This window comes from Anolis sagrei, chromosome 5 (assembly GCF_037176765.1).
Source record: "Anolis sagrei isolate rAnoSag1 chromosome 5, rAnoSag1.mat, whole genome shotgun sequence".
Taxonomy (NCBI): Eukaryota; Metazoa; Chordata; class Lepidosauria; order Squamata; family Dactyloidae; genus Anolis; species Anolis sagrei.
Window position 1 is genome coordinate 112,722,125 of NC_090025.1, and position 144,179 is coordinate 112,866,303.

General features: G+C 39.9%; 4 protein-coding genes across 5 annotated transcripts; 3 read left to right on the top strand and 1 right to left on the bottom strand.

Annotated features, from left to right (window-relative positions):
- Nucleotides 1–21,138: 21,138 nt before the first annotated feature.
- SEPSECS (Sep (O-phosphoserine) tRNA:Sec (selenocysteine) tRNA synthase) lies at nt 21,139–61,637 on the bottom strand. 2 transcript variants are annotated; one of them, XM_060777870.2, is made up of 11 exons: nt 61,444–61,637; nt 57,510–57,664; nt 50,446–50,564; nt 50,186–50,344; nt 48,589–48,742; nt 38,665–38,767; nt 36,631–36,760; nt 36,424–36,515; nt 23,602–23,695; nt 22,377–22,467; nt 21,139–21,838 (listed from the first exon to the last, which is right to left on the bottom strand). In XM_060777870.2, exons 1-11 carry the CDS (start codon nt 61,612–61,614, stop codon nt 21,565–21,567), a joined length of 1,542 nt encoding a protein of 513 aa, XP_060633853.2. In that variant the 5' UTR covers nt 61,615–61,637; the 3' UTR covers nt 21,139–21,564. The 2 variants fall into 2 exon arrangements, with proteins under 2 accessions (XP_060633853.2, XP_060633854.2); XM_060777871.2 differs by lacking the exon at nt 61,444–61,637 and adding an exon at nt 61,108–61,289.
- A 4,895-nt stretch (nt 61,638–66,532) lies between these two features.
- On the top strand, nt 66,533–90,622 carry PI4K2B (phosphatidylinositol 4-kinase type 2 beta). Its single transcript, XM_060777868.2, has 10 exons — nt 66,533–66,911; nt 70,847–71,016; nt 80,259–80,459; nt 80,852–80,983; nt 83,146–83,299; nt 84,553–84,620; nt 84,999–85,098; nt 86,454–86,587; nt 86,992–87,051; nt 88,110–90,622. Exons 1-10 carry the CDS (start codon nt 66,629–66,631, stop codon nt 88,281–88,283), a joined length of 1,476 nt encoding a protein of 491 aa, XP_060633851.1. The 5' UTR covers nt 66,533–66,628; the 3' UTR covers nt 88,284–90,622.
- Nucleotides 90,623–91,965: 1,343 nt separating this feature from the next.
- ZCCHC4 (zinc finger CCHC-type containing 4) lies at nt 91,966–108,327 on the top strand. Its single transcript, XM_060777867.2, has 13 exons — nt 91,966–92,253; nt 94,982–95,100; nt 96,605–96,687; nt 97,200–97,475; nt 100,134–100,208; nt 100,623–100,695; nt 102,955–103,105; nt 103,569–103,669; nt 105,074–105,195; nt 105,378–105,453; nt 105,854–105,905; nt 106,301–106,445; nt 107,875–108,327. The coding sequence occupies exons 1-13, from the start codon at nt 92,175–92,177 to the stop codon at nt 107,984–107,986; spliced, it is 1,464 nt and encodes a 487-aa protein (XP_060633850.2). The 5' UTR covers nt 91,966–92,174; the 3' UTR covers nt 107,987–108,327.
- A 1,549-nt stretch (nt 108,328–109,876) lies between these two features.
- Nucleotides 109,877–139,928, top strand: ANAPC4 (anaphase promoting complex subunit 4). Its single transcript, XM_060777866.2, has 29 exons — nt 109,877–109,988; nt 111,720–111,848; nt 113,903–114,008; nt 114,688–114,820; nt 116,582–116,656; nt 117,408–117,434; nt 117,533–117,577; nt 119,626–119,710; nt 120,359–120,469; nt 122,387–122,470; nt 123,011–123,097; nt 123,900–123,964; nt 124,057–124,099; nt 124,180–124,256; nt 124,988–125,088; nt 125,168–125,219; nt 126,072–126,127; nt 127,230–127,276; nt 128,076–128,132; nt 128,636–128,692; nt 129,801–129,894; nt 130,726–130,823; nt 131,652–131,713; nt 132,770–132,808; nt 133,182–133,283; nt 133,402–133,479; nt 134,489–134,659; nt 137,417–137,540; nt 139,226–139,928. Exons 2-29 carry the CDS (start codon nt 111,741–111,743, stop codon nt 139,439–139,441), a joined length of 2,400 nt encoding a protein of 799 aa, XP_060633849.2. The 5' UTR covers nt 109,877–109,988; nt 111,720–111,740; the 3' UTR covers nt 139,442–139,928.
- The last annotated feature ends 4,251 nt before the right edge of the window (nt 139,929–144,179 follow it).

Sequence of the window (144,179 nt, forward strand, 5' to 3'; positions counted from 1 at the left end):
AGATAGGTTTGTTTGTCAACCCACATTGTTAGACCACTTGTGATCAACAGAAGATAATCAGCGAAGTGCCTTTCTAAGACTCCATTTCCTTGATCTACCTCTCAAAATCAAAAGTCTGAAAGCTGGAAAGGATCCCAGATCTTCCTGTAAAAAGAGGTCCTTCAGAAACTAATCCAAGCTGATACAAAGATCACAGGCAACATTGCTTTTCTGAATTTTCTCTTATTAGATACTTGTCAGACTAAAAAGTTTGCCCGTAGATAGAAAATTAAAGAAACGTCTCCTAGTTAATTTTGGAGACAAAATTAGGAACAATGAGGAAATGGTTGAGACAGAAAATTAAGCTGAAGACCACAAGGTAAGCACTTCCAGTGTATTAGGTATACGAAGGCTCGACATTAATAACAAATAAGAAGATTTATCAGCATCACTGTCACTATCATCAAGACAACCCCATTATTGTTGAATTTTTAAATCTTTAAAAGCATTGCTCCAAGAAAGTACTCCTACAATCTGACTACCTTCCATCATTCTCTGATTGCTTACTTATCTTACCTTTGCAGGAAAATTAATAGCTTTCCTGGCACTCACAATGCAAGGAAGAGATTTCTAGGATGGATATGCAATGCTCACAATGGGAGATGCTGGAAAACAACATCGGACCTGAGGAAAGTGGAAATAAATCTCATTGAGTTCAATGAGACTTGGTCCAACGAGTTCTGCCTTGGTAATGTTATACTGTTGCCCTTTAGCTAAGCACTCTCAGTGGTGGTCCTTCATGCATCTCTTTGGTCGAAATGTTGGATTTGGCAAGTACCCAACAGTGCCCACCCTGCAGGCAGTTTTCATTTCACTGCTTCCAGAAATGTGTTTTTTATTCAACCTTGTGCCAGAAGAAATTAAACCAGAGACATTCTTCTTTATCAGTTTAGAATCCTCCATACATTTCCAACCAGACATTGCAAAACACAAGAAATGCAACATAAATTGCAATGTACATAACCACAAATGTTTTCAATGTACCTCACTCGGTGTGCTGTATTGCTTATTCACACATCACATTATGCAGCCTTTCAGTGAAACTTCTTCCAGGATGGCACATTATAGAGTATTAAGACAGATGGATCTATGGAAAGAAGAATGTTCACTAAAAATAGTTTTCTGTCTGCTCCGTCAAGCTATTTTCTCTTCCTCACGATCAGCGTAGGATGCAAGAGCTCCTAGGGGAAGTGGGTGGAGGAATCATTCAAAGTTTAGCAGAAGTACCTTCCACAAATAGAACTAACACAAGATGTGTTAATCACTTAAAGGTGGTTCCTCTCCAGCCCAGCCCAGTCCACATAAGAGGTGAGTGGATGAGTAACCAGGCTCTCAAATGAGGTGAGGAACTATAAACACCTATCCTAGGAACATGTTCTATTCATGAGTCCCAGGACTGAGACAAGATTAGAGCAGTCAAGACTAGTGCTGGAAAGTAGTCATTATCAAACTCACTAGGTACAGTTTTTGCAATGGTGTGACTAGGACTGTATGGGGGTGACACCATCAGAGGGGGTGACACCAAAATGACTGTCTATAAAATAGTTTTGTATAAAAGTAAAATAGGTAAAGATAAAGGTTTTCCCCTGACATTAAGTCCAGTCATGTCTGACTCTAGGGGTTGGTGTTCATCTCCATTTCTAAGCTGAAGAGCCGGCATTTTCCATAGACACCTCCAAGGTCATGTGGCTGGCATGACTGCATGGAGCGCTGTTACCTTCTGCCAAAGTGATACCTATTGATCTACTCACAGTTACATGTTTTTGAACTGCTAGGTTCGAACCCTGTTACATCACCTCGATTGGCTGCCAGTTTGCTCCAAGGTCATGTGGCTAGCATGAGTGCATGGAGCGCCGTTACCTTCCCGCCAGAGCGGTACCTATTGATCTATTCTGATTTACCTGTTTTCGAACTGCTAGGTTGGCAGAATATATTTTATATTAAACATCCCTGCAATTCTATATAACTACAAAAACATTGTTTGTAGACCCATCTTACATTCATTATATCATTATACCTACATGACTAAAACTCTGCTGGTTTGCCTTATGAAGCTTTTGATTGTTCACATGTGATCTGATCAGAACTATTATTTTCCCTCAATTACAATGATGCTTCTAATCATGGGTTTTCATCTATGTGCACATACAAGCTGTTAATTCTTAATAGTTGTTTTTGTCAAATGTTCTGGCATTTTAGTGGAGGAGGCCCACATGAAGTGATGTCAGAAGTTATTGCATTGGGTGACACCAACTCTAGGAGCACCATTGATCTTTTTGTTAGGAAAATGCTGCTTTGAATCCAAAATTGGTGAGAGGGGGGAGGTAGTGATCATAATAATAACAGTTCTTGATAACTGACATTATTTTAAGGTGCTCAATTCTATGGAATCATGAGAGCTGTAGTTTTGCAAGGTCTTTAGCCTTCTCTACCAAAGAGTACTAGTGCCACATAAAACTGCAACTCACAGGATACCATAGCATGGAACTCAGTGAAGACTTTTGGTTGTATGGTCTGGATATTAAGGCGATCCCTCATAGCTTGAGGATGATGGTCCTCCAAGGTGATGGCTCTCTTGGTAGTGGGTCCGTAGGTGGCTGTGGAGCCTTATTCTTGACCCACATGTTCTCCCGCAGTGAGGACATCGGTTTCCAAGTGGAAGGCTGTCCTAGTCAGGGTTGGCTTCATATGCCTTCCTTTTGTCATGTTTCTTCCTTTCATAGCATTGAACCATAGCATTGAACTCAGTGAAGACTTTTGGTTGTATGGTCTGGATATTTAGGTGATCCCTCGTAGCTTGAGGATGATGGTCCTCCAAGGTGATGGCCCTCTTGGCAGTGGGTCCGAAGGTGGCTGTGGAGCCTTATTCTTGACCCACATGTTCTCCCGCAGTGAGGACATCGGTTTCCAAGTGGAAGGCTGTCCTAGTCAGGGTTGGCTTCATGTGCCTTCCTTTTGTCATGTTTCTCCCTTTCACCCTCCATTCGTGCCTACAGAGTCCCTGCATCAAGGATCTCCATGTGACAAGGTTCTTGATTAAGTATACTATATATACTCATGGAGGAGCCCCCAGTGGCACAGTGGGTTAAAGCGCTGAACTGCCGAGTTTGTTGAACGAAAGGTCGCAGGTTCAAATCCGGGAAGTGGATTGAGCTTCTGCTATCAGCCCCAGCTTCTGCCAGCCTAGCAGTTCAAAAACATGCAAACATGAGTAGATCAATAGGTACCGCTCCACATGACCTTGGAAGTGTCTACAGACAATGCTGGCTCTTCAGCTTAGAAATGGAGATGAGCACCACACCCCAGAGTTGGACATGACTAGACTTCATGTCAGGGGAAAACCTTTACCTTTTTATATACTCATGCATAGGTCTACTAAATCAACCACAAGAAACTGGGTCGATTTTTCCACAGATTCATATAAGTACTATGACCAAAAAAGGAACCATCCCCTTCTCTGAGCAAAGTAGCAAAAGGTGAAAGCTTAGTTCTGACATTTTTGAATACCTGGGCGGGGAAATGACCATGATGGCTCTTTGACATTTCCCTTCCTGGGAATGTTGAGAGAGTAAAGGAGGTCAGTACTTTTTTTTTTTTACTTTCTCCCAGGACTGACTAAGCTCTGACCTTTTAATACTTCATTGGGAAATGAGGATGGTTCCTTTATGGTACGAATTAATAATGTAGCTTAGCTTATATTTTAAAAGGAACCATCTCCTATCCTAAGAAGAGTAGCACAATACCTTATGAATGCTTGAGCAGGAAAATGGGAGCAGCATCCAGGGTCAACAGACCCCCTAGTTAGTGCTGTTCCTTTCCTCCTCTATGACTTATCCACAAGTCATATCAAAACCTACTGGTTGTTGTAATCATCATATAACCACATCTTAAGAATAACTGCCTTTGGAACATGGGCCAGTAGTAATAACATCACCACCTCTTCATAATACTTTCATTCCAGCATAGAACAAAACAGGAGGCTGTCGTGATGAAAAAGAGTAGCCCAGGGAGCCTAAGGCACTGATAGTAATTAGGCTTGTGCAATTCAGGTAAACCATTTCGTGTCCCGGCTTTAAGTGGGGAGCCCGATTCATTTTTTTGGGAGCCTCCCGAATTTGGGAGTGCGGATATCTGTTTTTGCTCTGGGGTACTAAAAGATCTGTTTTCTATCGACCCATTATGGGAAGGGAACTTCCCAGCCCCCTCCCTTCCCATCACTTTTGGCATTTAAGCTGTTTCTACTCTAGAGGAGCCCTCGGTGGGTTAAAGCGTTGCGCTGCTGAACTTGCAGACCGAAAGGTTGCAGGTTTGAATCCGGGAAGGGATGTGAGCTCCTGCTGTTAGCCCCAGTCTCTGCCAACCTAGCAGTTCTAAAACATGCAAATGTGAGTAGATCAATAGGTACCACCTTGGCAGGAAGGTAACGGTGCTCCATGCAGTCATGCCGGCCACATGATCTTGGAGATGTCTATAGACAATGCAGACTCTTCGGCTAAGAAATGGAGATGAGCACCAACCCCCAGAGTCGGACACGACTGGACTTAATGTCAGGGGAAACCCTTTACCTTACTCTAGAGGAGGCCAGGCATGTGAGCACTTTAAGGAGGCTTCTTACCTGTTTCTACTCTAGAGGAGAGGCATTCGACTGCAGGCAGGCATGCACTTTCTCTCCTGGGCCTGTATGCCACATGCACTCTTTCCAAGGCAAGGAGGCAAGTTCTGTTTCTTTCTCTAGAAGAGAGGTGCTTGGCTGTAGGCAGGCACACACACTTTCCCTCCCGGGCCTGCATGCCACACGATCTCTTTCCAAGGCATTTTAATGAGACTTCCCACTTCCAGGGAAGGAAGAGCAATGACTTCCTGGAAGAGGAGAGGTAACTGATAGTCTTTTTCAGAGAATTAGGGTTTACTTTTTGTTTGTTTAAAAAAGATTAAACAATGATGGCGAAAAGCAGAAGAGGAACCGAGATCAGTTCCTGCTTGCTTGCTTTCTTTTTAATTTTTTATTGGGTTTTTATAATTACAGCGAAAATGGGGGAATAATTCAAGAAGATAGAAAAGTAGGAAAGTAGCAAAAGCAATAACACCCGTGAAAGAGAAAAAAGGAAAAAGAAAAAAAAGGACAAAAAAGTTCCTGCTTGCTTTCATGTCATTACGAGCTTGCTTTCATGCCATTACGAGCTCCTAAAGTACCAAAGGTACTGAAAGAAACAGAGAAAATAGAAGAAACAAATTCTGTGCACAAGTCTAGTAATAGTGATTGTAGTAGTACTGATGGTTATAATGATGATGCCTTTTGTAATAGATAGGAATTTCTAATGTTGTTGCATTCTCATCAGAAAATCATAGTATTTTTTGCCCACTATTCTGAGAGCAAAAAGATACAGATACAAAATATTGCAGAGGAATATTGCAAGTGGCTGCAACCTACGTCATGGGAGAAATGCAGGGAAAAGTAAGGAGAAAATGTATAAATTGCCCCTCTTTCCCTTGCCTTTCCCCTCACCTTGAACTTACTCCTCTTGCCCTTCACACTCTCCACTGCACCCTTCTCCTTTTCTTTCTGTTGACTCACCTAGTGCCCTCAGTATGCTTGCCACTCTTACACACAGCTGCCCCATTCTTCCTTCCTTAATTCACCTTGCACCTTTGCCATGCTCTCCGCCCTTTGCTTCCTCCACTGGCTCTACCTGCCGCTTTCTCTTTCCTCATTGCCTCATATTATGCCACCATGTCGCTCTGCCCTGTGTCATCAGTAACCTCATGCCTACCTCTATTGCTCCTTCCCCGGTGCTAGTGAACCCTCCCATCTCTCTTTTCCCCTCCTTTCTCTCACCTAAAAACCTCAGAGTGCCGCCTTTCACTACTTCTTGCACTCCAGTATTAGGACATCTGACCCTCTCTTTCCCTCTCGTTCCTCTCACCTTATGTTACCATGCCATCTTCTTTTGCTCTTTGAACCCACTTGCTGAACCTGTCACTTTTCCTTCCTCCCCTTCACCTTGCTTCACCTTGCCCCTATGAGATGCTCTTCTCCCTGCATCTCCCTTGCCTCCCTTCTCTAGCACTTGCCTTACTCCTCACTCTTGCCTGGTTGTCCTCTAAAGAAGTAGTGGATGCACAACGCTGTCAGTGTTGCATTAAACAGAAGGCAGATAAGCAAGCAGAAGGAGGTAATTGCACTAATGTAGCACACAATAGGAGCAGGAGGAGAGAGAGATAAATTTGGGAGAAGGTGGCAGAAGCAAGGGCGGAGAGCATGACAAAGGTGCAAATCAAACCAAGGAAGAATGGGGCAGTTGCAGGCATGTAGTCAGGGGGGGCTTGGGGGGTTTCAGCCCCCCCCCCCCAAATTCTCATGGTGGTCCGTGAGAAGGCCTTACTGGTACATTATTTAAACTGTTATGTTTATTCATATCATGATCTGATCACCATGCTCAATATATCCCATATGCATGGGGGTATTGGGGTAACGATACAAAAGGTTTGCTAGGGTAGACCTTCTTTCACTCAGACTCAGCCCCCCCCCCCCCCCGAACCAAACTCAGCCCCCCCCCCCCCCCCCCCGAAACAAAATCCTGGCTACGGGCCTGGGCAGTTGTGCGCAATGTGGTGAAAAGATAGCCATAATGAAGATGGTCTTTTCATCCCACATTAGACAGTGGGAAAACCTTGCCTTGCATAATTTGAAACTTGGGGTCCCCCCCCCTATCTAATAGGAATATATAATATTCCTCTATCAAGCAAAATAACACATTCTATGACACCCTAAATATAATAATCATATTCAGTTTTTTATCTGTTATACTGTATGCGTTCCTTTCTTGATTGCTTTCTGTTGCTGTTTTGATTGCTGCAAACCAGATGTCAGCTAGATCTTCCTTCAAAAGTTACACTTTTCTACAAATTTATAATGTCGATCCAAGGAACTGGAAATAGGAACTGAAGGCCCTTCCACACAGCCCTATAACCCAGAATATCAAGGCAGAAAATCCCACAGTATCTGCTTTGAACTGGGTTATTTGAACCCAACTGGATTATCTGAGCCCATCTATTCCAATTCAAAGCATATATTGTGGGATTTACTGCCTTGATATCCGGGGATATAGGGCTGTGTGGAAGGGCCCTGAGAAAGGACGGCTCACAATTGAAATCCATAGGTTTAAAATGCTTTAAAAAAAAAAAAGGACTTCTTTCTCACAAAACAATTAGATAGAAGACTAACAAGGGCTAAAGATGTACTTTAAAAAATTAAAATACTGGAATCTAGACCAGATGATGATCCAGTTGTGTACTGGATCTGTTTAATTTTAGAAAAGGCCTTTGTTTTGCACCATTATTCCTGCACACCTTCAAAACCCCACCATTCTGCACTATTGCTGTTCCTTAATTTTTTAAATTATTTTAATTGTTTACAATTAAACAATTGTTTAGCCCCTGATGTCATATTACTCCCGGCACAAAAATGAAAGGGACCCATTGCACATTGAACATTGAAGGATTGGGGGGCATTGATGGGAGAATTACAGGGTAGAAAGGGAAGCAAACTGGCAGCAGCATGCACATGATGTTATGTGATACAACTTGTTACCAAAGGTGATAGTTGAGATGCAATGCCAGTTGGCCTTTGTCATGTGATAAAGAACTTCATCACATTGATGAGGCCCCTGTGCTGATTTGCCAGCCTCCGTGGCAAATCAGCGGGGCAGCAGGACCATTCTGGCACCCCGCGCCCCATCTGGTTGGCAGCGATGCTCCCCCCCAACACACATGGGGAAGCGTTGCTGCACAACTTCTCCCTGTGGTAGCCCTGTTGTTCCCTTTGGAACATGGGGAAGTTTCTGTGTAAGCAGAACAGTGTTTTACCATGCTGCTGCCCAGTTGAGCAATAATAATAATAATAATAATAATAATAATAATAATAATAATACTTTATTTATATCCCATTTCTTTCCCTCCTGGGACCCATAGTGGCTTACAACATATGAAAATCATGTCAGCAACAATCCAAATACATAGATGATAAGGATAAAACAGGACCATGCTGTGGTGCAGCCAGTTGAGAGTCAGCTGCATTAAAATCACTACCTACCAAAAGGTCATGAGTTTGAAGCCAGCCCAGGTTGGAGTAAGCTCCTGACCATTTGTCTAGCTTGCTGTCCACCTTTGAAGCCTGAAAGACAGTTCGATCTGTCAAGTAGGAAATTTAGATACCACTTTATGTGGGGAGGCTAATTTAACTAATTTATGACACCATAAAAATCTCCAGCAGCATGCAAAAGAATGAGGAAGTACTCTATCGGTGTCACAAGTGGACGGTGAAGTGACAGCTCCTCCGGTGGCTGGAATTTGAGCATACCCTCATGAAGCTAGAATGTTACATAACCTCTGTGTGTCTGTCTATATATGTTGTGTGTCTATGGCACTGAATGTTTGCCATGTATATGTGAATTGTAATCAGCCTTGAGTCCCCCGTGGAGTGAGAAGGGCAGAATATAAATATTGTAAATTAATAAATAAATAAATAAATTGTAAAATATAATATAATATAATATGTATATATATCTTTTAAGCCGCTTTGAGTCCCCTTTGGGGTGAGGAGGGCGGCATATAAATTTTGTAAATAAAATAAAATAAACAATTTAAAACAACAATAATATACATTCACATTCTTGTGGCATCATGTCAGATTATATTGCACTTACTTGCTCCTTGTGTGATGAGCTCATATGAGGTATGTTTGTAGTGTTTCAATAATGGTAACTGGGGCTCTCTGATGAGTATTCAAAGTTTCCCATTTCACAGCATTTCAAGCAGAATCACAATACCTGTGTGGTGTGAAAAGAGCCCTGATATTTTGGATCTGCAGCTCCCATCAACTTTAACTAGCATAGCTAATGGGTAAGGGATTCTGGGAGTTAATGTCCAAGAACATCAGAAAGACTACTGCTTGCCCACCTTGGCAAATAGGTGCAGGAAGCCTGCCAAGTAAAACTCCTGGCAATGTAAACAAGATTGTTTTGCTGTCCGTGACACATCTTGCTCCATGTTCCCAAAATACTTCTCTCCTAGCCTCTGGTGTTTACATCATCATTATCTCTTCACTCTGAGATACATCGTTGGCTTGCACTCTCTGACAGATAAATGGAAATGGGAATAACATAATGACACCTGGAAATGCCACTTGATGCCCAGTTAAGCTGCTACATTTCAGCAACTGAGAAAAAAGTGCACTTTTAAGTCATTTTATTTTTCTCCCCGTCAAAGTGCTATGTCCCATTTGACTCTTTAGTGCAGGCTTTCCCCTCCCTGACAGTGGCCTGCCCCATCAAGAAATACAGGTCAGCATTCCAACCAGCTAATTCCCAAGCAATATTTAGGAGAACTTGCTTACTCTAGATAGAAATTCTGCAGAGAAAGGGAGAAAAAAGAAATAATGATCTTATCAGGGGAAAACAGGTGCTGTAGTCTCCATATGAAGGTTGCTCTGTTAAGTTAGCAGGATTTTCTCCCATGAGCAGATTTGAGACTAGCCAGTAAAATGGACCCAAGCTACAACAGTCCATATGTTCTTGTTCTTAGGCAGGCCTGTAGCGAGGGGGTGGTTTTAGGGGTTCAACCCCCCCCCCCAAAATGTTTCAGATTATTTTAAAAACCTGGTTTACTCATGAATTTTAACTGGTTAACCAAATCCCCATGCTAAGTCTATGAGATGCAAAAAATTAAGAGTACCTCCAGAACTGTAAGCACTATCTCAAGCAAATATTGACAATTTATTCACACTGTCATTACTTGCAGCAATAGCAGATGTAATGAAGCAACCAATTTTTTTTTGGGGGGGGGGTGCTGAATGCTCTCATTAAGGAGCCCAGACTTGGTGGAGGTGGTTGACAGGGGTGGAGCTGCAGGCTATTGAAGGCTGCTCTGCCCCCTGCTGTGCTCTTTGCTTCAGTGTGAGCTAGGAGGCAGGTTTCAACCCTCCCCAAAATTTTCAACCCTCCCCCCCCCCAAATTGTCAACCCTCCCCGAATTTTTTTTCTGGCTACGGCCCTGTTCTTAGGTGTATATCTGAAGAGTATGTAGGACGACGTGTAATATTTGGAAACATATCCCATGTCAGTCCTTCAGAGATGGCTGCAGTATATTCTATGTTGTTGTTCATTCGTTCAGTCGTCTCCGATTCTTCGTGACCTCATGGACCAGCCCACGCCAGAGCTCCCTGTCGGCCGTTACCACCCCCAGCTCCCTCAAGGTCAGTCCAGTCACTTCAAGGATGCCATCCATCCACCTTGCCCTTAGTCGGCCCCTCTTCCTTTTGCCTTCCACTTTCCCCAGCATAATTGTCTTCTCTAGGCTTTGCTGTCTCCTCATGATATGGCCGACATGGTTTTACAGCCATGGTATTCCCTGTAGTCACCTACAGATGTGAAAGCTGGACCTTAGGGAAGGCTGAGCGAAGGAAGATCGATGCTTTTGAGCTGTGGTGCTGGAGGAAAGTGCTGAGAGTGCCTTGGACTGCGAGAAGATCCAACCAGTCCATCCTCCAGGAAATAAAGCCTGACTGCTCACTGGAGGGAAAGATACTAGAGACAAAGTTGAAGTATATTCTATAGCTTGCATATAATAATGTCATTGCCCTAGTACAAGATTCGTTGACCTAATGGCGATGCATTTATGAAATTAGCAGACCCAGTGCAAAACCCATACAGTGTATATGCTGATTTGCCTCTTTTACAATGGACACATCCAGGGCAACTGGCAAAGGGAGGTTTTGGAGGGTGGCGGCGGCTGAGGTCACACTGTATTCACAAAACAGCTTTTTTTAAAAATGCTGGAGCACTCAGGGTATCTACTAAAAACAAATAAAATGATATTCTCTTACGGCATGGAAAATGAAGTCCACCCATCAGAATTATATCTGAAGAAAAATGGGAAAGCCACAGCTATGCTGGCAGCATTTGCTTTTTATGGTAATTGTTGCTCTTAAAAGATTCAGTTTTGAAGTAAGGATATGAGCTGAGTACATAGTTAAATAAGCAAGGCTGGATTATCAACAGTGCATCAACAGTACACGGAAGAAAAAAAATATTCCTGGGAGGAAGGAGATGATCGTAGATCTCTCCTTTAGGGTGCATCTGCACTATTGAAGTAGTGCAGTTTGATCCCACTTTTACTGCCATGGTTCAATGTTATGGAATCACAGTAGTTGTAGTTTTTAAAAGTCTTTAGACTTTTCTGCCAAAGAGTGCTGTTGCCTTATCAAAATACAAATGCTCGGATTCCATAGCATAGAGTTAAAGTGGTGTCAAGTTGCATTAATTCTACAGTGTAGATTTATTTTATTTACAGTATTTATATTCCACCCTTCCCACCCTGAAGGGAACTCAGGGTGGATCACAATGCATACATACACAGCAAATATTCAATGCCATTTTTAGACATACAAGACAGACAGATAGGGGGTATTTCAGCATTTTCCAACTTTGGCGCCTGGAGGTTATGCTCAATTCCAGGCACAAGGAGGTGCGGTTGCTTCATCCACTATGATGTCAAGCTCTTCTACTTGTAGTATTTCATCCTTGTTCTTTGATCGCTGGCATTTTTATGGTGTCGTAAAATACCCCCCCCCCCCTTGAGTGGTGCCTAATTTCTCTACTTAGGTGAACTGCTTAGGTTAACAGTAAGCTAGGCCCAACAGTCAGGTGCTCAATCCAACTTGGGCTTCGAACTTGCCACCTTCCGGTCAGCAGTCATCTATTGCTGCTGGTGGTTAACCAGCTGTGCTAGATATACACCCTCAGAATCTTCATGCAGACCAAAAATGGGTTATATATTCACTTGGATCTCCTTTTTCCATATGTGGTGTGTCACTGTTGTTGGTACTGAAGGCATAACCCTCGGATCTGAAATTAAAGTTCTTAGACAGAAAACTATACTTGAATGGTTGTTTAGTCAAAACCATTACGGGTGTTGCTTTTAATGTAACCAGGAACCTGGTGAAATTTTATCTTCTATTATTTTATTTATTTATTTACAGTATTTATATACTACCTTTCTCATCCCTGGGGGAACTCAAAGCAGTTTACACATAAATAATGGCAAAATTCAATGCCTTACATTGGGCACCGATACGATGCCAATACAAACAATTACAACAGTAACAGAACCAGTGAAGTTATAGGAGCCCTCTTGTTCCCATTCTGAATTTTTGGCCTGCCAAGCTCGATCTGTTAGAGAGCAAAGGCAGCCCTCTAACATTGGCTATTTGTAGCCATGCACCATGTTTCTGAACTGTCCCAATTACCTGAATCCAGTTTTATGGGCAAGTGATCTAGCCATGGCAGTATTAGGTGAATATCAGCCATGGGTGTGATGTAAAGAATCTAGGAATGAGGCAATGGAAACAACAAAAAACTTGACCTAATTTGAATTTTATTCATTGTTCAAAGCTTATTGCACTCGCCTTACTACAGCGCAGTTTTTCTGGTTCCTCCGGTAAAGAAAATCAGCTCACAGCAGTGTCGTGCTGTCTTCATTTTCGGGAAGTAAACATTACTGAAAAGCAGGACAAAAACATATGAAGGAAAAAGATGCAGACATTCAAACAACAAGAAATGCTGATGTAAAACAGCCCATTTGGTAAGCGTCTGGGCTCTAGCTTTCCTTGAAAAAAACTGATGATAGTACAATATAGATTTCTTGGCTTGCAGATCTTAAGCTGTCGTGCCAACTTTTTGCAGCTTTCTGCTTTCCCTGACACAAGGCACTTTGCTGCATTTGTAATTCCTATTTTCTGTCAATATTTGGTGCTGCAGTAACTTCCAAAAAGAAGTTAAACCGTATGAATATTCTTGAGGGGAGTGAAGGCTCAAGGCCAAGCTAGCAGTAAAGTTAGCATATCTTTGCCAATCAAGGCAAGATAGTCATGGTTGGTTTACCAGTTTTTTCTTGGAAACACAGATTTAACTTTCTCTCTCTCTCTGTAATCCTGAACAAACTCTTACTTCCCACTCACTATCCGACTGCTACTGGCCTGCCTACCAGTATTTTTTTTTAAAAAAACCTTGAATCAGGACAGTAAATAAAGAGCAACACTCAAAAAAAGAACATTCCAGACAGGAAACTATTAGGGAGAGCTAATACTTCTCAACAAAGGATTCCCCCAGTCAGGAAGCAGCCAGCCTTTAAAGCTGCAAGGCTATTAAATGCTAACCAAGGTGGCCAATTGCAACATTCACACTTGCCTTAAACAGACAAGAGTTCTTTCTCCCACCCTGGACATGCCACAAATATATAAACCTCATTAGCGTAGTTTCCAACAGACCTTGCAACCTCTGAGGATGGGTGCCATAGATGTGGGTTTTTTCTTCCGTGTCAGGAGCAACTTGAGGAACTGCAAGTCATTTCTAGTGTGAGAGAATTGGCCGTCTGCAAGGAAGTTGCCCAGGGGATGCCCGATGTTTTTGATGTTTTACCATCCTTGTGGGAGGCTTCTCTTGTGTCCCCGCAAGGGAGCTGGAGCTGACAGAGGGAGCTCATCCACGCTCTCCCCGGATTCAAACCTCTGACCTGTCGGTCTTCAGACCTGCCAGCACAAGGGTTTAACCCATTGCTCCACCAGGGGTTCATAGATGTGGGTAAAACATCAGGAGATAATGCTTCTGGAACATGGCCGTACAGCTCGGAAAACTCACAGCAACCCAGACTTGAATGTGTTAGGCAAGGTCAGAGTCTACATTTCTTGAGGTGTACTGTTAGGGTAGGGTGTGATATTTTGGATTTTTGGCCATCTTGGAAGAAGAATCATGACTTGCGCCAGGCAGAAGTAATATTCACATCTACCCTTTGAACACAGTGCATTTGCACAGGAGGTATAGACTTTGCATTTGTCACTTCAAGCACATGAGAATTTATTTTTTTAATAGACTAACATTAAGTTCATGTTTTGAGTCTCCAAGTTAGAAACATGCTAAATATAGGAAAAAGGACAAAGCAAGAGAGGTAGGGTCTCCAGAAAGATCCCCAGAGAGAAAGCCTTGAGAAAATACACAGAGAGAGGCAGTGTCTGCAGAAGGGTCCCCAGAGGGAAGCGAATGTCACCAGAGGATCTTCTTCACATGGTTCCCATCACCAAGAACCTAGTTCCCTGCCTCCTCAGTGTTGCTGATGCATCTTCAACCATCCATCTTATTTAGACATTTCTTCATGTCATTTCACTTGAGAAAATCCACGTGTCTCTTACTTTGCAGTGTCTTAACCTTAACTGCATCCTTCTAGCCTCCTTAGGAGTAGGTTTTTTGGTACGTATACAGTTTTCCCCACTTTTTCCTTTGAGAAACACCTTGTTTTGAGCACAAACTGTTCTTTTGGGTTTGTATCGTTATCTTTAATTGGTTTTCCTTCACAATCAGCTTGTCTTCAACCTGATTTTTTCCCTTTTCCCTTTGGGAGAAACTCTGGTTAATTGTCCATTTTCAAAGCCTTTAGCTTGTAAGGTCCTGCAGGGAATTTGTACTGAGGACAGCTTTTCATCCAAACCAGTAAATTCAGCATACTGCTCTGATCAGAAAATACTTGCTCAGAGACAAGGGCAAGAGTTATATACTGCATGGAGACTGCGCCAATTTGGTTCCCTGCACACACAGAAGCCAATTCATATGTGACACCAACTGCCACAATGGGCCAGAGTGAAGAGAGAGGGGGCCAGGGGACAGTTCCATCTTGTCTCTTGCATATGTCATCAGTTGCGGACCCCTCCCTCCCAGCATCAACTGCCGCTCTGGGCCAGAGTGAAGAGAGAGGGGGCCAGGGGAAAGTTCCATCTTGTCTCCTGCATATGTCATCTGTTGGGGAGCCCTCTCCCCAGCACCAACTGCCGCTCTGAGCCAGAGTGAAGAGAGAGGGGGCCAGGGGAAAGTTCCATCTTGTCTCCTGCATATGTCATCCGTTGGGGACCCCTCCACCCAGCACCAACTGCCACTCTTGGCCAGAGTGAAGAGGGAGGGGGCAAGGAGACAGTTCCATCTTGTCTCCTGCATATGTCATCTGTTGGGGAGCCCTCTCCCCAGCACCAACTGCCGCTCTGAGCCAGAGTGAAGAGAGAGGGGGCCAGGGGAAAGTTCCATCTTGTCTCCTGCATATGTCATCCGTTGGGGACCCCTCCACCCAGCACCAACTGCCACTCTTGGCCAGAGTGAAGAGGGGGACAGGGGACAGTTCCATCTTGTCTCTTGCATATGTCATCAGTTGGGGACCCCTCCCCCCAGCACTAACTGCTGCTCTGGGCCAGAGTGAAGAGGGAGGGGGCAAGGAGACAGTTCCATCTTGTCTCCTGCATATGTCATCAGTTGGGGACCCCTCCCCTCGGCACCAACTGCCGCTCTGGGCCAGGGTGGGGAGAGAGGGGGCCAGGGGAAAGTTCCATCTGGTCTCCTGCATATGTCATCAGTTGGGGAACCCTCCCTCCCAGCACCAAATGCCGCTCTGGGCCAGAGTGAAGACAGAGGGGGCTAGGAGACAGTTCCACCTTGTCTCCTGCATATGTCATCTGTTGGGGAGCCCTCTCCCCAGCACCATCTGCCGCTCTGAGCCAGAGTGAAGGGAGAGGGGGCCAGGGGACAGTTCCATCTTGTCTCCTGCATATGTCATCAGTTGGGGATCCCTCCCCCCAGCACCAACTGCCGCTCTGGGCCAGAGTGAAGAGAGAGGGGGCCAGGGGACAGTTAATCTTGTCTCTTGCATATGACATCAGTTGGGAACCCCTCCCCCCAGCACCAACTGCCACTCTGGGCCAGAGTGAAGAGAGAGGGGGCCAGGGGACAGTTCCATCTTGTCTCCTGCATATGTCATCAGTTGGGGACCCCTCTCAGCACCAACTGCCGCTCTGGGCCAGAGTGAAGAGAGGGGGGAGGGGCAAGGGACAGTTCCATCTTAAACAAATAAATATATAAATAAGCATGTAGTTTCACTTGCCCCATGCCCAGCAGCTGCCATCCTAGGGAAACAACTAGGACCTATAATGGACTAAAACTGTTTTTGATCCCTTTGTATCAAGCAGCTGAATTGTGTCTCTCCACTTATAGTAGTCCAGGTGCTGCTATGCGCCATAGGAAAACTTAAACTTTCAGCCTCCTTTGAGGTGCTGTTGTTACCACTGCCTCTTAAGTCTGAGGACCTACCAAACCTTGGACCAACTCAATGGTTTTATTTAAGGCATAGTAAATTGAGTGGGGCAGAGCAACAGTAGGATGGAGACCATAAGTTGGACCATCTCTGGAAGTTCCCAAACAAGGCATTATCCATTTCATCTTCTAGCAACTGAACAATTCCCGCTAATAGCTATTGATAGAACTGTCCTCCAAGAATTTACCTAATCTTTTTAAAAAGCTGATGTCATATAATCTGGCAGCAAGTTCTTTTAAGTTAATTATGTGTTGTGTGGAGATGCTTTGCCAATTAGCTTCAAAGTGTGACCTGAGATTCTAGACAACTTGATTACTATACTTTTTAATTTCATAAGCTTTCTTCATGTTCCCGTTTAAGCCTTAACCCCAAATGTCCACAGTCATTCCTCACGGGGAAAGTTCTCTCCTGAACAAAATGATCTAATGCAGGAGTTCAAAGTGTGCTCTGCGGAGTCCTTGGGCACCATGAGTGATAGTGAGGGGCTCCATGGCATCATGCTGCTCCCTACCTCTTCCCTCTTCCTCCTCCTCCTCCTCCTGCTGCTAAAAAATACAGGAAAATTAAAGTTTGGAAACAGCAACAGCCATGTCCTCCCGGGTCACAGACCCTCCCCCCATGGCAGAAGGGAGTAGAACGGGATGTCCAAGCCTTTATAATGTTGTTGTTGTTGTTGTTATAATTATTATTACTACTAGTAATATTATAACAAAGGCTGGATAGCAATTGCTTGGGGGTGCTTTGAATATACTTTTCCTGCATGGCAGAAGGGGGTTAGACTGGATGGCCCCAGGGGGTTCTGCTATTATTATTATTATTATTATTATTATTATTATTATCATTGCTACAATAGGGTGGGTGGCCATCTATTGGGGGTGCTTTGATTGTGCTTTCCCTGCATGCCAGAAGAGGGTTGGACTGGGCGGCCCCTGGGGCTGCTCCTATTACTATTATTGCTACTAGTATTACTACTTTTATTAATACAGAAGCTGGATTGCCATCTGCCAGAGGAGTTTTTGTGTTTTTCCTGCATGGCATAAGGGCATTGACCGGATGGAGCCAGAATTGTTATTATTGTTATATTATTATTTGAAACACAACAAGATGAGTCCATAGCAAACAAGATCACTCTGCTGACTGTTGTGCTAGCATCACACATCAGACACTTCACAAGTGTCTAGGACTGTGTGATATATCGGCGAATAATGTGTGCAGATCTGAGTAGGGTGGCCTTTTGCAGCTGGCAGATGGTGATTTTGTCAGCGTCGATTGTGTTTAAGTGCAGGCCAAGGTCTTTAGGCACTGCACCCAATGTGCCGATCAGTGCTGGGACTACCTTGACTGGCTTGTGTCAGTCTTTGCAGTTCGATCTTTAAATCCTCATATTGTGCCATTATTATTATTATTATTATTATTATTATTATTATTATTTACAACTATTATAACAACTGTTATTATTATCATTAATAATATTGATTTAATAATTTATTATAATAATAATAATAATAATAATAATAATTACTATTACTACTACTACTACCACAAAGGCTAGATGGCCATCAGCTGGGGGTGCTTTGATCGTATGTTTACTGCACTGAAGAAAGGGATTAGAGTGGATGGCTCCTGGGGCCTTCTGCCAAAATACTGTAAAGTTTATGTTGATTAAAATTGTTCTTCATTTTAAATATTCTTTCTTTCTTTCTTTCTGCACTACAAATGAGATATGTGCAGTGTGCATAGGAGTTTGTTCATTTTTTTTCAATTAGTTCACCCAAACACACTCCATCTATCTGCCACTGGCCCAGCCGTCTGTCAAATTTTGAAATGCAATGTGGCCCTTGAGCTACTGAATGGAAGTACCCCAACCATGAGCTCTTTGTGAAGCAAAAGCTACCACCTAGTCGAATTTGAAAAATTGTGACCATGAAGTAGCATTCTGACCCCAAAACACAGGACATTGAAAAAAAAAGATAATAATCAAGAGGTCTTTGGAATCATCTACCTATAAATGACACACAAAACGCAAATGTGGTGAATGTTGTGGCTGACTAAGTGTAATGTGTAGTATCACCAAGACAATAAAAGTATTTTACTTTAAGATTATCACAGTGTCCGCAGTTACTGTATATACTCAAGTATAAGCAGAGTTTTTCAGCCTTTTCGTTTAGTCTGAACCCCCCCCCCCCCCCCTCGGCTTATACTCAAATCAAAGTTATTTATTATTTTAATGGGTTATTATTATTATTTAATTACATTTATTATTTTACTCTGTTATTATTATTACATTTACATTAGGTAAAGGTAAAGATTTTCCTCTGACATTAAGTCCAGTCGTGTCTGACTCTGGGGGTTGGTGCTCATCTCCATTTCTAAGCCAAAGAGCCGGCGTTGTTCGTAGACTCTTCCAAGGTCATGTGGCCAGCATGACTGCATGGAGTGCCATTACCTTCCCACCGGAGCGGTACCTATTGATCTACTCACATTTGCATGTTTTTGATCTGCTAGGTTGGCAGAAGCTGGGGCTGCCAGCAGAAGTTCACACTGCTCCCCAGATTCGAACCTGAAACCTTTCGGTCAACAGCGGTTTAACCCACTGCTTATTATTTTATTCTATTATTATTATTATTATTATTATTATTACATTCACATTACTTCACTCTATTATTATTATTACATTTATTGTTCTACATTATTTATTATCATAACATTTATTATTTTACTCTATTTATTATTATTATGACATTTATTAATTTACTCTATTATGAAATTTATTATTTTACTCTATTATTATGACATTTATTATTTTCCTCTACTATTACTGCTATTATTACATTTCCATTATTTTACTCTAGCAGTTTGAAACGTGCAAATGTGAGGAGATCAATAGGTACCACTCCAGCAAGAGGGTAACGGCGCTTCATACAGTCATGTTGGCCACATGATCTTGGAGTGTCTATGGACAATGCCGGCTCTTCGGCTTAAAATGGAGATGAGTGCCACCCCCACCACCACCCCCGCAAGAGTCAGACACCACTAGACTTAATGTCAGGGGAAACCTTTACGTTTATCACATTAAGGGATCCAGCACTACCACAGGAGTATCATGAAAATCAATCCAAAGAATTGGTTCCACTCTTGAGGAAGGTAAGACATGATTGCTTGAGTATCTTGAAGGCTTTCATCTGTAACAAGTGTGTTAAATTAAAGACTAATGCCTATTAAAGCTTGGAAGTGCAAAAAGTTAAAAACAAAAAAGCCAACCATCATACATGGACAACTCAAGATTCTTTCCAGCAAAACCATCTTCACTTATATGCAAGGAAATGTTTCTGAAATTGAATCCCTAAGGTAGCATACAACCTGTTATTTAAAGTTAACTTTGCCTGCAGTCTTTAATTAAAAAGTCCTTTGCATAAAGCAGAAAGCAAAATTGCCTCCCTGACCACTGAATGAGTTGCTTAATTAAAATCAAAATCGTGAGGATTTCTCATTACTAGCGGATGCAAATGTGTAAACACAAAGTACTTGGGAGGAAGGAAAACTCTTCCATTTCAAAAGTAATATAATACAATGTTCAAAAAAATGAATGCGTTCTAAATTGAATAAAGTAAGCAACCATCCTTGAAAAAAGATTATAACAAAGACAGTACTGGGACTGGTACTATATTACACTTTCATTCTGAGGTTCTAAGTATGACAATTGCTTCGGTTTTTAAGGACTCATCTTGGGCTTGTTTAATGTGAAGAATGAAGCTGTTCTGGAAATAGCCAATGTTTGCCTCCAATTAAAGGTAAAGGTTTCCCCTGACATTAAGTCTAGTCATGTCCAACTCTGAGGGTTGGTTCTCATCTCCATTTCTAAGCCGAAGAGCCCACATTGTCCATAGACACATCCAAGGCCATGTGGCCAGCATGACTGCATGGAGCACTGTTACCTTCTGCCAAAGCAATACCTATTGATCTACTCAGTTACATGTTTTCGAACTGCTAGGTTCAAACACTGTTACATCAGCTCGATTGGCTGCCAGTCTGCTACTGAGCACAATTCAAAGTGCTGGCTTTAGCCTATAAAGCCCTGAACAGTTCCGGGCCAGCTTACCTGTCCAAACGGATTTCCTCCTATGAACCATCTCGGAGTTTAAAATTGTCAGGGGAGGCCCTGCTCTCGGTCCCGCCTCCTTCACAGGCGCGACTGGCAAAGATGAGATACAGAGCCTTCTCAGTGGTGGCCCCTCAGATGTGGAATTCCCTCCCCAGATCAGCCCCCTCTCTCCTGAACTTCCATAAGAGAGTGAAAACGTGGCTCTGTGACCAAGCCTTTGGAGAACTTGTGCAATAGATAGATATGGAATGATGTTCAATAACTACTGATGTTCAATGACTTACATCGAGCTGATGTAACAGTGTTTGAACCTAGCAGTTCGAAAACTTGAGGATTACATGATTAATTGTGAAGATGCCTCGGTGGTGCAGTGGGTTAAATCACTGAGCTGCTGAACTTGCTGACCAAAAGGTTGGCAGTTCAAATCTGGGGAGCAGCATGCGCTTCTTCTGTTAGGCCCAGCTTCTACCAACCTAGCATTTCGAAAACATGCAAGTATAAGTAGATTAATAGGTACTTCTTCTGTGGAAAGATAACGACGCTCCATGCAGTCATGCTGGTCACATGACTTAGGAGGTGTCTGCAAACAACACTAGCTCTTTGGCTTAGAAATGGAGATGACCACCACCCCCCAGAGTCGGACATGATTAGACTTAATGTCTGGGGAAAGTATTACCTTTACTAGCTGGCAACAGACTATTCCCTTCCCCAAATGCTCATAAAAGCTTGAAATTATGGATTTGGAATACAAGGACTGTAAATATATATTTGTATACAATATATGTACACATGAAAAAACACATAGTACAACCAAATACTTCTTCCATGGAACAGCACCCAAGCAATGCAATTTATTGATGTTTATTGTGCTTCTACAAGCAAATAAGATTATGTATTCAGTTTAAACACAGATTGAAGGTCTGTCGCTTTAAGCATATCTCATCCTTCACCAATAATTTGAAGTCAGATTTGTATGCATTTCACACAGTAGGGAAAGGTATGTGCTAGATTTTCACCACTGTTAAAATTTTATTCAGACAGAATACTCCCAATGAACACAATCTGATGGGACTGATTTATTTTAAGTCACCAAAATGATTAAGACTTGAACTGCATATTTGCACAGCTATTATTCCTTTCAGATCAAAGTATGTCTTATAAGGATTGTGCCCTACATCATCTACCTTTGGTTTTTTCATTACATACAATATGGTCTTAAAATAAGCTTTGCACATTATAACCTAATTTTTGGTGTCTCTTTCAGCTATACTGCATTTTTCCATATCAAAGACAATATCTTCATTCACTACAAGTGAATCTTTTCCATCATCTTTTCCTTTTCTGAGAACCTTCAAACATTTATCAAGTCTTTTCAGGAACACATCAACGTCTTCTTTTGTTATTCCAATGGCTGAAGCAGCATTGAGGTATGCACAAGGATAGTTGTTTGTATGGGCCATAAAGCCTTCAAAAGTGTAGCCGCTCACTGTTTGGATATTCCCAAGTGGAACAACCCTAAAAACAGATAAAGCAAGATTAAACATAGTACGTGAAAACATGCAGGAAACATGCAATAATGTGAACCATGAGGGTTACAGGTCAATAGTGAAGTACATACTCCTTGACCCCTCAGCAACATGAAACCCTTCATGCTGATGAGATAGGATTGTTGTTGTTGTTGTTATGTGCTTTCAAGTCATTTCATACCTAGGTTGACCCTGAGCGAGGGCCAGGTAAATGACCTTGGAGGGCTGTATCCAGTCCCCGGGCCGTAGTTTGAGGACCCCTGGTGTAGACCAACAAATGGTCTGATTCAGTACAAGGCCATTTCCTAAACCAGTTCTGCTAACTTATATTACAGTTCTCAGTGCATGTTCCTGGATGTAAGCCTCTCTGTAATCAGCGAGAATTCATTTTGAGTAAAGTCTAGGATCAGCCAGTATATCCATTTAGTTCTGCTAGATTCTAGACACAATTTGGAGACTGACTTCTACTGCTCAAGGGATTTTGACTCAATATGTTTCTGATCTCAGACATCAACAGAGGTACTCACCTTGCCCCAGAAACTTGTCTGGTGAAAAGCATTGATCCAAGTTGCGTAACAGCTGTACCATTCTGTTCAGATAACTCTTTCAGTGACATTGCTGAAAATACACATAGCTGTGTTACTTTGACATATTACACTGGCCTACACACATTCTGGTGCCTCAAATGTTGGACCTGTTTCTGGGTATATTTGACCTGTTCATTCCAAAAATGGCACCAGTTTTCACTACTTTTTGAGATATAGAACACATGCTATACTAGTCTTCATCTGCTTGCCCACAGAAAAGCAAGATAACCATATCTAAGAAACCAGAGGTGATGCAGTCTATCCAATGCATTTTTCTGAATCAGTGCTGAAAGAACCCCCAAAACAGGCCAAAAAACCAGGACATCAAGATTTTTTTTGGTTGGGCTGTGTTATACATGACAATTTCTAACAACTGAAATATACTTTACAATATGTTGTCGAAGGCTTTCATAGCCGGAATCACTAGGTTGTTGTGAGTTTTCCGGGCTGTATGGTCATGCTCCAGAAGTATTCTCTCCTGATGTTTCACCCACATCTATGGCAGGCATCCTCAGAGGTTGAGGGGTCTGTTGGAAACTAGGCAAGTGGGCTTTAAATGTCTGCGGAATGCCCAGCATGGGAGAAAGAACTCTTGTCTGCTTGAGGCAAGTGTGAATGTTGCAAGTGGCCACCTTGATTAGCATTTAATGTCCTTGCAGCTTCAAATTCACACTTGCGTCAAGCAGACAAGAGTTCTTTCTCCCATCCTGTACATTCCACAGATATATAAACCTCACTTGCCTAGTTTCCAACAGTACACGTGAAAGGTATTTGGGAGTCTTAGCAGACCTCAAGCTGAACATGAGACAACAGTACAATGTAAAAGCTCAAAAAAGTCAATGTGATTTAAAGCTGTATCAATAGAAGTATAGTGTCTAGCCCAGATATGAGTAAACTTTGGTCCTCCGGTGTTTTGGACTTCAACACCCACAATTGTTAGGAATTGTGGGAGCTGAAGTCCAAAACACTTGGAGAGCTGAAGTTTGCCCATGCCTGGTCTAGATCAAAGAAAGTCATACTACCACTCTATTCTGCTTTGGTCAGACCTCATTTGGAATACTCTGTGTAGTTCCTTCATAGCAGCAGGTTGGACTGGATAGCCCTTGGGGTCCCTCCCAACTCTAAGATTCTAGGGTTCTTCTACATCCGATGATGCTGTCATTACCTAAAGAGATAGGATTGTGGGGTGTATCCAGCAATCTTTCATTGTAGGCCTCTGCTAATTTCTTCACCTCGCTTGAAAGGTAGGAAAACATTTCCTAAATGTAGAAGAAATGGCAACTTTTAGTCTTATTTGCTGCTCTTTACATCAGGTTTCACTGTTTTCAGTAATACTATCAAACATCCCCTTTAGAACAATTAACTGAAACAAAAGCAGCAGCAAAGGAGTTCAAGGCACAACACCAGAAAACAAAGGTGTAAGTACTTCAAGGCAGATGATGTAAAGGAGAAAACTAGGAACCTGACAAGTAGGAAATTTACATCAAATGATTTTGCAAAACAAGGTAGTGGCATAAAACCATAAGTAAGAAAACCAGGGATGAAATAAGTTAACTGATCAGTACCGTAAGCCTCAAAATCTATCAGATGCAAATGTGTCAAATCCATAGCTAACCTCTATTTTAAAATCTGGCATTTAGGAAGACCCCAAATACAAGTATTAAAAAAAATGACAACTCCCAAGAACAAGATGGACAAAGAGAAAGAAAAGGACAAGGAAAAGAAAGGTACAGGAAGGAAGGACTCCCTCCCGGAAGAACAGGGCGCCAAGGAGCCGAGTACAAAGGACCTAATGAAGGAAATACTAAAGCTGCAAGCAGTCGTCACTAAAATGCAAGAAAATCAAGACAAACAAAATAACACATTTAAAGAGGAATGGAACGAAATGAAAAAAGACCTCAAAGAAGACCTTCAAAGTGCCTGGAAAAAAGACATAACAGAAGTAAGAGCAGACATGGACAGTCTAAAACAAGACAACAAGAACTTAATGAAAGAGAACAAAAACTTAAAGGACCAACAAATAGATTTAAAAAAGAAAATCAACACCTTGGAAGAAACAGTATCCACTCTTAAACAAAAACAGGAGAATCAAGAAATCCAGGACAAAGAATATCAACTAAGAATCCGGAATTTAGAGGAAGTTGAGAATGAAAACATCAGAGAAGTGATAACAGAATTGATATCGCAGATATGGAAGAAAACAAAAGAGATAACAGAAACTAATATTGATCGAGTCTTCAGAGCCCACTCCAACTATGCCAAAAAGTACAAAGCTCCAAGAGATGTGGTGGTGAGTTTTGGGAGGAAGAACGCCAGGGATGAAATACTGAAAGAGAACGCGTCGAACCCAACATACTACAAAGGAAAGAGAATCGTGGTCATGAAGGAAATACCTTTTTCCATTCTAGAACGTCGACGAAAATATTCCTTTCTGACTGAAGAATTAATACGAAAAAACATCAGATTCAAATGGGAAAAAAAGACGGGATAGTGGTAACATGGAACAACACAAAATACTGGCTCACTTCAGAACCTAAAGCCAGAGCTTTCTGGGAGAAGATGCAGAAAAATGAGAACACAAACAAGCAAGGCAATAGTAACACCGACTGCAAAACAGATACCCCACAAGAAGACTACAGTGAAGAAGATGACAGCGATGAAGAAACCCAACCCGGACAAGACATAAGAAGAAAAGGGAGAAAAAGACCAAGAAAGAAGTCACCAAAAACACAAATACAATACTCTGACTCGGCAAGAGTAAGTTCGGAAACGGAAAAAGAAGCAGAAAGAATCCATGACCCCGAAAATTAAGATTCTCAGTCACAACGTTAACGGCCTAAATTCACCAAATAAAAGAAAGAAAATTTTGCACCATCTAAAAAAAGGGAAATATGACATCATTTCTTTACAAGAAACACACATCATACAGAAACATAGCACACTATTAGAGAATAAAAAACTAGGGAAATTGTACCAAGCTTCTAACACAGAAAAGAAAAGAGGACTAGCAACCTATGTAAAAGAAAACCTGACCTCCGAGCTAGCTTTCAAAGATCAGGAGGGCAGGATGTTAGGAATAACAGTGGAAATGGAAGACAAAAAGGTCCTAATTTGCAACATATACGCGCCCAATGGGGGCAAGAGTAGTTTTGCTGAAAAATTAAAATCCAAAATAATAGACCAGGAATTTGACGAGCTCCTAATAATGGGTGACTTCAATGGTATTTTAGATAAGGACGAGGATAAATCCACCAGTGCAGGAAATAGACCACGAAAAACAGCAGGGGAGTTACCCATTAGCTTCAAAAAGATCATGGAGGAATTTGAATTAATAGACATCTGGAGACATCAGCACAAAAATGAAAGGGACTATACTTTCTTTTCCAACAGGCACCAAGTATGGTCACGAATCGACATGGCCTGGGGCTCCAAAGTGATGCTTCCAAAAATAACCAAAACAAAAATACTCCCAATACTAAACTCCGACCATGCTCCGTTAGAGATAATGATGGAGGAAAAAGGATGTAGGACATTCAGCTGGAGACTAAATGAAGGTCTAATAAAAAGGGAGGAAGATCAAAAGAAAAATAAAAAATTACTGGAAGAATATTTCAGATTTAACAAAGAAAAAGACACTAAAATAGAAGTAATCTGGGATGCTTGCAAAGCTTATATGAGGGGTCACTTAATTGAGCAAAACACAAGAAAAAACAAAAGGAAAAAATTAGAAACAGAAAAATTGGAAAAAGACCTAGAAACAATAGAAAAGCAGCTCAAGGAAAACCCCTCCAATAAAAAACTAGGTCACCAAGCAGAGATAATAAGGAACCAAATACAAACAATAAACCTAGAAGAACTAGAAAAGAAACTAAAATATGTGAAACAAGACTATTTCGAAAACGCTAATAAAGTGGGGAGGTGGCTATCAAGAAAGCTAGCAACAAAAAAAGCATCACAGCAAATAACAAAAATAGAGGAAGGTGGGAAAAGCCATTACAGCACAAAAGATATATTAGGCAAATTCGAACAATATTATAACAAATTATACAAAGCGGACAACATCTCGGAAGAAAAAGTAATGGAGTATATGGGAAAACAAAAAATAACAAGACTGACAGAAGCACAGAGGGAAAAACTAAATAAGGAAATATCTATAGAAGAAATAAAAAGAACAATCAAAAATTTACCAGCTAATAAAGCCCCAGGACCGGATGGCTTCACGCCCCTATATTATAAGATATTCCAAGACAGCCTGACCAGCCCCCTACAAAGAGTAATGAATAGAGTAATGAACGAGGGAACAATACCAGAGACATGGAGAACAGCTACAATAACATTAATCCATAAAAATAAAACAGACAACACATTGATGAAGAATTATAGGCCGATCTCGCTCCTGAATGTAGATTATAAGATCTTCAGTAGTATACTAGCATCAAGATTAAAAGAGGTATTAAATGACAGGATTGGAGAAGAACAGACGGGGTTTCTGCCTAAAAGGCAAATCAGAGATAACCTAAGAACAATAATGAATGCCATAGAATACTACGAAAAAAACATCCAAAAAGAGGTAGCATTCCTGTTCCTAGATGCCGAAAAGGCATTCGATAACGTCAACTGGGGTTTAATAAAAGCAACATTGAGGGAGATGGACATAGGATATGGTTTCAACATGGCTATTGAAACAATATACTCAAATCAAAATGCCAAAATAAGGGTCAACGGCCAGACATCAGCCAATATAACGATCAATAAAGGAACAAGACAGGGATGCCCCCTCTCCCCGCTACTGTTTATTCTAACGCTAGAACTTCTCCTGTCAAACATAAGAAATAATAAAGACCTGAAAAGCCTAAAAATAAACAAACACTCCTATAAGATAAGGGCCTTCGCCGACGATCTAGTCTGCATAGTGGAGGAACCAGTGGAAAACATAGACAAGTGGTGGAAAGAAATAGAATCATACGGGGAAATAGCCGGGTTAAAAATTAACAAGGAGAAAACACAAATCCTAATCAAGAATATAACAAAAGAAAGAAAAGAAATACTACGAGAAAGAGCAGGGGTAGAAATAACAACAAAAATAAAATACCTAGGAATAACGATAACACCTAATAACATACAACTCCTGAAAAATAACTATCAGAAAAAATGGACGGAAATAAAAGAGAAAATGAAAAGATGGGAACATCTAAATCTCTCCCTACTGGGCCAAATAGCGGCAGTGAAAATGAACATCTTGCCCGAAGTGCTATACATCTTTCAGATGCTACCAATACTAAGATCACTGTCAATCTTCAAAATATGGCATAGAGACATCCTGAAATTTATCTGGAGAGGAGGCAAACACAGGATAAATTTCAAAAATCTCACTGACGACAAGAGAAGACGTGGTTTGGGCCTCCCAAACCTCCAGTTGTACTATGAAGCAGCAACCCTCAGTTGGGTAAGGGATTGGGCGACGTTAGAAAAAAGGAAACTACTAGCGCTAGAGGGAAACGAACTGGCAAAAGGCTGGTACCAATATTTATGGAGAGGGAAAGCAAGGACGGAGAGGAACTTTAAAGACCACTTCATAAGATCCGCCCTCCTGAAGATATGGAACAAATATAAGGAGAGGTTTCACAACAAAACTCCCCTCTGGTTTTCACCCAGTGAAGCTGACCATAGAAGAGAGGTGCCCAGAGAGAACTGGCTCACATATAGGCAAGTAATAAAAGGGAAAGGACAACAAGTCACACTTAAATCCCAGGAGGAGATAAATCAAGTAGACACGACCATCTCATGGTTCCATTACTATCAAATTAAGGAAAATTTTGAAAAAGATAAAAAACTGGGCTTTGAGTCGGAAGAAGTCTTCTGGGACAAGATAATAAAAACAGAATCAAGATTAATAAAAAAATTATATCAACAATTACTAAAATGGTCAACGGAAGAGGAACAGGTGAAGGATGTGATGATAAAATGGGCCCAAGATCTAGGTCGTACAATAATTTTTTCAGAGTGGGAAGAAGTATGGTTAAGAAAGCTAAAGTTCACATACGCCACCGATCTAAAGGAAAACTGGCTAAAGCTCTTTTATAGATGGTATCTAACACCAGCACAAGTGGCAAAAATAAGTCAAGGAAAAAAGGACGGAAAATGTTGGAAATGTAAAAAACGGAAAGGAGACTTCCTCCACATGTGGTGGAAGTGCAAAGGAGTCAAAGCTTTCTGGCATAAAATTCATAAAACAATGGAACTAATCTTACAAATCAAATTCGAATTTAAGCCAGAGTATTTTCTACTGGGCTTAACCGACTTTGATACAGATAGTAATACAAGTAAGCTATTCTTTTTGATGACAACAGCAGCAAGAATAAAATTGGCACAATTCTGGAAGGATAAAAAAACACCTACAATAGAACAATGGACAATCAAAACCCTAGAGATAATGAATATGGATTTACTGACCCAAAGATTGGCACAAAATAGATCCAAAACAAAAGAGACGAATTGGGATAAATTTTTAAATTTCCTGGAACAGGAGAACAAGGAGTTAAACATTCTTAGAATAACATAGATTGGATGAAAAACAAGCAATAACAAAACGAACAGTAAGAGCAGGAAGAGGAAATAATAAAAAATTAAAAATTAAAAATAATAATAAAAACAATAATAACATAAAAAATAAACAAATAAATAAAATAACAACAATAAAAACAAATCACGATATGTATAAAAAAATGATACATACAAACAAATAAACAAATTAACAAATAAAAACGAAAACACAAGAACCAAAACAAAATAAAGGGGACAATACTCAATAATAAAAAACAATAGAAAATAAAATAAGCAAAAACAAAACAAAAACAGAAAGAAGAAGGAAGACGACAGTCGTCCAAACAAAGAAGAAAACAGAGAGACACAATGTCTCGAAGGAAAAGTCCGGACCTGGAGACCCTGGAAGCACACTCCTTCAGTAGTGACCAGTCCTCGGGTCATCTACGTGTTCTTTTTTTTAACTGCCTACTGTCTTATCCCGCCCCCACCCCTACCCTTTCTACCCCTTCTTTTTCTAATGTTCTGTCCCTTCCCACCCACCCCCCGACGTTTTTTCCTTAATTCCTCCCTCCCCCTCCCTCCCGTGATGTTCTTCCTCCCTACCCCATCCAAACACACTGTTTCTCACGCTAGAGTTATATTGACTCATTTTATTAAAAAATGTAACCTTAAATCTTAACCTTTTCTACTTCTTTCCTATCTAGCTCCACTCTTAGGAGCACATTATTCTAAATAAAAACAATTTGAAAAAAAAAAGAAAAGAAATGTAACTGTTTGCATTTTTTTCTGTATTGCGAGCACTAAATTTAATGCAGATATAAAATAATATTTTCATACTAGAAAAGTATTGAACAACATTATACACTATAATGACATTTAAGTTTCTAGACTTAAAACCCAAAATGAAACAATGCTTTAGGCAAGGCTGGAAAAAGCAAAACACATACACATGCACAAAATGTATGTTTTGTATACACCTTGGTACTGTATTATTATTACTATTATTATTTAAAACATTTATATTCCGCCCTTCTCACCCCGAAGGGGACTCAGGGCAGAGTACAGCATATACACAGCAAACATTCAATGCCGGGACACAAATACACATACAATACACAAACATTAAAAACATTTATCAAAATATTAAAATATACCATTTAAAACCATCCTAGCCATCCGCATCAAATCCAATTGGCCCTGTCATCTTTCCCACTGCCGCTTCATTGCCCTGTCCCGAAAGCTTATTCCCACATCCTTCTAAAGGACAGGAGGGAGGGGCCCGACTTGATCTCACCAGCAAGAGAGTTCCATAGCCGGGGAGCAATCACTGAGAAGGCCTTGTCTCTCATTGCCCCTAATCGTGCCTGTGACAATGGCGGGACGGAAAGCAGGGCCTCCCCAGAGGATCTTAATCTCTATGATGGTTCATAGGGGGAGATGCGTTCAGACAGGTAATTTGGCCCGGGGCCATTTAGGGCTTGAAAGGCCAAGGCCAGCACTTTGAATTGTGCCCGGTAGCAAACTGGCAGCCAGTAGAACTGGTGTAACATGGGAGTTGTATGCTCCCTGCATGCCGCCCCAGTTATTAACCTGGCTGCCTCTCGTTGGACTATTTGAAGCTTCCGAGCAGTCTTCAAAGGCAACCCCACGTAGATTGCGTTGCAGTAGTCTATCCTAGATGTAACGAGAGCGTGGACCACCATGGCCAAGAGGCTTCTCAGTGGTATAGCAACCAGGGAGGGCATGGAGAGGGCAGTCATTTGATGGTAGTAGGAGAATGGGACATCATGGCAGCTTCCGGAAGTGAAGTGATAGCTGCTCTTTTCTCTTGGATGCAGAAAAGCAGATGTGCATTGTCCAAATTACCTGCATCCCCAATATCCCCTGCCATTAGATGCCTTGGGAGCCATGAATAAATGCTGAGAAGCTGCCTTAAATTTAGGAAGGGGGGGGGGGGAAGAGCTCTGTAACTCTGTTTGTGAAGTGTCAACACTCTGCAGCCATCAGGCAGGACTGTGACCCAGATACAGCTGGACTTCAGCAGAATAGGCAATGCTAAATCTCAGAAATCGCAAACCGGTGGGAGGATCCTACTTTCCCTATCCTTGTGGTAAACAGTGTCTTGAACCCCTATAGCTTGAGAGGACAGACAGGATGAGATATTTTTCTTTGTGGAGGGCAGGGGAAGATGTGCGTTGTCAAGTTCTGCTGCAGAGATAACTCTCCCCTCTGCAAGATACCGGCTGGGCTCTTTTTGATATGAGCTCAACTAACCTGCAATAAGGTTTGATGTGAGGATAAAGCAAGAAAAGGGAGGAAATTATTCTGGGTTTTTTTTAGCCTGACTTCTTTTTTGAGTAGGTGTAGTGGAACCAATATAGAAAAGAGCACTCAATGTCAAGCTATAAATAGCTCCTGCTGAGAACATAATAGCTCTGCCTCAGCCTTCACAGAGCAAAAGGCAATAAACCACCACTATTAAATTTTACCATTCAGAAAGGTGCACATTTGAAGTATGCTACCGAGAGAGAAAAAGAGAGAGGAGGGGGTGGTGGTTCTTATTTCTAAAACATACCCGGTAACAAAAACATATTTACAACATTTAGAGAGTCGTGTTTGTGAAGCAGAACCACATCTTCAGGAAACAACTCCGCTTCTCGATTTAGGGGGTTAAATATTGAATTCTTTCCTCACTAAAGAATTCACTCCTTGGTATTATGCAAGCCGAGACGCAGTGCAGCTTATTTCTTATAAAAAGAAATGCAAGTAAAAGCCTGTATCAACAAAAACATAGGCGTAAAATGCATTAAACTGGCTATAGAATTCAAATAGTTTAAAAGATCCGTTTGAAAGTAATTGGATAAAAATCACACAGAATGCTGAAAAAGCCCCTTTCTTATATAAAACAGTCAGTTCCCAAAGGCTGGTGGGAATAAAAAGGTATTCCCATGCTGATGATAGGACAGCAAGGATGGTCCCAGTTTGGCCTTCCTAGGAAGAGAGTCCTATAGCCTAGGAATAGCCATTGGGGAGTGTCCCCATCCACCTAGGGCTCCCAGAAAATGTGAATACAAATGGAAGAAATAAGTAATACTGTATGACCCCTGTATCCACAGGGGATATATTCCAATACCACCTCATTCCCGTGGATATCTGAAACCATGGATAATAATGAACCCTATATGGGTAGTCACAGAGTTACAAACATCCAACTCACATACGACTCATAGTTAAGAACGGTGGTGAGACAACTAATTCTTCCTTCCACAACAAGCCATTTTTTTTTTCAAAATCCAACTCTCACAGGAACAGAAAGTGAGGTTTTTAAAGGCACAGGGTCAATCAATAAAGCTTTATAATCTAGCCAGTAGAGGAGCCCCCAATAGCACAATGGATTAAAACCCTCGTGCCGGAAGGACTGCTGAATGACAGGTCAGCGGCTCAAATTGGGCAGAGCGCTAACTCCTGTCAGCTCTAACTCCTTATGTGGGGACATGAGGAAGCCTTCTTCTAGATAGTAAAACATCAAACATCCCAGCATCCCCTGGGCAACGTCCTTGAAGACAGCCACTTCACTCACACCAGAAGCAACTTGCGGTTTCTCAAGTCACTGGTGACATGCAAAAAAATCCCCCAAAACTAGCTGTAAATCTGATCCTTCAATGAAGATGTGCAAAAATCATGTATAGCCAATGTATTTCATATCTTTCTAGAAAAGGTGGAAGGGATTGGCACAGTAAAATCAATTTGGGTTGTTGTAGGGTTTTTTTGGGCTATATGGGCCATGTTCTAGAGGCATTCTCTCCTGACATTTCGCCTGCCTCTATGGCAAGCATCCTCAGAGGTAGTGAGCTTGCCATAGATGCAGGTGAAACGTCAGGAGAGAATGCCTCTAGAACATGGTCATAAAGCCCGAAAAAACCTACAACAACCCAGTGATTCCGGCCATGAAAGCCTTCGACAATACATTAAAATTAATTTGTTTTTAAAAATATGGCCACCAGTCCTTTGTGAAGAATCATTAGGGATTTCTGATTTCCACATTCTTGGGTGCCATTCTTATTTTTCTGGAGAAATTGCAAGAGCTGCTCCTACTTGAAAGGACAGCCAACTATCACACAAATTTCTCATGAGATTGCTCACAGTCTTCCCTCTTCTGTATTGAAGATTAAGGAGGAACTACAGTTCATTCTACTCCCTGGAAAGTCCTGTAATGGTTGTAGGAGTGCCTTCCTCCTTGGTTTCTGCCCCTCACAGAGCTTATTAATGTATCTGTGTTTTCAAAGTTAGAAACCAACTTTTATCTTAGCGGAGATGAAATGAGCTGTAGCTATTTCATAACCAAAATCTTCCTCTCTTCACAAACTAATGGGAGATTATTACTTTTGTGTCAAAAAATTATAAAACTGATAAAACAGAAGAAGCACAAGTGGATAAATAATTTTAGACCAAAAACAGGCAACAGTGACCACATTGTCTGTAGCCTCAAACAATTCTTCCTCTGTACATAAGGCAGGACATTGTGGACCAAGCATACTGATATGGAGTTTTCTCTTCTACTCCAGTTACACAAGGTGGAGGATTCTTTTAGGTAGTGCCATTTTGCCAGGTTGTCTTTTGATCTGCCCACTCCTCTTTTGAGTCTGTTTAGGTACTTCCAAGTTGCCTTTTCTTGGTTTGCCCCTGGAGGAAGACCCTCATTGGGGGGGGGGGGGGAGGGCATCCAATTGGGATTTCCTGGCTTAGCTGCCCAGATAGATATTCTTGCTATTGTTGAAGGAACATTAAGAAGAGTGGTGGTTCTCCTGAAGCTTTTCCTTGATGGGAGGTAAGTCCAGCATAGGAACCCATGCACTGATCTAGCACATTGGTCTCCTAGATGTAAGCTATGTGTAAACGGGGGGATAGTCTGGCCAAAGCTTTTGGTTCTTTATTTCACCTTATATAATATTTCACTAGATAGAATCATAGAGTTGGAAGAGACCTCGTGGGCCAACCAGTACAACCCCCTGCCAAGAAGCAGGACAATTGCGTCCAAAGTACCCCCTACAGATGGCCATCAAGCCTCTGTTTAGAAGGAGCCTTTTAAACAGAGGCTGGATGGCCATTTGATATGCTACTGTGTCCTGCCACACCACTATTTAGGAATCATTGGTCTTGTATCTTGAGATTCCTATAGCAACTTGAAACAAGGAGATGGTACAATGAATGTCAACTGGTTTCATTCTGCTTCGAAAGCAGCAATCAAACAATGGCACTGAGCCATCAATCAAAGTGATGTACATTTTAAGTAACATCAAATCACTTTGCTTCTGTTTAATTACATCCAAAAATAGCTCTATACCTGCAAGAGGGGGAAAACACTTTCTAGATTTAAAGATGCACAAGAGTTGGAAGACATGAAAACAGAATTAATAAGAACATGACTAACATCCCTCAAAGAAGCAATCGCAACATCCCTCACAACACACTGAAAAATCAATGATGCAATATTAGTTGATATACTGTCAAAGTAAGTCAATTATGAGGCTACTCTAAGTTCCACAAAAGCACTTCAGTTATAACTGGCGGGGGAAACCCAACGTACAAAGTAAAGCTACTGTTGTTATTGCTTCCCATCTTATTGCTGTGTGTCCTAACTGCATTTTGATCTGCAACATTAAATGAGGCTTCTCTGAACTATCTTCATCCGTTCAACAGGTCGTTTATTTCCTGGCTGCCAGACAAGAGCTTTCAAAAATGATTATCTTTCATGGACCCTTTTGACTCTCTGCTTCCCTAGCTGCCTATCATTCTTCATTTAAACGTTCCACAAGCTCAAAGAGTACAGCTCAGTCTCAACAGATGTGGAAATTTGCACCTTCTGAGATATGCTGACAGAACAACCATATCTTCCTTTGACTGGTTAGACATGTCTTTGGCTTTCAGGGCAACACCAAGAAATTCACTGGAAGCAGAACAACTGGGGAAGAACTGCACACATTAGGAAAAAAGTGTTTCCCAATCAGAAACACACAAAACAGAGAAATGTATTTTAATGACATGGAATTCAGTGTGGGCAGAAACTTTAATGTGGTACAACTCAGGACAGGTTCCTGTCTTCACTTGATTCTGATGTATTAAATGAAAAAGTTATCTGCAAATATGTAAGTAAGTGTCACAAATATTTACAACAAGTTATAGACACATGGGGCCATGGTGGCACAGCAGGTTACACTACTAAGCTGCAGAACTTGCTGACTGAAAGGTTGGTGGTTCGAATCCGCGGGATGAGGTGAGCTCCCATTGTAAGCCCCAGCTTCTGCCAACTTAGCAGTTTGAAAACATGAAAATGTGAATAGATCAACAGGTACTGCTTCGGCGGGAAGGTAACAGCATTCCATGCAGTCATGGTTGGCCACATGACCTAGGAGGCATCTACGGACAATGCTGGTTCTTCAGCTTAAAAATGGAGATGAGTACCATCCTAGAGTTGGACATGATTAGGCTTAATGTCAAGGGGAAACCTTGACATTAAAATGCATTGTGAATGACACACATAAAAGGGGTACAGAAGTAATGCTGTATTTCTAAGTGTAATTCTAGTGCTTTCTGGGGCTTCCTGTTTGAGTAACAGAGTGTTGACCAAGTCATAGTTGTGCAGCTTCAAGTTCATCTCAGTTATTGTTCCTCATGTAAGACTAGATGTTGCACTGTGGCTGCACTTGTGGTCGTATCTGATGATTTTGTGTTAAGAGATCAATAAGGGGAATTGTACCTTATTGATCTTACTCTATCTGGTGGCACTCTCATTCATCACAGAGGTGATGGCATCTCAACTGTTGGACTTTGGTGGTTGATTGCAGGAATAAATAATTCTACTCACTTCTGAAAGGGAGGTCACCAGGGATGCTGTCACAGGATTGCTTGAAATCTCTTGGAACCTTAACTGGAAGATCAAATTCCCTGACCCTCTTTAGATCAATCAGTAACGGACATGCTGCACATTAGTGTATGGAGTAGCCAATATATTAACATCTAGCTTTCTCTTCTCTACAGAAAGTCTCACAGATTCAGGTATTAGTTGAAATTTTTTACTCTAGAGAAACCAACCTGACAATAAATCAAGACACGAATGAAAAGCTGACAAAAGCTGGCAGTTTTGGAAATCCATGCTAACAGCAGATAATTCATAGGGATTGTTATGAATGTGGAACCCTTCATTTTAAGAAATAAAATGGGATCACTCTATCTTCAAGAGCCAAAACCCCAAAGGCGAAAAACGGTACAGAAATCTTGAATGAAAAAGAGCTTTGATCATAAGTATCAGAAAGAAAGCAAGAAGATGACAATGTTGCAGACCAAGCAAGGGTTCTTAATGCATGTACAACACTCCTATTGCTGGCCCTAACAGCTGCAACTCACAAATATAATTTGTCATCAGTTACTTTTGAAATATTACCTTTCTCTCTTTTAGCAGCCGTTGATACCCTTTTGTGCCCAAGGTCAACAATGTAATGAGAACATCTAATGAAGGAGAGGCTGAGGCTCTTCCTGGGGAAGAGAAACATAAGATATCCATCAATTCGTTTCTTACTTGTGAGAGTAAGCTATTTAGTTTCTTTTGAGAATTGTTTCCCTAAGAACAATCAATTTAAAAACTAGGTACCTGGGTACATTTTGCTGATCTCCTGTATGAAGGAGTCATTGAAGCCAGCAATGATAGCACCACCTACTGGAACCATAAAATTCTTGTCCAAACTTTGCACAAAAGCATCTATTCTGCCTCTTCTTGCTCCCTAAAATGACAAAATCAAAAACAGATGCAAAACATATAAACACAGAGCATTCAGAAATCCAGTAAAAGTCCTGAACTGAACAGTGTTAATCTACACTAGCACAAGCCACCCCAAAAAAGCTCTTGTGCAAATGTAACTGACGAATGAGAGAACAGGAATGTTTTTCACACTTCTCATTTGGTTCAAAGGACTTTGCACAAGACAACTTTTCAGTGTATTTTGCCTTAGTTTCATCATATTTTTTCTATTGTTGACAATTAGTGTTTGAAAAATAATGGTAAGTGGTAAAGACAAGAACTGAAACAGGTCATTCATAAGCTTTGTTCAAAACAACCAGAGTAGGGTAAGACGTTATTAGGAGAATATGTAACTCAAAATCTTCTGTAAATTGAAGTGGACACTGAGTGTGTGAAAACTGTTTCTCTTTTCTCTGAAAATGTGAAATTCCATATCTAACAATGGCAAAGCGAGAGAAACTCTATCCATACACAACACAAAGGTAATTGGGAGCGGAGCTGAGTATTTTATGGATTCCCCCCCTCCAGCATAACACACTCCATTATTTTTCTGGTTTTAAGGAAACAAGTTGTACAATGGAGTCTAGCTGAACACACTGTAGTGTCTAAAGCTCTTCCCAGCTTCCAACAGAAGAGCTTTAGACAATCCACCACACTAAATCAAACTTGACTCAAGTAGACACACTGAATGAATGAACTTTCACAAGTCTTGATTTAATAAGTTTCCACTGATTCCATGAGTTTATTTGGGACTCACAGTTGGATCTGGACCACTTCAAGGGGGTTTACTTCCTGGTGTGCAGCTTAGAGTAACAGAATTCCTCAAACTTGAGGAACTACAAAGTTACTTTATTTAAGAGGATTTTCAAATCATTTCAAACAGCAAGCAATGCTAGAACAGCAGTCAACACAGCCAGACAGTAAAACAAGCCTACTAAGATACTAAAATCAGGGTCTAGATTACATGGTTAGATAGGTAAACCTGCTGTTGCTAACATCTAAAGCTCTGAAGTGCAGGCACTAAGGAAGGACAATTAGGAAAGACATTCTGCAGGCATGTTTCTACCATGGATAAGGTGTGTTCTTCTGTTCCTCAGGTCCTGGTAAAGAACCTGGAGAACAACTTTTCTAGACAATGACATGCTTGTTTGAGAGCAAGTTCTTTCAAAGTTGTATATCGCTTGCATTCAAGATAAACCCTGAATTGTAGTCAGAAGTGTACAGGTAACCTACAAGAGATAGATCTCAAAGCACTCCCTGTTATGAAACTTATTATAAAGTTAATAAAAAGCTTTAGCACAGCAGGCTAATCACCAGCTGCAGTAAATCGTGCCAGCCAAAAAGTTGACAGTTTAAAGCTGGGTCAGGGTGAGCTCCTGGCTTCCAACCCAGCTCCCCGCCCACCTAGTGGATCAAAAATAGCAATGTGAGTAGATGAATAGGAACCGCATTAAGCAGGAAGGTATTTTAGGCACAGAGTTTTGATCAGAAAAAGGAGGAAAGTTTACGAACAAAAAAGCTCTTCAGCAAAGAGATGGAGCGACAGCATCCCCCTGTGGCCAGAACCAAGCACAGCCTCCAAAGATGCCAAAAGATGGGGGAAAGCATATATAAATACCTCTATCTGTTGTCTATCTTGTCATTGTATAATAGGAATTGAATGTTTGCTGTATATGTGTTTTGTGATCCGCCCTGAGTCTCCTTCGGGGTGTGGAGGGCAGAATATAAATAAATGAATTAAGTCACACGCTCACAGTCCAAGAAAACTCCTTAGGGTGACCCTAAGTGAGAAACTACAGATGACCTCAGAAATTCACACAGTCTGCTGCAAGGCTCCATTTAATCTAAAGAGATATGGCCCACATCTGAAGTCAACTCTTGCCTTACCTGCTGAATGAGATGCATGCATTTGGAAGACTGAATTCCATAGGCATTATTAACTATATGAGGGATGTCATATTTTGCACACATCTCAGACAATTCTTCCAATCTGCAAATATAAACAAGACTTTATGTCAAATAAAGGGAAAAACAAAAAAAGACATAGGAACAGATCGGTAGATGAGACAGAAATAAATGTAAAGTAGGAACAAAGAAAGCGACAAGAAGACCAGCTAATGTAAGAGGACCCCAATTATTGTCCCACAATTTAGGATGGGACAGAAACCTTGACTGGAATGAGTTGCTACAGCAAGCCATAAACAACTCTGAATTCAGAAAGATCACTATTTTGCCATATCACCAACAGCTTCTCTTAGCTGTAAAACTCTCTTGGGCAAATGCTATGGAATACATTTCAGGTTTTGGGATATTCAGATATCTTATCAATATGCACACACATACAGTTAACAAGTAAATTATCTATTTGGAACTAAGCAGCACATCTGTCATAGTATCTAAAAATGTCATGGTACAGCCTTTTGCCTTGTCTACTTCTGAAAATTCTAGATTTACTACTGGAATTCAGTTAGAAACTTTCCTGATTGCCTCATGGTACACATGTAAGGATATTTACACTACATTTCTATTATTCCAGGAGGTGAGCCTTGAAGGGTTCCTGAACAAAATGCTATTTGCAGCCATTAACAATAACACCATCCACCCTGAAATGAATGCCATAGCATTCGTTCATCTGTTGTTTTTGTTCTACTTGAAAACCCATCACTGACACTGTCAACTATTTCTTATCCAGAAAGGAAACTTCGGAGCTAGTTTGTGAACAGTGCAACAGAATCATGATAGTAGAGTCTGAATAGGTAAGGCGTACATATTCAACACGAATGCACAACGAAACTAAGCTACTATAAGGAATACACACACACACACAAACCTATTTTTAAAAATGAGTTTTTAATCCTTCTGGGCCAGGAAATGAACAATGGCATCTTTTAGCTATACACTCAAACTGAATTTGGCAGCAATTAAAGCCATCCTATCCCCATAGGCTTAGTTGAAATGAGTCTGTAATCTCTGTACAAATTCTAGCAATTAATCCTGACACAATAGATTCTGAAGCAGGTCTCTACTATGAGAGCAAGGTGACGAGGAGAAAGAAGAGGAAAAGGTGGATGGTGTGAACTCCAACTGCAAGAACCAGAGTATTATATTATGGCTAGTGGGTAGCATGCTGGACCAAGACTAAAGATATTTATTAAAGATATTTATTCCGTCGGAAAACTCACTTTATGCAAATGAGTGTGACTGTATTCAAATACAATACAAACAGAACACACCAAGAAACTTCTTCAAGAATCAGCTGGCATCTGTGCTAAGAAAGGTATCTGCAAATGGAAGACTGTAACAGGAAACTTGTGCAAGGAAGAACTTCAGTTGTTGAGTTGTTTCGAATCTGGTTTCAAAGCCCAAGTACATCAGACCTTATGCCTGCCTAGTCCATCATTTTATTTCCATAACAGCCAACCAATTTCTCACGAAAACATGAGTGCAACAGCACCCTCATGTTCAGGCTCCACAATAAGAACTGAGCAGTGTAATGCTTCTGATATTGAAAATAATATGCAGCCATAATGGGTATCAGGTGTTCTTCAGGTTCCATTTCTATGTGCTGAGGAAACAGAGCCCGCGGGAGGGCACTTCTGGTGGGAATTCATGGAGTGCCCTTTCTTAAAAACATGGAAACGGAGCTGGATTCCCGTCTTCAGGAGTTGGTTGTTACCAAATTCCAAATAGGTTCCAGACAGGAGAAAGCAGGGGGGAATGGGTAAGTACATAGGATTGCTAGCCATCTTTCAAGATAAGAAAAGATGGGAGGAAACATGTTAAGATAGTTCCCCCTATTTCCCCCCACTTTCCCCTCAGTCTGTCTGATGAAGTCCTAAGGCTATGCCTACTTCCTAAAATTAATGATTGCAGAGTAAAATGTGAGAACACTGCTGCTGTGTGATCACATCAAAGACTTGTCTGCCTAGGCCAACATACTGTTTGCAGAGTCAGAATGCAAGACCCATTAATTCATACACAGATACGTCCTCTTTCTCAGAGTGCCAGACAAACTGCAATAGATAAACCTCATTTACTGTGTATATTCACTCATAAATCAAAGACAGATTTTAAAATTATGGATTTTATTTTGACCTGTGGATAAATTGAGGTTTATTCTGTGAAGAAGGGAAAGCACCCAATGCTGCCTCAAGGGCCAGTCACCCCTGATCACCATTTTCCCTCTAAAAAATCAAGTAGTGCCACGGCAGACAGAGTAGAGAGAGTTTGTGCTTAAGCTTTTTTCCTTTTGCCACTCTACTCAGAGAAGAAAGTGGCTCCTTTTTTGTAAATGTCAAGGCACAGTACTCCCACTGACTTGTAAATAAACTTTTTTTTGATGAGTTGATTTTTTAAAACTAATTTTTCTAGACATATATGAGTATATACCAGGCATAGGCAAACCTCGGCTCTCCAGGTGTTTTGGGTTTCAACTCCCACAATTCCTAACAGCCGGTAAGCTGGCGGGTATTTCTGGGAGTTGAAGTTCCAGAACACCTGGAGAGCCAATGTTTGCTCATGCCTGGTAAATAGAGCAGTTTAGGACGCTGGTGTTCAAAAGTAGGTTCCCAGATGTTGGATTTCTCAGAAGCTTCAGCCACTATAACCAAAGGTCATGGATTCTGAGAGCCACAACATCTGGAGGACTACGTTGGACAACCTCTGGTTCGCGGTAAACTATGGTTTGTTGGTGTCTGCATGACAAATGAATGAAACCGCTGCTATGGTCAGTTTGCTGAAAACGTTCAGACTCACAAGTTAATATAAAGTCAGATACTTCAAGGTAATTGAATTCAGAGAACAGCCTTCAAGTAATGTTTAATTGGCAGGCGGCTCATGCAGTGATCATGGGTTTTCATCAAAAGATGTCCTTATTGCAGTGACATCAAATCCTTTTGTTCTTAATTACTGAGTTTCAGTATATCAGTGTTGGAACAGATATACCAGAAGGAGGGGAAAACTTATTAAGATTCACAGGCAAAACCTTGGGCATATTCAAAATGAAATGCTAAAAATTGTTGTTTCAGAGGGTAGTTTTGTATTCTACGTGACAGCAATGTTATTAACACATGATGAGCAAACACTCCCTTTTCTGCACCCTAATATAATGTCCATTGCTTTTGTTGTTGTTTTTTCAAGCTTGAAGACCTAAAAAATATATTGGACCTTTTTGTCATCTATATAAATAAAAATGTAATGTTCGTTTGTGGGATTAACAGAATTCAAAAACTACTGGGCAAATTGACACCAAATTTGGACACAAGACACCTAACAACCCAATGTATGTCCTTCACTAAAAAAAAATGATTTTGTCATTTGGGAGTTGTAGTTGCTGGGATTTCACCTACAATCAAAGAGCATTCTGAACCCCACCAATTGAACGAAACTTGGCACACAGTCTCCCATGACCAAAAGAAAATACTGGAAGGGTTTGGTGGGCAGTTTCCTTTGGTTTTGGAGTTGTAATTCACCTACATCCAAAGATCACTGTGGATTCAAACAATGATGGATCTGGACCAAGCTCTACACGATTACTCAATATGCCCAAATGTGAACACCAGTGGAGTTTGGGAAAAATAGAATCTTGACATTTGGGAGTTGTAGTTGCTGGGATTTATAGTTCACCGACAATCACAGAGCATACTGAACCCCACCAACAATAGAATTGGGCCAAACCTCCCACACAGAACCCCCATGTGGGCCACAGCAATGTGTGGCAGGGGATGGCTAGTCTATATAAATAAAAATGTAATGTTCGTTTGTGGGATTAGCATAACTCAAAAACCACTGGATGAATTGACACCAAATTTGGACACAATACACCTATCAGGCCAACAAGTGACCATCGCTCATAAAAACACTGAAAAACACAACAGAAGAGACTTTAAAAGTCAAAAAATAAAAATTGCATTACAACGCTTGCGCAAAACCATATATATATACACACACACACACACGCACGCACGCACGCACGCACACACACACACACAGACTCGGCCATAGCAACGTGTGGCAGGAAATGGCTAGTATAGAAATAATGATGTCTAACTAGGCAACCTGGGCCAGATGCTACCCTCAAAATGATGTTTATTTCCAGTGGGCCTAGTAATTTTTAAATTAAGCCACCCAAATTGCATTTACTCGGTTTTCAGTGGTAAATAAAACAATAATGAGTCCTTATGAGTATTTCCCATGCAATCATTTTTGCACTCCTGTCTCATACTTGGGAAAGGCAAGGGGCCAATGCCACCTCCCTCAATGGAATTCTTTCAGAAATATGTTCCTCACTTGGCTCCATTCCTGACTCAAGATCAATAGCTCCATACCATATGTGCACCTGTGCTATGTATCTGTAAGTGGTAGGCAATGCCAATTTTATTACAAAACCTGTGATGGGTCAAAAGGTTCTGGCTACTGAGCCAAAATCTCCAGCAGATGAATATGGCTGCTAGTTTCCCCTGGTTCATGTTTGAAGGGCATCTTCCAACATGAATTAGGCTCATTTAACACAAGTGTAATTATCAGACTGAATCATCCTAACTTGAGGCTGCATTACCAATTAGCAGTACAATCCTATATATATTCACTCAGAAATAATATGTTTTGAAATTAATAGTATACTTTTCAGTGTGGAGCAAGCGAACTGGTTGAAGAACTGATCCTCCTGAAAAAAGGTTATGACAAATGCCCCTATCTCCATCCTTCAACACTACTCCTGACTTCGGGAAGTACAGTTTAGATGCTCTTTGCATCCAAAGGAATACTACCTAAAGAAAGTACTACTTAAAGTTTAAAGGAAAATGCCATTTCATCTGGTACTGAGACAAAATGTATTATAAGGAAGTTGAAACATATAAAAAGGCATTTTCTAAGGTTGCGGGAATGGAGGTAATCTCATTGAAAAGATAAATGTGTGACCTTCAGGGGCTGACAGCAGCCCTTTAATAAAAAAAGGCCCTTCAAATGTCATTGAATATTTTAAATTCATAGTTTCAGGAATAAGATCAAGCACAACACTGTACTGAAGAGACAAGGCAGCAGCAGAGAAAGGAAAGGCAAATTGGAATGGCCTAAGATCAGGTCATTTTTATTTTCATAGCTGTGATTCAAGTTAGTAAATTTTCCAACTCAGTTTAGGCAACGCGCATGGCACTGAGACAGAATTATTAGTCCTGCTTTATACCTTTCCACCACATACCTGTACAAATGTATATCAAACCGATAAATCAACCACATATTTTAAAAAACTAATTTAAAGTGAAAAGGGAAAAATAAGTCTTTACTTGGAAGTTTAACTTTTATGTGACCATATTTCTAAATGCAAAGACCTCCAAAGGAACACTGAAGCTTTTAAGCAATAGCAAAACTGTTGACAGAATTACATCTAGAGGTCAACTTCCAGTAGCTCAATGCTCGAAAGGTGGCTTACAGAGGCTCTCTTGGTAGTATTTGAATGCTGCTTTTACGTTTGTACAAAGAAAGTGTGACAGATTGGGGCATCCAGTAGTCGCCAATTTCTCCAACCCAGGGGGATATGCCATGGAGTACAACTGTAGGCAGAAGTTGGAGCGCGGGGGGGGGGGGGGGGAGTATAAAAAGAGTAGGCTCCTTACCAGTGACTGTAGTTCTCTGAGTAGTCACCTGTGTCATCAAACAAATGGGTCTCATGCCTGGGAAGATCTATATATGGCATGTTCCAGAACAGAGTAGCTTTTGAGGGAAAACCCATTCCCTTCAGACACAAACATAAATAGCACAAAGAGCTATTTCCCCTCCATTCTGCTGTCTGTTGATAATAAGCCAGACCTGCAGAAAGACAGGGGGGAGGGAGGGTTGTGTGAGGGCACAGATAACCACTCAAAGAATCAGGGTTACAGATAAGCAAATTCTTCTTTCAGGTCTTTGTGCTTCACGCACATGGATGATTAGCTAGCATCCCCTAGAAAGTGGTGCATACCAGCAGAAGACACATGAGTACTGTTCTTCCAAAGGATAGTACTCAAGCCTTGAAGTTGACACAATATTCTGGATTAAATACTGGAAACGGAATCCAAATAGGTGCTCTATAGACATCCCCGGCGTGGCTACAGACTATGTGCAGGTTGGGTGGGACCCGAGGCCCAATACTTCAGGCTTCTTGGCAATCTGGTATACCATATTGATTATTTTAGCTGAACATTTGGACAGCCTCTGCAAAAAATGAGCAAACCCAGCTTCTGATTGCCACAGCATGAAAACAGGTGAGTATAGTAGGCTGAATGCCAAAAAAAATGCAAAGTCTTTTCCAACACAATAGACAGAAAAGGATGGGAAGAGGCAGCTATCAAAGATGATGCTTTGTGTCTAACAAGAGTTTCTTGGAGGCCAGGGAGAGCCATGGATTGTGGTTGGTTCCTGAATGGGGCCCCAACTGAATAAAATTCCACATTATCTGCTTTGAACTGGAATATATGGCAGTGTGGACTCAGATAACCCAGTTCAGAGCAGATATTGTGGTATTTTCTATCTTGATATTCTTGGTTATGTGACTGTGGAAGGGCCCTGGGCAACTGGAGTGATTGGTTAGGAGACCTTGCTTTGGCACAAAAGATAGAGGAAGAGTTATTCCAATAGGATTTATGCTTACAGAAAGGAGGGATAGCTTACTGGAAACCCTTTCTCTTGACTGTGGTACCAGACCTGAAAAGGGGTCTACCCTTTCATCTATGTTAGCATTAAAGGAAAGATCCTTAATCCTACTCCTTGCATGCTCAGTTTAAGCAGCTGATTGTAACTATGTGTAACAGCACAAGCCAATGGATATTGCCACGGGCTCTGCAGTGCAGTCAGCTCCATGATAAGCAGCTCTAAGGAGAGTAGCCCTTGGCACTGTTTTTGTTCATGTCTGAAGAGGGCAGGATTGCTGCCAAAAACTACTCAGTTCTGGAACATTTGTGTGTCGATCTGCACGGACTCACTTCAATGAAGCACAGAGCCCTTTAAGAAAATCAGATGCGCCAATCAACTCAGTCCTTGGTGTCATTTCAACTTAGTGATCCTTACCTTGTTTCAATGGTTTTAAATCTTTCTATAGGTATGCTTTCCATTCCAGAACTTATCTGTCATTGAAACCCTGTGCCACATATGATTCTGGGACATGATTTTATTTATTTATTTATTTATTTATTTATTATATTTATTATATTTATATCCCATGATATAGGATATACTGTTGACTAAAGCTTAGAAAAATTACTTATCCTATTGTAATGTCCAAAGAACTTCTCACTGAGCTAACACTTAAAAGAGGCATACACAAGAAGTGGACAAAGGGAGAAATCACCAAAGAAGAATTCAAACAAAAAACCAGTTCCTGTAGGGAAAAGGTTCGCAAGGTAAACGCGCAAAATGAGCTCAGGCTTGCCAGGGACATTAAAAACAATAAAAAGGGCTTTTTTGCTTACATCGGTAGAAAAAGGAGTAACAAGGAGGCAAGGGGGGCTCTGTGAGGAGAAGATGGAGTAATGTTGACAGGGGATAGGGAAAAGGCAGAACTACTTATTGTCTTCTTTGCCTCAGTCTTCTCACAAAAAGAAAGCCACCCTCAACCCCAGCAACATGGAGCAGACGAATAGATTAGGGGAAATCCAACCTCAAATAGAGAAACAAATCATACAGGAATACTTGGCTGCTCTAAATGAATTCAAGTTGGCCTATAAAGCCCTAAACGGTTCTGGCCCAAGTTACCTATCCGAACGTATCTCTGCCTATCAGCCCGCCAGGACCCTCAGATCTTCTGGGGAGGCTCTGCTCTCTATCCCGCCTGCTTCACAGGTGCGGCTGGCGGGGACGAGAGACAGGGCCTTTTCTGCGGTGGCCCCCCGGCTGTGGAACGCCCTTCCCATGGAGGTAAGATCAGCCCCCTCGCTGATGGTGTTCCGAAGAAGATTAAAAACCTGGATGTTTGAATGGGCATTCGGTTAAACAGTGCAACCAATGTGATGATTACAGGAATTGGAAAATTGGACGACGAACTGGATCATGATTTTAGTTATGAGATGCATCGTGTTGTTTATTGTTGGATTAATATTGTATCTTATGCCTTTGTGGTTTTACATTGTATATTGTTGTTGATTTTATCCTTGTTGTAAACCGCGTTGGGTCGCCGGTCAGGCTGAGAAACGGCGGTATACAAGTATAAGAAATAAATAAATAAATAAATAAGTCCACAGGGCCAGATTAACTAAATCCAAGAGTATTGAAGGAACTAGCGGAAGTCATTTCGGAACCACTGACAATACATGGCCATATAGCATGGAAAACTCACAGCAACCCGCTAAACCAATCAAGTTTTCATTTATACAACGTATTTATTCTTTGGAATAACATTTCCTTCAAATTACCTCCAGAGCACTAGCCACTTTGCCTTTCAATTTTGCAAATATGTGGGAGAAAAACTGATACAAAAGCTTGTTCAGATCATCCTGATTGGTATTCAAAAGTGTGGTTCCACAAAGAATCCTTGTCCTCAATGGATTCTCTTTCCCTCAATTTAAGATTAAAACCATGAGAAGAATGGTCAGCCATATAAAATCTCCACAAATATAAAACTAGAGATAATGTCTCATCCTCTCTGGAACCTTTCTCAGAATCTGTTCTGGAGAGCTGGCATTTCTCTGGTATTTTCTGGTGATGTGGAAGTCTGCAAGGAAGGGGAAGAGGTCTTGTCCTATTAGCAGATACTTGCTGATGCATTGAAACTCAAGCTGAATATACAAAATCCTGAATATGAAGGCATCATGGCAAGGAAAAAGTTAGACTAGAACCCTTTTCTATATGAAAAAGGGTTTATCTTGATGTGGGAGAGCCTTCAAGCATATAATTCTATAGTTTCAGTCTGAAATGATAGAAGAGTTATACGAAGTGAATACAATGATTGCATAGGTGAGCTCTTATTTCATCCAGAATACAAGATTCTTTGAAATCTGACCATAAACATGGCAATTATTTGTATGTCAATTACAAGATAATATCAAATATTTTGCAAGTTACTACATATACATTTGTTAATGAATTTCTGGTGACATGTATCACAAGTTTCTGTGAACTGTGTTATTGTTTTCATTCCCGACTACAGCATCTTCCTCAAGTCTCCTCTTGTTTACACTGTTTTGGACAATTCCTTTTTCCAGTATTTCTTCCCTATTTATTATTTATTTCTTTATTAGGAGCATTTCTATCCCATCCTTCTCACCTCTGAAAAGGGACTCAGGATGGATACCAACAGACAGCATTCGGTGCCAAACAATAAAAACAAAGTATAATTTACATTTAGCATACATTAAAACAATTATAAACACATTAAAACAGTTTGCCGTTTCACGTCGTCTTCCAAATCAATCCACTGCTGTCAGCTAAAAACAGTCCATTAAAACACTCTATTCTGTGGAAGGTCATGAGGGAGCGGGCAGATCTGATCTCATTAGGGAGGGAGTTTCAAAGCTGAGGGGCCACCACCAAGAAGGTCCTATCTCTTGTACCCACCAAACACGACTGTGATGGCAATGGGACCAAGAGCAGGGCCTCTCCAGATGATCTTAAGGTTCTTGGGAGTTTGTAGACGGAGATATGTTTGGACGGGTAAGCTGGGCCGGAACCGCTTGTCCTTCTGCTCTTCTATCAACCCTATCCTGAACAGTTCAGTGAATGACTTTGTTCTAATTGCCCCAATTCTCTGTATTAGGGAAAATTAAACAATCACTGCCAACAGCTTAACCACCCATAAAGGAAATATATGATTATTATCAAACATATACGTTTGGATTTATTTACCTGTCAGGTACCCTTGGAGCAAAACATGAAGTGGTAGAATGAACACAGAGAATATTATCAGCCCCAAGATCCTGGATTTTGGCTTCCACCGCCTTGAGGTCCGTACGCAGCTCATCACCTTCTAATACATTTTCTATCACCACAGGCTCAAAACCTAGTTAGGCCAACAAAAAGAACACCATAAGATTGGTATCAAGGATCCATCTGCAATTAAAGCTTGAAATTGTATTGCTTTATTTGCCTCCTTCACTGATTTGACTTTCTTTGTTTATTTTAACAGTTGCCTTCCAAGCTAATATTAATCATCACGGACATCACTAAACATATCACCAGGAGAATGGCATGTGGACACCCATAGTATTCTAGATGACGTAATGGAAAACTTATATGGATAAGGATATAGAAATAAAAAAAATTTATTTGTGTATCTAACTGATCCCTCTATTTATCTCCCTCTATAGACCAGATGATGGAGGCAAGTTTGAAAAGAATATGACCTAGACTTCAACCATAAGACTCATATGATAATGAAAGCAGTCCCTGAGTTACAAAGATTCACCTTACAGACGATTCTAGTTAAGAACGGGAGTGAGACAGTAGGAAGTGAGAGAAATCTGCCTCTAGGAAGGGAAATTCACTCCTGGAAGAGTTATCATAGGAAAAAGGTCTCTCAGCTGAAGCTGAATCACCAATCTTTGTTTCAAAATCTTTCAAAATCCAGTTATCACAAGGACAGGAAATGAGGTGAAATCTTCTGAACAGGGGCAAAGACAGCAGAACAAACATTACAGGTGTGTTAACCCTTCTCTATACTATCCAAAATACACACACACACACGGCTGGAGTTATACTTAAACAATGTGCCTGTTCCATCTTATAAACAAATTCAATTTAAGAACAACCTACAAAAGAAGCATTATCTCCTGATGTTTCGCCCACATTTATAGCAAGCACTCTCAGAGGTGTGAGGTTTGTTGGAAACTAGGCAAGCGAGGTTTATATATCTGTGGAGTGTCCAGGATGGAAGAAAGAACTTTTGTCTGCTTGAGGCAAGTGTGAATGTTGCAATTGGTCACCTTGATTAGCATTTAATAGCCTTGCAGCTTCAAAGCCTGGCTTGTTGCTGCCTGGGGGAATTCTTTGTTGGAAGATGTTAGCTGGGCCTGATTGATTCTTGTCTGGAATTCCCCAGCTTTTTGAGTGTTGCTCTTTATTTACTGTCCTGATTTTAGAGGGTTTTTTTAAATACTGGTAGCCAGATTTTGTTCATTTTCATGGTTTCCTCCTTTCTGTTGAAATTGTCCATATGGTTGTGGATTTCAATGGCTTCTCTGTGTAATCTGACATGGTTGTTGTTAAAGTGGCCCAGAATTTCTGTGTTCTCAAATAATATCCTGTTTCTAGGTTGGTTAGCAGAACACCTGATGAACCAACCTGGACACAGCATATTATCTGAGAAGACAGAAATGCTGGGCCACTCTAACAACTACCATGTCAGACTATACAGAGAAGACACTGAAATAAGTGCACTTTAACAAAACAAACATTTCATGGGTCAACAATTGGTCTGATGAAAGTTATCAATACCCATTTTTACCTCCAGTGATCATTGACTTGAAACAAGACTTTTGATCTATGCGGGGCCAGATGATGTATTTTGCTTGTGGTCTCTTATGCCGCAGGGTTAAGAAACATAATGTCAGACTCATGCCAGTTGCCATTGGGACAACAAAGCAGCTATTTGCTGTCTTGACACCTGCAAGTGAAAGGCAAGTAAGATGTCAACACCAAGGACTTTTCAATCCTGGGGGATATTTATTTTGAAAACAACAACATGCACTTGGCTCCTGAACTTACCAGCAAGTTTTATAATATCCAAGACAAGTGAATTAGTAAGTTTGTTCAAGAGACTAGAACCTGCAGCTTTAGGTTGGACAGCAGAAATATCTCCTGACCTTCCAATCCCATGGATCAACCTGGAAACAAAAAAGAATGGTAGGGCATAAAACATTTCATATATATATATATATAGTGCCATGGGCTGTATCCCGTATTTTAAAAAGCTATGAATGGCATCCAATTAACCTCTTTCTTTGACATTATTGCCTCTCTTTGATGATGGAAAAGAATGCCTTGGAGGGTGGTTGTGATTTGTTTCCTTGGAGGTCTTTAAACAGAGGTTGGGTGGGAACCTTTTAGGTATGCTTTAGTGGTATATTCTTGCATGGCTTGGGGTTGGACTAGTTGGTCCTTGCAATCTTTTCTAACTGTAAGATTCTATCAAAGATGGGATAAGAAGAGGGTGATCCTCCTCCACCCTTGAGGTGCTACATCACCCCCCTCCCAATATCTGCTCTGAAGTGTTTGGGGCTTGTTTCTTAGGAATATTAACTGTACAAGAAAATGTTATGAGTGGGATTTTGAAGAAACTGTCTAGTTTTTAAATGTCATTTTCATTGTATTTTAACTGTATCTTAACTTTTGCACTCATAGTTTTTGTATGCATACATGTATTTACTGTTTATTTTAAAAGTCTATTGTATTGTACCACATCATTGTTAGCGGCCTTGAATTCCTATGGAGAGAAAGATGGGATAAAAATAGAGTACAGTAAATCTATAGAAATAAAAGTGTAATGTTCATTTATGGGATTAACGTAACTCAAAAACGACTGGATGAATTGACACACATTTGGACACAATACACTTCTCAGGCCAATGAGTGACCATCACACTGAAAAACACAACATAAGAGACTTAAAAAGCCAAAACCTCAAAAAAATTACATTACAACGCATGCTTAAAACCACATATATATACGCAAACACACATATAGACACATACACACAAATATATACACACTCAAAACACATCTACTCAGACAGGGCCACAGCAACGCGTGGCAGGGGACAGCTAGTAAATAATAAGAAACAAATTAGAAAATGTCAGCTTGTGTGACACTGACATACTCTTTCTATAGCAAGCATCATGATCATATTTTGTTTTGGGATACAACTTCATTAAAGCCAATATTACGATTTTTACTGTTTAAAAGTACTTAATTAATTAATACAAACTACAGACGGTGTGATTCTTTATTTCAAACACAGCCAATAAGCCATAGTATGGAGCCTCAATACTTTCTTGGTGTGTCTGATGGTTCCCATGTCAGAAGGTCAGTGAATCTATGGCAGGCTTTTAAAAGAATCTCTCCAAGGTGCTGAAGCTATGTAACCCCAGCCTTCAGCATCTTGGAGAGATCCTTTAAAACCTGGATTGTAATTTAGACTAACCAGCTGCCATTGCATTTTTGGGACTGCAACCAGAAAGGGACTATTGAACACTCAATGGGTCGAGGGGATTTCTTACGTTTCGTGACCAGTCATAGTGCAGTGGTTCTCAACCTGTGGCTCTCGAGTTTACCAGAAATTCTAACAGCTGGTAAACTGGCTGGGATTTCTGGGAGTTGTAGGCCAAACCTGGGGACCCACAGGTTGAGAACCACTGTCATAGCAGATCTTTGAGCCTGACAATATTATTTTCTGTGGGCAAGCAACAGAATGCAAAACTGTGCATACTGCTCTAAGATTTGTCGGAAAAGGATCTCTAAGTGCTGATAACTGCAATACAGCAACTGTCAGCCGTTCATATTGTTATTTCAATACAAAGAAGAATCTGGAATAATGTCAGAATGCCTTAATTTAGTTTAGAGTGGAAAGAATAAACACAACTGTTCAGAACACAGAACTGTATACTTTTTAAAAGTAAAATACTTTGGTGCATGAGAGCAAAGCATATGGATAATATGTAAGGGGATTGTGGAAGAGAGTAGACAGGATGGTGAAGACATGGATCATCTGCTGGTTCATACGAAGGCTTGGAGAATGGACCCCCAAACTTTCAGCACCACTGAATTGTGCCAGATATAAGGAACCGCAAAGTGTTTTCCCCTATATATTAATAGCCACCATGGTGGAACTATCAATAGCTGCTGTAGTGCCCAAATGCAGTGAGGGATTGCAATGTTTACCAAATCATGTTTTATACTTTTGAAAGTGACACACCAAGTTACACAAGATCAAAAGGAGTACAGTGTCTATATCAAGAAGTCATACTACCCCTTTTCTGCTTTGGTCAGACAACACCTGGAATACTGTGTCCAGGTTTGGGCACAACAATTCAAGAAAGACATTGACAAGCTGGTAGGTGTTCAGCAGGAGGTGACTAAAATGATCAAAGGTTTGGAGACCATGCCCTATGAGCAGCATGTCAAAGAGCTGTGTATGTTTACCTTGCAGAAGAGATGATTGAGAGGAGACATGATAGTCATGTATAAATATGTGAAAGGATATCAAAAGGAAGGGGGAGCAGACTTGTTTTCTGGATGAAGACGAACTGGATGAGGACGAACAAGCTGAGGATCAATCCTGACAAGACAGAGGTCCTCCAGGTCAGTCGCCTGTCTGATCGGGGTATTGAGTGGCAACCTGTGCTGGACGGGGTTGCACTCCCCCTGAAGTCACAGGTCTGCATCTTGGGGGTCCTCCTGGACTCAGCGCTGACGCTTGATGCGCAGGTGTCAGCGGTGGCCGTGAGGGCCTTCGCACAATTAAAACTTGTGAGCCAGCTGCGACCATACCTCGTGAAGTCTGACTTGACCATGGTGGTCCATGCCTTAGTTACCTCTAGACTGGATTACTGCAATGCACTTTACATGGGGCTACCCTTGAAGACGGCCCAGAAACTACAACTTGTCCAACGTTCGGCAGCCAAATTAATAACTGGGGCTAGCTATAAGGAGCGGTCAACTCCCATGTTTAAGGGGCTCCACTGGCTGCCGTTTATTTTCCGGTCCCAATTCAAGGTACAGGTTATCACCTACAAAGCCCTAAATGGTTTGGGACCCGCCTACCTTCGTGACCGTATCTCTCTCCACGTACCAACCCGGGCCCTTCGATCTTAAGGAAAGGCCCTCCTTTCACCACTACCAATCTCACAAGCTCGTCTTGTGGGCACAAGGGAGAAAGCCTTCTACTCTGTGGCTCCCTGACATTTGGAACTCATTACCTGGAGAGATCAGGAAAGCCCCTTCACTGGAAACATTAAAAAAGAACCTTAAAACCTGGTTCTTCCGCTGCGCCTTTGGCGAGTAGGTGCACAACATGATATTACTGCACCCCTCAATGCTTTTGCTACTGGAGTACACGCCCTCCAAATGGGAAGTTTAGCTTCACAACTCTGCTTGTTTTTATGAGTTCCCTGCAAATAACCCGCTCCTATTTTTTACCTCCTTAGATTTTAATTGTTTTATCTTGTACATGTGGCCCGCCCATTGTTATCGTGATTGTGTTTATTGGAATGTTATTTTATGACTATGTTATACTTTTTTCTATTTAGTTTTGATGATGTTGTTTGTTGTTTCTGCTTTGCTTCTGTTTTGCTGTAATATGTTGTCCGGGCTTGGCCCCATGTAAGCTGCTCCGAGTCCCCACTGGCAAGATGGTCGCGGGGTATAAATAAAGATTGTTGTTGTTGTTGTTGTTGTTGTTGTTTTCTGCTGCCCTGGAAACTAGGACTCAATGGAGCAATGAGTTCAAATTATATGAAAGGAGATTTCACCTACCGTCCCAACCATAAGAGCTGTTCAACAGTGGAACTCTCTGCCTCAGAGTGTAGTGGAAGCTCCTTCCTTGGAAGTTTTTAAACAGAAGCTGTATGGCCATCTGTTAGGGGTTCTTTGATGTACTTTTCTTGCATGGCAGGGGGCTGGACTGGATGGCCCATGTGATCTCTTCTAACTCTATGGTTCTATGATTCTAAGATCTTCCCTGTGCCTTTTGTGCATGTCAGAAGAACTAGAGATATTGAGTGCTGGTTGCTTATTTATTAAAGCATCGGGTCTGCCCCGGTTAATACGTGGATGGGGGACCCTCCAATGAATATCAGGTACTGCAGCCTTTATTTTAGAGGAAGGAAGTACCTCTGAGGATTCCTTATCTAAGAAAATCCCATGAAATTAACAGTCGACTTGAAGGTACATACAGACACATAAAACTGTCTTATTTACTTTCAGGTATTCAAAAACAGGTGCAGGATAGGCATATAATGGGAAAATAATTCAGACTATGGAAAGGAAAGAAGGACTACATATAATCACCGACTTCTATGCTAGACAAAAAAAATTTATTCAATCTATTGCTGAGAATTGATCCAACACTTAAGGAGTACTTTGCTGATATGACAGCTGGAACAAAAGTTACATACTGTTCAGAACAGCAAAATAAGCATATATTTTAAAATGCATTGTTTATAGCATCTCTAAATTATAAAGTAGCCCAATCAAGTGCCAGCTGACCTAGGGCTTCAGGCTATTAAAAGTTAAATTCATCCATAAACTCAGCTTCATTTGAATAAAATCAATTTTAATATGATTTTATTCATGTTAGCAACAATTAATCTGTCATAAGGGTCACTTAAAAATGCAACTCCTATAATTCAACATCTCTGCATGTAACTGACGTTCACTACATTTTTGGTTTAATATATGGAAGGGAAAGGCAAAATTCTGATTAGTGTTCCACTGTAAAATTAATTAAGTTGAAATGGAAAAGAGAAATATTTGATTTGTTTCTTTACCCACAAATGCAATGTCAGTAAGCTAATATTTGTTAACATAGCAGCAACAAAGTTATTTTTAGATTTTTATCAAACCAAGAAACATTTCGCAAGTTTGAAGACATGAGTGATTAACATTTAGAATCACAGAGTTGGAGAGACCTCATGAGCCATCCAGTACAACTCCCTGCCAAGAAGCAGAAAAATTGCATTCAAAGCATCCCCATTTTTTCCTCAGAAGATGACAGCCACAGATGCAGGTGAAACGTCAGGAGAAAATGATGCTAAAACATGGCCATACAGCCTGGAAACCACACAACACCCAATTTATTCCCCCAGTAGCTGTAGATCTGCACATCCTAGCCTGATCAATGGGTATGCTGGCTAAGAACTGTTGAATAATAATAATAATAATAATCATCATCATCATCATCATCATTCTGACCTCACAATCGTGTTAAAAAACAAAGTATGGATCCGTCGATATTGCAATCCCAGATGACAGCAGGATTGAAGAGAAACAACTGGAAAAGCTGATACGATATGTGGATTTAAAGATCAAACTGCAAAGACTCTGGCACAAGCCAGTAAATGTGGTTCCAGTGGTGATCGGCACACTGGGTGCAGTGCCTAAAGACCTTGGCCTGCACTTAAACACAATCGGCACTGACAAAATTACCATCTGCCAGCTGCAAAAGGCCACCTTACTGGGATCTGCACGCATTATTTGCTGATACATTACACACCCCTAGACACTTGGGAAGTGTCCAACATGTGATCCAATACAGCAGCCAGCAGAGTGATCTTGTCTGCTGTGGACACATCTTGTTGTGTTTCTAATAATAATAATAATAATAATAATAATAAGTTTTATGTGGTGCCTAAGGCTTTCATGGCCAGGCTGTATGTCCATGTTCCAGAAGCATTCTCTCCTGAAGTTTCACCCACATCTATGGTAGGCATCCTCAGAGGTTGTGAGGTCTTTTGCAAATTAGGCACGTGGGATGTATATATCTGTGGAATGTCCAGGGTAGGAGAAAGAACTATTGTCTGTTTGAGGCAGATGTGAATGTTGCAATTGGCCACCTTGATTAACATTGAATGGCCTTGCAACTTCAAAGCCTGGCTGCTTCCTACCTGGGGGAGTCCTTTGTTCGGAGGTGTTAGCTGGCCCTGAATGTTTCCTGTCTGAAATTCCCCTGGGTTTTTTTTAGAGTCACTCTTTATTTACTGTCCTGATTCTAGAGTTTTTTTTTTAATACTGGTAGCCAGATTTTGTTCATTTTCATGGTTCTCAAACAGGCAAGAGTTCTTTCTCCCACTTGCCTATTTTCCTACAGACCTCACAACCTCTGAGGATGCCTGTCATACATGTGAGTGAAACGTCAGGACAGAATGCTTCTGGAACATGGCCATACAGCCTGGAAAACTTACTACTATTACTATTATCATTATTTCTACCCCATCTTTGTCTCCATAGGACTCAAGGAGGCTAACAATCATATAACACAAACGAATAAAAGGTTAAAATAAGACAAATACATTTTTTAAAAGAAAGCACAATTAAATATTTGTGAGTGGATATAACATTAAAATACAGTTAAATATTTCTATTTGCTCTAAAAAGTATGCAAAATCACACAAACAATCGGATTACTTACAGAAGGTAAGATGAGAAAATGACCTATGTAATTTCATGATATCCAATTTTGGGAACCATGAACTAGCTCTTATCCAAGGACACAATCAGTGCCCTAAGATGTGAGCAATTCTGCCAGTTCCAGCAGCAATTATCAACTGTGTAATGGAAATACAACAAGCTTGATCCCTAACAAATGCTGATCGTCTTTCAAAGCAATTCACACAATGTGACCAATTACAGCACAGGCCAATTACCAATGCTGTGTGTGTTTCCTATCCCAACTTTTTTTCGTGGATAAAGGGAAGATTTTAATGAAGAAAGTTATGTTTGCCCATAAGCTTCTGTCATTTGGTAAATGAGCATTTTTCAGAGGTTTGTAAATGGACATAAATCTTTTAACGTAATGAAATTCCACCTGCCATCCACAAACTGTGAGTGCTAAACAAACTACAACCAAACTGCACTTTGTGATACAGCAACCAAGAGCCATCTGTTACACTCCTATTTAAAAATATATTCAACAGCATTGCAAATTTTAGGAATGGACAATAAACGTGAAGTACCAATCTTTTGTTTTAAGTGGTATTTGCCTAGCTCGTTCTGTTACTTGTTTTTTAAATATTTAAAGTATATTCGTATATTTCATAAGAACTATTAGCACTTACCTGTAATGTCGGCGGGCTACTAGTCCTGAGGCAACTCTTCCTTCCCTTTCACCGACACCACAATTTCCCAGGAAATTATTGCTATCCATAATAGCTAGTTCATGAAGAAAAAGCTCAATCGTGCTTTCATCCCATCCATCTTCAGGACATTTTCCCTTCAAAAAGAGTACAATTAAATAAATTACAGTTAAAACATCCACAATACGGTGCCATTATTCCTTTGTTTGGATTAGATGTCAGAAACCATATTGCTGGTCTTCCCATCAGCTCCTGTCAATAATCCAGTGGTCAGGAATGATGGAAATACTGTCCAAAAATACATAGAGGATTACACGCTTCTCAGCCCTGATTTATGAAAGCCAAACAACAATACAGAAAAGTTACACTGTAAACTAAAATATTCAGGTTTTCAGTCCTATAATTGCAGTATACAATTGCAATCCTAAAACCTACAGAGAAACTTGCAGGAACACCTAAGCAAGCAAGAGTCCAAAAGTGGAAGGTTAAAACCCGAAACCTCAATCAGTGACAGATACCAGATGAGAAACTCTCCCCTGGGCAGAGAAGACTGGACAACGTGGAAGGCACAAGATGCAGAACCAACCTTAAGAAATGGGGCTATAAAGGGGAGTGCATGACATGCGAGTGTGGAGAAGAGCAAACCACAGACTACTTACTACAATGCAACCTGAGCCCTGCCACATGTAGAACGGGGGACCTTTTCATAGTGACACCAAGGGCACTCAAAGTGGCCAATTTATTGTTTTAGCTCAACTCTTATTTCAAACATTTCTAGTGCCTTATCACACTAGAGCTGAAAGAGGAGGTAGAGTATGCATCCCAGCTAAAATCCTGTGTCTGCCTCCTGCAGAATTCTGGAGCTTGTAGTTTAGTAAGGCCCAGGACTCCTCTGGCTAAGCATTTTATGGGCCCCTCCCCTAAACTACAAGCCCCAGAATTTTGCAGAAGGTAGCCACAGGGTTTCAGATGGAATGCGTACTCTTTCAGCTCTAGTGTGGAAGCAGTTCTAGGTCCACTCCTGAGACTGTAAACATTATGGAAATTTATCCTGTGAATTTTCTGGTTCTATGACTTCAAGCTGTTTTTGTGTTAAAGTGATCCCAAGGCAAAACTACCACAAGTCATAGTTTTACAAGGGTTTTAATCTTTGATTCCAAAGAATACTGATGCCTCACCAATCTATATATCCCAGGATTCTATAGCTGGTCACATTCTTCAGCTCAAAGAGTTCATCTCTATACTGTAGAATTAATGCAGTTTGACTCCACATTAATAGTCATGGCCTAATGTTATGAAATCCTGGGAATTTGGCGATGTACCAGCAGCCTTGGGCAGTGAGGGCTGAAGGCCATGTGAAACAACAACAACAAACTTTATTTATATTCCGCCTCATCTCCCTGTGGAGACACAAGGAGGCTTACAGCATATTCAATGCCATACAATACAATAAATGAAGCAAGACAAATAAATAGTTTAAAGCATTCAATCGTAGAAAGCAATAACACAAAAGACCAATAAAAGCACATTAAGCAACATCAATAAATGTTGTTTCAGTAATGAAATTGTCTTTCAGTAATGAAATTAACATTCAGCACCATAAAAGGGGTACATACATGCATTTTTAATGGTATAGACAACCCCTACAATACTATGACAGCCTGGATAGTCTTGGTCTCATGTGGTTGTAGAAATAGTGATATTCGCCTTCATTGTTAGGCTACCTCCTAATAATCCAGTTGGGCATGGCCAAGTACATGGCAATACTACTTTAATGGCAGCAATTATGAGTTTGGAACGAAGAGGAGGATAATTATAGAATGAATAGACCTAGGATAATATCAGCAAAAAGATGTGAAGCCCAGCCAAGAAGAATGAATGAATGAATATGGATAAGCATGTACCCATGTTGTAATGATCATAAGAGGAAATGTCAGGTTGATATTGCTGGGATAATATAATTTGCTTGCATATGTAATAAGTAACAATACCTTGTAATACATCTCCCTGTTTGGTTTCAGGAAACCCCACCTCAAGATGCTGTCCTTAAATGTGGTAACACACTATTACATCGGGGTTTATATATCTGTGGAATGACCAGGGTGGGACAAAGGACTCTTGTCTGCTGGAGATAGGTGTGAATGTTTCAACTGACCACCTTGATTAGCATAAAATGGCTGACAGTGCCTGGAGCAAACTTTTGTTGAGTCCTTTGTCCCACCCTGGTCATTCCACAGATATATAAACCCTTTTTCCTAGTTCCAACAGACCTCACTACCTCTGGGGATGCTTGCCATAGATACAGGCGAAACGTCAGGAGAGAATGCCTCTAGACCATGGCCATATAACCCGAAAAAACCTACAACAACCCAGTGATTCCAGCCATGAAAGTCTTCGACAATACAATTTGTCCAGTGTTTTTTGAGTTATATTAATACCACAAACAAGCATTACATTTTTATTTATATCGATGTTAGTATTATTACATTACTATGTATGTGAAGAAAACCTGGGCTGCACCAATAAATATGATGGCAGCTGCTAAATAATTTGCATTGAGTGATAACAGGCAGACATCAGAGCTAAAGCAATAAGCGATTTGCCAGCTGTGAAGTACTCCACTATCTGATCTAAGTTTTTCGGGCTGTATGGCCATGCTCCAGAAGCATTCTCTTCTGATGTCTAGCTTGCATCTATGGCAGGCATCCTCAGAGGTTGTGAGGTCTGTTGGAAACGAGGAAAATAGAATTTATATATATGAGGAATGTCCAGGGTGGGAGAAAGAACTCTTGTCTGTTGGAGCTAGGTGTTAAAAAAACTCTAAAATCGTAACAGTAAATAAAGAACAACTTTAAAAAACAGGGGAACTCCAGACAAGAAACAACCAGGAACAGGTAATCACCTCGCAACAAAGAGAACAAGCCCTATGAGGAGCGGCTTAAGGAGCTGGGCATGTTTAGCCTGAAGAAGAGAAGGCTGAGAAGAGATATGATAGCCATGTATAAATATGTGAGAGGAAGCCACAGGGAGGAGGGAGCAAGCTTGTTTTCTGCTTCCCTGGAGACTAGGACGCGGAACAATGGCTTCAAACTACAAGAGAGGAGATTCCATCTGAACATGAGGAAGAACTTCCTGACTGTGAGAGCCGTTCAGCAGTGGAACTCTTTGCCCCAGAGTGTGGTGGAGGCTCCTTCTTTGGAAGCTTTTAAACAGAAGCTGGATGGCCATCTGTCAGGGGTGATTTGAATGCAATATTCCTGCTTCTTGGCAGGGGGTTGGACTGGATGGCCCATGAGGTCTCTTCCAACTGTTTGATTCTATGATTCTATTTCCCCCCAGGAAGTAAGAAGCCACACCTTGAAAACTGCTAGGCCATTAAATGCTAATCAAGGTGGCCAATTGAAACACTCCCACCTACCTCCAACAGACAAGAGTTCTTTCTCCCACCCTGGACTTTCCAGAGATATATAAACCCAATTTTCCTAGTTTTCAACAGACCTCACATCCTCTGAGGATGCCTTCTATAGATGCAGACGAAATGTCAGGAGAAAATGCTCCTGGAACAGCCCGAAAAACTTACAGCAACCCAGTGATTTCGGCCATGAAAGCTTTCGACAATACTCCACTATTTGTTCTGAGCCTCAGCTCCAAGGGTCACAGAGCATTGAGTTAAAACAGTTAAAGTGGCCTCAAAATTCCCAAACTGGAAATTCAGGTCTTTGGACTTCAATTCCCAGAAGCCCCAAACAGCTTGGCCAGCATTCAGGAATTCTGGGAGATGAAGTCCAAAACACGCGGAGGAGCAAAGTTCAGGCAGGGGTCCCGGTGGGCGTGGCCCGAAGCGGGGGCGTGGCTTCGGAATTGGGCCCCTCCCACGATTCCTCCCCCCGCCCTGGCCCCCTCTTCCTGGCTCTACCTGCTCCAGCAGAGTGCGCAGGCGCAGCTCGTGGGCCCGGCGGCCCTGGCAGCCCTGCCGCACGTAGGCCGCGCTCACCAGCCTCTCGCTGGTCTGGAAGTTTTCCGCGTTCATGGTGGAAAACAAGCAAGGAGGAACGGCCCGGCGCTGAGAGCGAAGTTTTGTGCGCATGCGCGATCGCTGGGAATCATTGTCAGCCGCTCACTTGGCAGGGAGCTACCGTTGAGACAGTGACCACGCTTAGCGCCCCCTGTGGGATCGGAGGACGAAGCCGACTTCCTGAGGCACATAGAAGATTGCAAAAGCAGTTCACCTATAGCGAGAGAGGAATTCATTAATGAGAAATAAATGGAGTTGGACATTTGCTGGCAAAAAGGGGCTACTTTGGGTTGATTTTTGAAGTTGTCCCCTTAAGTTGTCATTTTGATTGATTGATTTATATCACACTTTATCTCTCCATAGAGAGACTCAAAGTGGCTCCAAATAAAAAATATGACAACTTAAAATATAGAAATATACAATAATAGAACAGTCTATCATTATATATAATTATATATGATTTTGTATTACATTATAATATCAATATTATGTGTATATACAATATATATTATTAGCATAGCACAATATCAGTATTGTATATTACTATATTCTACAATACCACTATAATGCAATATTATTAGTAATGTCACATGTAATATACAATATACTATTATTATATTATATATTATACCATATATATATAAATGTAATGTTCGTTTGTGGGATTAACAGAACTCAAAATCCACTGGACAAATTCACACCAAATTTGGATACAAGACACCTAACAACCTAATGTATGTCCTTCACTCAAAGAAGATTGATTTTGTCATTCGGGAATTGTAGTTGCTGGGATTTATAGTTCACCTACAATCAAAGAGCATTCTGAACTCCACCAATGATGGAATTGAACCAAACTTGGCACACAAGAGTCCCGTGACAAAAGAAAACACTAGAAGGGTTTGGTGGGCAGTGTCCTTTGGTTTTGGAGTTGTAGTTCACCTACATCCAGAGATCACTGTGGACTCAAAAAATGATGGATCTGGACCAAACTCTTCACAAATACTCAATACGCCCAAATATGAACACTGGTGGACTTTGGGGGAAATTGACATTTGGGAGTTGTAGTTGCTGGCGTTTATAGTTCACCTACAATCACAGAGCATTCTGAACCCCACCAACGATAGAATCGGGCCAAACCTCCCACACAAAACCCCATGTGGGCCACAGCAACGCGTGGCAGGGTTTGGCTAGTATATATATATAATTATATAGTATAATATATTGTATACACTGAAAGTAAAGGTAAAGGTTTCCTCTGACATTAAGTCTAGTTGTGTCCGACTCTGGGGACCATAAACACCTCCAAGGTCATATGGCCAGCATGACTGCATGGAGTGTTGTTACCTTCCTGCCAGAGTGGTACCTATTGATCTACTCATATTTGCATGTTTTCGAACTGCTAGGTTGACAGAAGCTGGGGCTAACAGCAGGAGCTCACCCCACTCCTTGGATTTGAACCGCCAGCCTTTTGGTCAGCAAGTTCAGCAGCTCAGTGGAATAACCTGCTGCACCACCAGGGTCTCCATTATATATACTACAACTTATGAGATGGTACAATATATAAGACTAATAGTATAATATATTGGTAGTGTATTATATATATTGTGGTATAATAATATACATGCTGCAGTGGTGCAGCAAGTTAAACCACTAAACTGCAAAACCTGCTGACTGAAAGGTCAGTGGTTGAAATCCAAGGAACAGGGTGAGCTCCCGATGTTAGCCCCAGCTTCTGCCAACCTAGCAGTTCAAAAACATGCAAATGTGAGTAGATCGATAGGTACTGCTTCAGTGGTAACGGCACTCCATGCAGTCATGTTGGCCACATTACCATCTACAGAAACGCCAGCACTTTGGCTTAGAAATGGAGATGAGCTCCACACAACTAGACTTAATGTCAAGGGGAAACCTTTATCTTTACTTTCATAATAATATAATACAATCAAATAATATACAATAATATGAGAATTATTACATATGATATTACATATGATATTACTAGTAAATATTGCCATATAATGTGTTATTTTTGATGTACATGTGGATTTGTTTTTGGGATTTGGGGTGGATATTTTTGACTTTTTTCAGATTCTCACAGCATTGAATGTTTGCAGATATCTGTTGTAAACCACTGAGTCCCCTCGGGAAGACTGGGCGGGATATGAATAAAGTTTTTTGTATTATATTATTGTTATTATTATACAGTACCAGTATATTATATCATTAGTATTATATAATATACTGTACTATATCATAAGTTGTATATGAGTTATGATAAATGTATATAATAAGTTTCATCACACCATTTCATTTGCCACCAGGATCAAATTCTTAGCTACATTATGAATTAATTAAATGGAAGGAGCCCCTGGTGGTGCAGTGAGATAAACCCTTGTTCTGACTGGACTGCTGACCAAAAGGTTGGAGGTTTGAATCCAGGGAGCAGGGTGAGCTCCCGTCTGTTGGCTCCAGCTTCTCCTGCAGGGACATGAGAGTAGCCTCCCACAGGATGTTAAAACATCTGGGTGTCCCCTGGGTAACATCCTTGCAGACGCCCAATTCTTTCACACCAGAAGCGACTTGTAGTTTCTCAAGACACTCCTAACACAGAGACACACACAAATTAAATAGACGTTGGGTTGTTGTAGGTTTTTTTTTGGACTATATGGTCATGTAGATCTGATAGTAAATAACAGCAACAATTGTTTAACTTTATGGCATCAAAGATGCTATAAAGTTAAACAATAAGAGCTCCAGAAAAGAATAGGGGCATTTAAATTCCCTATTTTAAGAATCCAATTGCTCAATCCCCTCCCAGCATCAAAATGAAAATAGAATAATATGGTGTAGAACTGAAGTGCCTTTCCATATCTGCTCAAAAATAAAATGTCTTCCCATTTTAATAGACTGGAAGTTGATTGAGCTTTCAGAAGAAAATGGAAATAAAAATAAAAGCACATCCTGGATGTCCTATTCTTAAAATATCACAAGAGGGCGCCAATTTACAGCTCAAAAACACAAGAATTTATTTTCATTGCTCTCAGGTTGGATCTACACTGCCCTATATCACAGGCTTCTTCCACACAGCTGAGTAAAATCCCACATTTTCTGCTTTGAACTGGAATATATGGCAGTGTGGACTCAGGGCCCTTCCACACAGCCCTATATCCCAGAATGGAGTTCAACAACACTGTATGTGTCTACATCGACCTTATACAAGGGGTATTTTTAAAGTAAGATCCAACCAGTCCATACTTCAGGAAATAAAGACCAACTGCTCATTGGGGGGAAGAATAGTAGAGGCCAAGATGAAGTAATTTAGCCACATCATGAGAAGAAAGGAAACCTTAGAGAAGACAATGATGCTGGGGAAAATGGAAGGAAAAAGGAAGAGGGGCCGAACAAGGACAAGATGGATGGATAGTATCCTTGAAGTGACTAGCTTGACCTTGAAGGAGCTGGGGGTCGACAGGGAGCTCTGGTGTGGGCTGGTCCATGACGTCACGAAGAGTCGGAAATGACTGAACAAATGAACAACAACAACAACAAAACAATGAAAGAGCATTCTGAACCCCACCAATGATAGAATTGGGACAAACTTCCCACACAGAACCTCCATGACCAACAGAAAATACTGTGTTCTGACACCACCACCCCCCCAGGGGTCTCGACCCCCAGGTTGAGAAATGCTGGGGGTTGAGAAATGCTTCAGGCCACCCAGTCCAACTCCCATCCAGCTATAGATATAGAAATAAGATTCACACACATAGGTATATGATAGGACTCAAACAACGATGGATCTGGACCAAACTTGGCACGAATATTCCATATGCCCAAATATGAACACAGATGGAGTTTGAGGGAAATAGACCTTGACATTTGGGAGTTGTAGTTGCTGGGATTTATAGTTCACCTACAATCAAAGAGCATTCTGAAGCCCACGAACGACAGAATTGGGCCAAACTTCCCACACAGAACCCCCATGACCAACAGAAAACACTTAAGGCCATACAGTCCAACTCCCTTCACCAGGGAAAGAAAACGTAATCAAAGCTCTCCTGACAAAGAGCCATCCAGCCATAGATGTATATATGATTCACACACAGAGAGAGATATAGTATCATAGATTTGAAAGGGACCCCTAAAGGACAATTATATGTTGCATGTTCCAGAGTAGGCAAACCAGACAATCTCTATATCAGCACTGACAAAGAAACAACAAGAAATGCTGTTTACCCACAAGCATAAAGAACTTACACAAATTAGAAACCAACACTTTCTCATTATTTTCCAGGTCACCAGACTGGGCCACAGCAAGGTGTGGCAGGGGAAGGCTAGTAGTCATATAACCCAGAATGTCAAGGCAGAAAATCCCACAATATTATTATTATTATTACTTTATTTGTACCCCGCTAGCATCTCCCAAGGGATTCGATGCGGCTTACACAGGCCGAAGCCCCAAAACACAATACAACAATACAATACCTAAAGCAAATTAAAAACAGTTAAGCAGGAAAAACAGTAACAGTAACAATACAACATGACACTATTAAAACTGGGCCGGCCAGAGTAGGGGTACAAGATTAAAAGTGCTGATGTGGCGGGAGGAATGTAGGATTATAATATAAGTGCAGTGTGCAGTGATCTTGGTTCTACTTCTAGGTAGAACCTTGGTTCTACTTCTAGGTAGAACCTCTAAGTGCTTCTAGGATTTGGTGCTGGAGGTTCCTAATCTGAAAAGGCACATCGGAACAGCCAAGTTTTCAGATTCTTTCTGAAGACTGCCAATGTAGGGGCTTGTCTGAGATCTTTGAACTGGCTTATCTGAGTCCACACTGCCATATATTCCAGTGCAAAGCACAAAATGTGGAATTTGATGCAGCTGTGTGGAAGAGGCCTGAAACACTGCCCTCCACTGCCTCTATCTGACTCTCCAGCCTGGGCTCCTCCCTCAACTGGGATCTGCCCCTCGGCGCATGCGCAGCAGCTCATAGAGGCGGGCTGTCTAACCCGGAAGTTCCGTCGTCTCCCAGGGGCGGCGATGGGGTCTCGCGCGGGAGCCTAGCTGAGGGAGAGGGGCGTGCGCATGCGCGGGTTGGGCCCCCCTATGGCGGTGCCAGGGCCCACTCTTGTTCAGGAGGCCCCGGCTGAGGAGGAGGAGGAAGAGGCCGACGAGGAGCTGCTCCAGCTGGAGACGGAACCACCGCGGGTGGAGGTGTCCCACAGGGCCGCTCCGGGGGCCGCCGTCCGGCTCAGTCTCAGCCGGGGCTCCACGGCAGAGTCGGACGATGAGGGCGAAGGCGACGAGGAGGAGTCGGAGCCGCTCCTGGGCGCCTCGGTCCGGGGAAGAGAGGGCCTCAGCGCCGCAGGTGAGGGCCTTGTGGGCGGGAGAGGGCCCGCAGAGAGGCGCCTGCCTGCCTGCTGGGGGTCGGAGCAGTGGGCTCCCATCAGACCAGGCACACTCTCTGGGCCTCAGAAAGGGAGGCCCAAACGAGTGTTGTCAAGGCAACCCCGCGAGGATTCCGCCTCAGGGTCAGAGGCGCCAGAAAGGCAAGCAGCAGGAGGAAATGCATCCCAGGGCCCTTCCACACAGCCATACAACCTAGACCAGTGGTTCTCAACCTGGGGTCCCCAGATATTTTTGGCCTACAACTCCCAGAAATCCCAGCCAGTTTACCAGCTGTTAGGATTTCTGGGAGTTGAAGGCCAAAAACATCTAGGGACCCCAGGTTGAGAACCACTGATCTAGAACATCAGGTCAGTCTGTCATGAAAAATATCAATGCAAGTTTGAGAAATATGGATTCGATATAATGATGTGTGGGAATGAATGCAAGAATGGAAGATGAATGTATAATTTTGGAAGCACCAGTAAAATATTAAGACCTGCAATGACTAACTACCTGCTTGCTGGACTGTGGTTGGAAGTTGCTAATAAGACCTGAAAAGTAAACTCTGATAAGAACAGGACAGTGATAATATAAATGTTTACAATGTTGAGGGAAGTCAACACAAGCCTTGTGTTTGTCTCTTTTTCCATTGTTTTATTGTTTTTTCCCATTCCCACCCTCCACTCCTTGTGTTGTTCATTCGTTCAGTCGTCTCCGACTCTTCATGACCTCATGGACCAGCCCACGCCAGAGCTCCCTGTCGGCCGTCACCACCCCCAGCTCCTTCAAGGTCAGTCCAGTCACTTCAAGGATGCCATCCATCCATCTTGCCCTTGGTCGGCCCCTCTTCCTTTTACCTTTCACTTTCCCCAGCATAATTGTCTTCTCTAAGCTTTCCTGTCTCCTCATGATGTGGCCAAAGTACTTCAACTTTGTCTCTAGTATCCTTCCCTCCAATGAGCAGTCGGGCTTTATTTCCTGGAAGATGGACTGGTTGGATCTTCTCGCAGTCCAAGGCACTCTCAGCACTTTCCTCCAGCACCACAGTCAAAAGCATCTATTTTCCTTCGCTCAGCCTTCCCTAAGGTCCAGCTCTCACATCCGTAGGTTACTACAGGGAATACCATGGCTTTAACTAGGCATATCCTTGTTGCCAGTGTGATGTCTCTACTCTTTACTATTTTATCGAGACTGGACACCGCTCTCCTCCCAAGAAGCAAGCGTCTTCTGATTTCCTGGCCACAGTCTGCATCTACAGTAATCTTTGCACCTAGAAATACAAAGTCTGTCACGGCCTCCACGTTTTCTCCCTCTATTTTCCAGTTGTCAATCATTCTTGTTGCCATGATCTTGGTTTTTTTGATGTTTAGCTGCAACCCAGCTTTTGCGCTTTATTCTTTCACATTGATTAGAAGGCTCCTCAGCTCCTCCTCGCTCCTCCTTGTACGTGCAATTTATACATCAAACTACAGAAGTTACATTTGAAATATCAGTCTCAGTCTTAATTTTTCTACTCCACATCTTAGCACATTTTCTAAATAATTCCTAACTGGTTCCCACATCCTCTTAGTTATTGTGACCTTTTCAATTTTATAACATCCAATAACAACTGGATGTTGTTATTGGTGAGATGTCAAGACTAAAGAGAGACATTATGGGGGTCAGCGAACTGAAATGGACCGGAATGGGCCACTTCACATCAGATGACCACCAGCTCTCCTATTGCGGACAAGAGGAACACCGAAGAAATGGAGTAGCGTTCATAATTAATAAGAAAGTTGCTAAAGCAGTGCTTGGATACAACCCAAAAAAATGACAGAATGATTTCAATTTGAGTGCAAGGAAAGCCTTTCAACATTACAGTGATCCAAATATACGCCCCAACCACAGCTGCTGAAGAAACAGAATTAGATCAGTTCTATGAGGATCTGCAGCACCTACTGGATAATACACTAAAAATAGACATTATGTTCATTACAGGAGACTGGAATGCCAAGGTGGGAAGTCAAATGACAACTTGGATCACAGGCAAGCATGGTCTGGGACAACAAAATGAAGCGGGACGCAGGCTGATAGAATTTTGCCAGGAAAACTTGCTGTGTATAACAAACACTCTCTTCCAACAACCTAAAAGACGGCTTTATAAATGGACTTCACCAGATGGTCAGCACCTAAATCAGATTGACTACATCCTTTGCAGCCAAAGGTGGCAGACATCCATCCAATCGGTGAAAACAAGACCTGGGGCTGACTGTAGTTCAGATCACGAACTTCTTATCGCTCAATTTAGAATAAAACTAAAGAGATCAAGGAAAACACACAGACCAGTTAGATATGATCTCACTAATATTCCTAGCGAATATGCAGTGGAAATGAAGAACAGATTTAAATCACTAGATTTAGTAAATAGAGTCCCAGAAGAACTATGGACACAAGTTCGTGACATTGTTCAGGAGGCGGCAACAAAGTACGTTCCAACGAAAAAGAAAACCAAGAAGGCAAAATGGTTGTCTGCTGAGACGCTGGAAGTAGCCCAAGAAAGGAGGAAAGCAAAAGTAAACAGTGATAGGAGAAGATATGCCCAATTAAATGCGGAATTCCAGAGGTTAGCCAGAAGAGATAAGGAACTACTTTTAAACAAGCAATGCATGGAAATCAAAGAAGACAACAGAATAGGAAGGACAAGAGACCTCTTCCAGAAAATTAGAAACATTGGAGGTAAATTTCAAGCAAAAATTGGCATGATAAGAAACAAAGATGGCAGGGACCTAACAGAAGCTGGAGAGATCAAGAGAAGGTGGCGAGACTATACAGAAGATCTGTATAGGAAGGATAATAATATCGAGGATAGTTTTGATGGTGTGGTGAGTGAATTAGAACCAGACATCCTGAGGAGTGAGGTTGAATGGGCCCTAAAAAGCATTGCTAACAACAAGGCAGCAGGAGATGACGGGATCCCAGCTGAACTGTTTAAAATCTTGAAAGATGATGCTGTCCAGGTGATGCATACCATATGTCAGCAAATATGGAAAACACAAGAATAGCCATCAGACTGGAAAAAAAACAACTTATATCCCCATACCAAAAAAGGGAAATGCTAAAGACTGCTCAAACTTCCGTACAGTGACCCTTATTTCTCATGCCAGTAAGCTAATGCTCAAGATCCTGCAAGGAAGACTCCAGCAATACATGGAGTGAGAGTTGCCAGATGTACAAGCTGGGTTTTGAAAAGGCAGAGGAACAAGAGACCAAATTGCCAATATCTGCTGGATAATGGAGAAAGGCAGGGAGTTTCAGAAAAATGTCTATTTCTGTTTTATTGACTATTCTAAAGCCTTTGACTGTGTGGATCATAATAAATTGTGGCAAGTTTTTGGTGGTATGGGCATACCAAATCGGCTTATCTCTCTCCTGAGGAATCTCGATAAGGACCAAGTAGCAACAGTAAGAACTGACCATGGAACAACAGACTGGTTCAAGATTGGGAAGGGCGTACGGCAGGGTTGTATACTCTCCCCCAAGCTATTCAACTTGTATGCTGAACACATCATGCGATGTGCGGGGCTTGAGGAATGCAAGGCTGGGTTAAAAATTGCTGGAAGAAACATTAACAACCTTAGATATGCAGATGATACCACTTTGATGGCCGAAAGCGAGGAGGAGCTGAGGAGCCTTCTAATCAAGGTGAAAAAAGAAAGCACAAAAGCTGGGTTGCAGTTAAACATAAAAAAACCCAAGATTATTTATTTATTATAGTTATTTCTGAAACTGCTACCTCATTTTTTTCTGTCATGAAGGAAGGGACTGTCATATTGTTTAATCTCTACATAACCCTAACAAATTTTAAATATTTTCTATGTTTAGTTAGTACTTCCATATTAGTACAACTCTACTAATTTGAAATGATTTATCTAGCACATACGGGAATTATTGGATGTACTGCAGAGATGAATTGCTTCTTGGACGATGATCCTGAATTTGGTGAAATCATGCAACGAGCAGAACAAGCCATAGAATGTGGAGTTTTCCCAGAAAGAATTTCCCAAGGGTCCAGTGGGAGCTACTTTGTCAAAGATTCTAAGCGAGTAAGTGTATTGTTATTGAGCATTTGTAAATGCTTTGTTGTTGATAACAGTTTAATTTTGCCGAAGTTTTGTTATGGACAGAGCTAAATATGTGTAGTTATCCTGAAGCTTATTTAATTAATGTTACGTTATTGTTTGTGCATAGGTAAAATGCAAGCAGGGAAATACTAGTAGTACATGATCAAAAATCTCTTGTGAGCTTGGGAGTTCACTTCTTATTATATATGAAACACAGCATCGATTTGTATAGCTGGGATAGGCAACTGTGCTGAGGATGTGGGTCACTATTTTTACCCCTGTACTTCTTTTTCTGCTCCTGTTGTTTATGTTGGTGGAGTTAGACCAAGAGGCATCTGGCTTATGGTTATAAGTGACGTTAAAAAGCAGTTTAAATCCAAGTGTTTCAATTGCATTGGCTTGTGCATTTTATCATAATAGCCTGATAATATTAATAATAGTTTAGCTTTTCTTTGAAATACATAATTAGGATGGCATATTGTAATTCAAAATCTAGGCTGATTTTTATGGTATATTTATACTGACAAGCATGTACCAGTTACTGTCTGAGATACTGTCCTATCAACATAACTATGATGATAAAGCTCCATCATATTTTTTTACATTTGATGATGCCATCTAATTTCACAATTTCAACAGTGCTGCAGTAAAAAAAAAAAACACACACATTGTGAGGCACTTGAGAGCAAAATGAAAAATAATGTCTGCAGCACTCTCCTCATCACATGCTGCGAATTGACAGTCGGAAAAAACCTTTGGAGCCTGCCACTAAGAATTATGCTGGACTTGTATCAGATATAATAAAGTGATTGGTAAACCAGGAATATGTAATCCCATTCTCATCTGTATGAACAAGCTTGAGAAGTATGCAGAAGCTTGTTAAGTAATATTTACGAAGGTATGTTCAGTCATAAAATATTTACATAGTGGCCCTTAAGTGCCAGGATCCAGTGGTATTTTTGTTAGACCAACTGCTTCTGTTACAGTCAACAATCTCTTCTCCTCTCTGCAACCATCTACATACTGCTTTGGAGGGCTAGGAAATTCTCTAGATCAAATTTGTTGATGCTATGTAGTGGAGAACTTTCTCTGTCAGTGGTCATGCCCATAGACCATCACTTATGGAAATATACCACTGGATTTTGGCTAAAGTACTGTATATACCAGGCATGGACAAACTTCAGTCATCCAGGTGTTTTGGACTTCAACTCCCAGAAATCCCAGCCAGCTCACCAGCTGTTAGGAATTGTAGTTGAAGTCCAAAACACCTGGAGGGGTGAAGTTTGCCCATGCGTGGTATACACTCATGTATACATTGACCTCATATATATGTTTAAGGCAGGATTGGGAACTCAAATTATGGATTTTAATATGACAAAGTTATTTGAAAGCACCAATGCTGACTCAAGGGGTAATTACCCTTAACCACTGCCACCTCAATTTTCCCACCCAGGCATTGAAAAAGGGCAGAAGTGGTGCCATGGAAGAGAGAGTAGGGAGTGGTGGTGCTTATTTTATGTTCTCCCAGGATAGACCAAAGTCTTGCCTTTTGCCATTTATATTCAGAGATGGTTCCTTTTATGTATATATAAGAGTTAAGGTTCAGATCTTACATTGAACCAGGTTGTTTGGGTTTCTTTTTTAACAAACATTTCTAGACTTTTACATGAGTATATAGGGTCTTTTTTCTTGTAATTGCATCATCTTCTAGCTTCTGTGTATGTATACTTTAAGTTTCAAACAAGCTGACTTTAAAATGAATGTTGCATTACAGCATACCATTTCAAACCAGTTCTGTTACCTTCCTTTTACATTGTGTTGTAATAAGCAATCATTTGCTTCTTTCTCAATTCTTTTGCCTCACATGTAATGTTGAAATGATACATCTAAAATATACAATTTCTATGGTACACACTAGTTATCTCTAGATATAGTCTGTACCTCAGTACGCTTATTTGGTGCTTTATGAAGACAAGCTGAGGCATTAAGTGCTTCAATGCTTGCTGTTGGAAATGCAGACTAATTTGTTTGGAGATGTACCTGAGGGAGATTTTGAATTTTAAACAGCAAATTAGCAGAAATACTTGCTAGTGAATTTATGTTGGAATAGATATACCACTGTTTGATTTGAAGCAGTTGAAGCATCAATCCTGCATATAAATATATCTCTACACCTCTTTGCTTAGGAGCCAGTGTTCCTGCTTCTCACATGAGATGGTGCATTTCACAGTTGCGTTCATAACTAAACAATTTCTTTTTATTCAGTAAACACTTTTTATATATTCTTTGTTGTTTTTGCTATGGCTCAGAGAAAGTATCTTTGATTTGACTGTAGGCATACTGTTTGTGTGAATATGTGCATAAGGGAACAAGTGGAAACAAAAAAAATTAGAAAATCTCCATCTCCCATTTTTTACCATTAATTGGACCAATGTTCTTTTCATTGCTTTTATTTTTAATGTATTTTTTAATCAACAAAAAGCAGATCAACAAACCTACAGTCAACCAAATATATAAAATGCTAGACAAAATACATAGTTACAGAACCACACCCGCCAACAAAAACAAAACCATTTAAATACTTTTTCTTAACATTGTCACTCTTTGACTATTAGTAGCACTCTTCTAATTCAAAAAATCAATAGAAAAATGTTGCCTCCATCTCTGATGTAAAAAAGGTAATAAAACATTATGTTACATTATACATAATAGTAACATAATAACAAAGAGTGTAGTGGTTAAGCATCAGAGCATGACACTGGAGACCAGAATTTAAATCCCTATTTGGCTACAGAAATCTAGTGAGTGACTTTAGACAAGTAACACTCTCTCAGTCTTAGAGAGAGGCAAGGAACCTTATCACATTGGGATATAATCCATTTATATCAATATGCATCCCATATTTTTAGGACTGGATGCATACTGTATTGAGACGGGATGCATACTCTCTTCATCACACCCGATTATTACGATTCTTATGATTTGAAAATACTGCACTTTGACTCATCACACCACAGAAAACTGGCTCCTCCCAATCTATTCAAATTACCCCTGTCGTTCCAGGACCACCTGCAAAAAGTGAATATCCGCGAAGTATGGATGCTACACACACACACAGACACACACAAACAAACAATTTCACATCAGCAAGTAGTGCCTCAAGCAGCCACTATGCAAGTCCTACTTTTGTTTTTGGTGTGTATTAATCCACTGAGTATATCCAGACATTCTTTTCTTTTTAGGGAGCTTGATGCCTTTCCCACCTTTCTTTCTCTGCACCGGGTTGGTCTTGTAACGTCACACGGGTCCTCCCTCCCGACCCACCTGCCATTCGCCCCTCTAGACCTGTCCATCATCCTTCCCTTCCTTCCCCCAGTTTCACCTGGAAGGGCTCCCATCTGCAGGAGAGAGTGAGGAGAAGGAGGAAGCAGGTGAGGAGGAGGAGCTGGGCAAATGGGGCGCCTGCAGGAGGTGGATTCCCAGGCTAGCATGTCCCACTATGCGCATGGCAAGGAGAGGCGCAGCTCCAGTGTAAATATATATATTTATTGAAAAACTGCAAAACAGTGAAAAGCAAACCGTGAAGTAGCGAGAGAACACTGTATTTCGAAAAGCACAATTAGAATTCCATAGGCAAATAATCAGGGATGCTTTGCAGATGGATTCTGATGGAATAATGGCAGGATGGGGCAAATGTCGTGTGATGGGACCCGTTTGAAATCATTCTCAAACAGTCTCAGAAACAGAGTATTTTCTAATATGATAAGGTCCCATGACGAACCACCAGCCCCACCCACAAAAATGTCAAGAAAACTTGGCAATAGATTTGCCTTAGGATTGTCATAAGTCAGAAATGACTTGAAAGACACACAAAAACAATTATTACATACAACACTTATAAATAGGGCAGTTTCAAGCTTGTAATTAACTTTTTTTTTCATGTGTGACTCAATCTAGAGAGAAGGAACCTGTGAAATATCCCAAGAACAGGATTCTCCAGAGGACTGAGCTAGTATTTCCTAATAATTTCCTAATCCTTTGTCATGGTGATGAACTTAGCTAAATTCTCTTGACTTGCTCTTTGACACTCGTCACTCTACTCCCCCTGCTTTACCTTGTAATTTAATCCCATTTTAGTAAATTTATTATTCAATCAAGTTTTATTGTGTTTTATTTTAGTTAACTATTACAGGAGTTCTAGCATAGTGATTGGTGTCCATTTGTCTGTGTATTTTTGTTTTTATCTTTTATTGTTGCTATAGCCAGTGGACTAATCAATTAACAGGTCTATCTATCTATCCTAATAACTTTTTAGTTTGGGTTTCTGACCATGCTAATCTATATCAGCTATATTGCTTTCCTTTTCTTTCTGTGTTGGGTTTCTTCTTTGAAGCCATGGTAGTAGGAATTCTTTCATACTTGTATTTTTCTACTACTTGCAACTAGCACTATGGTTTGTTTTTGTTTTTTGTGAGTTGCTTTGACTTAACGGTATTGAGAAAAGCAGGATATGTTATTTAAACATTTTACTATACCAAACTTGCTAAAACATGTTCCATATTTTAAACTTCACAAGAACCCATGCTGGAGCAAAAGGAAACAAAGAGTGGTGGGTTGGATAAATCAGAAAATACAATGCACACCTATATGTAATTTCAGCTATCTTGGCTGAAACAGTAAGAGACAACAACAATGTATATTTGAAGCTGGAAGCCAATTTCCATGAGAAACAGTTTTTTATATAGCCCTATTAATTATATATAGTTTATGTTGATGTTGCATGGAGTGCATTGTGGTCTATGCCAGTAAAACTGACTCAGCTCTTTTAAACATTTTAAATTAGCATTCTGCAGTCTTGTTTACAGTCAGATCTAGCAAGCAGAATGAGAACTCTTTGTTTGTGTAGCTTAATGACTTGTAAAAAGCCTAGGAGAACTATGCAGCTTTTTGTAACCAAGAAGACAAAAAGCATTATGGCCTCCTAGAGACTAGCCGACATGAGTTTTTAATGTGTCCTTGTTAAACATGAACTATGCCATAACATTTTCATATCTGCTATGATACATTGAAGCAACTCCAGACTATAGTACAGTACATGCAGTGCCAAGGTTATAGGCAAGATAGGTTCGGTAGCTTAGAGAAGACAATGAGCTTAGAGAAGACAATGATGCTGGGGAAAATGGAAGGAAAAAGGAAGAGGGGCCAACCAAGGGCAAGATGGATGGATTGCATCATTGAAGTGACTGGCTTGACCTTGAAGGAGCTGGGGGTGGTGATGGCCAACAAGGAGCTCTGACGTGGGCTGGTCCATGAGGTTACGAAGAGTTGGAAACGACTGAACGAGTGAACAACTACAACAAAGGTTCTGTAGGTTTATTCTTAAATGCCCCGTTCAGAAGATTTCACCTTTCTGTCTGCCATAATTGGATTTTGTAAAAAATGGCTTGTGGAAACAAAGCCTGGTGATATAGCTACTTTTCCCATGGTAACTCTTACAGGAGTGAATTTACCTTCCTAGGAGTAGATTTCTCTCATTTCCTGTTGTGTCAGCCCCATTACAGATGTCTGTAACTTGGGGACAACTTCTACTGTAGTAAAAGAAAGCAGATGTATATTGCTGCTGATACTTTTAAAGTATAATTACAAAGAAAAGAAAAAGAAGAAAAAAGAAATGCAAGGGAATATGTAAGTTAACATAGACTAGGAATAATGCACATTAATTAATATAAGCTGAGCAGGAAGACATAGGTAAATCAGCAAGATCTTGCAACCATTCTGTGATAGATTGCAAATATTTATCTGCCCAAACTTGGAGTAAAAGTCTGTCTTTTTTAAAACAGTAAAATCATACAGGATTTAATTTAAGTCTAAAGTAATTTTAGATATTGAAGCTTCATCAACGTAAACAGTGTTTAACATATGTAAACTAAACTTGCTAGTTTTCCTTCTTGTTTGAGTATAATTAATACTTTAATACACTATAAAGGCTTCATTGTCCACATATAGGCATTTGAAGAACTTGCAAATGTAACTATTGTTATGGCGTACCCATGGGTAACGAACTGATAGATATCTTCTACTATTGAGAAAGGCAAGAATTCAGTTGATTCAAGGTTTACATTTCACTAGCAGCCCTAAAATAGATTGTCTTGGAGTCTTCAATTTATGATTATCTCACAGAATAAGTACAGTATTAATTTTCTAAAATTAAAACTGATCCTATATTTAAGGATCTTAGGTCACTGTATAACAAAATCAATTTACACAGTTTAAAACAATGTAAAACAATAATTTAAGTTGACTAAAAGCATATTAAGCATTTCAAGAAGTTAAAACTTGATCTAGGTTCTTGTGGGTTTTTTCGGGCTATATGGCCGTGTTCTAGAGGCATTTTCTCCTGACGTTTCGCCTGCATCTATGGCAAGCATCCTCAGAGGTAGTGAGGTCTGTTGGAATTAGGAAAATGGGTTTATATATCTGTGGAATGACTGGGGTGGGGCAAAGAGCTCTTCTCTGCTGGAGCTAGGTGTGAATGTTTCAACTGACCACCTTCATTAGCATTTAAAATAATTTAAAACCACTTTCAAGCATTTCAAGCCATAATACGTGTGTAGGTTTAGATGAAATCTGTTAGACCTCAGAGCTTTAGTGAAAGGCCCAGTTTTACTGGGCATTAGAATAACTCACTGCTACCAATTAGGCCTTTAAGGGCAGGATGGTTCACAACCAAGGTTCCACAACAGAAAATGTGCACTGCCACAAAGTAATGTCTCCATTGGTTAAACACAGGCAAATTCCTTCAATAAATATGAATTGTTGGGCGGATGTATATAAGGAGAGATGCACCTTCAGATATCAAAGTTCCAAGCCATTTAAAGCTTTAAATATTATCAGTACCTTAAATTTCATACTATATTGTACTATAGGAATTATTATTGTCTTATAACACATTTATCTCACTCCCCCTCCACAAAGCTTAGAGCAGCTTTCGCATAACTACATTGAAGTCTTCATGTGGATGCAAATTCTTCTGAGGAACGTCTGCTTAACTTAAATAGTAGGCAGTACATACCTTCTAGACAAGTTGTAGTTTGACTCGATTCTTTAACCGTATTACTTAGATTGTCCAGTAAGAAATATTTTTAGTGGTCGTTTGCAGAAGCTAAGCTCGGAAAGTGATTCCTACATGAACTAAGATACACACGAGACAAAGTGTTAGATGAATAATGTATTTCCTAGTAAGTTGTAATTACATTATTTGGAGGCCTGACCTTGTTTATTATTATAGAAGAAGTCATTATGTCTTCTGCTCTTTGGCATTTTACTATAATTAATCATTATTTTGGTCTTTTTATATATCAAATAACACGCTATATACAGGTCATAATTAGTATTAATCAAATCAATATCACACCCAGGAGTACTGTATTTTCCTGCTAGGGGTATAATACAACCCCCAACTTTTAAAGATAATATACAGAGTTAGGGATATACTCACTGTTTAAGACTACCCCTCTTCCAACACTATGCCACAGCGGCCCCCACTGCTCTCCTTTCAAGAACCTCCTCTGCCCTCGTCGCTCACCTCCTCCGAACGCCACTGGGCTTGCCTAGGCCCAAGGAAGTGCTTCCAGATGACGACTCCCAACAGACCCGGGTGGCAGTGTGCCTTGGATGTTCTCACTGAGGCATTCATGGAGCCGTAGGAGTCAGGGAACTACTGCTCCCAGAATGCCTCAGTAAGCACATTCAAGGCACACCGCCATCCCAGGCTGCTGGGAGTCGCCTGGAGGCGCTTCCTTGCACCTCTGGATGATGACATCCAGAGGCACATTCTGGGAGCAGTAGGAGTCAAGGAACTATGGCTCCCAGAATGCCTCAGCAAACATATTCAAGGCACACCGCCGCCCAGGGCTGCTGGGAGTCATCGTTCAGAGGCACTTCATTGGGCCTAGGCAAACCCAGTGGCCTTCGAAGGAGGTGAGCAGTGAGGGCAGAGGAGGTCCTTGAAAGGAGAGCGTTGGAGGCCGCACGGAAAGCCCAGCGGACCATCACCCCTAGCCGGCTCCATGGCAATGCGGCCTGCCACTCCTCCTCCCCATGCCCTCCGTCCCTCTGCCCTCCTCTTCCCTCCTCCTTCCCTCCTCAGGCGTGCCACTAAGGGAGATTTTATTATGTTCTTTTAATTATTATTATTTTAATTTATACCCGGCGTACTAGACAACCTCTGACTTTTCATAAGATTTTCCAGGCTTAAAAAGTTGTCTAGTACACTGGAAAATACGATAGTCCTGGTAGGAGTTCAAACCGGCCATTAAGCTGCTTTTTAAAATGTTTCATGAATTGTCTAAAGTGGAGAAAATGTAATTGAGAGTATCTTATGACAGCAGTAAAATGTTCTCAGCTCATCTATATTTTGGAGAGTGAGTGGAGCAGGAGTGTTGAACAAGAAAAAAATGCTTTTACTATCTGATACAGACCAGTAGTGTTAACTCTCTTACTGCAGACTGAAATATTGATTACAATCACCTTGTTGATGAGGTAGTAGAGATTGATGGTGGCACTTCTCTAAGAGAGGCTTTGAGAACTATCACTTGATCTATTTTCACTGGTGAAATTCTATAGCATAGGTACTTGTCTCTGCTGGCCTACATTAGATGTTTTCCTGATACAGAGAGATAGTAGAACATGTAGATATATAGATAAATCCATCTCACTAAGTGGCCATGGGTTAAATCCAGTGATGTTTATCTGCCTCTTGGAACCAGTAGAATGGCAGCGTTGGGAGCAAATAGAAATCATTTTTGCATATATCAATGCAAAGTGATGATTCTTTTATTTCATGGTTTGCTGCCTTTCTGTTAATGGTTTTTCATACTGTAACTCTACTTTAGAACCTGGAAAAGAAAGTGTTTGCAAAATGGCTTTTGTAGGAACAGCTGGAAGCTTCAACAAAAGGCAGTCAACTTAGTCAACTTACCTGTGTTAGTTCACAAAGGCACCACACACAATACATAATGACATTCCTGTGTCACACAGTGCAAGTGGAATTTATAATAGTGGATATTGTAAGACAGCTGAGACCTCTAACCAAAATGAGACAACATTCTATTTTGAAAAGGGGAATTGGATTAATTGTTGAAGAGACAGTTGCCCATCAGTGATGAAATGCCTAATGGAATAAATGCATCTGATTTGCTCATTCTTTTCTCTTTCCTTCTTAGAACACTATTGGAGTGTTTAAACCAAAATCTGAAGAGCCTTATGGTCACCTGAATCCAAAATGGACCAAATATTTTCACAAAATCTGTTGTCCTTGTTGTTTTGGCAGAGGTTGCCTTGTTCCTAATCAGGGATACCTCTCTGAAGCAGGTGCCTGCCTTGTGGATAGTAAACTGGGATTAGGAGTGGTACCTAAAACAAAGGTAAGAACAATTTGCTATGGAAATCAGTCCAGTAGAATTAATATGTAATAATCTGCTTTACATTTTTGCTTTATAACTCCACAGAGAATAAGTCACAAACTATTGTGATTTATTATGCCTTCTGTTTTGGCTGTATTGTGTTTTATAGTAAGAGCTTCCATGTAAATTAACCTTTTCAGTTTGATCTCTCCGCCTCCCCCCTTCCAAGTTGATTTATTTGTCCACTGTTTGGACTAGGGAAAATATTTCAGTTTCAAAAATTGTTATAAATTTGTATTGTATCCCAACATTCAGACTACTGTATTTCCCAGGTTGGTAAAACGTCAATAATAATAACACACCATTCTTAAATATCAATAATAGAATACAAAATAAGACTTGTTTGTTTTAAGGTTGTCTGGATTGTTAGCGAGACCTTCAACTACAGTGCAATAGATCGTGCAAAATCCAGAGGCAAAAAATACGCTTTAGAAAAAGTGCCAAAGGTTGGCAAAAAATTTCATCGCATAGGACTACCTCCTAAGGTAAGCCTTTCAAATAGATTTTAAAATATTTTATTCTGATGGTATTTAGAATCCTAGAATCTAGGAGCTTTAAAACAAGTAATCTAATTCAACTAAAGAAAACTGGACAGAAAAACCATTCAGTTCTTGGCATTGATAATCCTATACTGTTTCCCTTGGTTTGCTTTCTTAAAAATATCATTCATCATACATGATATTTTTTGACACTCAGGGGACCTTTGAATCACTGTGATATAGCTTTAGGAATACAGGCAGTTTTCGTGTTACAAATGATTCATAGTTAAGAACAGAGATGAGACAACAGGAAGTGAGATAAATCTACCCCTAGGAAGGAAATTAACCCCTAAGTCATAATGGGGGGAAGAGGTCTTCACTGAAGCCCACTGAAGTACATTCCCCTCCCCAAATAAATTAAATAAATAAATAAATACACAAATAAATAATGCAAATTGTGAGATATTAATCTGCACACTTTGTACATTTTTCTACATCTGTTGCATCCCAGTTCAAGAAACGAGACCATAAGATTAAATCCACCACACTGGACTGTAGGAAAAGCAATCCTTGTTTATTGATGAAAAATTGGTTACAAAAGAAAGGTAAATGCAAAGTCAAAAAGCCACAGAAAAACACAGCAGTCAGTAGAATCTTTGAACTTGAGCAAAATTTCAAAAGCCACAATACAAGAACCAGGAACCTGTTAGTCTTTTACTAACCATGAACTTGATAAATACAAGCCTCTGGGATTACCGGCCATGAAACACAGGAATTCTGCCAAGGCACAGCCACAGTCCCAAACGTTGCTTGATCTAAAGAGGCACCCGGCAGGAGGCCTCTTAAACCAAAGAAGCTATTCTTTGAAACGCCCCTTGACTTTGGAGCCTGGGCCTGTCTCTCCTGTAAACGAAGTGACCTTCGTAGAAACTGGGAAATATTTCTGTCTCTAACTATCTGTTCTTTTTGGTCCTCATTAAAAACCCCAGGTGGAGAGATATCATGGCTAGTTTCCAAAACATTTTCCTCCAGCTGTTGAGTTTCATTTTCATCACCGTTGACCTCTGTAACAACAACAGATTCCACACTGTCAGGGTCAGGGAGAGCTTGCTCAGTTGGAAAAACTATCAGAGAATCCGGTTCACACAGATCAGGATCAGGCTGAACCCCAACAGCATCTGGACAATCAAAATTTAGTTCCAGTTGTTTTTGAAAATGGAATATACACAATCATGAATATATATATATAATATATATATATATATATATATATATATATATATATATATAGTCCAGTGAAGCAACTTCAGTAATTCTACAACTGCTTCACTTTTTAATAATAACCAAGATCTCTAGATTAGCGTGGCCCAGCTATTGAACTTCAGTTCAAATGCCAAGAGCCATTATTTCACTTTGATTTTCTTTTGTGGCACCAAATCAATGTCTGCTGCCAATTTTGTTTTTAAAGCTGTTTTGAAGTTCATTGCAAGTTGGTTTAGACTACAGAAGCACTGCAATAATAGGTATTGTATATACTCTAGTATAAGCCTAGTTTTTCAGTCCTTTTGTAGGCTGAAAAAGCCCCCCTCGGCTTATACTTGGGTGAGTGTCTTGGCAGAAAGGCGTGGGGCTGAAAAAAGGGCTTATTTCAGCCCCACACCTTCCTGCCAGTACCCTCGCCTCTGAACACCGCAGCTCAGCTCCCCTTCCACTCCTTCTCTCTCATCATAGCGCACACTTTCCTCTCCTCCTCTCTCAGCACCAGTCTTTCCCACTTTTCCTTATTCATATACACACAGCATTTCCCCCAAAATGTATGGGTGATTATTGGAAAGACATGTAAACACATTTCCATTGAAGGTTGGAATAATGATTTAATCAGAGTTGGACAATCTTATCTTTATTTCTGTAAATATTCAAAAACATTTAACCTATTGATGCCGCAATTAATGAAATTTTATTGGTATCTATTTTTACTTTGAAATTTACCAGTAGCTGCTGCATTTCCCATCCTCGGCTTATACTCAAGTCAGTATGTTTTCCCAGTTTTTTGTGGTAAAATTCGGTGCCTCAGCTTATATTTAGATTGGCTTATACTTGAGTATATACTGCACTTTTAAAGTCAATGCTGTTTCTTTCCTAAATGAAGGATTTATTTTAAATTGTAGGTTGGCTCCTTTCAGCTGTTTGTTGAAGGATATAAAGAGGCTGACTATTGGCTCAGGAAATTTGAAACAGACCCTTTACCTGAGAATACAAGGAAACAATTTCAGTCACAGTTTGAGAAATTGGTTGTGCTTGATTATGTCATCAGAAACACTGGTATTTAGTCATTTATGTTACTTTGGCTAGAGAGTGGGACTCTTATATTGTATATTTCAAATTTAGAGATAAAAGTATATGTGTTCTACAATCCATTCCAAAAATTGAGAGGTTTGAACATGTATGGGTATATATAGTTAGACATATATATAAATAGGTAGTTATTGTGAATGCTAAATTTGAGATTGGAAGAATGGCCATACATATCAGTTTTCTTCAAAAGTAGCGATTGGTCGCTGTTTTGATGTAACTAGATTAGAGAACATTTGCCTTTGTTATTGAGCTTTTTGTATATGAGAGGAACTATCTACTCCAGGAATTAGACCTTTGCAGCTTTTGAAAGGCTTTTGTACTGCAAATCCGATAACTCATTACTGGCTATTCTGGCTGGGGCTGCTGAGAGTTGTCAGATATTTTCCAAAATTTTAATTATTTAGTTAAAATACGCTGCTTCAAACATTTTTTTAAAAGGCCATTAATTCAGTTCCATTAAAATTATGTAATTAAAATACACTGTAAAATAATTCAAAACATAATTTAAGCATACAAAAGAAATTGTAAGTTAAGATGTGCAAACTAAACACTGAGCACACTGCTTTGAATACTTTTTTGCCATATGATTAAAATAGATTAAACTCCTGCCAAAATAAAAAGGCCTTAAGAAGTTGGTGGAAAGAGAGCAGAGAGGGAATAAAATGAACCTCCCATGGGAGGGAGTGCCTCAGCCTGACAGCAGACACTGAGGCTGGATCTACACTGCCATATAATCCAGATTGTCACAGTAGAGAATCCAGATGATCAAAGCATAGTAGACAATCCAGATCATCTGCTTTGGATTATATGAGTCGATACCGCAATATAATCCAGTTTAAAGCAGTTAATCTGGATTTTATATGGCAGTGTAGAAAGGGCCTGAGAAGCCTCTTTCCTCAATCTTCACCAACTATGTCTACAATATGAAGATGGTGGACCTGACGAAAAGCCATCCTCTGAAGATCTTTGAATTTAGGCCACATCTTTTAACTAGTCTGCACACAAGCCTGTAAGGCTTTAAAGCATGACGTGGTAACATGTCCATGCTCTCATGAATACTTCTTAGTGGAAAAAAGTTTAAAGGTTATAATTCTGTTGTTTCTATGAGGGCAAGTTCTTTAAATACTTTGGAGAAACACCTCTGAATTATTCATTCAAAAATAAGCTTCTTATAGACACATACATTTCACTAACTGTGCTTCTCTCTACTTTCTTTGAAGACCGTGGAAATGACAACTGGCTAGTCAGATATGAAAAAGAGAATGATGGAATAGACCTTTCCGATAAGGTAAGACAAAAAGATGTTTGTAGTTGCACAATATAGGATAAATGAAATAGTTGGTCTAGTCTTGAGATTTGTCTACAAATCTGGTCTATGGCATGGGATTCTTTACTTTCTCATCTTGTTTCCTACAGACGAGGATTTAACATGAGTGAAGAATTTATGTTTATCAGTTTAAGGGAATTAACTGTTTCCATGTGATATAATAACATGTATGTTTATAACATATTTGTTTTGCTCATTTAATATTTTGTCAGAACTTGATTATTATCATTGTGATGCAATGATTAAAATGCATGCAATATCAAGATAAAGAAAAATGAGAAGAATATATGCCTTATGCACCTAAATTCTAATTTTCTGTATACATTGTTCTTCTGATAGGATATCCAGTGGATAAATGATAAAGAATCAATTATCAAAATTGCAGCTATTGATAATGGTCTAGCTTTTCCTTTCAAGCATCCTGATGAATGGAGAGCATGTAAGTGTTTTTTTTTTTAATGTTGATCACAATTATTGTTAATGAGTCACTTATATAAATGTAACATCAGTGGTTTTATATATCCATTAATTTCTCTTACTGAAGAAATAAAGTTTCTGATCTTACCAACTGGGCAAGGACTCAGATAATGCTTTTCCCACTAGGGCCTCAATGACCTGTTTTCTAGAGGCGCAGTTCTGCCAAAAGGCATCCCATTTTGGTGTCCATTGTTGGCTGACACCTCATTCTCTTTACCAGAAAGTTACTTGAAAGGGTTTTCATTCGGCAAAGAATCGGCCCATTGGCTACAATGGGAAATTTTAAAGGCCCAATCCTCAGTCATTTTAAGGCCTATCTGCATGAACCCAACCTCAGTTTTAGATCCCATTTACAACTGCAGGCCTGCCAAGTTTCAAAACAAAACACCAATCTACTGATTTTTAAGGAATTATTTTAAGTTTTAATCACAACATTTTTATAATAAGACAAATTGCAAGAGAGGGTTCTGGGAATGGTAGTTTCCAGTTGTGTCCATTCCCAGCCAATCAGAGCATCGACATAACCAGGCTTTTTATTGACTGTGAAACAGAGAGAGAAAAACTTCAATTCCCATCATGTTCTGAGAGGAGACATTTCAATGCCTGCCCTATGCAAGTGCTGCTGGGAAAGCGAGTTCCCAGCAGGGCCCTCTCTGGAGGAGGAGCCTAGGAAACTTTCCAAACTTTCCAAAAAGAACACTGCTGCTGGGGAGGGAGAAAAGACATGGCAAATCTTTGCCTCGGGCATATTGCAGATTTAACCCCTTCCAATCCAGGAACTGGAATCCCTCCTCCCTGTTCTGTTTTCAGAGATTATATAAAACAGCTCACCAAATACTAAAAAACAGTTTCGTTCAAACTGATAGGGCCCAAGCCTACTGTTCTCTGTCTTGTCTATAATGAAATTGAAGAGGTACAGGATAAGGCACTGAGGATTCCTGGACTCACCTTTTTGGAAATTCCTTTCAGACATGTTAACTAACTTCCCTTCTTGAGTTTGAATTAACAGATAAAACTAAAGCTTTGGAGAAAATGTAAAGAAAGAATGCTTGTATTTGCAGTTAATTTCTGGTTTCTTGTTTTAGCATGTCTATTATTTCCAAAAACGGACTGACAAAAATGCAACCTAACAATAAATATAAAGTATATTTATTTATAAAATATGAAATCTTTGACCATAACAACTGGGAGCTTCAATTTTTAGCATGAGGTGAAAACCGTTTGCATTTCTTGGTATCAGTGAATTGAGCAATCCTTTTGAAAGTATTCAATTCAATATACTGTAATTGAGAAATGCCTCTTTCACTTTTTTCCTAGATCCATTTCACTGGGCTTGGCTTCCACAAGCAAAAGTCCCTTTTTCTCAAGAGACGATAGACTTGATACTTCCTCGAATTTCTGACATGAACTTTGTACAGGATCTTTGTGAAGATCTTTATGAGCTGTTTAAGGTAATTTCAAAAATTGGACAGAAGCAATTACAGTAAAATATTTCTAATATTTGAAGCTAAGAAAGGTCAACTCTGATTAGTATTGGGAAAGGAGACCACCACTGAATGTTATTTCAGAGGAAAAAACTGGCAAAACCACCTCTGAGTATTTATTGCCCAAGAAACCTTGTGTGAAATTCATGGGATATGTGACTTGAAGCACATACACACATAGTATTTGTTATGTGGAAGGAAACTTAAATGCTTTTCTTAATTAGCTGTAGTAACAAAGAAATAAGGTTAATTGAACCTTTCAAATACACGTTTTTAAATTATTTAATACAACATGCTTGCAATCCTTTATTTATGGTAAAAATTTAGGTGGGTTTGATTTTAACTATGAAACTCTTTTGCTTTCTTTAAAGACTGATAAAGGGTTTGACAAAGCTACATTTGAAAGTCAAATGTCTGTGATGAGAGGACAGGTAAGCATAATATCTATCAGTAACGCTTAAAATATAACTGTTTTGAATCCCCTTTGGGGAGATAAAGCAGGGTATAAATAAACATAATAAATAATAATACATTGGGGATTTTTAAACTACTGAGAGCTACTATTCAGCAGATGTTCTAGAGCTAAAATGCTAAATCTGCAATCTTATGCAAATATTTCTGGGGGTATTGAATTTTTACTGTGAATTGCATCACATCTTGACAGTTTTTCCAGAAGTTAATGGGCCAAATAACCAATAGTATTTCTCCTGATGTGAAACTAAATGTCTCTAAATGTCTCAAAGACTCATAAGTCATCTAACAAGTTACTGGACTTTTAAAATAGAGTATTGAGTGTGCTGATCACCTCATAGTTAATCTAGCATCCTCCTAACTTCTAGCAAATCTAGTTCAGGATCTTCTTGGTTCCAAGGACTATAGTGTGTAAATCAGTGGTTCCCATCCTGTGGTCCGTGGACCATCAGTGGTCCACAAGAATGAAACTATGGTCCACGGCCTCACCATTACTACACCATTGCCTCAAAACCACATGGCAAAAAGAGCACCTGGTCTCACGGAACCCTCTTATGTGCCAAGGCAACGGGGATGTCGGGAGCAGAGAGGCTGACTACCCTTGAAAGATTACTACTACCACATTATTAAATATGTTTTTCTGTGGGTGAGCAGATGGTGACTATTGGATGGCATATGTTCTGTATCAGAAACTACAGCTGATGTGGTCTACCCAATGCAGTTTTCTGAAACAGCACCCCAAATAACCAAACCAAGTCTAAAGTTGACCAAAAACTGATTTGTAACCCTTTTGATACTAATATTGGAAAGTGATCCCTAGTCAAAGTGGTCCCTGATCAAATGGTCCCTGGTCACAGTGGTCCCTGGTCAAGTGGCCCTGGTCAAAAATGGGTTGGGAACTACTGGCATAAATGGTTTGTTCCTTGCTCTGTGAGTTAGTATGGACGGGACCTGTAACTGGAAGCCCATCTTGTCCATCTTGCTAACTTCTTAATATCATGTATTTTAATCTGTATAGATACTTAACCTTACTCAAGCACTGAAAGATGGGAAAAGTCCTCTTCAGCTTGTTCAGATGCCTCGTGTGATTGTGGAGAGAAGTCAAGGTGGAAGTCAAGGACGAATTGTTCACCTGAGCAATGCGTTTACACAGACTTTTCATAGCCGAAAGCCTTTTTTTTCCTACTGGTAGAAACAAGTAAATATCTTCATTTTAGCAAGACTTTTGACTGCGCAAAAGTTTTGGAATAATAGAGTTCTGCTGAATACAGAGTGCTGGACTGCCAAAACCGTGGAACTTAAGTTTTGTATTTTTGAATGTAATAAGTTTACAGTTTGTTTGAAATTGTGAAAATTTACATCAGGGAAATGAGGAGCTTGTCCTATACTGTATTTTTATAAACAGTTCAATGTTTTCTGTATTTAATATTAAAAGGGAAAAAATAAAGTTTACAGATACCAAAGACTACTTTTGATTAAATTGTAGAAACAAACTGTTCTGTTGCATATAAATGTTGGAAATCAAAATCCAACTTCACTTGCTTGAAATCACGCATGTTTTCATTCCTCTGTTTGAAAGTTACTTGACATTTCATCTTAAGTTACCAAATTGCTACATGAGTTTTTATTGATTTTATGTATTCAAGAGTTATAAAATTGTTTCTTGCTCAACTAATTGGCACCTGAGATTGATAATATTATATAAGTATGTGAAAAATAAGACAGGTAGATTTATTCATTTAAGAATCACTTTTGCACTGTGTGGTTTTAAAAATAATGACTTACTGCATGAAATGCCTGTACCAATATGTGTTTTGTGTTGCAAGTGGAAGAAACCAAGCAGATGTTTCCATTTTTTGTTTTCTCTGTGACATGTCAGCTTGGAATGTAAGGCTTGTCTCACTCCACATGAACTGAGTTATTGACAAAATTAATTGAAACTTCTGATTCTAACTTGTCTGGAGAATCAGGCCAGTCTTACTGGCTGTTGTGTCACAATAGACCAGGATGGCATATTCACAGTTCATTTAGTTGTCCTACCTCCTTACAAGAGAAGCCATGCAGGGGCAATCAAGCATTCTGACATTTTGGATTAAGCCAGAATTGTGATTTTATCATAGCACATAAATGGGGCCAGTGCCATAAACCCAGAAGAAACAATTATTTCATAATTTGCAGCAGTTATCTCTTCAGTGGACTCACACATGACATGTCCTGTCTTGTAGGTAGTTGCAGTCTGTTGCTCGCCTTTCCCCTACCTGTGCATAATGTATAATGTGCCATTCATACTTCATTTGTGCATTATCTATGTAGACAACAGTTCTGCTCGCAAATGGATTGAGTGCATCCAATGGGTCTCTAAATATATACGGGTCATGGGTTCTGTGGCGCTCACTGTTATATTCAAACATCTTCATGCATCTTTCCATCTGTGTAAGGTACCTGTTGTACTCGATCATTTTGAGTTGTTTCCTTTGGGCTAAAAATCTAATTATTGTAGGCCCACTGAGTTATTGTTTTATTTATGTTAAGTTTTGACATACCAATGAGCAGTTAATTCAGTGGATCTATAATAGTGGGGAGTAGCAATTGGATTTTAGGCCTTTAAGTCTCAGGAGGAAAGTAGATAAGTGCATGTTTCATTCCTCTCAAGTTCTTATTGTGTCTTAAAGTACCTCCAAAGATTATTTTGTTTGTTGCGGACCAAGTTCAGGATTAGAGTAACACTAGTGAGATGCTTACACACACAGATTGACTCTGATGATGGTTGTAGGCAGTTATATGGATATTCTTTCATATTGATATTTGTGGTTCATTTTAAGGTTGATGTATTGAGAAAATAAATTCCATATATATATTTTTCTTAAGGTAAATCAATATGCTGCACTTTCACCCCAATATATATTGCAAGACCATAAGACCATTAATGCTAGTTAAATTAATAATGTGACACCAAAGTGGATAACTTCTATTATTAACACATTGTCTCTCTCCTACTGTCTCCTGGGTTTCAATACTATACCACCTAAAATCTTCAAAGGATTCACCTTGTACGTTCCTATCCATTTGTTGTCACAAGACTCCCCAGCGGTTCAATTTATTTTATTGGCCTTAATGTATGTAAATATCGATGCCAAGAGTAATTTGGGATACAGAAATGAGTAATACCTGCTCTAAACTGAGTGTTGAGGACCTCAAATAATATTTGTAGCAAAAATTGCTTCTATGACAGTTATGTGTTTCATTATTTCTAGTGATGCTGTATCTTAAGCTGCTGAGCAATACTCTTGAGCTCTCCATATGGGTCTATTTTTAATGATTTATAAAGTGGTAGTGAAACAATGTAGCATAGTTGGAACAGTTCACTTGATATACTAAGCCTTAAAATATAAAAGGTACTGTGGGTTCAGATGACAAGACATGCTCAGAAATTTACTGTGGCTTCAATTTTTATGAACTCAACATTTTAAAAAATGTATAAGACTACCTTACTTTACTCCTAAAATAATAAAGATCATGGTCTGAAATACATCTCTTTTCCACAAGTGTCTCATTGATTGCCTTTCATTTGATTGACGTCAACGTTATTCACAGATTAGGTTAGAATGTATATATATTCAAAAGAGGGAGAACTTTAAAAGGAAAACACTTTTGTAACAATAATGTGAAGTCAAGTTGTATATCAAAGATCTAAAGTAATGTTTTCTGGTTGAATATGGATTCAACCTTTGGTGGGTTTTTTTCAGAACCTCTTGTGAGTCTCCAGTGGTGCAGCAGATTAAACCACTGAGCTGCTGAACTTGCTGACTGAAAGGTTGGCAGTTTAAATCTGGGGAGTGGGGTGAGCTCCCGCTGTTAGCCAACGTAGCAGTTTGAAAACATACAAATGTGAGTAGACTAATAGGTACCGCTCTGGCAGGAAGGTGACAGTGCTCCATGCAGTCATGCCGGCCACATGACCTTGGAGGCATCTACGGACAACACCGGCTCTTTGGCTTAGAAATGTAGATGAGCACACCAGAGTTGGACACGACTGGACTTAATGTCAAGGGGAAACCTTTATCTTTAATTAGAGACTACTCATTCTGACCTATAAGGACACAAGGAAAGTAACCTTATTGGTAAGGATCACACACCAGTAGTTGCTAGGGTTTCTGTAGGATATTCCCTACCGGCTTTCATTTCTAAAACACCAAGGCAGTTATAATAGTAAAAGGAGAATGGAAGGAATTCTTTTTTAAAAGCAGAAGAAGTATAAGTTTTCATTGCTTGTCAATATTGGAGAGATATTGACAAGCTGGAATGTGTCCAGAGGAGGGCGACTAAAATGACCAAGGGTCTGGAGAACAAGCCCTATGAGGAGCGGCTTAAAGAGCTGGGCATGTTTAGCCTGAAGAAGAGAAGGCTGAGAGGAGACATGATAGCCATGTATAAATACATGCGAGAAATTCATAGGGAGGAAGGGGCGAACTTGTTTTCTGCTTCCCTGGAGACTAGGACGCGGAACAATGGCTTCAAACTACAAGGAAGGACATTCCATCTGAACATTAGGAAGAACTTCCTGAGTGTGAGAGCCGTTCAGCAGTGGCACTCTCTGCCCGGGAATGTGGTGGAGGCTCATTCTTTGGAAGCTTTTAAACAGAGGCTGGATGGCCATCTGTCGGGGTTGCTTTGAATGCGATTTTCCTGCTTGGCAGGGGGTGGGACTAGAAGGCTCATAAGGTCTATTCCGATTCAATGCTGCTGCTACAAACCACAGGCTTCCAAGGCTATGGAAAAAAGAGACAAGCCAAACAGGAAGTCAGTGGGCGTGGCTTATATTCACCTCTCGTTTGCCGGCGGCGCCAATTGGTTCCTTTCTCTGAAAAGGGAACTTAGAGTTTAGAATGGAAGATAATCCTCACTTCCGGTTCTCATGCGACGCAGATCGTGCACACATCTTTTTGAAACCTTTCCGTGGGCTTTGCTTGCCATACAGACTTTTGCCTACCCCGCAGGCGTTCGGTGAGGAACCTGACGTGGTCGGTTGTTTTGCGGCTGCGTGAACTCTTGGGAGGGTTGCGCGAGACTCCTTTCGGCTGCGATGGAAGAGGGCGCGCGCGCCGGCGTGGCCCTCGTTCTTAAAGGGGAAGGCACAGTCCCAGCTCCGCATTGCCCGCACGGTGAGTGAAGGCCAGCTCTTCTGTTCTTCATCAACATGTATTACTAAGCATTTTTTAAAAGTCTGCACAGTGTTCTTTAGCCAGTCGTGAACATCTCTTATTAGTGTTGCCCAAGCACCAGTTTTCCAAGATGTTTTGGACTTCAACTCCCAGAATCCCTAATTATCCATCAAGGGAGCTGAGGCTTCTGGGAGTTGAAGTCCAAATCACCTTAGGTAGCTGGGGATTCCTTGCTGAGTGCTTGCTGCAGTTCAGTCATCTCAAGGTTTTAGACTTCAGCTCCCAGAATTCCCAACGGTTGGCTTTGCTGGCAGAGAATCCTGGGAAATGAAGTCCTCTTCCCATATATAGATAGATAAGGTAAGATAAGATAAGATAAGATAGGATAAGAAGCTATGGAAAGACCATGAGGCTGGTTGTTCTAATATCCAAGCACAAATGCAAACTGTAGTTTCAGAATGGTCTTTGATTGTGGGTGAACTATAAATATATGCTCTGTGCAGAACCAATGAACGAAATCACATCAAATTTGGCAACAAAACGTCTCACAACACAAGGAGTGACCATCATTCAAAAATTATGATTTTGTCATTTGGGAGTTGTATTTGCTGGGATTTATAGTTCACCTATAATCAAAGAGCATTCTGAACTCCACCAACAATAGAATTGAACCAAACTTGACACACAGGCCTCCCATGACCAACAGAAAATACTAGCAGCGTTTGGTGGGCATTGACCTTGAGTTTGGGAGTTGTAGTTCACCTACATCCAGAGAGCACTGTGGACTCAAGCAATGATGGATCTGAACCAAACTTGGCACGAATACTCCATATGCCCAAATATGAACACAGATGGAGTTTGGGGGAAATAGACCTTGGCATTTGGGAGTTTTATAGTTCACCTACAATCAAATACTATTCTGAATGAACCCCACAAATGACAGAACTGGAGCAAACCTCCCACACAGAACCCCCATGACCAACAGAAAATACTTAAGGTCATCCAGTCCAACTCCGTTCACCAGGGCAAGAAAACGTAATCAAAGCCCTCCTGACAGAAAGCCATCCAGCCATAGATATAGATAGATATATATGATTCACACACACGCAGATAAAGTATTATAGATTTGAAAGGGACCGCTAAAAAAGGACAATGATATGTTACATGTTCCAGAGTAGGAAAACCAGACAATCTCCACATCAACACTGACAAAGAAACAGCAAGAAATACTGTTTACCCACAAGCATAAAGACATATATTAGAAATCAGCACTTTCTAATTACTTTATTTTCCATATTACCAGACTGGGCCACAGCAACGCGTGGCAGAGGACAGCTAGTATATATATAATTGTATTGCAAGCTCTGAATTCTTTACAGTTTCTGTCTAGACTTATACTTCCATCAGCAACTTCAATATTATTAGTCCAAATGTGAATGTGTGCACTCCTGGACTTTGAATGAAATCAGCACTGTTTTATGAGTACTTTGTAATGGTGGAGTTTGTTTTCAAAAAGTACCAAAGCCAAAAAAACTGGAAAATGAGTTATAGGTGGCAGCACATTGTTGCCCAGGAATAGAATATTATGCACAGGTCAAAACTATCCAAATGTATCCAATTACTTTGGTATTGGGCTTGGAAAATTGCATTTTAAGCAATAGAATGCATACCTTTTGAACCACCTCGAGAGGTTAAGATCTTCCAGGGACGCCCTGCTCTCAGTCCCGCCTCCTTTGCAGCTATGGTTGGTGGGGATGAGAGACAGGGCCTTTCTCAGTGGTGGCTCCTTGACTATGGAACTCCCTCTTGGCCTTTGGAAAGGAAGTGAAGACATGGCTGTTGGACCAACCCTTTGATCAGGATAGTAATGCAGTGCAAGAAATTGATATGGAATATGTGCAATCGACAATTGGAATGGCTCTGGATTACAATTTTGGACTGCGTGGTTTTTTAAATGTTGCTGCTAAGATGTTTTAACTCTATGATTTTAATGTAATTGTTTATTTTAATTGATTGATGCTTTTATATGGCATTAAATTGTTGCCTATCTATAAGGCTGCTCTGAGTCCCCTTCAGGGTGAGAAGGGCAGAGTATAAATATGGTACATAAAGAAATAATATCCTCAGCAGGAACCCCCAGTGGCACAGCAGGTTAAACCACTGAGCTGCTGAACTTGCTGACCAAAAAGTTGGTGGTTCGAATCCGGGGACCAGGGTGAGCTCCCGCTGTTAGCCCCAGCTTCTGTCAAGCTAGTTCGTAAACAGGCAAATGTGAGTAGATCAATATGTACTGCTTCAGTGGGAAGGTAACAGCGCTCCATGCAGTCATGCAAGCCATATGACCTATAAGGGGTCTAAGGACAACACTGGCTCTTCGGCTTAGGGTTGAACACCACCCCCAGAGTCGGACGTGACTAGACTTAATGTCAAAGGGAAACCTTTACCTTTACTATCCTTGGCATTTTTTTCTGGTGCCTTTAAAAAAATTAGGCGTATTTGGTACCTTTTGGAAATAAGCTCTACAATTATATTAAACAGCTACATTCCATTGACTTCCGTAGGAACTATCCTCCCAATTTCCTTTGGATGAGCACCTTGAAACTGATTTTGTTACAAATCACAAAAGGCATGTTAATCATTATTATCAGTTCTGGGAAGTTCCTATAATTCTCCCTCTATCCTTCATTTTGACATCCATTAAATAGATTCCTTGTTTTTCCACTTCTAGGTCCAACTCTTCTATTTGCAAAGATGGTTCAAGGAAAAGAAGAGGGAAGAAGGTTTTATGCTTGTTCCGCTTGCAGAGAAAGAAAGGACTGTAACTTCTTTCAGTGGGAAGATGAAAAGGTGAATCAAAACAATACAGTTGGAACATTATAATTTCTCTGCCAGTTCTAGATAAACCAAGTTGGACATGGTTTAATTTCATTGACTTAAGTGAGAGAGTTAAGTCTATTATTTGATAATAACATTATGTAATACAATTTTTGTTCCTGGATGATAAATGTCATTTCTTAATAGTTCTATCACAAAAACGGAAAAGTTTATTAAACTGCAAAAACTTTGTTACTGCGGAAGATCTGGCAGCACATTTTGCTATAGTTTTTCAAAGAATATCTCAGAGTTTCAACCAATTCAACATAGTTTGTGACAGCCACAAAAATGAAGTTTCTGGAGTATAACAAATAAATAGGAAGTGCCGCCGAATTGAACAGGAAATAATACTTTCAAATAATACTTTCAAACCAGGAACAGAATATTTTCCAAATTTTGTTATGTAGTGTAATATAATAGTAAATAAATAGATATTCATCAACTCCCTCGGTAACTTTGCAGAATCAAAGAAATTTGAGTATTATTTTTATTTAGTGTATGTAAAAAAGGCTACGTTGTGATAATAATAATAATAACAACAACAACTATTTGTATCCCACCACCATCTCCCAGGAAGGACTCAGGGCAGCTTACAGAACAGCACATAATAATACAATAAAACACATAAAATACAAGTAAATTCCATATACTCTGCAAATGAGCTCTTCAAAAATCAGTTATGCTGTTAAGTCCACAGACTCAAAAATAAATATAAAAGGGGAGAAAAGAAGTAGATCATAAAAGAGTTGGATAACCAGTGCAGTGTAGTGATTAGAACTTTGGACTGGAACATAATCCACACAGAGTCATTAAATTCACCAGGTAATTTTTGGATTAGTCATTCCCTTTTATTGTAACCTTCTCTAAAGAGTTGCCATGAAGATAAGATGAGGAGGAAGGCCCTCATATAAACCAGATTGAGTTTATTGGAGCAAAAGTGAGATATAAATAAAGGAAATCATAATTCAAAACTTAGACCATTTATAATCCCAGTGAGGCACATAATACTTTGCATAATAGAATAAGACAAAGCAAAATCTTTTTCCAAGTGAATGTATGATCTTGATCTCAGGGATTGGCCAGGGATTAAATGAAAACAATAATTAGTATGTAGGACTGAGGCTTCTCTTAGGATTAGTAAAAAGACAATGAAGATCTTGTGTTGTCGATGGCTTTTGTGGCTGAATCACTGGGTTGCTGTGAGTTTTCTGGGCTGTATGGCCATGTTGCAGAAGCATTCTCTCCTGAAGTTTCTCCCACATCTGTAGCAGGCATCCTCAGAGGTTGTGAGGCCTGTTGGAAACTAGGCAAGTGAGGTTTATATATCTGTGGAATGATGTCCAGGGTGAGAAAAAGAACTCTTGAAGCCCTTTCTTTTCTTCCTGAAATGCAAATGTTGAAAGGAAAAAAATGAAACTTGATCTTACTGAATTTTTGAAAACTATGATTTATATTTTTCCATATATGTATTTCTCAGGTATCAGAAGCTAGACTTTTAGCACGCGAAGAGTACAACCAAAGTCGCCAACCAACTTTCTCTCATGCAGACAATGTGGAAAGGTACTCATTCTGACTCTATCTCCTTTAAATTTGAATTTAACCAGCACTAATTTCACTCGTTTTAAAATGTAAGTTTTAATTATTTTGATATTTTGAAGCCTCATAGGAAGTGTTCTAGCACTTTGACACTAATAACTTTTACTAAGTTGGTTGGGACATAAGAAATTGAACTAAAATTTAATGGAGTTAATTTTCAGAACATGAGTGTTCTTGTAAAAGGGAGATTAGCAGCTGTCCCTCCATTCAGCAAACCTCCAAACATTTGCCATACTATGGCTAACTCCCTAAGACACAATCAGTTCCAACCTTTTCCATCAGATTTCTTACAACTGAAGCAGCTACTGGTAGGTGCCTGTGATGGCCAGTGATCTCTTCAATATGGCTTGGGCAGTAGGACCATGTTCTTGTTTAGCATTTTTACTTGATGTTATCATCTAAGTTTTGTATGTATTTTATTTTGCCTTATAGTCGCCCCAAGTTCCTTAGTTTTTTCATTTGTTTTCGGACATGAGGTACAAAGCGTTTCTTGCCTTGCCACTATCGAAACGGACGTTTTGTAGAGAATGCCAACAGCTGCTGTTGCCACTGGAGTGGGGAAGGCACCCTGGCCATCAAGTACTGAGTGACATCTCTGTGTCCCAGCTCAAAAGACCCAGCCAGCTCCTCAGTCCCCTGGAGAATAAGAAGACAAATGCACAGTATCTCTTTGCGGACAGAAGTTGCCAGTTCCTCTTTGACCTGATCGTTGCTCAGGGCTTCAAAAGGGTCCTTTGTGTCGGCACCCCAAGGTAAAGTGACTGAGCGTATTTCTTAACTACAATACTTTTAAGCAATGTGTTATGTATCTCTGGGCCCTTCCGCACAGCCATATAACCCAGAATATCAAGGCAGAAAATCCCACAATATCTGCTCAGAACTGGGTTATCTGAGTCCAGTTCACTGCAGATATTGGGGGGTTTAATTCAGGTGTGTTGAAGGGGCCTCTGTGAGCATTTAGTTACGAGGACTTTGCAGTGATTGAATGAGGGTGGACACTGGGTGTTATCAAACTATGACTCCCATCATCCCTCACTCTTGCCTATGGGCTACTCCTGATCAAAGCTGGAGGTCCATATTCTGCCCCACTAAGGAGCTGAGGAGAACTTTATTTAATCAAATAGCACCAACCTCTTTTTGTTCAAAAACTCCCTTCCTAGTGGACTGACCGATTCTTTGCACTCCTTCTATTAGTGGATAAAGACATTTTTCAAATAGATAATAGTAGACGTGTCCCCGGGTATATAGGCATATAAAATAGATATAAAAATCAAACATTTACTCAAAATAAATCAGCATTTAATAATAATAATAATAATAATAACAACAACAACAACAACTTTATTTTTCTATCCTGCCTCCATCTCCCTGAAGGGACTTGGGGTGGCTTACATGGAGCCATGCCCAGACTACATACAATTAAAAACAGAACAATGAAATATAAAACATAAAAACAACATCATCATAAGCAATAAAAGCAAACATAAGCAACAACATAGGTACCTCTAACCTCATTTTGGGGGGAGGGGATCAATATGTAAAATGAGTTAAAGGATAGATTGGTCAAAAAAGGTGGATATAACAAATAGTAGAATAGGAATAGAGCAATTATAATAGGGTCATTACACCTTAGCTTAAAAATATAGGAACTGAATTCAGGTCATAGTTAGGAGCCATCTATCAGGAATCGTCATTTGCAAGGCTCACTAAACACGCTGATTTTGCTTTGTGTGTAATCCAGCTGAAGCATTTTCTGCAGAGTTCACTGTAAACACTTCACTTCGTTACTAACAGATGTGCAAATGGGTGGCATTCGGAAACCTTTTCCTGTTGCCAATTTTTTCTTGACCCCCATAGTCATGTAAGAGGACCCCATTTGGTGTTGGGACCCACAGTTAAGAATCAATGTACTGAATCAGCCTTTAATCCTCTCCATATCATTTAACCTTTAATTCCTAGAAACCCCACCAAGCATGGTCCTGTCTGAATGGCCCCAAGTCCAAAGCCTCTTGAGGACAAAAGTTAAGAAGAAGACAGTTATTAGATAGTCTAAGACAGATAGATAGACATCTTATTTTACCAGCTGTTAGGAATGATGGGAGCTAAGGTCCAAAACATTGCAGGAGCAGAATTTGAGAAACACAAGTCTAGGACTATCTCATGTAAACATCTGTGAAATGAAATTCCCCCAAATGAATGTTTTGCTAAACCTACAAGCAGACCCGTAGCCAGGATTTCGTTTCGGGGGGGGGGGGGGGCTGAGATTTTTTTCAGGGGGGGTTTCGGGGGGGGAGGGGCTGAGTCTGAGTGAAAGAGGGTTTACCCTACCAAACCTTTTGTATCATTACCCCAATACCCCCATGCATATGGGATATATTGAGTATGGTGATCAGATCATGATATGAATAAACATAACAGTTTAAATAATGCACCAGTAAGGCCTTTTCGCGAACCACCATGAGAATTTCAGGGGGGGGGGTGAAGCCCCTCAAGCCCCCCCCCCCCCCCCCCCGGCTACATGCCTGCCTACAAGCTGGTACTCTCCAAATTTTTCTCTCATATATTTTTGATATTTTATTGTCCTCCCTGATCATATAAAACTTTAGGTTATGATACATGATTTTGAGGTTATCATCACAAGTATCCCAGGTCTTCAAGTGAACAACTGGCAGTAAAAAAATGCCTTTGAGAATATGCCAGGTGCCTTGATTTCTGTCCCATGAAATTAGGATTGGGAAACTGATGCTGGGCAAACATTTAGCTGTAGAAAGCAGAGATTTGTTGTTGCTTATTGATAGGCTCATAGCTACAACTTTTTCTTGAGGCCTTCAGAGATTTCTCTACCCAGGAGCAGTAATGCCACAGGTAACAACTCAATCTAGAATGATGATTATTATGATTATTGAGATTCAAGCTCTTAAAGACACTCAAAGTGATGAACAGAGGTTAAAAAATACAATGTAGAGTTTAAAACTTACAGACTACAGACATCAAAATTGTAAACCTTTGGAAAATTAAAATGGCTGCAACCAATTTAAAAATACTTTTACTGATACTTTATGATCTGAGCTAATGCTATGTTAGAAGCATGTCATGGCTGTAGGACAGTTGCAAGCCACAGACCACATATGATTTGCGGGGATTTATTTCTCTGACGTTCAGATTTTATGAAAAGTCCCCCTCTCTAGCCCAATTTTTTATTCCTTGCAGCCAAAGCTGCCAAACCCTGTTCCTGGAGTGGAGATTATACTTAGTACATCCTGAAACCCATAATAAATAACCTTACTAGAAATTACATTTAGCAGGAAATGATTTGTGTTCTTAAAAAAGATCACTTTCTGTTTTCCCTGTTTATTGCATGATTTTTTTTTTGTGAATTATGGCTTCGTGATTATTATTTTTTCTCCCAGGCTTCATGAATTGATTAAATTCCAAGCATCGTGCAAACAGGAGATGAAGAGCCTTTTGTTAGATATTGATTTCAGGTAGGATTTATATTTAGTTTGATGCTGTCTTCATTTAGAGTTCATACTTCTCTGTTCGGAAGCTACTTCATTTCTAAGCTTTATCACTATGCTGATAAAGGGCTTCTCAGTAGGGGCCAAACATTTATATCTAGTTACCTTAATAAATCTATAGCCAATTAAGAATCCAAGTAATTCTTGAATTGCACTGTGTTGGTAACAGTTCTGTTCCCAGTTTGGCTAAGTTGATGTGATGGAGACTTGGAGATAGTGAAGGTGATTATGAAAAGGGTTTCAGGTTAGGAAAGAAAGAAAAAAAGGAAGGAAGGTGCCTTTAAATAAAAGGTTAGGGAAGGTTTGATATTAAACCATTTCATATGTTGACTTCAGCTAATACCTCAATTTTGCAAGTAATTATCATCATTCTTTTTACAGGTATTCTCAGTTTTACACAGAAGAAGAATTCTGCCACTATAATATGTTTAACCATTATTTCTTTGCTGGAGAGGTAAGAAATACTGAATGTGACTATGTAATCATTGTGGAATTTAGCGTTAATAAAATGTATTGTGAAATGAATATGAGAATCAAAATGATCACAAAGGTATAACTGTGCCCTTAGTACATGGAGATTATCCAAGGCTCATGCAGTTCACTTCTTTTATTTCCATTTTTGCCCTCTTCTTAAGGCAGCCAGATAAAAATGCAATATATGTACTGAATCAGATGAATTTATATATACCGTAAAAAAGATCAAAATGAATAAAAAATATGGCAGGTAAACTAAGGTCTTTCATATAGGAGGGCTTATATAAATTACAGTATGCCACAACATTTGAAAATGTTTCTGTTCCTGGTCTGAAAGTGTTATTTCCTGTTTAATTGTGCAGTACTTGCTTTGAAAGTAGTTGTTGTACACTTTCCTCAAAGGAGGTCCTCACAACCTCTGAGGATGCTTGCCATAGATGCAGGCGAAACGTCAGGAGAAATGCCTCTAGAACATGGCCATATAGCCGGAAAAAACCTACAACAACTTGGAAATAATTATTAGAATTTGAACAAGAATACAGTGTGTCTCAGCACAGTGTAAAGACTAATTCTGATGTCTAGGTGCTAATTCTCGATGGAGAATCTTAAGGCTACACAGAGAAGCCATTGAAATCCACAAGCATGTGGACAATTTCAACAGAAAGGAGGAAACCATGAATACTGGCTACCAGTATTTTTTTAAAAACCCTCTAAAATCAGGTCAGTAAATATAGAACAACACTCAAAAACAGGGTAATTCCCAACAAAAAACAATCAAGGCCAGCTAACACCACCCCAACAAAGGATTCTCCAGGAAGGAAGCAGCCTGGCTTTGAAGCTGCAGGGCCATTAAATGCCAATCAAGCTGGCCAATTGCAACATTCACACTTTCCTCAAGCAGACAAGAGTTCTTTCTCCCACCCTGGACATTCTACAGATATATAAACCTCACTCACCTAGTTTCTAATGGACCTCACAACCTCTGAGGATTTTTTTTTTCATGTCAGGAGCGATTTGAGAAACTGCAAATCACTTCTAGTGTGAGAAAATTGGCCATCCCCAATTATGTTGCCCAGGGGATGCCCAGATGTTTGATGTTTTACCATCTTGTGGGAGGCTTCTCTCATGTCCCACATGGGAAGCTAGAGCTGAGGCAAATAGCTTAACTGTCGATCAGCAGTATTGTCAGCACAAGGGTTTTACCCATTGTGCCACTGGGGACTCCACCTCTGAGGATGCCTGTCATAGATGTGGTCGAAATGTCAGGACAGAATGCTCCTGGAACATGGCCATACAACCCGGAAACTCACAGCAACCCAACCTTAAGGTCCCTGTTTTCCTTTATTCTGCCTTTAAACCACTTCTGATTAGACAGCTGCTTCTATGCCCTGTCCTGTGTAAAGTAGTGCAAGTGGTCTCTGTCATTGTAGCTCTAGATCAGGAGCCTCCTGTGTTAGCCAATTACTTAGAACCCGATGGGATTTTCTTGTGAACGCGGCTGTTATTAAAGGAAAGGAATCAAGATTTCCAGAAGTCATTCTGGGCCTTGACATATACCTATTTCTTTAGATCCCTCACCTAGTTTCTAATGGACCTCACAACCTCTGAGGATTTTTTTTTTCATGTCAGGAGCGATTTGAGAAACTGCAAATCACTTCTAGTGTGAGAAAATTGGCCATCCCCAATTATGTTGCCCAGGGGATGCCCAGATGTTTGATGTTTTACCATCTTGTGGGAGGCTTCTCTCATGTCCCACATGGGAAGCTAGAGCTGAGGCAAATAGCTTAACTGTCGATCAGCAGTATTGTCAGCACAAGGGTTTTACCCATTGTGCCACTGGGGACTCCACCTCTGAGGATGCCTGTCATAGATGTGGTCGAAATGTCAGGACAGAATGCTCCTGGAACATGGCCATACAACCCGGAAACTCACAGCAACCCAACCTTAAGGTCCCTGTTTTCCTTTATTCTGCCTTTAAACCACTTCTGATTAGACAGCTGCTTCTATGCCCTGTCCTGTGTAAAGTAGTGCAAGTGGTCTCTGTCATTGTAGCTCTAGATCAGGAGCCTCCTGTGTTAGCCAATTACTTAGAACCCGATGGGATTTTCTTGTGAACGCGGCTGTTATTAAAGGAAAGGAATCAAGATTTCCAGAAGTCATTCTGGGCCTTGACATATACCTATTTCTTTAGATCCCTCAAAATGAGCCTAAATTAAAAGTAAACTATTATCTCTTATAGGCTGCATATGAAATCTGTCGGAAATTCTTACAGCAAGACAAAGGTGAAGGTGTCATCATGGTGGCCGATCCTCCCTTTGGAGGCTTGGTTGAAGCTTTGGCTTTTAGTTTCAAAAAATTGATGGAAATGCGGAAGCAAGCAGAAGGTCCAGGTAACTGTTTCTGAAATGATAGGTGGACTTTTGAAATGGTTCATTGATTTCTTAGAAATTATTTGTTACTGTTCTCTTAGGCCGGATATGGGTTGTTTCAGACAAATAGGTAGCCCAGATCTAACAGTGAACACCTTCCCCATGAAGTCCCTCCATGTTCCCTCCAAATTGGCTTTGACTGCAGAGTAAAACCCCTGGCACATGAACACCAAGGAACTGTTGAATTTAGGCTGACATTTTCAGTAGGTTGTACATTTCAATATCCTCTGACTGACAGAAGTAAAGGTAGTACCTATAGTGAGCTGAAGGACTTTACAGACTTATTAGGTAATGCTTCGCTAAAGGTCAAAGAGAAGCAACCATTCTGAAACTTGAATGTAGACAGCTATGTCTTTTACAATTGTTTAAAATCCATTCCTTAAAAAACATTTAAAATTGTATACACATTTCTTCTTCTTTCTAGATGATACCAGCAAGGAGTTACCTATACTTTGGATATTTCCTTATTTCTTTGAGTCACGTATTCTTGAGTTTTTCCCACATTTCAGCATGTTGGATTATCAGGTATGGATAAAGAGAATTGATGTTACTATGAAATAGGAAAAATATTTGAGTGCTTCTTTTTTGAACCATTGTTGTCACCCAGTCATTTGTTTAATACCTTCAGCCTAATCTACTTTGGTATAGATATATTCATTTTAGCATATCTTAGGCACCTTCTATGCTGCCATATAAAATCCAGATTGTGTGTTGTGAACTGGATTATATGGTACTGTAAAGGTAAAGTGTTCTCCTTGATATTAAGTCTAGTCATGTCCAACTGTGGGGGAGGTGCTCATCTCCATTTCTAAGACAAAGAGCTGGTGTTGTCCATAGACACTTCCTAGGTCATGTGGCTAGCATGACTGTATGGAGCACTGTTACCTTCCCGCAGAAACAGTACCTACTGATCTACTCATATTTGCATGTTTTCGAACTGCTATGTTGGCAGAAGCTGGGGCTAACAATGGGAGCTCACCCCGTCCCCACCAACCTTCCAATCAGCAAGTTCTGCATCTTAGTGTTTTAACTCACTTTGCCACCACTGCCCTTATGGTAATGTAGATTTAAATAATCCAGTACAAAGCAGATAATGTGGATTATCTGATTGGATAATATCAAGGAGAAACCTTTACCTTTACAGTACCATATAATCCAGTTCACAACACATAATCTGGATTTTATATGGCAGTGTGGAAGGGGCCTTAATCTCACAATCTCTCTCTTTAAAATTAAATTTCTCAGTGGAGAATCGGAGTGCAACTGGGTTCCAGAATATGTAATCTTTTTTTGTCTCTAATGAAAGATAAAAATGTAAGAACAAACAAACAAATAAACAAATACAACATTGCACACAAGCTCCTAAGTATAGTAGACATCTTCATGGTAGTGATAGTTCTCAAAAATTAATTCTATACTTGCTGGATACTTCCAGTGCTGATTGCAACTTCTTACTACTGCTTTACCACCTCATCCTGAATACAACTTCGAAGTTAAGTCAATTTTGGTTTGGATTGGAGATTACTAGAAGCCTCCATGTAGGAAATAATCCTGCCTGAAAATTGGAGGGCCATGTAATTAAGTGTGGGTAACTGCAGCCTACCACCTTTTGTTAGGACTCCCATTTCTTAGAATCCCTTACCATTAGCTTTGGTATCTAAGGTTTGGAGGATTTTTATGTTTTTTGTTTTTTGTTTACTGATGTACTGTGCGCTTGGCCTCATGTAAGCCGCACCGAGTCTCTTGGGGAGATGGTAGCAGGGTATAAATAAAGTTGTTGTTATTATTATTATTATTATTATTATTATTATTATTATGCCAAACATATCTGGAGAGATACAAGTCCTTGTAATACTGGTTTGAAACTTTGTTTTTCATAGCAATATTTCTGCATCTCCCCCTCCCCTGCATCTTTTTTTAAAAATCTAGGTAGACTACGACAATCATGCACTTTATAAACATGGGAAGACGGGTCGTAAACAATCCCCAGTTCGTATTTTTACCAACCTTTCACCACGTTTGATCGTGCTTCCTACAGAGGAAGGATATAGGTAAGAAACATTTGATGATCCCCAGACTTCAAATATTATTTTTATTTTTTATAAAAATAACATTTATTTGGCTGAAGATATCAATTACAGAAATGTGTAATGCAATAGCCCTTGAAGCAGAAAAAAATATATACTTTCAACTATTTTCTCTCTCTCTCTTTCTCTCTCTCTCTCTATACCAGATTTTGCTCTGTCTGTCAGCGATATGTCAGTTTAGACAACCAGCACTGTGAAATCTGCAATTCGTGCACATCTAAAGTAAGTGTATGACTTTTGGAAGAGATTAATAACAGTTAAACTTTGATCTGGTTTAGAGAGATATGGAGTGGGTAAGCAAGTGGTTTCAAAGTGGAAGCTAAAACCTAAATACAGTTGCTAAAGAAATAATATATACTTGCTCCCTGTATGCATGTACCCTTTTCTCGTAAGAGAAATATGTTAGTGAAGTAATATATTTCTCCCTTCCAGTTGAGCATATATTTTTGGCATACACAAGGTGAAGGCTGCAGGGTAAAGGCTACAATAATATACATAGAGGACAAAGAGATTTTGTGCTTAAAGCATAACATAAATATCATAAGGCTAAATGGGAAATTCGTACAATTTAAGTCTAAATTCAGTACAAAGTTCATCTTTTCCTTTCTTTTTTTACAAATAGGATGGGAGACGATGGAGACATTGCTGTCTTTGCAAAAAATGTGTAAAACCCAGTAAGTATTTTTGACCTAATTTTCAGCACACAGGGCCCTTCTAAACAGCCATTTAACCCAGAATATCAAGACAGATAATCCACAATATCTGCTTTGAAGTGGGTTATCTGAGTCCACACTTCCATATAATCCAGTTCAATGTGGATTGTATATAGCTGTGCTGAAGGGGACACAGTAGTTCCTCAAAGGAAACAAATGTTAAACTGCTACTGAATGTTTTGCTGCAGGTTGCACTTGTAAGACATGGTTTTGAAATGCCTTTGAAAGGGAACTCTCTGGATCAATTGGGCCACAGTGATTGGAGAGGGCTGTTCTCTCTCATGCTTGGAATTGTCTTAGAGCTGTATGAACACTTTTTTTCTTTATAGCTCTAATGTGTTCCTTTTATTTTGCAGCTTGGGTTCACTGCAGCACTTGCGATAAATGTGCTCTTCCAAGTCACTCTTGTAAGGATACTGACACTGGGTGCTATATATGTGGAGCCGCAGACCATAAACGCACCACCTGCCCTAACCTGCAGGTAGACAGGAGAGGTTCCCAGTAAGTTTGTTATGTGAATTTTCCTCCCTTTCTTTGTGGGAACAAACAAGCTAATTTCCTTTTCATAAAAAAGGGCCTCATTGAATACTTGATATACTACAGCTATAGAAAGCTTTTTTCCACTTCACTAACACATTGAAAACTACATGTGACTCACACTCTTTGTGTACACATGTGTGTGCATGTATCTTTTAAAAAACTCAACTACGGTTACAGGTATGTTTGCTGCAAACACACAAGAAAGGAATATTTTACAAATCTCTCACAAGCTGCTATGTTTCGGTGTAAATATGCATTTATAGAATACTAGCTTGGGTACCTGGTTACTTGAAAAAGTCCATTTTTAATTGTACAAAATGCATAAGGTTGTGGGTGAACTACAATTCATCATGCAAATGTCCATCAGTACTTATTTGTTTTATGGGCAAGTTTGCTTAGGATGCATCATTGGTGAGATTCAGTGTGCTTTCTAACTGTAGGGTAAACTACAACTCTCACTATGGTTAGTCAGTCCCCTCAAACCCCTCCAGTAGGTTGAGTTAGTCACGGGGGTTCTGTGTGCCAAGTTTGGTCCAGGTCCATCATCGGTGGAGGCCACAGTTTCTCTGGTTGTGGGTGAACTACAACTTCCAGAAAGGAAAGTCAGTATTCCCCAAACCCCATAATCAAATAATGTTGCAATTGGCCACCTTGGTTAGCACTGAATGGCCATGCAGCTTCAAAGCCTGCCTGGGGTGCTTCCTGCCTGGGGGAACCCTTTGTTTGAGACACCCTCAGACAGTATCAGTTAACACCTCCCAAGCAAAGAATGCCCCCAGGCAGGAACCACCCATGCTTTGAAGGTGCAAGGCCATTCAATGCCAATCAAGGTGGCCAATTGCAACATTCCACAGATATATAACCTCACTTGCCTAGTTTCCAACGGACCTTGCAATCTCCGAGAATGCCTGCCATAGATGTGGGTGAAATATCAGGAGAGAACGCTTCTGGAATGTGACCATACAGTCTGCAAAATTCATAGCAGCCCAATATTTTATTTATTACCCACCTTTCTTTTTGACTTAAGACAAAATACATCTAAAAAATCACATTAAAACATAGTTAAAATGCAACCATAAAAGCATACATTTAAAAGATAAATATTTAAAAACACCTGAGACAAAGGTTAAAGCACAATAATCAGAGAATGTGATTTAAAAGTCATAGTCTCAATTGTTTTGAAATTGCTAAAGTTGTATTAGAATACTCTTTGTGTGTTCCTAATCGCCCCCTTACAGTACTTTCCAGGATCATACAAGAAACTTCACAATAGTGCTGTGAGCTTTAGAATTATTTTTTTTTAAAAAAGACCTGGAACTTTTAACTATTTGTTGAAGTCATATTTCCAGTTTTAACAAATGGCACAATTTTTACATTTTCTTCTTTTCAGAAGTGGCAAAAAGACAAAGAAAAAGAAGAAGAAGAAGGCAAGAGCAAATGTTGCCAAAAGAAAAGGTGCAAAGAAGACAAAAACTGCAAGACATACAAAGAACAAAAAATAGAAAAACTCATCTTTGCAGCAGTGCTGTTATTAAGCAGCAATTTGAAAGACAGACTAAATTAGGGCTTTGTTTTTGTACATATTGTACTTTTCACTAAAAAAGGCATAAAAAGACTTCGCAAAAAAGTTCAGCTTGCTAATGTGCTAAAAGTAAACACTATTATATGTTTATAGCCACATACACTATTCAGTGTTTTGCGGGTGAATTTGGAGAATTCAGTGCAATTCAATCATATTGTATAAAGGTGAATATGTGTATTTTTGTATTTAAAAAATTGCCTCTTTGGTGCCATCTTCATTTTTGTTCATCACTTGGGAGGATTTGAATACTCTGAATTGCTAAGAAGAAGTTGCAAAGTACTATAAGACATAGGACATTAACCACTTATCCCTAAAGCCAATCTGAGGGGCAAAGGCTGGATTGACCTATGATAGCTTAGACCTGCCTTTCCTTTTCAATCTCTCTGTCCAGCATCAAACCAAGTGATGACTGCCCAATACAAATATATACACATATAAATGTAGTGGTTTTTTAAATGCCACTGGAGAGTTCCTTTCGAAGTGGTTGATTTGTGATGGCCTTGATAGTATTCCATTTGCATTTTGCAAAGATGCTGCCTCTCCCCAAACCGACCTGAACTGTTTCACAGTAACTTTGTAATCTTCACATATCTTCTCATTATGGCATTATTTCATCACAGGGATAGATAGAACTATGTAACACAATTTTTGTTCCTGGGTTATAAATGTCATTTCCTAACTTGTTCTATTATAAAAACATGGAAAACTAAACTGTAAGGAACATGAAAGGCACTGCAGACTAATTCAACCAGATAAGTCAAGCCATAGCAGAGCACTTGATGAACCAACCTGGACACAGCATATTTTTTAAGAACACAGAAATGCTGGACCACTCAAACAACCGCTACACAGATAAGCCACTGAAATCCACAAGCATGTGGACAATTTCAACAGAAAGGAGGAAACCATGACATTGAACAAAATCTGTCTACCAGTATTAAAAAACACTCTAAAACCAGGACAGTTAATAAAGAATAACGCGCAGTAAACGGGAATTCCAGACAAGAAACAATCAGGGCCAGCTAATGCCTCCCAACAAAGGATTCCCCCGGGCAGAAAGCAGCCAGGCTTTGAAGCTGCAAGGCTTTTGTTTATTTGTTCAGTTGCTTCTGACTATTGGTGACCTCACGGACCAGCCCATGCCAGAGCTCCGTGGCCACCCTCAGGTCCTTCAAGGTCAAGTCAGTCACTTCAAGGATACCATTCATCCATCTTGCCCTTGGCCGACCCCTCTTCCTTTTTCCTTCCATTTTCCCTGGCATCATGATCTTCTCCAAAATTTCCTGTCTTCTCATTATGTGGCCAAATTACTTCATCTTGCCTCTAATATCCTTCCCTCCAGTGAGCAGTTGGAGGTATCAAGGTAGCCAATTGCAACATCCACACTTGCCCCCAACAGACAAGAGTTCTTTCTCCTACCTAGGACATTCCATAGACATATAAACCTCACTTGCCTTGTTTCCAACAGGCCTCAGCAGTTTAACCCACTGCACCACCAAACTGAATCCATACTGTAGAATTAATGTAGACTGGCACCATTTGGACTGCAATGGGATATAATTTTGGGATTTGCAGTTTGGTACAGCTCCAGCATTCTCTGGCAGAGAAGACTGAAGAACCTACTAAAACTCCAACTCCCAGGATTCCCTAGCATTGAGCCACTTCAGTTAAAGTGGGGTCAGGCTGCATTAATTCTGCAATGCAGATGCATCCTCAGAACCTTCCAAAGACAAGAGATCTGATCCTTCTGAAAGGCATACTTTCTAAGGATGCAGTTTGGCCTTTCGACCTCTAGATGGCGCAAGGCAAACCCTCTTACAGGAAGTGCTGGATGGTGATGCTTCTGCTTGCAAAAGCCCGGGAAGGAAGTGGAGCTGTGTTTCATTGCAGAGCAGAGTGACAACCGGGAAGGAGAAAAGAGGGTATGATGTGGTTGGATTGGTCACATTTTTCAAAATAGGATGCTTCTGTTCGATTCCTTGCAGGCACCTCTCCATCAGGGAGTTCTCTCTTACAAAGAGATTTAATTAAACAGGTTGAGGATCCCTGTTGCTAAATTTTGGTGACTGCAACAGCAGTGGACTCGAATTGAAACTGGCATGAGGTGCTATATTGCAGAGAAAAGCCATTGCAAACCACCTTTCAGTCGTCCTTGCCTGAGATCCCTTCTACACAGCCCTATATCCAAGGATATGATCCCAGATTATCTGCTTTGAACTGCATTTCCATCTACGAACCCGCATGTTCTCTTCGGTCATCTGGAGAGGCCCTGCTCGTGATCCCACCGGCGTCGCAAGCGCGCTTGGTGGGGACGCGGGACAGGGCCTTTTCCGTGGTGGCCCCCCGACTCTGGAACACCCTCCCCAAAGACCTTAGACAGGCCCCTACATTGGCTGTCTTCAGAACTTGAAGACCTGGCTTTTCCGATGCGCCTTCCCAGATTAGGAAATCTCCACTACCAAGTCCCATAAGCACTTTATCAGAACCAATGATTGCTGCACATCGCACTTTCCCTGGAAGCCCTATATACACCTCCTGTCACATCAGCACTTTTAATCTTGTACCCATTGCTCTGGCCCGGCCCAGTTTTATTGTGTTTAGTGTATTGTGCCTGTTGTTTATTTTGCTTTATTCTGTTTTTAATTGTTTGATTTGCTTAGATTGTATTGTTGTGTTGTGTGTTGAGGCCTCGGCCTGTGTAAGCCGCATCGAATCCTTCGAGAGATGCTAGCGGGGTACAAATAAAGTTTAATAATAATAATAATAATAATAATAATAATGTGAGTCTACACTGCCAGATAATCTGGGATAAGAAGATAATCTGGAATCAGTTCCTGGGGCAGTATAAATCTAGCCCAAGAAAACTTTGTGAGATTCTTAGGATTGCCATTAATTGACAGCTTGATATAGACAAATATATTCACAAACACAATGGCTGGAATCCTGATTGTCTAAATTTGAGATGGCCTGTTGAATCAACAGCTAAGTGATCCAACTTGTAAGTAAATAAAATTATTATTTATTTATTTCAGACATTTATATCCTGTCCTATCTCGACCTCCGCAGAGGGACTCGGCGGCTGACAACAAAAGCATAAATATACATCTTAGATTTTAAAAAATTATAAAACATCATAAAAACAGTAAAGCAATTGATTCAGTGGACCTACTCTAGGTTGGGCTAGCAAATTTAGGCCAATCTTGTCTATCATGTGGCATGGAGGAACCTGGGATGAGAACCTTTGGTGGTTAATAAATACTAGAAGAAATATTAGATGCATATTCAGGATTCTTTGCCACCAATACATAAAGGGAAGAGTGGATAAATATGCATTCTTCTCAATAGAAAGTTAGCTTTGATATTTCTGTTTTGGCATTCGTTTAAATATGTTGTGTTAATAAGGAGCCTTTGTGATGCAATGGGTTAAACTTCAAATCTGGGGAGTGGATGAGTTCCCATCTGTCAGCTCCAGCTTCTCGTGTAGAGACATCAAAGAAGCCTCCCACAGTATGGTAAAACATCCGGTCGTCCCCTTTGGAAATGTCTTTGCAGACGACCAATTCTCTCACACCAGAAGCGACTTGCAGTTTCTCGAGCTGCTCCTGAAATGGAAAAAAAATAACCAAAACCTGGGCTGTATCTTTTTATTTTAGGGAATTGCCACATCTGCAGCCATGCCTGCATTCCGGCAGGTTGGGGAGAAGCAACTGCCTCAAGAGATCATTTTCATGGCCTGGTCTCCCAAGAGGGATCTGATTGCCTTGGCCAACAAAGTTGGAGAGGTAAGGAAAGGGAACAGTGCTAAGAACCAATATATGTGGAAAGGATGGAGTGCTGAATGGGCCTGCTCTCTTTTACATTTTGTTACATGTAAAATCAGTTGTATTCTCTCCACATCCTTAGTAGATATAGCATGACATATTCATATTATAGAAAGTAACTGCAATTTGATATATATTAATAATACTATGTAACAAAATTGGAAAAAGTAAATCTGTTTCTAGCTTGAAAGTGTTATTTTCTGTTTAATTCTGTGGCACTTTGAAAGTAGTTGTTATACTCCAGAAACTTGGAGTATGTTTTTTTTTCCCCCGGCAATTGAATGTTTGCCTTATATGTTGGAAACCGGCCTGAGTCCCTTCAGGGAGATAGGATGGTATACAAATACAGTTTTATTATAGTTCTATTAAAGTTTGTTTTTTTGGCTGCCACAAATGAATTGGTTGAGATTCAGTGAGATATTCATTGAAAAACTATTGCAAAATGTGCTGCAGGGAGTTCTGCAAAAACAAAGTTTTTGTAATGTGTTGTCGAAGGCTTTCTTGGCTAAAATCACTGGGTTGCTATGAGTTTTCCAGGCTGTCTCGCCATGTTCCAGAAGCATTCTCTCCTGACTTTTTGCCCACATTTATGGCAGGCATCTTCAGAGGTCGTGAGGTCTGTTGGAAACTAGGCAAGTGAGGTTTATATATCTGTGGAATGTCCAGGGTGGGAGAAAGAACAATTGTTTGTTTAAGGCAAATGTGAATTTTGCAGTTGGTTACCTTCCATAGATGTGGGCGAAACGTCAGGCAAGAATGCTTCTGGAACATGCCCATACAGCCTGGAAAACTCACAGCAAACTGGACACCACTTTTTAAATCCAAGAGAACATCCCTTTATGAATGTCTAGGTCCTCTAGCACAACTTTGTGATCAACTTCCGTCAGGAGAACATATTACTTAAATCCATAAATAATAAAATCCACAAAAGGTCAACTCACAAGGGTGGAAGGGTCATCATAGAGTTGGTAGAGACCACAAGGGCCATCCAATTACCTTGTATTTGTTTAAGATGAGTTTGACCGTAACATTATGTAGTACAATTTTTGTTTTCTAAATGTCGTTTCCTAACTGGTTCTATCATAAAAACATGGAAAAGGTTGATTATCTTGCAGTAGATTTTGCTATAGTTTTTCAATAAATATCTCACTGAGTCTCAACCAATTCAACATAATTTGTGGCAACCACAAAAACAACATTTCTGAACTATAACAACTACTTTCGTACCACACAATTAAACAGGAAATAACCCTTTCACACCAGGAGCAACATTTTTTCAAATTTTGATACATCGTGTAATTTGGCACTGCACATTGACAATGTCATACTGCCATGGAAATCGATGCAGATTTTCTAAAACATTTTTTTTTGTTAGGATACATTTGTAATATTATGTTGCCATAATAGATGATGCTGGCTGCTGTAGAATTGTATTGTCGAAGGCTTTAATGGCTGGAATCACTGGGTTGTTGTAGGTTTTTTTCGGGCTATATGGCCATGTTCTAGAGGCATTCTCTCCTGACATTTCGCCTGCATCTATGGCAAGCATCCTCAGAGGTCGTGAGGTCTGTTGGAACTAGGAAAATGGGTTTATATATCTGTGGAAAGACCAGGGTGGGACAAAGGACTCTTGTCTGCTGGAGCTAGGTGTGAATATTTCAACTGACCACCTTGATTAGCATTTGATACCCTGGCAGTGCCTGGAGCAATCTTTTGTTGAGAGGTGATTAGATGTCCCTGATGGTTTTCCCTTCGCTGTTTTGCTGTTTTCATTTTAGAGTTTTTTAATATTGGTAGCCAGATTTTGTTCATTTTCATGGTTTCCTCCTTTTTGTTGAAATTTTCCACATGCTTGTGTATTTCAATGGCTTCTCTGTGTAGTCTGTAGAATTTTAATGCATTTTTCCTGCTGTTAGGTGCTCTGAAAATACCTCTCTCTTTTGTACTCGTTTGTTTTATTTTCTCTGGAGGCAGATAGTTTAAATACTTTCATTTCATTTCCCAACATTTCTTAGGTTTTACTTCACCGTCTTGCAAACTTTCAACGAGTCTGGAGTCTGCCACCAAGTGACAGCACAGGGAAAGATGTGACGGCCCTCGCATGGAGACCAGATGGCAAAAGTAAGATGTAACAAATGACCCTTTGTATCATGAATTACACTATGTAACGAAATTTGTAAATTATTCTGTTCCTGGTTTGAAAGTGTTATTTCCTGTATAATTGTGCAGTACTTACTTTGAACTCCGTGTTTGTGGCTGCTACAAACTATGTTGAATTAATTGAGGCTCAATGAGATATTCACTGAAAAACTATAGCAAAATATACAGCAGTTTTTTCAGTTTAATAAACTTTTCCCATGTTTTTATGATAAAACCAATTAGGAAATAACATTTATAACCCAAGAACAAAAATCGTTTTACATAGTGTTATGTTTTAAGTGAAATTGTGCTCTTAAGGCACATGTCATCCGTTCACTGCATAAGATGCATCCTGCTTGCCAGTCTTTAAAAGAAAAAAAAAACAATTTTGTTTAATATAAAAAAATATTTTTTTTGTTTTCTTAGTATACATCAATACCTTCATACTCTTATATTCCATCCTTAATTCATTCCGTCAACTATAAGTGTATATCAAAAATTATGACTAATGGATTTGCCTTATATTCCAGACTACATTTGTATACTGATTGTATTTCACATAAAAAATGCATTTCTTGTAACCGTTTCTAAAGTCTGCTGCTTGCAGTTAATATTTGTTAAGTGCACTATATATTTTCATGTTTTACCTTTCCTTCCATAGTTTTGGCTTTTGGACTTGCTGATACCAAGAAAGTCATCCTGTGTGATGTGGAGAAACCAGAGAGCTTGCATTCTTTCTCAGTGGATTCTCCTATTACTTACATGCACTGGATGGAAGTTACAGAAGAAAACAGGTAGGCAGGAGACAGGCTCGTAGCGAGGATTTTGGTTCGGGGGGAGGGGGGTGAGTTTGATTGGGGGGGGCTGAGTTTCATTTGGGGGGGCTGAGTTTGATTCGGGGCGGGTGGGGTCAGGATCTACCCTAGCAAATCTTTTGTATCGTTACCCCAATACCCCCATGCATATGGGATATATTGAGCATGGTGATCAGATCATGATATCAATAAACATAACAATTTAAATAATGTACCAGTAAGGCCTTCTTGCGGACACCCTGAGAATTTCAGGGGGGGCTGAAGCCCCCACCCCCAGCTACGGGCCTGGCAGGAGACAAATACTTATTGGTGCCCATTCATCCAATAACTTGTGTAACAAGAATTCCTTCCAGATGACCAAATCAGCCAGGCCAGTCCTGGAAACTCCTATAACCACCGTACCACACAAGAACCCAGGAATATAAGCAGTTTATTGTAAAAACATATAAAAAGCATATAAAATCAAGATAAGAAAGGAAGATATATAATTCAAAAAGGTTTAGCAAAAGGCGATAACCCAATAATAATCCAAATGTTTCTAAGAGTTCCAGAGATGACAAAGCCCAGAAACAGCCAGGAATCACAGCTATAGCATAAGTCCACAATCAGGAAGGTTTAACTAGTAAAACTTGAACAGGAATACATTAAGAGAAACATAGAAAACTTCTAGGATATATTATATCCAAAATCAAAGCTTGTCTTGAACCAGGAACAAGAGAACTTAGGCTTCGCTTCTCACTCTAACTCTGTGTTGTCTGAACTGACCTTAAGGTAAACAACTTGTTGTTTAATAGACCCCCATGAAATCATTCCATTTCCTGTGAATTTTTTCCCACAACTTTCCTATGTAATCTCTCTGACTGATGCAATCTATTTTTGGCTCTGATTTGTAAACAAAGACTTTTGTTGATCTCTGTAACTGCAGGTGGGTTCCCATGGGAACCCTCCTTATCACTCAGCTCTTCACCTAATTCCTTGTCTGCTGTTGCTACTTCTGTCTCACCGAATGCCCTTGAGGCCCTGCACTTTCTGGAACTAGCTATTTCTGCATCTGCTTTGTATTTGTGTTCTCCCAAATTTCCCTAATCCTTTGTATGCTTTAAAATCCAAAACCGAAAGGGACAGCACTTGAAAAAAAGTGGAACTATATGTTGTCTAAATATCCTAAAAGAATTAGATTCTGTTTTTGATCTTAGACACTAAGCAGGGTTCGTTCTGCTTAGCATTTGGATGGGAGATCACCAACAAAAAGTACCAGATATTGTACGTTATATTTCCGAGAAAGGAATTAGCAGACTATTTCTGAGTATTATCTTACTAAGAAGATGCTATACAATTCATGAGGTTGCCATAAGTTAGCAGCCAACTTGAAGGCACATAAAATATTATTATTATTATTAAAAACTTTTATATCCCGATCTTCTCTACCTCCGTGGAGGGACTCAGACCGGCTAACAGCAGAAATGTAATGCACAAATACATCTAAAACATCATAAAATCATAATAAGTTAAAATACAGACAGAATAAATACATACATTGTGGCGATGAAGAAACAACAATATGGGGATTTTATATTTGTACTTACAAAAAATACCATTTTAAAATGAATGATTTAAATAATAGCTATATTTTAAGACTGCTAAGAATAAAGATTCTGCCTCAATCCTGAGTTCTACCATGATTCATTTTAATTTTGGAATGAGTACTGCCAAAATCAAAAATGTCTTCTTTCATTTCAGTGTCCTGACTTCATTTTATGATGCTGAAGATGAATCTAATCTTCTCCTTCCTAAGCTACCTCCCTTGCCAAAAAAGTAGGTGTCATGTTATCTGTGATTCAGCAGAGTTTTCTTAGTTTTGAGGTTCCAAAACTCATACCAAAGCTTTCAGAATTTAAATCAAGGCACTGCTATTACTGGGGCAGACTCTGATAATTATATTGTGACTTAGGATGTCGTTTTGGCATCTGATGTCTCCCAGTTTTGCACAATATTTACAATGCAGACTCATGCATATCTCTTCAGAGGCTAGTTTTAGTGAGATAGACCAGGGTTATTCTTATTGCCAGCCTCTGCACTGGATGGCAGGCCCATTTGACCAGTTAGCATTTGTGTCTGAGAACATTTGCTTCATATTTACTGTTTTAACCTCTTTGGTTAGGCACCTCAAAAAATGGCTAACGGGATTGTAGGAATATAGGATGCCACATTATAATGAATTATTCTATTGGTCCATTCTGTATTGTTGTCTACACTGGCTGGATTTCAGGTAGGAATCTTTGTAAACACTGCGAGGAGATGAAAGAGAATCCCTAGTTTGCTCAGCACAACTCTAGTCCCACCGGACGACCTAAAGATCCTAGGAGAGACTTTCTCTCAGATTAAAAAATAGCGGGTTTTTTTAATAGTTTTTCCTATTTTGTAGAGGCCCTGCACCTCAACCCCAGCAAATGTGGAGGGCTGACAAGTATAAAATCATTTTATTATTTACAGAAATGTACAATTAACTTTACCAAGGAGATATCACTTAATGTGCTTAATATTTCTTTTCCTTTTTAAAATATAGCTATAGTACCACTGCAAAAATCTTCAGGTACAACACTTTTTATGTTTTCATCTTTCTATTTATGCATTCTGAATTTTTGAGAACAAATGTTTCGCAACTGATGTGTTAATGTTGTTGTTTTATAGTGAAGAAAAGTCTGATGAAATTATGAAACTCATGGGCGATGTCAGGTAAAAGTTTCTCCTAATTGTTTCTCTACTGTTCTGCATTGTACTGTGGAAAACATTTTAGTATGCCAACCTAAAGTAGACCTTCGATGCTTTTTCTGGAGTGCTGTCCTCAACCTGGCAACAGAAATGTTTTTGGTTTCTCCATTCACCCAGAGTTTTAAGAGTTTTTAAAGTGTTATGATTTTGGAAAAATGGCATTCATAACCTTTTTGTAAAGAAAAATGATGTCGTATTTTTTGGCAAATGTGAATCACCATGAACATCTGGAGACCACTTTTTGAAAACCACTAGTCAAGGAAAGGCATGACCTTGTTAGAAGTCAACCCTTTGAAAAATGATGTTCACAAGCATTTGTGTAATTGCACACAGGTAACCTAGTTATTAAACAGATAAACCATGTCTTTGAACTGCCAGGAACAAAGACATACCAATACTTAGTTAGCAGAGTTTTGAAATCTTTATTAGAAGTTGAAGTTGAAATTGCAGTTGCAGTGGCCCAAAAATACTCTCCCTTGAAACCTCTTAGTTTCAAAATATGCACTCAGAGACAAAAAAACAAAGTCTTCTTTAAAAAGTAACATATCTTGTTTACTCACAAACATCTTGTATTAACTCAGCATACATGAACACAATAGTCTTAATCAATAGTCCATAGTCCAAAGTCTTTAAGTATCCATCTTATGAAAGTCCAAATTGTATAATTGTACACACTGCTCATCAAAGCAAATATTTAGTAAACTGTTCCTGCATAAGTCCAAATGTAAACTGCTTCCATTGAAGTCCAAAACATACTTCATCCACCTCTACTGAGGTCTAAAGCGAAGTGCTAACACTGAAGTCCAAAGCATACTGAATAACAAAAATGGAGTCTTGAGTCTGAACATACTCAGTACAATCACATGTGTGTCGCCCCTCCCACACCTAAGAAATCAGTCAAATTGGCAAATCAATATATACTGTACATACAATACAGGTTAGCAAATATATACATTAACAAACAAATAGTGAAGGTTTGGAAGGTTGCTATTTCCAACATGTTGGTGATCAGTCTGCTTTTATGGGCCATTTGATATTTTATTTTTGCAATGTTTTTTGGAGTTGTAAGTAGCCCTGAAACAGTTGGAAACAGCAGCCTTCTATAAGCCTCCTATACTCGTTGTTTGTTGTGTATATAATTCAGGTTGCTTACTGTATTGTATATGTGTGTATTGGTATGCAGTCTTCCTTATCTCTCTATTGTGGGATGGGCTGCGGACCATGTGATTGGAACTGGGAATATTCAGGACTCAGACTCCATTTTAGAAACAGTATGCTTTTAGATGCCATTAGACTCTCAGACTTTACAGACTCCTTTGGACTTTCAGACTAGACAGAGACTCTATTAGACTCTCAGAGAGACAATTTAGACTTTGGACTGTTAATATGCAAAGATTATTTGCACAGAGAAACTACTCCAAACCTTATCTTTAATTGGAGTGATGTGCAAAGTACCTGTATGCTGAATACATAAAGTTTGTGAGTAAACCAGCTGTGTTATTTTAATGAAGACTACTATATTTTTGTCTCTTGACAGCATGATTTAAACCAAGGTGTTTTAAGGGAGAGTAGATGTTTTTGGGAAACTGAAATAACACTTCTGAAACTCTGCTGTGTGTGCGTGTGCATGTGTGTGTGTGCGCACGCGCGCGCATTGGCATATCTAACAGTTCAGAGAGATATCTCTAGGTATATCAGTTTAACCTAATTGCCTTGCATGAATACTAGTGAATATTTACCACTAAAGAGAAGGTTGACTCAAGCAACTTTTTAACTCTTCTCAGGGAGATTCCATTTCCCAAAAGGTTATGGTAAATGCCATTTTCCAAAAGATTATGGAATAATTTTGCCAAAAGGTTATGATTTCTAACATGGTAATGCCTTTTCCAAAAGAAACCAGGTTTAGGATCAGGCAATGTATAAATATTTTAAAGAAATGCACAAGAAAAAGGAATAACCAGTTCTGCTTCCTCTGCTTAATGGATTCATATGTTTTTGCTCCTTAAAAAAAGGCTAAACGCTCTGGTGCTTGGAGGCAATGACGGATTTATTGAGATCTATGCTTATGGAATGTATAAGATTGCTACAGTAACAGGGGTAAGTAGCAGTCTATTTAGTACTGATGATATGCTGAGCATGGATAGGAATGAGCTCCCCAAATATGATTTTTATTCCTTTGTAATATGATTTTTATTCCTAGGTTATAAATGTCATTTCCTAATTGGTTCTATCATAAAAAACATGGGAAAAGTTTATTAAAGTGCAAAAAAAACCCACATTGTTTTTGCGGGACATCTTGCAGCACAATTTGCTTTAGTTTTTCAACGACTATCTCATAGAGTCTCAACCAATTCAACCAATGGCAGTTTTGCTCCGCAATGGTTTTGCTTGTCTTGCTTCCTTGTGCCTTTGGTTTTAGCCCTGTTTTGTGAGTTACATTTATGTCAGCAGGCCTTGACCACAAAAATTTGCCAAAACTACCTTTTATCTTGGTATTATTAGCCACCTTCTAATCTAACATTTTGTTTTGGGATTCTTCTTTGCCTTCTTTGAAGAGTTTGTCCAGTAGGTTGTAGCTCTCCGTTTTTAATTCCAGCATTAATTATTAAACTGTTTGTGGTACCTCCTTAATGATTATGATGAAAGTCATTTGAAAGTTAGAAGAAAGAAAGGCATAGACTGATCATGTTCAGCGTAGTTTGTACCTAAAGCCTAACCATTACTTTGTACCATGGATTTTTGCAGGTGATTGGTTCTTGTCTTGCCCTTTGTTTATCGAGCGACTTGAAATCACTCTCAGTTATTACTGAAGTAGAGGTTTCTCCAGAGAGTGATCCAGAAATAACTTATTTCCAAGTAAGTTAAACTCAGCAGCAATATTTTAAAAATGATCTCAGTTATTTCATTTCCTCAAATTATGTACATAATGAGATATTTTAGAGATGACACCTAGAAGTAGTTTTGTCACAATATTTTAAGTAATGTTGTGCCTGAAACAAAGTTTATGTGCATTGAAGGGTCGGAAAAGCCAAAGTGTCAATATCTCAGCTGCTCGTGTGCAATTTTGGATTTTGGAGCATTTTAGATTTCAGAAATCTGAATATGGAATGCTTTACGTGTTCACAGATTCTATGAATGTTCTGATTAGCTACATCCATGAATATTAAATGTGTGTAAAGCAGTTTACATCAGTGCAGTTTCTTGAAAAATGAGTGAAAATGTTCTAATTCTGATTTGCAAGAAAATAAGATTTTTATCAGTGCAGTTTCATCTTGTACTTTTCATAACTCTCAAATATATGGAGAGAATTATGAGCTAGCTTCTCTTTGTAGCTGCTGATGCCTGATGATCATACCTTTTGAGGAACATGTTACCTATAGGTCTTCATTGTGGGGGTGGGGGGGGGGTGGGAATGCTAATTGATCATGTTTCCTGTTTTGGGGCAAGACAGGCCTATAGCATATGCATATTTATTGATACTACTGATGTATAAGCAGCCAATGCATGAGTTTGCATTGAGTGGGGAGCCAGTCTGACATTTTCAGCAACTTCTTCAGATGCCTGATGGACATGGACACTGAATAGTTGAACATAGCTCTAGTTTTAATTGCTTGTCCTTCCCTGTTACTCTAGATCAGCTATTCCCAAACGGTGTTCTGTGGAACTTAGGGTTCTGCAAAAGGATTGTAGGGGTTCCATAATTAATATTTTATATCTTTTGAAAAACTAGTTTTAAAAAAATCCATGCCATAGTATGAAGATCTTATTGAAATTCAGTGCACCCCCTGATCTAAAAGCAAAATTTGAATCTGTGCCACTGAATGACTGAGGGGTAGGACTACTGATAGACATATTGCAGCCAATAGCTGGAAAGGCTATCCAAGCAGTGGGTTGCTGTGAGTTTTCCAGGCTGTATGACCATGTTCCAGAAGCATTCTCTCCTGACATTTCGCCCACATCTATGGCAGGCATCCTCAGAGGTTGTGAGATCTGTTGGAAACTAGGCAAGTGAGGCTTATATATCTGTGAAATGTCCAGGGTGGGAGAAAGAACTCTTGTCTGTTTGAGGCAGGTGTGGGTGTTGCGTTTGACCACCTTGATTAGCGTTGAGTGGCCTGGTTGCTTCCTGCCTGGGAGAATCCTTTGTTGGGAGGTGTTAGCTGGCCCGATTGTTTCCTGTCAGGAATTTCCCAGTTTTTGAGTATTGCTCTTTATTTATTGTCCTGATTTTAAAGGGTTTTTTAAATACTGGTATCCAGATTTTGTTCATTTTCATGGTTTCCTCCTTTCTGTTGAAATTGTCCAAGCAATGTCCACTTTTCAAAGTGAATCGGGCTTTAGAAGTAATTGGATGCTGCCCCAGATTTATGTATTCTGCTGTCAGACTTAAAGCCTGATTTCCAAATTATTATTTTAAGTATAAAAATGAAACAATTTCATTCATCACTGTAGGTGTGAATCTAGTATTTTCCTCTCCAAAATAAAATTTTGTGGTTATAGCCAATATTTTCTTTTAACAAAATAAAGGTTTGGTTATATTTAAAATATTTTCTCTTTATTTCCAAACCTACTGCATTATAAAAACATGTGTGCAACAGGAACAAAACTTAGGAACAAAGTTAAGGTTCTATGGGAAAATCGGGGAGAAAGTTAGGGTTCCGTGAGGGGAGTGTTCGAAAGGGTTCAATGACTGAATAGGTTGAAAACTTTTGCTCTAGATATCTATGCTCAACATGTTAGATCAACTGATTAGACCTTTCTTCTTTGATCTAGTTGGACACTAGTCTGTTATCCACCTATTTACCAGAAGTGACTCGAATGGCTCGAAAATTTACTCATATTTCAACTCTTCTGCAGGTAATGTTTTGATGCCTGGTTTTAATATATGCTTTTAAAATGATCCTCTTCTTCATATTGACAAAGGTACAATCTGTGCTCTGGATTAAACCCTCTGCAGGAAATGTGCTCTCTTTTGGTATAGCCAGCTACATAAGTGGTGGTAAATTTAATTGAAAATAAGATCCACAAGATCTGCTTTGAACTGAGTCTACACTGCCATATAATCCAGCTCAAAGCAGATAATCTGGATTTTATATGGCAATGTAGAAAGAGCCCAAGAGACTCTCCTACCTGAATTGGGGATCAAACTGCCAATGTCATTTCCTTTCTTTATGCAATTCAAAATAAGAAATTGATTTTAAAATATGGTAATTCTGGCATTATGCTACTTTACATTTCAAGTTACAATCCTTTCATCTCATTTGATAGTATAGTAAGTGTGTGAATATTGTTTAATATAAAGACTGGTTTTAATTAAGTCCTTTTGACAAAAATGGCTTTAGCTTCCAATGTTTTGAGAAAACACACTGACTTTTGTTTTTCTCTATTTGTAAATAGTACATAAAGCTTTCACTGACATGTATGTGTGAAGCTTGGGAAGAAATATTGATTCAGATGGATTCACGGCTAACCAAATTTGTGCAGGTATTGGTGATGACACAAACATTCATTTCAAATGTAGAGTTTCAAAAACACTAAGCAATGTTTCTTGTCTGTTTTAAGAATGACAGGCATGTTATTTACATTGATGCTCTGTTCAAAAGTTGGCAGTCGGAGCTGTACGGGTGCTTAGTATAAATACAGTGCCTGCAAAAATCAAGAAGTGTTTTGAGAGCTTAGAATTTTTAAGGACATCTGAAGGAATATCTAGAAAATTCTAAAGCAGAAGTGTGAGAATCATTTTCATTGAGGGCCACATCAATCTTATAGTTGCCTTTAAAGGGCTGTTGAATCCATGGAGTTAGAATCCATGGAGACAGAGGAACAACTATACACACACACACACACACATACATACATAGTGGTCAGTGCCCTTTAGTTTTTACTCAGTTTGGGTCCCCAGTTGTTATTGAATGACAACTCCCATCACTTTTGCTTATCTGTCTTGTGGATGGGTGATAATGGGAATTGCAACCCAACAGAACTTGTGGCTGTGAGGTTGGGAAAAGGTTAAAGGACATTCTAGAGTCAAACATCACATCCGCCAACCTTATATCTAAATTCAAACCCCACTCTCCTGATTAAACAGAATTAACTGCAGCCTTTCAGATGTTACTGCATCACAGCTCTCATCAGCTCTAGTCATGATATCTAATGATATCATGGTGTTGTAGTCCAGCATCTGGGGGGCCACAGGAATGACATGGCAGGTTGGATTCGACCAGCAGACCTTGAGTTTGACATATATGTCCTAAAAAGTATTCATACCTCAATCTTCTGTTTTCAGGAAAAGAACACAACCACTTCTGTACAAGATGAATTCATGCAGTTATTGTTGTGGGGCAAAGCTAGGTAGGTATTAGAATCATGCATTTTTTCCAGATTTGTGCATTATTCACGATGAAAATGTGGCTGCTTACAAAGCAATTCCGTTTTTTATGCAGTCTTGAGCTTCAAGCCCTGTTGATGAATCAGCTCACAGTCAAGGTATGTTAAGCTGTACGTTGTTATTTTTCAAGTGGCATTTGGTTAACTTGCACTGGTAAATGCAACGTCTCTTCCAACAGGGCTTAAAAAAACTTGGCCAGTCCATGGAATCCTCATACTCCAGTATTCAAAAACTTGTCATAAGTCACCTGCAAAGGTAAAAAAATAATTGATCAATTCTGTTTGCTTGTGACATGTTAGTAAGCCATACCTTACCAACATGACATATGCTGAGTTATACCTCCACTGTCTGCAGACATCATGGCCATTGGCCTGCATATCTTGAAGGTGTCAGGAGAGGGAAGATGGTAATAAACATGCATTTTGGTTGATAAATGAGAATACAGTAGAGGCTGATTTTTGTCTGGAATCCTCCTACTTTTGAATGATGCTACCATTATTTAAAAAAACTCTAAAATCAGCAACAGTCAAAAAGCAGGGAAATTTCTGACAAGAATCAATCAGGGCCAGCTAACACCTCCCAACAAAGGATTCTCCCAGACAGCAACCAGCCAGGCTTTGAAGCTTCAAGGCCATTAAATGCGAATCAAGGTGGCCAATTGCAACATTCACACTTGCCTCAAGCAGACAAGCGTTCTTTCTCCCACGATGGACATTCCACAGATATATAAACCACACTAGCCTAGTTTCCAACAGACCCCACAACCTCTGAGGATGCCTGCCATAGATGTGGGTGAAATGTCAGGAGAGAATGCTTCTGGAACATGGCCATACAGCCCAGAAAACCCTTAGTAGCATAGTGATTCTGGCCATGAAAGCTTTCAACAACACAATTATTTTATCAATTTTTATTTTCAAAGACTTCAATGTTATATTGAGCGTGATGGCAAATCTTTTATTCAACAATTTGTTATCTTTCCTTGGCAGTGGCTCAGAAGCCTTGCTCTATCATTTAAGTGAACTTAAAGGAATGGCAGCGTGGAAACAAAAGTATGAGTGTCTAGGATTGGATGCCTCAGGAATAGAAGGTACAAGGTTAACTCTTTAGCTGTCACTTTAATAGCAAATTCAGTGGACTTTAGGTGACTATAAACTCTTTCTTTGCAGAAGCAGTTACTGCAGTGGGTTCCTTCATCCTGAAAGGAAATGAGCTACTTCAGTATGTATTACTCTAAGCCAGTGGTTCTCAACTTGTGGGTCCCCAGATGTTTTGGCCTCCAACTCCCAGAAATCCTAACAGCTGGTAAACTGACTGGGATTTCCAGGCATTGTAGGCCAAAACACCTGGGGACCCATAGGTTCAGAACCACTGATCTGATTCATTATATGCAATGAATTTATACTTCTTAAAATACAGTTTACTAATTCAACAATTGTAACGCATGAAGATGTTGTTCAAATACTATATAGCATTCTAGTTTTTTAGTGTCCAGAAGCATAGATTCAATTTTTGGCAGATAATTCTCATATTTAGTCACTCAAAAACAGTGTGCCTTGTTACAGGATCATTGATCAACCTTACAATGTTTATATAAGTATCAATAATACAATATAAGAAAAATATTTTGAATACTCTGAATCGGTATGCACATAGGGAAAATTTCACTGGTTAAAACTGATGCCAGTAATGAAAGATCCAACATAGGTGCAGCTTTTGGAATTCCTGTTATTCTGCAAATAATAATAATAATAACAACAACAACAAATTCAAGTCAAGAATCCATAAGCTTTTTGCCATCTCCATATGTGGCGTTCTTTCCCTTCTGTAAGTCACCATACATAGGGGAAATGGAAAATCGTAGCTAAATGTACTTTCATTTACAAAATTTTCTCTGTGTTGGCCATCTCACAAAGTCAAAAATTTAATTAAAATATAAAATATTAGTTTGTTAATTTTTCCTATGTGCAGGGACTTTGGGGATTCTTTCAATGTCTGTGGCTAAGGGCTGTTATGTCTTCAGGGTGTCGCAGGAACCAATCATGTCATTCCATTCTTATTATTTCTGTACAGAGTTATTGACAGCAGTATGAAAAATTTCAAAGCTTTTTTCCGGTGGCTCTATGTGGGTAAGTAAAGTGATGCTACTGTATATACTCATGTATAAGTCAAGAAATGTATATAAATAAAAATGTAATGTTCGTTCGTGGGATTAACATAACTCAAAAACCACTGGACGAATTGACACCAATTTTGGACAAAATATGCCTATCAGGCCAAGGAGTGACCATCACTCATAAAAACACTGAAAAACATAGCAGAAGAGACTTTAAAAGCCAAAAACCCCCCCAAAAAATACATTAGAACACATGTGCAAAACCACATATATACACAAACACACATATATACACATACATACAAATATATGCACATATATACACACACAAAACACATATGCACAGACTGGGCCACAACAACGTGTGGCAGGAGATGGCTAGTGTTAATAAAAATTACAAACCGCAATGGAGCTTTCCCTTCTCCACAGTATAGCCCTCAACTTATGTCTGGGTCAAATCAAAATCCATCATTTTGGTCCCCAAACCTGCTCTGGATTTTTACATGTGTAAACTTGCACACAAGTATATATGGTAATTATTATAGATAGGGAACAGATGAGTCTATAATAAGTTCAAAAAATAAGCAAAGAGTTCTCAAATCTGTATGAGACTATCTGAGTGATATGTAAGATAACATTGCAGTGCTTGGTAATTTAGACACATCCTAGATAAACACTTCTCTTGACTTTCTGAAGGAAACTTATATCTATATGCAGTTGAGATGTAAGCAACTTTGTAGACTGAGAGCAATATATGAAGCTGCGAATAAGTATATTTAGATATTGCCATGGCATGAACTCATGAAATGGCCACAAGTGAGTTTTCAACATTTCGTGCTGAGAGCTGTTGGTTCTGGTTCCTTACAACATTTTGTTTTTACATATGAGTTGAGAGAATGCAAGCTCCAAGAATAAAGAAATAGTTGAAGCATGTAGAGACTCTGGTTCCAGAGTAATGACTAGCATGTAAGCATTTCCTTTCCTTGCTCCCTTATACTAGCTATAGCTTTGGAGAAATTGACTTTCCTATTTTCAAACAAACAGAAGGTGGAATTGTAAGAAGGGGATGTAAAATAACATCTTCAGATTGTCTTGGTCCTTTTTTTATTTTCCAGCTATGCTGAGGATGTCAGAGGATCATGTCCCTCCAGAACTAAACAAGGTAGTACTAATGTGGTTGGCCATGCATGTTCAGTAGCAGGTCTATCTAACTTCTGGTTCACCAAAGTGAATTTGGCCTAACATTAAAAATCTGCATGCCTTTCTAGCTGCTTCTTTCACCCCCTTTCCTTTCCCATGTTGTTGAAATTTTAAGCTGCCAATAAAAGGAGGGAATTTGTCCACCTTTCATACATATTTGGGATGTGACCAACTGATAGTGTAGAATGTGTTATCAAAGACTTTCATGACTAGAATCACTGGGTTGCTGTGAGTTTTCCAGGCTGTATGGCCATGTTCCAGCAGCATTCTCTCCTGACGTTTCACCTGCATCCATGGCAGGCATTGTCAGCCTGGAAGACTTACAACAACCCAGTGATTCCAGCCAGGAAAGCCTTCGACAATACATTTCTTGACTCTTGTAAGAATGCCCTTCTGGCCTTCAGGACAATAGATCCTTCTAAACATGGGATTGTTTAATGCCACGTTATACATTTTGTTTAATATTTAAAATATGAAAGTGAATCATATTAGTGTTTGATTTCAGTTTTTAAAATGTTTATATTAACATTAATATCAACAGTAGAAGGAAAATAGTAACTTGGCTCATTTATTGCTTGCTAGATTTAAATCTGTGCTTCTGTGCTTGTTATTACTAGTTTATATATTTTTTGTTTTCTTTGTCTAAATGCTTCTTTTTAACGATTGTGATGATGGAATTTAAATTTGAAAGTATCTATCTGCTTATTAGGAGCAAGACAAATCATATTTCAAGATTATGCATATTTTGATTTTTTTTTCAGATGACTCAGAAAGATATCACTTTTGTTGCTGATTTTCTTACTGAGCACTTCAACGAGGTAAGTTGTGGAGTCTATTTTTGTTTCCTGTGAGAAACCTGTCCAGTTTACAGGTGCATCACACCTGATTCAGAGATGTATTTGTCCAAAGGAAAGCAAGCAGACCTCTTGTATTACGTGTCAGAAAGGTAGGACCGCAGAAAATGAAAGATGCACCAGAGTTCATAAAATCCCAGTCCCTTGCCTGTGCATATACCCTTCTGTAATCTATTTACATCCTTGCAGTGATGGAGAGAACATCACTTTCCAATCTGAAGCACTACAAAATATGCTTTACATTTGTGCCTTTGTAATGCTGGCTTGAAATCCTTTGAGTCAGCTAGATACGTTTTTAAAACACGCTTTCTCATTGTGGCTGTGAAATGTTATATAAGACTAATCGTATATATTGAGAACCGGACTGAGTTACCATAGATGTTGCCGTTTTAATAACCCTTCTTCCTTTGCACATCTAAATCAATTGCAATGTTTTCTAGTAATGTCATAATGTGATTCTTTTATAGGCACCCGAGCTCTACAATCGTAAGGGGAAATACTTTAATGTTGAAAGAGTTGGTCAGGTAATGTATCAGGCTCTTCCTTGCAATTATAATATGGGTAAATAAACTGCTGCAGAAAGGGCTGCTGGAAAGCCTGAGATGCAGCAAGGGTATATATACACTCCACATTTTATAATGGATCAGGTAAATTTGTATTAACACATAAGGAAATACGTTTCCTTTCCACTGCATCCCCAATGCATTTTCTTAATCCTTATTTGCAATGATAATAAAAATTACATAAAACCTGTACTACAACAAAACCTAAACAAACAATGTGGTAAGAGACCCCTCATTCCATTTATATTTTGGGCTTTGTCTGAAGTGAGATGGGACGTACCTGGTTTGATGAAACTCTGGCTATTATTATCCAGTAACAAAGCTGCAGAAACTACTGTAGTCCTTTGCCAGTCAGACATTCAGCACAACTACAGAGTGAAGGGAGATAGCAAGACTTGGACAAATAAATAACACATTGGGAAATGATGGAACAGAAATTTCCTGGAAGGCCACCTATTAAAAGACTGCTGGCAAATCCTCTTATAACTATCCGCATAGTTTTACTTCTCTTTTGCCTTGGACTGGCAGCAACTCTTGGATTGTCATTTCTGAACCCTCACAGCACAGAAGAATACTTGCCTATCTCATACCAGACTTAGAAATTAGAACTGTTAGTTTTTTATTGCTTTTCCAAGAATCCTCTGAGCTGCTGAACTTGCTGACCGAAAGTTTGGCAATTCAAATCTGGATAGAGGGGTGAGCTCCCACTGTAAGCCTCAGCTTCTGCCAACCTAACAGTTTGAAAACATGCAAATATGAGTAGATCAATAGGTATCTCTTCAATGGGAAGGTAATGACATCCATGCAGTCATGCCAGCCATATGACCGTGGCGATGTCTACGGACAACGCCGGCTATTCAGCTTAGAAATGGAAATGAGCACCACACCCCAGAGTCAGACACGACTAGACTTGATGTCGAAGCAAAACCTTTACCTTTTTATTTTTACTTAGATGGTTTGGACTCAGAAGAGAGAAATACCTAAAATCATCCAATATCTTTTCCCTACATTGTATTTTCAAACATGTATTTATCTTGATAAGACATTTCCTCATACCACTTTCTTCCAGTACTTGAAAGATGAAGATGATGACCTTGTATCCCCACCCAACACAGAGGGAAACCAGTGGTTCAACTTCCTAAAAAATAGCAATCACCTTAAAGGTACAGCACTTTCTCCATGCAGATCATCTAAAGATACCAAATATGCCAATATGAGCAAATCCTTGTATATGGTGATGCATGTTAGCAGAAGATCCTGTAGCCATAGGGCAGGACAGTGTATGGCTTTTCATTTTGCATTTGAAGTATATGGAAATTTGTTTTTAGGGTACAGGGAGGAAACTGGTTGCATGCATCTTAATACCTATATTAGGGTGCATGGTGGACACATATAGTTCAGAACCAGAATGCTTTGAGTTCAGGTGCTCTGCACTTGAGTTATTCTGCATTCCACATCTCTCCAAATATTTCATGTTGCTGCCACACTTTTTAGATATGCATCATTTTGTGACACCATTATTCAGTTTTGCTAGCAAACTCGAAGTTAAATTAACCCCTTGTAAGAGATACGGATGCATACATAACCCAACTAAATGGGGACACAACATATCTCATAAAAACGTTCCATTTATATTTTTAAAACTATGATTTATTATTTCACATAGACTCAGGTTTCTCATTACGTTCACATGCCACACATACACACTGCAGCCGAGACATTTAACGTGTCGTAACATGCGGTTTGGAAAGCTCTGCAGTCTTCTAATAATGAGCATTTTCTACGAGTATGAATCTTCATTGTCTTTATCGATAGGCTTGAAGAGATTTGTATTAAAAACTGACACCCCAGCACCCCACCTCAAAAAAATCCTTGCACACCTTCCTTTTTTGTTTATAACTATATACAATTTTGTCTTGCTTGTTAGGTAATTTAAATATCCAGCCTCCTTCACCTAACTATCATTAATAAAGCTCCTTTTTCATTTTATTTAGAAAGCCCTTTGTTATTTCCATACTATCCTCAGAAGTCATTGCATTTTGTAAAAAGGCAAATGGAGGGAATTATTGATCAGTGTCTGCAAAAGCCATCAGTAAGTATCCCATTTGTATGCATCTCGTTTGGGGAAGCTACAGGGCTAATCCCGTCTCTTTTATTTTGGAAGCAAGTGAGAAGAATGAGTCAATGTTTTATATTTCCTAACTTCAGACAGATCTTGCTTGCATTTTATGTTTTTTTATGGCATTATTGTGTGCTGTCTGGAAGCCGCTACAAGTCCCTCTGGGGAGATGGTGGGGGGATATAAATGTATGTATTTATATATTTGTTTATCATGTCAGAAGTGAATTGAGGGTGCAGTTATAATGTATTTAAAAACCACAAACAAAGTTTAAAACTTGGCATTACGTTCCAAGGACCACCCACGATAAGTGAAAATCCACGAAGTAGGGACACTAGATTTATTTTAATATTATTTTAATATTTATACATTATTTTAGGAGTTCTACACTTCTTAACGTCTTTATAAACTTAAAATAAACCCTTTTTCTGTTTTACTGAGCACTTCTCCTCCTCTTCCCCCCCCCCCCCCGGCTCCCTGTCAGTGCGGTGACTTGCCTTTCCCTTCACCGCGTGAAGAGAGAGAGAGCAAAGGAAATGAAGGAAAGACCCTTCAAGCCTGGAGGGAGGGAGGAGCGAGGAGGGAAAGCACCTTGGAGAGTGGCAGCGGCGGCAAAAACCTGTGAAACAGCAAAAATACCATGATATACATTTTAAATTAATATTTATTGGAAAAAGGAGAAATAGCGAGTCTGCTAAAAGTGAACCGTGAAGTAGCGAGGGAACAATGTATACGGTAACTCTTTTTGTGTTGCTGTGAGTAATATGTTTATCTATGTGTGCCTGTCCTCTTTATCTCTAGGATGTCATTGGGAAATCAATACACCAAGCATTTTCTTTGCCTTTATACAAAGCATCCAAAAGGTAGGGCTTTTAAAAGAAAAATAACATTATATATGTATATGTTACAAGTGAGATATCTGAAAAGGAAATGTTGGGCTGTGGCATGCTTCTGTTCAGTAGAGTCCCATCAACCATGTCTTTCGTAAAAATGCATGTATGTCCTTTTAAGTTTCTGTAGACCAGGGGTCCTCAAACTTTTTAAACAGAGGGCCAGGTCACAGTCCCCCAAACAGGTGGAGGGCCGGATTATAATTTGAAAAAAGCATGAATAAATTCCTCTGCAAACTGCACATGTCTTATTTGTAGTTAAAAAAAACCCCCACTTAAAAGCAATATAATAATTAAAATGAAGAACAAGTCTAACAAATATAAGCTTATTAATATTTCAATGGGAAGTGTGGGCCTGCTTTTGGCTGATGAGATAGGATTGTTGTTGTTGTTGTGTACTTTGAAGTCGTTTCAGACTTAGGTTGACCCTGAGCGAGGGCCGGAAAATGTCCATGGAGGGCCGTACCCGGCCCCCGGGCCTTAGTTTGAGGACCCCTGCTGTCGACTGACGGTGATACGATGAATTCCATGGGGTTTTCTTAGCCAAAGTACACTCAGAGGTGGCCATTTCCTTTCTCTGAAATACAACCACAGAACTTATTCATTGGACTCTCCCATCCAAGTGTTAACCAGAGCTAAGCTGCCAAGATCAGATAAGATTTGTTGCTTTTAGGGCATTTGGGATTCTCCATGCTAATAAGGACCTAACATTCAAATAAGCACTACCCACTGTCCCTGGCTACCATTCTGTCCTAACGCTTGGTCAGCATTCTGTGCTCACTTGACTGGATCCGTCTCCTTGTTATGTTGTTTTGAGCTCCTTCCATAGTGTTTGCTATTTGCTAAACAGTTCTGTACAATTTTGCCAGTTTCAAATCTGTTGCTACCTTCCTCTTGTGCATGGATGGTGCTGTTTTGGCCTCAGAAAGGTGAATGTACAGAGAATGATTTTGCTATTACATGTATTATTTCCATGTCACAGTTATGTCTTATTTCTCTTCATCTTTTTTTCTTTCTTTTTCACTTTAGTGAGGATTCAGCTTCTCGGCTGTTCAAGTTGCCCTTTTTGTAAGTATGACTGATTCCTCCGTACTTCATTCATTAAGTGTTACATTTTCCCCTGCCTGTAGCCGGGGGGGGGGGGGGGGGGGGGGACACTTCAGCTTGAGGGACTTCAGCCCTCCCCCCCGAAATTCTCACAGTAGTCCGAGAAAAGGCCTTACTGGTACATTATTTAAACTTTTATGTTTATTCATATCATGATCTGATCACCATACTCAATATATCTCATATGCATGGGGGTATTGGGATAATTATAAAGGTTTGCTAGGGTAGATCCTGACCCCCCCCCCCCATCAAACTCAGCCCCCCCCCCCCCCCCCCCCCGATTCAAAATCCTGGCTATGGGCCTGCCTGATGACTTTCCCTATTACCTTTGCAGGTGGAATGATAAAACCTCCAATCTGCATTACATTTTGTTCACAATGTTAGAAAACTCCATTTCTAAAATATATATATTGAGGAGGCATACCGACGTTTCAAGGTATGTCAGCGCTAATTGACTTTTATTTTATTTCTTTTTTTAAAAAGCATTAATGTAATTCCACAAACAAACAGAGAATTTATAGATAGATAGCTTTTATTTGTCTCCACTATCTTAGGACTGCAAATAATGGACTACTTGCCATTGACTTTGGAAATTTTCTGAACAACAGTATTAGTGAAAGTTCAAGTACAAGGTGAGTACAGCTGGAACAACAAGGAACTTCCAAAGATTCGTCAAATTATTACATATGATTGTATATATGTCATAATCTGATTCTGAGAAGTGAGATTCTGCCCAGATTGATCATGAGGTGGAAGGATTTTTAATTTTCATTCTGAATTTAATTTCAATTGTTTGTTTCTGTATGGAGTGTATTTTTAGATAAAACCACTGGGTGTCAGTGTTACAAAGAGTTTAGTCTCTGTCTGATCAGGGCTTTTGGTGCCTAGTCTTCTTAATACACTCAGCACTATAGATAAGAGAGTTTGATTCAGAAATCAGTTGGCTAATAAATATAAAATACACATACACAAATGTTAATAGCAGCAAAACAATTAAACCTATGATCAGAACAATTTAACTTGCCTACTTCTGAAAGATTCAGTTCACAGCCATTTTGGCTGGTAGATTATGAGAACAGATTATTTTTCAGACTCTAAATAGACATGACTATCTAATGACTAACTTGAATGTTGTTGATATTTAAAGCTCTTAAATACCATGTTCTTTGTTCGTGGTGTTTAAGAGCTTTAAATGTCAATGCTAGCAGACAGAGAATGGATGTAGGAACTCATGATTGAGGGCACTTTACCTCTGTGAAAGTGAAAAATGCAAATAAATACATTCTTGGGGATTTTTACCTGCTAGACTATCTCTCTTGAAAAAAAATTGGGTCTTCCAGCATGACTCTATAGCCAATCCTTGCTGGATCCTGACCATAGAATCACGTTGGAAGACTTCCTTTCCATTGTGTATATAAATACGTAGTTATTCTTGCACAGCCAGTCAATACATGCGGAGTTCTATGAATTATGATCTGATCTGAAGGCAAAAGGGCATGTTAAAAGTTTGGGCCGTTTATAGCCACATAAAATATTACATGAAATTTACTGTACTTTAAAGCAAAAAAAAATAATGTATGTATGCATTATGCTTTGTGAAATACAATTAAAGTGTGTTTTTTTTTCTTCTTCTCGCTACAGCTTCTACAGTTGCCTTGATGCCCATTTCTATGATGATGACACTATAACAGTCATTATAACTGAGAATATAGAACAAGAGGGGAAAGACAGGATTTTGGCCCAGCTGCCTTTGTCATCCATATATACTGAGGAGAACCAGGAACTGGAATTCAGCTGGAATTCTGGTCAAAGGTGCCAACTGACAGATGTTTCAGAGTGTTGCTATTTTTACTATGTCTGGGTGTTTGAATACACATTTTTGAATAGATACAGAGTGTTAGAAATTGCTGAATTAAGAATATTGTATACTGCTATTGGCAAAGTACAGTGTTCCTCCAGTATTTATTTATTTATCGTGTTAGAAGCGAATTGAGGGTCCAGTTGTAATGTATTTAAAAGCACAAACAAAGTTAAAAACTTGGCATTATACTAAATGTTCTTTGACCAGGAGCTAGCTACTCGGAGTGCCTCTGGTGTTGCTATAAGAAGGTTCTCCATTGTGCATGTGGCAGGGCTCAGACTGCATTGTAATAGGTGGTCTGTGGTTTGCTCTTCTCCACACTCACATGTCATGGACTCTCCATTTCTTAAGGTTGACTCTGCATTTTGTGGTGCCAGAGCGCAGTCTGTTCAGCACCTTCCAAGGCGCCCAGTCTTCCAAGGCGCCCAGTCGGTATCAGCCATTGATTGAGGTTGTTCCAGGTTTTAGCCTGCCACTTTTGGACTCTCGCTTGCTGAAGTGTTCCTGTGAGCATCTCTGTAGATCTTAGAAAGCTATTTCTTGATTTAGGTGTTGGCGTGCTGGCTGATATCCGAACAGTGGGTGGGCCAGAGATGTCACTGCCTTGGTCCTTTCATTATTGGCTGCTACCACCTGGCAGATGTCAGGAGGTGCAATACAGGCAAACAGTATAATTTCTCCAGTGGTGGTGGGCGTAGACATCCTGTGACAATGTGGCATGTCTCATTAAAAACCACATCCACTGTTTTAACGTGGTGAGATGTGTTCCAGACTGGGCATGTATTCAGCAGCAGAGTAGCAAATATCAAGGGCAGATGGCTTCGCTGTCTGTGATCCCCAGGTTGCGCCAGTCAGCTTTTGTATGATATTATTTTTAGTGCCCACTTTTTGCTTGATAGTCAAGCATTGCTTCTTGTAAGCACAGTCCAGGATAACTCCCAGGTATTTTGGTGTGCTGCAATGCCCCAGTGGGATTCCTTTCCAAGCAATCCTCAGAGCTTGAGATGCTTGTCTGTTCTTAGAGTGAAAACCTCAGTATCTCCTTGGGTTAAATCTCATTATATGCAATGGCATGGTAAAATGGGGCCCCTTATATAAAAGAGTGAACAGCAAACTTTGCTTTTTGGATTTTTTTTCAAAAATATTTTGAGCCTTAGTTGTTTGAATCTGTGGATGCAGAATCCATGGATATGGAGGGCCAGCTGAAAAGTGATGCGTTTGCTCTTTTATTGTTTTGTAGCAACTTGTAATTACTTTCCAAAAATGTCCTTGTAAGTACAGTCAGGCCTCCATATTGGCTGGGGTAAGGGCCACAAGAAAAACTGTAAATAAATACATCTAAGGATGCCTGCCATAGATGCAGGCGAAATGTCAGGAGAGAATGCTTCTGGTATATAGCCATACAGCCCAGAAAAGTCACAACAACCCAGTAAGCAAAGTTTATTGATTAGTCCACTGACTGTATCAACATTAAAGACAAAAACAGAAACGTACACAAATAGACAATAATCACTATCCCAAGACTCCCATAATAGTGAACTAACATACATTCAAATCACAACAACCCAGTGATTCTGGCCATGAAAGCCTTCGTCAACACATTGTAAATAAATTTACAATTTTTTTACCCAAGATAATAGTTTTCTTTGAATGTTGAAACCTTTGGCTCAACTTCCATTGGAAGCTGAACATAGAATCACATTGGAAGACATAGAGAAGTGACCACAGAGTGGTTCTGTATTTGTAGAGAGAATATTGTAAATTAAATCTGTGTATAATCAAATCCGCAAAAGTCAAAACCACAAATGTGAAGTGGTGACTGTAGCTTCTGAAGCTAACTCCTTCCTTTTATGTGGCTGTTGCATTACTTAGTTGGCCAATCTCGGGCACATTTTCTTGTCAGACCATAGATTTCACATTGTGAATATAATGCGGGAAAAGCTAATGGGAATGAATAATTTGCCTGAATAAGTATATGACATTTCCACAATCTTCACTGGAGACCTGGCAGCATAAGTGGAAATACACATACTTAGCTAACTTGTTAATTCGTAATAAGGAAACTCAGAAAGCGGGATGTTGGAAAACCCAACAAATATAGCCTGAGCTTTTATGGACTTTAACTCACTTTATCAGTACCATGGTAAAGATTAATATTTTCTGATATGTACCTGCCTATACATTAAGATGTAGTTAGGAGGGACTCCTATGTGACTACATTTTGGGAGAAATATACATTTATGCTGCCTAGGTGTGGAATGCCCTTCCTTTGGAAGTCTGACTAGCACAAATGTTGCCTCATTTTGGCACCAAGTCAAACATTGGCTGTTCACCCAGGCTTTTGCCCAGGGTGCATCACTTGTGCGCTGGTCTGTGAAATTTATTTCTTTATGTTTGTTCTTTGAAATATTGATTTGTTATGGCGTCTCTGAAGCTTCTATTTTAGATTGAACTTCACCCCGAGATATTTAAATGCAGTGATAATAGAGATACTTAATAAATAAACGAAATGGTGTATAGTCCACAAAAGCTTATGTAGCAAGATACGTGACAGCTTGTAGGGTGCTATGGGAATCTTTATTTTAACATGGATAGCCTTTTAAAAATTTAAAAATTCATTAAAAATTGAATGAGTATGTTATAGGAGTTTCTGGAATTTTAACACTTTATGCAGAGATAAAAATGATTTTTTTCTGGATCTCACCTAGGTTAGACATGCAGTGTGATGGCATTCCTACTCGTACTGTCACCATAGAAGGCCAGTGGAGGATGCTAGAGAACATGAAAGCCCAGTATGTTGCTGTGAATGGTGTCCGAAAAGTTTCTTGTGTGGTAAGGATCGAGCTTACAGATTTTAAACAGGACTGATTGATTGATAGGGTGATCCAGCAGGGAGACTCGCTTTGGAAGAAAATATGTGCAAGGCTGAACCTTCATTTTTCTTTTCTGATGGGTAAAAAGGCTAGACTGATCTATCCCCATCCAGATGGATTACACTATGTAAAAGAATTTGGAAAAAAAATCTGTTCCTGGTTTGGAAGTAGTCGTTATACTCCAGAAACTTAATGTCAAGCGGAAACTTTTACCTTTGTGTATGTTTGTGTGTGTATAAAATCAGGCATGTGCAAACTTTTGAATAACAATTTTAACCAACATAAACATAACAGTATTTCAGTGGAATACCCCAGGGGTCATCCAGCCTTTGTAGTAGTAGGAATAATAATAATAACAATAATAACAATAATAATAATAATAATAATAATAATAATAATAATCCATACAGGAAAAGTACAATCAAAGCACTTCCTGAGTGTTAGAAGGGAAATAAGGTTTTGGAAGAAAAAAAAGCAGAGGTGGAGGTGGGTGGGTCTGGGCATGGAAGCAAAAGAGCCTGGGCAGCGAGGAAGGCAGGGGAGAAAAAGTCTGTTCCCTGGGAGGACACTGCTACTGCCATTTTGCAAACTCCAAAGTTTTAATTTCCATGCATTTCTCAGGAGGAGGAGGCAGGAAACAGCATGGTGCCGTGGTGCCGCTCACTATTCCTCGTGGAGGCCCAAGGGCTTCAAGGAGCACAGTTTAAGAACTCCTGGTGTAGGCATTTGGTTTGCAATTTTCCTTAAAGAAAATATGCCATTTTAAACCTTTATGCAGACCACAAAAACAAAGTTTTTGCAGTTTAATAAACTTTCCCCATGTTTCTATGATAGAACCAATTAGGAAATGACATTTATTATCCAGGAACAAAAAATACGTTACACAGGGTTATCTTAACTGGTAAAATAGTTTTGAGATTCTGTACAACAGTAAAGGTAAAGGTTTTCCCTGACATTAAGTCTAGTCATGTCTGACTCTGGGGGGTGGTGCTCATCTCCATTTCTAAGCTAAAGAGCCAGTGCTGTCCATAGTCACCTGCAAGTTCATGTGGCCCGCATGACTGCATGGAGCACTGTTACCTTCCCGCCAGAGCGTGCTTGTGTGTTTTTGAACTGCTAGGTTGGCAAAAGCTGGGCCTAGTACCAGGAGCTCACCCCACTCCCCGGATTCGAACCGCCAACCTTTCGGTCAGCACGTTCAGCAGCTCAGCGGTTTAATCTGATGTGTCACCAGGGGGCCCTACTGTACGAGAATAGTATTTTGCTGAAAATGCATTGCCATTATACTATCCCACAAATTCAATTTATTGCTTGAAGCATGGGATCTGCTTCCTCATGGTGCGGTTCCATTTTATATGAAGCAAAATTTTGTAAACAAAACAAATGACTAAAGAGTTCCCCCTCAGACAGAGTTTCTCCTACATGTTCAGGACTTGAGTGAACCTTTTCAAAACAGGCACCCTAAACCTACCGTATTTAATCGTATAGAAGCATTTTTCAGGGTGCTTGTGTGTATATATATATATATATATATATATATCCCAAACTAAAGGAAGTTCAGTAATGATACAAGTGTTTTTGTGGTTCTTAAGATAATACATTCAAAGTTTGCATGTGATATATTTGTCTGAAATATTTTCATAGCTAAGTTCGAACCTGCGTCACATCCGAGTGTTCGAAATGGATGTTGAAGATGATGGAGAAGCTGAAGAGGAAGAGGAGGAGGAAGCAACACAGGTTGTTGGTCCGGACCAAGAGGAACTCAAACAAACTACTGAAAACCCTGAAAAGAGTGTCTGTTCTGACTCTGGTGAATTGACAGATCAAATAGAAGAACATGAATCAAGCCTCCGTGCCTAAGAGAAACTCGTGTCAGTGTCTTGTTGTGTTACAAAGAAGAAACAGAAACATGGTCTTGGCTGTTGAATATTTTTGGTGGGAATGAATCACACTGATTTTTTCAAACTACAGTACATTAGTGCTGCTTTGAGTGGACAAATCCCTGGATGTTCTCTTTTTCCATGACTTACAAGTTCAGTTTTTGTGTGTTTGTGCTACGAGTACATTGTCTAAATAAGTGCAGAAACGTTTTTGGAAAGATGTTTCTACTTTTAAAATGTTAGTCGTACCTTCATTTTCAATACCTATTGTCCCCATTTTCCTGACCTTTTCGTGGTATTGCTTTCAGGTGCCATAGGTTGCATTTCCATTGATGCATTTCTGTTCACTTTCCCAAGCAGCCTGTGTGACCTGAGAAGTGGATGGAAACCTATTCTGAAGCCTGTTTTGATTTCCAGTGTGAGTTTTGTAAGGGAAGATAAATTAAAAAGGAGTATATTTTTCTGTAGTTATCTGATCTTTCTGTTTCATTCCCTGTCATATTTTTGGAGCTGTTGTTTAGCTACCTGAATGTGAAAAAAGGAATTTGCTTTACAACTGAAAAAAATGAATTGCTTGCTTCAGAAAGCAACTTGACTTTTTTCTGGGATGTGCTTCACCAACTAGTTTTAAGTAATAAACAGTGAAGACCAGCATATCCGTGGTGATACATGCCAGGACAGACCACATTAAATGATCTGACTTCTGTCCCTGGTATATGATAGCGCTGAGATAGAGGACCTAAATATTCTGAGAGATATATCCTGACTAGGGATTTCCTAGGTCCTTCAACATGATGTTTGGTAACTTCCAGGAAAAATATGCCATAGAATTGCTTGGAGAACCTAGAAAAGACCTAGAGCAGCATTTCTCAACCTGGGGGTCGGGACCCCGTGGGGGTGGTGGTCGTGAGGGGGTTTCAGAGATGTCACCAAAGACCACCAAAAAACATATATTTCTGATAGTATTAGGAACCCCTTTAGCAGAGATGGCTGAAGATCTCTCCGCCTGTCCTTCTCTTCCTTTTTGTAAACAGTCAGTGAATCCTCCCACCAGAAGCTGCTCCTCTCAGCCAGCTTCTCAGCCAAGAGGAGGGCTGTTTCTGAGACTCCAAGCGAGGAGGGGAGAGCAGGTATGCTCGGCGCATGGCAGCGTGGTGCATGTGTGCAGGCGAGGGAGAACATGTGAGGTTGTAGGGAGGTTACGCCAACAAGTTCCTTCAAGACATGAGGGTTCTGTGTGGGAAGTTTGGCCCAATTCTGTCATTGGTGGGGTTCAGAATGCTCTTTGAGTGTAGGTGAACTATACATCCTAGCAACTACAATTCCCAGATGTCAAGGTCTATTTTCCCCAAACTCCACCAGCATTCACATTTGGGCATACTGAGTATTCATGCCAAGTTTGGTCCAGATCTACCATTGTTTGAGTCCACAGTGCTCTCTGGATATAGTTGAACTACAACTCTTAAACAAGTCAATGCTCACCAAACCCTTTTGGTATTTTCTGTTGGTCATGGGAGTTCTGTGTGCCAAGTCTGGTTCAATTCCATCATTGGTTGAGTTCGGAATGCTCTTTGATTGCAGGTTAACTATAAATCCCAAAAACTACAACCCCCAAATTACAAAATCACCCTCCGAACCTCACCAGTATTCAAATTTGGGAGCATCGGGTTATTTGTGTGATATTTTGTCCAGTGAATGAAAATGCATCTTGTGTATTAGATACTTACATTACGATTCATAACAGTAGCAAAATTACAATTATGAAGTAGCAACAAAAATAATGGTTGGGGGTCACCACAACATGGCAAACTGTATTAAGGCGTTGCAGCATTAGGAAGGTTGAGCAACACTGACCTAAAGAGGATTTTTCTCTGGCTGTGAATGTGCAAAACCGCTTATATGGGTTCTGCGGTTATGTTCTCATTATATTACACTTTAGATTTGTGGTGCTTTAAGTGAAAGTCCCTATACAGCTATTGCTTCCAAAGCCATTTGGAAGACATTTAGTGCTGGTCCCTGGCACACTGAAAAAAATAATTCTGGTTTCTACATTGTTGAGCCTGAAAAACACTGCTCTAGATGATAATTAATGGTTTCGTTTTCAGTTAATACCTGAAAATGTATCTAACACTAGATGGCTGAGTTTCATAGATGTGTAAGAGTTGGAAGGGACCTTGTGGACTCTCAAGTCCAAGCCCCTGCTCAGTGCAGGATCTCCAGCTAAAGCACAACCTAATTTTCATATTTAGGGCTAACAATGATGACTCACTCCCCCCTTTCTCCTTGATTTCTGTTCAAATTATTGAGCTAAATTTAACAACAAAATCTGTGTGCAACTTTCACAAATTCTTTTCCATGAGTGTCTAGAATTGTTGTTACTAACTTTATTTTCCACAAGTGGGACTCAAAGTGGCTTACAAATTAAAATTCAGCATTAACATAGAAAAAGTCAGCATTATCATAGAGTTAAACTATTATTAACTTGACCGAGTATGTGTCCTGAAATGCCCTTCAATTTTTATATCATCCTGAATAACTGCTGCAGATAAGCATCAAGAGCAAAGGTGACACACTTCTTCCATGGTGACTTGTTTGTTTTACACTTGATTCAAGGGTTGACCTAGTGTTACCATGAACCAAAGAGTAATAACCTTTTACTGCTTCAATGTAGATAAGACTGGGATTCCTTCTAAAGATATTTCTGTAAGGGAAAGAAAGTCTTGGAAAATATGGGTCAGCAAACAGCTTTCATGGGAAAACTCAATACAGTTGTTTTGTCTAGTTAAATTAGAATGTGCAGAATGTTAAAAATGTGCTACAGCTGAGAAGTTGCTGGGTTTGAAGGGCCTTAACAGATCCCCAAGCTGCCTGTGTCAGATGGGTCCACCATTCTAGTGGTTACATCAAGAAGAAAATTAAGTAAGAATCTTGACCACATAATGTATTAGAATGTACTTACTACTACCATCTGGAAAGAAATGTTTCAGGAATGTATTGCAGAAAAGTACTCTATAGTGTATATCTTGAGTTTGGCGACATCATTTAGCACTATTTTCTTCTATCTTGGATCCAATTGATAAACAATTTGGTTCCTTCCCAATTTGAGCTTTATTGTCACTTAGATTTCCTTTGCTTTAAAGATGATATAAATGCAAGTTATTCATTCAAATTTGTTTCCCTGGTACACATGACAGCCAAGTTACTTTCTCAAGCACTTGATGTGGAATGAAGATTGTACATCATTTAGTGTTCCATCCTGAATCCTAACTAAACAAATAGCAAACTTGGAAAATTTACACGAATGCATATTAGGGGGCCAGGAGCAGTGCAGCAATGACTGGTGTGATGAACAACAGAACTTGATCCAAAGACTGGTTATCTTTTAGAAATATATTTTATTTATTATTTATTTATTTACTTTACTTTATTTATATACCGCTGTTCTCAGCCTGAAGGCGACTCACAGCGGTTCACAACCAATAAAGCAGCAAAAATTCAATGCAACAGTATAAAAACATTTAACAACTTAACACATTACGTAAATTAGACAATTACTACAGTAACCAGTCACTATCGTCTCATCATCAAAACCATAATCCAGATTCGTCATCCATTGTTCCATTCCTGTGTTCATTACCAATCATTGCACTAGTTATTCGAACGCCTGCACAAACAGCCAGGTCTTCACTTTTTTGCGGAATACCATTAGAGATGGTGCTAGTCTAATGTCCGTAGGAAGGGCGTTCCACAGCCAAGGAGCCACCACTGAGAAGGCCCTATCTCTCGTCCCCGCCAGCCGTGCTTGAGAAGCAGGCGGGATTGAGAGCAGGGCCTCCCCGGAAGATCTCAAAGTCCTGGTGGGTTCATAGGCAGAGATGCGGTTAGCTAGGTAGCTTGGGCTGGAACCGTTTAAGGTTTTATAGGTCAACGCCAGCACCTTGAATTGAGCCCGGTAGCAAATCGGCAGCCAGTGGAGCTTACATCAGTGGTTCCCAACCTGTGGTCTGTGGATTACCAGTGGTCCCCAAGAACTAAACTATGGTCCTCAGCCTCACTGTTAGTACACTGTTGCAATGAGAGCAACTGATCTCGTGAAACTCTCTTATAGTGCAAAGGCAGACAGGGATGTGGGGTTCAGAAAGGCTGACTACCAACGAAAGGCACGACAACAACCCTCCTGACTGCAGCTTCTCCTCCCCCTCCTTCCCCCTGAGTGTCTTCATTTTTAGGCCTGTTCCTGGGGTTATTTGTGGTGCCAATTCAGAAAATTGGTAAAACATCAAAACATCGGGGCATCCCCTGGGCAACAATTCTCTCACACCAGAAGCGACTTGCAGTTTCTTCAGTTGTTCCTGACACAAAAAAGGTGTTTCCCAAGCTTTTTTTAAAAAAACTAGGGACCACTCTGACCAGGGACTACTCTCCAACATTAGTACCAAAAGGGTTATGAATCAGTTTTTGGTGAACTTTGGTTATTTAGGGTGCTGATTCAGAAAATTGCATTGGATAGACCACATCAGCTCTAGTTTCTGATACAGAACATATGCCACTCAGTAGTCATCATCTGCTCACCTACGAAAAACCATATTTAATGATCTAGAGCTGATGTGGTCTATCCAATGCAATTTTCTGAATCAGCACCCTAAATAACCAAAGTTCACCAAAAACTGATTCATAACCCTTTTGGTACTAATGTTGGAGAGTAGTCCCTGGTCAGA

Coding starts and splice junctions, on each gene's coding strand:
- SEPSECS (XM_060777870.2), bottom strand. CDS start 61,614: ATGCGCACAAAACTTCGCTCTCAGCGCCGGGCCGTTCCTCCTTGCTTG. Junction 48,743..50,185: donor CAAGTCAATGATCACTGGAG/GTAAAAATGGGT, acceptor TGGCCTAACTAG/GTTTTGAGCCTGTGGTGATA. Junction 36,516..36,630: donor GATCAGCAAAATGTACCCAG/GTACCTAGTTTT, acceptor TCTCTTCCCCAG/GAAGAGCCTCAGCCTCTCCT.
- PI4K2B (XM_060777868.2), top strand. CDS start 66,629: ATGCGCGGGTTGGGCCCCCCTATGGCGGTGCCAGGGCCCACTCTTGTT. Junction 71,017..80,258: donor TTGTCAAAGATTCTAAGCGA/GTAAGTGTATTG, acceptor TTTCCTTCTTAG/AACACTATTGGAGTGTTTAA. Junction 86,588..86,991: donor ATCTTTATGAGCTGTTTAAG/GTAATTTCAAAA, acceptor CTTTCTTTAAAG/ACTGATAAAGGGTTTGACAA.
- ZCCHC4 (XM_060777867.2), top strand. CDS start 92,175: ATGGAAGAGGGCGCGCGCGCCGGCGTGGCCCTCGTTCTTAAAGGGGAA. Junction 95,101..96,604: donor TTCAGTGGGAAGATGAAAAG/GTGAATCAAAAC, acceptor TGTATTTCTCAG/GTATCAGAAGCTAGACTTTT. Junction 106,446..107,874: donor GTAGACAGGAGAGGTTCCCA/GTAAGTTTGTTA, acceptor TCTTCTTTTCAG/AAGTGGCAAAAAGACAAAGA.
- ANAPC4 (XM_060777866.2), top strand. CDS start 111,741: ATGCCTGCATTCCGGCAGGTTGGGGAGAAGCAACTGCCTCAAGAGATC. Junction 111,849..113,902: donor TGGCCAACAAAGTTGGAGAG/GTAAGGAAAGGG, acceptor AACATTTCTTAG/GTTTTACTTCACCGTCTTGC. Junction 131,714..132,769: donor TTATACAAAGCATCCAAAAG/GTAGGGCTTTTA, acceptor TTTTCACTTTAG/TGAGGATTCAGCTTCTCGGC.